Genomic DNA, 117,866 nt, shown 5'->3' with positions numbered 1-117,866 from the left:
TAATTCTAGAACCATCTCTCCACAGGACATGGAAAACTGATGTATCCATATGAAATCTGGATAAACTTTGTGGTGGCCACAGAATGTTTCTTCATAATCACCTGCATGCCTACATTTTCATTCTGAGTAGATATCTCTTGTATTGATGCTGCCACAAACCATCTTACATTTATCGGTAGTTTATAGATACAAGAATACCAACACATCTTTATTATCATTTGAATAAAAAATGTGCTTCACAATTATGGTACATTTTTCTCAGACAGAAAGAATCTTTCATTGTTTTATTTTTGCTTTGAGCACTAAATGGTACATACTATCATACTGTACTGTTTGAATATTGATCATATTCCAGTATGTCATCCTTTCAGCACATACATCAGTATTACCAGTACATGCTTTATACGGTAGAATGCACCTTGGCGACAGATATTCTTTTCTGGTCTACCACTTATGCGGGCGACAGATATTCTTTTCTGGTCTACCACTTATGGGGGCGACAGATATTCTTTTCTGGTCTACCACTTATGGGGGCGACAGATATTCTTTTCTGGTCTACCACTTACCGTGGCGACAGATATTCTTTTCTGGTCTACCACTTACGGTGGCGACAGATATTCTTTTCTGGTCTACCACTTATGCGGGCGACAGATATTCTTTTCTGGTCTACCACTTACGGTGGCGACAGATATTCTTTTCTGGTCTACCACTTATGGGGGCGACAGATATTCTTTTCTGGTCTACCACTTATGGGGGCGACAGATATTCTTTTCTGGTCTACCACTTATGGGGGCGACAGATATTCTTTTCTGGTCTACCACTTACCGTGGCGACAGATATTCTTTTCTGGTCTACCACTTATGGGGGCGACAGATATTCTTTTCTGGTCTACCACTTATGGGAGCGACAGATATTCTTTTCTGGTCTACAACTTACGGTGGCGACAGATATTCTTTTCTGGTCTACAACTTATGGGGGATTATTTTGAAGCTCTAGAAAAGGCCATCTTGGTTTTTCCAAAATTAAAAATTTCTCTCAATAGAGTTATAAACACAGGGATGGGAGCCATTTTGAATTTCAAACAAGGGCAAGTGTTAGGCAATTTGTCCCTCCGATACCAAATTTTACACGGTGACTCCTGATTTTTAAAATTGTTAAATTTAACAATTTTAAAAATCAGGGGTCACCGTGTAAAATTTTCCAAAATCACATGACACAGATACCATATTTTTCTTAAATATTTTAATACACTGAGATGATAACATTGAAATACAGATACAATATAATCATATCTCTCCTGATGTGAATTCATTGATTTTGTAACTGTTGCAGTAATAAAACTTCATGTACATTTTGCCATTGTCGGTTTCATATACACATAATGAAAATTTACTCTGACGCCCTGAATTTGATACTGATCCACAGAGGACCTTCATACTGAACATTCTATAAAAACTAAGACTGTGTGAAAATAATATCAAATAAATCATCAAGTTGAAAAAAATCAACGTAATTTAGCTGAGCGCACAATTTTCACAGATTCTGATTTTAGATACATTTCAGTAATTTTCACCCTGTGCTGTGACATGTCAAGAAAATGTGCTCTTTGAAAATTAATTAAACCGTTGAACTCACAATTATCATATATGCAATACATGTAGTACACAAGCTAAAATACTGTCCTTGTCATGTCAAAAACAATCTTCAGTAAAGAAGATCAAATACATGAAAACTTACCCAAAGGTTGTGGCCAGACCATGTATCTGTTAATTTCCAATGTAATCAAGAGTCAAGAGTGTAATGTCCGTTCAATCAAACTCAGAGAATATTTCAAAATAAACGAGGGCTGCTTGGCACAAAGTACGTAAGAACACTTTCTTTTCTACGGGTTTGTCGTGTCAGAGGCAATTCCCTATGAGTTAAGAATCACACTGAAGTCGAACACTGTGTATCACTGCTATTTGATCATGACTACCAAAGAATGGTTTTACTCTGGAATTAAAAAGCCACACTATGATGTTACAAACAAACCCACATGTACAAGCACATATGGAAATACACAGTCATACTAATATGCATGTTTGTGCTTGTTGGTTTGTTTGTAAACGTGGTCTGTTCAAATTCTGGGTTTAGCCTATTGGTTGTAAATGCAATGGATGCACATATACATTTGTGTCTCAGCAGCTGCTTAGGGAATTGAGTATCGTAACTAGTTGGCAAACTTTCACTGCCATGGTCTAGTTGTAACACAGAGATGTGACCATGGTACAGCAAGATTACATGTTAAATCACAGAGATGTGACTATAACATTATGATCAGAGACGTTAGCCAGAACTCAAAAATGTTATATGAGAGACTTGCATCTGACTATAGCAAGCAAATCATATTCCATGACATTATCAACAAACCCAATCCTGTACTGTACACCTTTTTTGGGTGAACATTAATATGAAGAGTCACCTTGTTATACCAAGTGTGAAAGTCTGAAAAATGAGAAGAAATTTTCCGTGTGTCTAGCCCCCTCACTGGTAATACCCTGAATACTCCATAAAAAAGGGTGCACACACAATATTCTACAGTGTTATCAGCATTTTGTCCTGTTTTGGTTGTGAAATGAGAAATAAATATCACAGTGCTAATCAATTGGTTCTGCAGATCAGGTTTTGTAACTCAGTCTGACATTATTCAGACACCTAATCGTAATCTCTCACCACTCAGCGATCATAAAAAAAATACACTTAAATAAAACCCAGGATGAGGAGAGTTAGTCAAATGGGGGAAATCAAATGGTTCCTGATCTGGAATTTCTTTATGAGTTGTGAACCCAGTTATGTGTCAGATTTCTTCCTGGATAAACGGACTTTCAGGACGCAAACCACATTCAGGTATTTCACCGTGGTAATGAATGTCTGCTATGTAGGGGGTCTTGGTCATGTGATAAATCATCAAAAATATCCCTGCAAAATAGAAAGAAACAACTGTATGAGGTTACTGAACTCAATACACGGTATATGATACCGTGAATTTCAGAGATACTTAGTTACCTATCCTATTAGTTGTGTGAAAAGTGGGAATTTTATTTTTCCCCATAGAGATAACACAGAGACAGCAGCAATTTTGAATTTCAAATATTGGCAATGTTGGGTCATTTGTCTCTGTTATACAAAAATTTGCACAGTGACACCTGATCAGTGTGCCCGCTAAGCCAATTTGATGTGCCATGACGCAGGGCAAACCTGCCTGACACAATTGAAATTACAAGTAATCTGACGTGTCACTGTCGCAGTTGTAAAAAGCCTGCCAATGACTAGAAATGCTTAGCAGATTCATAATTTACACGGACAACATGTTTTCCTGTAATTTTTGGGTCAAAAAATATCTGAAAACGTCATTTCTGTAAGTCTCTGCATTGATACTAATGCAGATAGTAAACTTAACTTGCCGATCAATCAATGGGCAAGGAGTCAGCCTTTGTGGTTTTCACTGCCGTCTCACGGACTCACGCAAGAGTATCAGGAATTGAGAAAGACATATGACCATAGAGGGCGCTATACTTCTTGCTGCTGACTTTTTAGTTATAACCTGTTCATGCATGCAATGACGCACAGCATGTCAACTTTTCTTCAATTTGACTCAAAAAATTTGTTTTCACCTGCCCTTAGAGGGCACACTGCACCTGATTTTTATTCATGATTTGGAAGGAAAGTGGTTGAAAGTTTGCTTGAGGAAAGTTTCATTGTTGATGAGTGTACTGGGCTTAAATATTTAATATTTTCAGTATTCATTAAAATATGAGTCACCATGTACAAATTATTGAAATGCTATAACATTAGTGAAGTATCACCAGATTTTTCACATTAACAGAAGAGAACAACAGACTAAAACACTTACTTGTTGAGGTAGAAAAATATATAACCTGATCGCCGTCTTCTGGTGCGGACAGTAATTTCATCCGTTTTGTCAACTTCAGTATCATCATACTTAAGCCAGGTTCTTTTTTTGAAATCATAAACATCACTGATGTAATGACCCATGGATGTTGTACTTCCGATGTGGCTGACAACGCTGACAAGCTGGTATGCAAATGGAAGACTTTCCTATAGTGTTGGGAAATTGGGTGAAAAAAAACATTTTTTGGTAAGATAGTGTTGTTATCTGAGTGACATCATGTGTCTTCAGCAAGGGATTACAGTAATGTATAAATATGGACTGAGTACATCTTATTCTTGCCATTGTATGTTATCTGAGAATACCAAGGCACGATAACAATTCTTTAAATTTGACATAAATGTCTGTACCTTCATGGGTAGGTCATTAAAAAAAATCAAAAACAAACATACTAGAATTGAAGATCTGTGTCACACAGAAAACCAAATATTGAAAGGCTTTGACAATAACTTTTGAAAGGTCACCAAGGATACATTTTTAACAGGCAGTGGTTCAGGGAAAAGAAACTGCAACTTTCAAGCATGTTTTTTTGTTATTTCCGTTCATGTTACGCACCTCTTCATTTATTTTCAGAGTTTCAAGTTCTTCTTTGGTTAATTCTGGTTCATTTTCTCCATCAGACAGCGTGTACACACCTTGGTCCATAGACTCAAACAAACTTTTCTCATAGTCTGTGAAAACGAAAACATTGAAAATTTATAAACACAAATCTTGCCTACCATCAGTGTGCCTGCTAAGCCAATTTGACCTGTCATGACATGACACAGGGCAACCTGCCTGACGCAATTGAAATTACAAGTAATCTGACACGTCTTTGACGCAGTTGTCAAAAGCCTGCCAATGACTAGAAATGCTTAGCAGATTCATAATTTACACGGATAAAAAAAATCTGGAAATGTCATTTCTGTAAGTTTCCGCATTGATACTACATGCTGATAGTAAACTTATCTTGCCACTGGATTGATGGGCAAGGAGGCAGCCATTGTTGTTTTCATTGTCTTCTCAGTCACTCACGTGAGAGTATCAGGAATAAAGAAAGACATACCACCATAGAGGGCGCTATACTTCTAACTGCTGACTTTTTAGTTATAACCTGTTCATTCATGTGGTGGACGCACAGCATGCAGTGTTCCCGCTAAGGCTTACTTGCGCGCCAATTGCGCAGTGTCTCCGACTGCTCTCGCAGTGAAATTTCATGTTTTGCGCAACTTTAGTCGCAGTCATTTCGATCGGTAGTTTTGGAAATGATAAATCGGGGTGAAATGTGCGATCTCGGCGTAGATTTTACTTCCGCGTTTCGGGTTTAGCGCCCGTTGGTGGCGCAGTTGCCACCAACGTTCATTGTATGTTGTGACGTACCTCAGTAAATTAGCATATACATGAACGGACCCAGCTGTGAGACAATAATCCGACGTATCTCAAGTTGCGCACCCTCTTGAAACCTCAGAGGGAACACTGACAGCATGTCAAACTTTTCTTCAATTTGACTCAAAAAAAATGTTTCACCTGCTCTTAGAGGGTACACTTCATACCATGTTACATACACAGTAGGCTCCAGTGACTGGATCATAGAATACGAATTTGCAAGCATCAAAACTTGTACTAGATGGATGAAGCTGCTATTTAACTCATTACTGATATCCGGCTAAGTAGAATTTTGTATGCACCACATTTGTAATCATGATTTAAGATAAGGCTATGTTACTGGTAGAATATTGCTTTAATATTCCAATGTATAATAACCTTTAACCCTTTTCCTGCCAGACAGTATCACTTCCCCCATCAGCCAAGTCAGTAAAAAGCGGTATTGAGCCAAAACATGACGTATTTTCACCCACTTGGCTTGGTCTGTTATAGCATCTTTAGTCCATAAAAATCAAGTTTACAGTATTTATGCTTTCAACAGCCTTCAAATGTTCAATATTATGTTAAAATACACCATATGGAATATGTTGTGTTTCATTAATTTTAACCATCTTGACCTGGTGGTGAAATATTGACTTGGCAGGAAAAGGGTTAAGGGAGTATCCATGTTTTTTCAATGTTTGACCAGAAATTTGAGAACATACAATATTGTAGATTCACATCTAAAAAGAATACAGACCTACTGACATTAAAATATTGGAGTAAAACTCACTAGTTTCTCTTCCCACTGGTCAAATCATGCTATTGGTGTACACCAAAGACCTATTGTGAAATGGAATTCAGAAAAAGCCTCACCTTGAAGGCTGAGTTCCTTGGCTCGTTTGATATCTTCATCTTCCTGATCCAATACTGACTGATCTTTCATACTCGCTGATATTGCAGCCGCCAAATCCTTGTCTTCTTTGTCTTTGTCATAATCATTGTAGAAGTCACCAAGGTCTATGGCTTCATTGTTTATGGCCTTTGTAGCATTCTCTCCCTCCTCAGACTCCTGATTATCTATGAAAGGCAACCAAGAGAAAATTCATCGTCTCTCTCAGAATGGTTCAATAAAACACTAGGTTTCAGTTAATTGAAAAGTATGTACCATTTTCTCTAACCTTGCCGCCCAAACTATCTTGCAAAAGTTCTTTTTGATTTGATAAGTCACTGGTTCACCACCCATCAACAATCTTTGAGTATGAATATTACCATTTGCAATATCGATATTAGTACCAGAAAAACTTCATTTTTTTAAAACTTTTCATATCAAAAATATGGTGACAACCTATATTTCACTACAAATTTCAAAAAACAAGTCTAGAAAAGCTGTGAAGCAGCAAAGAGTTGTATAGTTTCACAGTCTGAATACCTGTTTCCAAAGCCCACACAGCCATAATGTCAACATAAAACAAAATTCAACGAAAAAACAATACTTTACTTTCAATCTTGACAAAGGCACAAAACTGTTAAAGAATGACTAGTGTACCTACCTTGCTTGTCATTTTCTTGTGTACCCTTGATGTTGTCTTCTATTTTAGAGTCATTTGTCTTCTTGGACAGACTGTAGAAGTTCATTGACCTCTTGGCTGAATACTGTTTACATTTTCCATCACTCCTTTTCACCTTGTCAAACAGCGAGTGAAAATTGCTTTCATTGTTTTCATCAGAACCAGAAGTACTTGTTAAATCATAGATGGTGTCTTTTCCAGGTGTTTTGGGTTCTTTTGGGACTGAGACCATGGTAGTCAGTGAGTTTGATGAAGTCAGTGAGTTTGATGAAGTCAGTGAGTTTGATGAAGTCAGTGCTAGATCTGAAAATGATTTAAACTGGCCAAGGTTACCAATTCCTTTGTGTTCAAGAGGGTTGTGAAATTGTACATTTGTGCTGGCATTGTGATGCACTGTGACCTGTGCAGTTCCATCGCCTTCATTGCTTTGTGTACAACCATCATCAGTAGTATCCGTACCCTTGACGACATTGCAGTTCTCCTTAGGCGACGCTTCACAATCGCTCTCATCAGTGTCAACATCACCTCCAAGGTCACCTCTGGGTAAATCAGCTTCTTTAAGAATTCCACCGCCACGTAATCCAACTTCTCCGCTATCACGCTGGGCATCACTGACATCATCATCACTTTGGCTGGACTCCAAATTGTTCTGAAGACTCTCCTGTTTACTAAGTTCCATAGCTTTGGCAAGCTGTTCTTCCTCCGTCATACAAGTCAGTTCATCAAATGTGAAAGACACATCCTTGCTGTTATTTCGCTCACTATCTTGTTGCTGTGTCATGTCTTCCTCCTTGCTCATCTCCAAAACCTTGGCAATCTGTTCATCTTCTGTCAGTTCAGTCAGCGGTTTGAAATCACTCTCAATGTCATTCTGTTTAGAATCTTTCTTAATGGGTAGTATACTGTTACTTCCCTTGTTGTATTGGCTGATTTCCTCGTCTTCAGAATCAGATTCATTTTGTTTTTGAATTCTTTTGAATTTAAATCTTGATTTGCTTGAGTTGGGCCTGTCAATGAAAGAAAAGCCAAGCAGTTGAAATACCACTTGAGGGTGGTTGTACATCGAATACACCTTACAATATTTCTGTCTCTGTACAGAAGTAAACTTCCACAAAACTTCTCAGAATATACATGTACAGCCAAACAGGGAACAATTGTTTCATATATTATCTTCACTGTGACCTGATTACAAGTACTACATTTTGGATTCTGGCAGCCCAATCTTTTAAAAGGTGATTCGTCAAAATCAGCAACATCTGACTCTAAACAGTTTAGGTTTCAGATACACATTTTTGATGTTTTGTGTTGCAGACAACACACCTTGTCACTACATACACAATTTGAAAAGTCAACCAAAGATGTTATTACACAAGTTAATTTATTATCACATACAAAACCTTGAAAATGTCAGGTACTATCAAAGCAGAAAACAGACATCACAGTAACGACACTCAAAAAAAAGACACATGTTCATGAAATCATGTTTTCTAAATTACTTTTAGTAGTTTGAGAATCCTTACCCGCTGGAATCTCCATAAAGTCTCTTTCTAGCTGTCATTGACTTGGCATCAGTTTCGTCATGGGAACCCCAACATTTCTCTTGTTTGGTTGGACTGAAAAGGCGAAAATGAAAATCAGACAACCAATGAATGTGTGACCCCTAACTGTAGCAAGTGATACTGTAATAGTTGCCAGTGAAGCATTTCAATTCTTACATTATGCAGGGACAGTAAGAGCTAGTAGTACATGTGGATGAGTAAGGGCAAAACAGAAACAGGAAAGAAACAAGAGATGGTCTCTGTAACCAGTATGTGTTTGGGGCTGTGAATAATGAAATATCTTCACGAAAAACAAAACTCAGTGTGTTCAGAGCAGCGGGTTGGGGGAAGGTTTAGTTCTTTGTCAGTGTTTGAAGGAAGTATGAAATCATAACTTTACCGCTAAATTTTCATATTTCTGAGCTTTTATTTACAAGAGGGGTTAACATATAAAGTGTACACTCCCTCTGAAATATGGGTGTGAGGGTTTCAATGATATACTTGAAACCTAAGGTAGGGCAAACATACCTTAGGATAGCTGGTTTCCGATCATTGAAATGCGGTGGTGAGGTTTCATTATTACAGTGGAGACCTAGGGTGAGGTATTTAGGTATGTTGATACTTTCACCAAGTTTGGTATTCTTCAAAGCTGCTGTGTTGTAACTGTACCTCTTCAAATGCAAAACCAATATTCTGGAAGTAGAAGTAAACAGCTTTACAAATATACTTGATAATTTTTTTATGGAAAATCCAGCTCAAGTTGCATGACAAAAGAATGTCTTGCAAACAAAAGACAAAGGTGACTTTTGCCTTGAAACATTATTCCTTGAAATGCAATACTAGCCTTGGAAAAGTTTCCAACTGCAGTGGTTTCAACGACATATGAATGAAAGTATGAACAAGAATGTGTGTTAGAATAAGAGAACAACAGCAACATTTAAATTTTAATTGACCCAAAAACATGTTACTTCTGGGCATAAATTACAGTTAAACAGGAACTTCAAAAGTTTCATGTCTTAGAAAAGAGAACTCATACTTTTGAACAAGCAAATTTTATGGTATATGAAAACAATCATGTCAGGCAATAACAGAAATCTGACTTTGGTTTTTCCTGACCCAAGTAGACACATTAAATTTACATTGCACAGCTTAATCCTCCCTGATACCATTTCAACTGAAACAGTGATATAGCAAATTACATTTACTTCTTTGTAAATTTGTATTGTCATATGACAGACTTCTGCTGAACAAAAAATGTCTTATTGAAATATTAATACATACACATACAAATAAAGGACGATTGTCATACCAATATCAATAACTATATTACTACATTAATACTGGACATGAGGTTAGTGACACTGGTATCACATTCATGTCAAACAACAATTTTGATGTTTAAATAGAGATGCTGGACCACACTATTGTTACATCAATATGATATCAAGCAACCATATTGATATTTCAATTTAGGTATTACTGACATTGGTGTCATCCCAGTATCAACTATCTGTATTAATACTTGAATTGTTGCAAGTGAGACTGGTGTTTGTGAAAGATAAATCACAAAGTTTTCTTTACCGTGGTAATTTTGTAAACTTGTGTGTCACAGTGGACTGTTTACCATGGCATTCGTTGCATTCATACTCAATCTTTTCATCTCTGAAGAACTGATCCAAGGCATCTTGGATTGACTTGGCAATGGATACATCTCTGCAAGAAAATGTGTAAATGTATAGCAGGAAACACTGTATTACAAGCTTTCTCTTTTCAGATAGATACATTAATGTTCGCAAAAGAAAAAAGATACCCATGCACATGTGATATGCACAGACAGTCAGATACTCATGTAAATACGTCACATCCATAAATACATACACTCAAACACATTTATGCATACAAGCACAACATTAAAGAATGTAGAGACACAAAACATACTCTTTTCAATTCAAAATTTTACCTATTACACATACAGTCACTAGTGATACAGAGCTCACTCAGAGAAAGTAAAGTGACTAAGGTTACTTCTACAGTAAAGAGTTTGAAATCTCAACACTAGAGGGCGCACTGCACAGTTGCACAACAAAAGCCAAACTACAAATGTCTACTGAATATCAACTGAAACCTTGAAACTTTGAAGTGATTCATTTCATTTCCATTTCTGACCTAATAAATGCATTCTAAGAGTAGGGAACTCAATGAAAATTGCAATTTTTTTTCTTTCTGACAACATTTTTTGTAAAATTATAAAGCTCAAGTGTAGAAACAGTTCTAAAACTATTGTTCGGATTGAGAAATCTCACTCAGCAAAAAAGAAAGCCATGCATCAATATTTGGTGATGGCAGGTTGAAATACTCACTTTCTCTTTGGCATATCCAGTGACAGATCATAGAACCTCTCTGCCTTTGTCACAGTTTCATCGCAATCATCGCATGTAATCACATGCAATACTTCAAACTCAAAGTTCAGAGTCACAGGACAAGTAAATGTGTTCTCAGCACTTTCTTCAGTCTCTGGGATATTCTCAGAGTTTTCTGACTTTGGTGAGCTGGTTCTTGACCCCTTGTTGACCTTTTCAACATCCTCTTTGAGTTGATCCAGGCACTGATTGAGGAACTCATGCGCGTCCTGCAAAAGTTCACAATGATTTATTATTTAGGGAAAGAAAGTATTTTTTTCAAGTATTTTTGATAGGTTCCATTCAACTTCAACACAACTCATTCAAAGTGTGCCTTTAAGCTAAACAACTGACTCAAGCAAGAGTTGTGTTGCAACATTTCACATTGTACTTCTCAAATGTAATGGTACATGACTGACCTACACGTGAGGCATAACATCAGCTGACATGCTCAATTCTTTTACCATTTCTGCAAGGATCAATCAATAAAATACTAGCAACTGTTCTTGAAACATAAGGCGTGGCCAGTCAGTATAGGATTTGTTGCGTTGCTGAAATGCAAGTTGCTAGTCCATATTTGGAAACTAATGGTCTTCTTGGACGGTAATACCTAAAATACCACTGATGGATAGGGAAGAGTGTATAGACATCTCCACCATGCAATACTCACATGTTGTAAAAATCCAGAGAATCTTTCAGCACTGGATGAGATTGCATTTTTCACTTTCTTCAAGAGGTCTTTCTGTTCAGGCATGACTGATCTGCCAATTCTCTTGACATGTAGCAGGTGAGTTAAACATCTGTGGTACAACAAAATGCAACCAATTACTGATTCAATTACTGATTCAGTGTAAATTTTACATTGTATCCATTCTTCAAATTGATTACAATTCTTTGACTTCAAATGTTCTTCAGGATGTAATTGTTGAAGATAGTGTTGTTGCAATCACAGTCATACATAAACAAGAAGACAGAGTAGGCAATTTTATGGAAAACAGTAAACATACATCTGACCAGGTAACTTTGAAAACTTGCTTACCAATGAGAAACAGTAAACCACCCCCCATCCCCTCCCTACCCCCATCATTTAATTTAATTCAGAGGACTTCATCTATTAGCAAAATATACCACAATTAGATCCCAGTAAATAATTCATGCTTTTACAGTATATCTCAAATACCATGATGACTTTTACTGTCTCTTTAAAAATTCAAATGGATATATCAATGTAAGTAAAGATCAAAAGAATGATGGCATGCTAATACAGAAGTGGAAGAGCCCGATTCTCATTATGACAAATCTGTAGACTTGGGCTCAAATCTAACACAGGCCTTGAAGTTTGTGTATGATAAATCTGCCATGCAAACTCTCCTGACAAACTGAAGACCATTGACAAAATTTGGCATACTTACCTATAAAGGCTCTGCTTTGGATTCTTTCTGATGAGTTCAAAGTTCATTATGTCTGTAGCAAACGTTTCTAGTCCAAAGAGTGCTTGCAGAATTGCATTCATGTAGCATGTATTGCCCAGGTTAGAAAAGCTGTCAAGAGACGGGGAAAACAAATGATATGCCAGTTATAACACAGAAAGTATACGAACAGTGACATATTACATCATCTGATGAATTGCACCATGGTTACATGCATGACCTTTGACCTTACCCATGTAAACTGACTTGAGATGTGTTATCTAGTATGACTTTGTTCTTGCGTCTCCATCCCTCATAGTTTTCTCCAAGTCTGGGTTTTTTGATCAGGTGGGTTGGATCACTGAGAAAACCAGGCTGTCGTTTCATCGGGGTGACATTTGACCTGAAACAAAAACATGGATAAAACAGATCTCAAAATGTTTCGTGTTCTGTTTAGTTTCTTTGTTTCATTTTTGGAAGTCACGCTCATACATTGTTGGTTTGCAGCTATCAGGAAAAGTATACTGTATGTACTTTCACTCTAAAGCCCTCTACAGTAGTCATTCATCTCTCTAGCCATCTCTCTGTAGACACTGAGACCAATGCTCTTTACCACTATATGGACACCACTAAACAGGTTGATATTCAAGCTAGTAAATGACCGTGATGTAAACAACAAGCTGTGCATATCACTGCAGGACTGTACACCAAATACGTGCTATTGGTTGGGATATTTGCAAACTCCTTTTGAGTTGTCTGTACAAGCCTTTCATCTTGGAGCAATCCAAATAAAATCAATAATATCTAATTTATCATCTTCAACATATCTCCACTATCATCAAGTGTACTGCACATATGCCTCTAGAAAGGCACTGACAGTACTGGTGCCAATGCTGAACACTGGTACTGAAGACATCTGTTGCTCACCTTGCAGAGCTAATGAATGAATTATTGAGTCCATGATTGACCATTTGTTGTCCACGGCTGTAAAAACCAACACTTAGTGTCGTCCCTGGTGCTACATGATAAGGGGGAAATTACAGAAGTGTGAATTTTGCTGTCTATTGACATAGTTACAAGGTGTACAAAAGATACTTTTCTCCATCACATGTGCTAAAGGTAGATATTTTGTGGAATGTGTCTTAGGTACATGTACACATGTGAAATAACATCAGGGTTACAATACATGTCTTTCATTGCCTCAAGGTTTGGTCCATGAAAGACAATTTTGCCACAGCAATATGTTATGTATATGTAATTCGTTGATTGATCAGATTATCAGGGTATATTATGATTAGATACTTGATTTTGCAGATATCTCAGAAAAGCTTGACTTTAATGACAATATGTGTTTGGATGAAACAAAAGTGCAGATGGAACTTTTCATAAATGTATAAACCGTGTTTTCACATAATTTCTCTATGATGCCAAGACTAAAATTTTTCATTAAGTCTCTTGTTCAATTGAGATTCACTACAAAAGAGTGATTATGGGCAAAAAAATGACTTACTGCTTGACTTCCTGTCTTCTAAAGCTTTCTGTTTATCATCAAATGCACTGAGAAACTGTGTGGAGGCAGGTCCAGCCTTCCTTTCAAATAAACCTTTCCTATCTGACCTTGGAGTTGAACTTGACCTGTGGCAACAATCAAGAAGCAGGTACATAAACAACAGCGTGCATGGATATTTTTCCTCAGCCAGTGAAAAATGAAGTCGCCATAATGATAAGCTATCTCTAAATTTTCTATATGTATATCTTTTTTGGCAACAGGGCATATGATAAGCTTGTACCGGTACACAATCACAGAACTTATTAAATTATCACAGGCTATCTGTTTAAGGAAAATCGATAACAGAACATGAGTAACATAAATCCCCTCTTGTTGATATAATCCCAATTGTTGCATCAACTACACCACATATGTCCTGGTACATGAAGATTGATATGAACAGATGAAAATTTTGACTTGCAAAATGATGTGTGCCATAGTCATGAATATTCATAACATCTGATTTATGTAGAATCATTCAGTCACTTGTGTCTGATTTCTCATTGGATTCAACGACAGCGCTTGGCAGTAAAGCAAATAACAACCAACACACTGACGGTGTATAGTCTACAGCTTATCCAGTAGTATCTTTGTGAATATGCTTCTTTTGCAAGTCAAAATATTCATCTGTTTTTACCAATCTTCATGTCCCTTTTTTATGTGGTGTGGTTGGTGCAACACTTGGGATTATATCAGAAAAAGGGGATTTATTTCACTGATGTTCTCTTATATGTTCTCCTTGAACACAAGTATCTTACTTACTTGGTAAAATACTTCCTGAGATCAACACAGATATGAATATAAATTTCCTACTTTACTATAACCTATGAAATTGTAACACAGACTGATGTTCCTATAGGTATATTTACCTAACTATTCCCTCGTTTTCCTTGTCAAGGCTGTTCTCATCATGATCCCTGCTGATAGATCTAGCTACACCATTGGCAAGGACTGGGGATGTCTTCTCTCTCCAGGGTGTCGTATTTGATGATGCATACAATGAGTTCATCTCACTCTTCCTCAGAGTGGTGGAGTTTCTTGAAGATGGTGTCATACTTCGGGGAGAATGTTTTGAAGTGCCATAATCCTGCAAAACCATTTTTGAACAATGACAGCAAATGCAAGCGCCACATAAGAAAAGAATATAAAAAGTTTGGGATGGATAATAATAATTTTATATTAACTGAAGAAAAGAATGCAGACTGGCACAACCCTCAAGGTTGCTAGATTTGAAATCTTACCTTGTGTTCAGGAGATGCCTGCTTGGGTGATAGAGCCTTCAATTTAACACTTCTTGCTGTTAGAAAACAAAGACATTTCATTTTACTGGACGCCTACATGTACACAAATGATTTAAATGTCCACATTCAAAATACTTCCTCCTGCAGTCATTTTACAACCACTGAACCATGTTGGGAAATAAAACGATACACAATGGAAGCACAATAAACCCTTTCCTGCCGGAGAGTATCACTTCACCATCTGCCAAGTCAGTAAAAAGCAGTATTGCGCCAAAACCATATGTATTTTCACCCACTTGGCTTGGTATGTTATAGCAGCTTTAGTCTGTAAAAATCATGTTTACAGTATCTCTGTCTCCAGGGACCTTCAAATGTTAAATGTTTTGTTAAAATGCATCATATGCAGTGTTCTCCCCAGGCCGTTTAACAGGATCGGCCCCGATCCTTTATATTTTTCGCCCGATCCTTTATTTTTTCGCCCGATCCTTATTTTTCATGCCGACCGTTTCATGTCCGCTGATTATCTTCAAATGTGGCTGAAGACCTATTGTTTCTCGGCGGTGATTTTGTCACTTTTATTTCAGCGAGCATATCAAGTGTGAAACGGTTCTAATGTGGCGATAACATGACGTGCCAGATGATTAACCCTTTTCCTGCCAGACAGTAATAACTGCATCACTTCCCCATCAGCCAAGTCAGTAAAAAGCGGTATTGAGCCAAAACATGACGTATTTTCACCCACTTGGCTTGGTATGTTATAGCATCTTTTGTCTAAAAAAAATCAACTTTACAGTATTATGTTTTCAACAGCCTTCAAATGTACAGTATTATGTTAAAATACATCATATGGAATACGTTGTGTTTCATTAATTTTAACAATCTTGACCTGGTGGTGAAATATGGACTTGGCAGGAAAAGGGTTAAAAGATTTATTCCATCGCCAAAATGTGTGAAATGGTTAGACTGTTCTCCTTTCATGTCGATGCTTTAGGTGTTTTACACACAATGAGGCACTGAGGCAGGGTTATCGGGTGCAAAGCACCCAAAGTCGCGCTTGTCCGCTTTTCTGTGAGGAGAATAAATAGGCCGGCCGTATTGCAAATGAACATCGGCTAAGACAGATGAAACTTAAATTCAAAAAGCATGAAATGTGTTACGCTGCCGATCGTACAGATAACACCCATTTTATACAACGGACATGGAGTATACTCAACGAAAGGCTCGGTGTTGCATCTTTGCCAGCGGGCACTCAGTCAAAGCATGGAGGTAGTTCGATGGTCAAAGCATCTATATACTATAGGCAACTGGTTGAACTGCCGTTGCCACCAATGTCTCGCACTGGTAAGAATCCGAAGGTCAGGAAAAGTGATTTCGATCAGAAGTGGCTGAAATCGTACGATTGATTGAGACAAAAATCAGATGCAAAAATGTATGGTACTGCCGCGTGTTCAGATCGTGTCCCCAAGTTAGCCATTTCGAGATCTGTGTAGCAGTTAGCTGCAGTACAGTAGCTCGAGGTTTTGCCTGGGTATTTGTGTCGGACGGCAATAGCAGTACGTCAACATGACGTTGAAGCCATGTGTGTCACCTCGTGTCACGCATTCGTAACTTGTATGAATTTGTTCGATTGACTTTATGAAACAATTGCACTTGATCCAGTTTCAGAACCCATGACCCGTTTTACAATATTCAAGGCACTATGAAATGAAATAAAAGGAACTACATGAGCTAAAATAATCATTCGTGTGATCATCTGAATACAGCTGCTATGTACGTACGGTTAGGGTATACAGTATAGGTTCAAAGGTCGCGTGTGTTCAAGTGTGCTCCACACAATGCATGGCCGCGGCCGACGCTACGCAGTTGTCAAAGTTTCGTACGTTTGTCGAAGTAGAAGTCGATGCAATTTCAAATTTTGTTCTTGGAAATACCTGGTATCAATATTTTCGGGCTTCTCTTTATTATCTTGAATTGAGTTTTAAAGTGGACATATTTCTCTGCAGGCATGCTCCTCTGACTCTGAATTGTAAGTGCAATATTCAGTCCCTATGAACTTGTCCGTGTAACCGTTTTGCCATGGACGTTTAAAAAAGACGTCCATGGTTTTAGCATAGCAATCTGGCTAGTAGAGACAAACATGTACCGGTAGTAACAGAGGATGACATAAAACGTCTGATATTGAATGTTAATCTAGAAAGAACTGGAAGACTTTGAATGAAAATATGGATGTAATACATGAAATGCTTAAAGTGCATGAAAGATCTTACTTTATCCTTTTATTGTGGGATTTTTTCTGATGCTATGGAGTGACTTTTGTATTGCATAATTAACATAAAATTTACATAGTTATTGTTATGCAAATTAGCCGTCCTGTTTCAGAAATTTCTGGGGAGAACACTGATATGGTACAAGTTTTGCTGCACTAGTTTTAATCAACTTTACCTGATGATGAAATATGAACTTGGCAGGAAAAGGGCTAATGTGCATGTTTTATGTAACAGCAGCCAAATAATGGCAAATTAATTTTTAATTAATCTTTTGTGCATTTTGGACCACTACCTACCTTAATTTAAGTGGACAAAAACAAAGAATTGAATTTACATTGGCCGGCCTTACTCAACATTACAATTACAGACATGCAAATGACATAACGATTTCCCACCTTTGTTACTTCCATTTGATTTTAAATCATGGAGATACTGAGCGAGTTTGTTGACTTTGTCTGGTTGCTTAGCTTGATCCAAGTGTATGTGTGTGCCATCATTCAATGCAATGATGATCTTCTTCCGGTTTTCCCTGGATTCAGACAGACTCTTTATGTTGCCACTCAGCTGAAATATTGTGAGACAAACAACACAAAGAAAATTGTCAGTTTTACAGGTTGAATTTATGTGAAATATGTAGCTGATATAAGAATGATCATGGAAGATTTTAGCTACTCGGGAATCAACATTTCTTGACACTCACTGGAACCATAGACAGTCCACCCCCCCCCCCCCCCACTGTCTATCTTGGAATATGTCCTTTATACGTTGACTCAAACAATCCTTCATTCATTTTTGTAAATAAATCAAGCATGTACATAATGTACAAACATCTAGGTTCAAAACAAGGCCACTCTCAATGCATGTTGACAACGTGTACTGCCCATGATTCACAATATACACATAGACTGCTTTGCAGGTCGATGATTAGAAATGGGTGTTTCTGTAGCTCAACATCATCAATATAGGCCGATTGTCTGCGTATCATCTGTGGCAGCATGGAGTTTGAGCTTTATGGCCCGTGCTCCAAGGTGATACAATGGAATCGAGCTTCCATAGTGATAGCAATCGCTAGGGCTTCGCGGAAATCGACCCCGTACAATGTACATGTTGTAAACGCCTATAATAACAACGCATATGGCTTAGCCTCCGTGTCGACCAGTGTTGTGTTGTCCTTGATCGACCCTGGCCGTAAACGTTGATTACCCGCTGACCATGAAATCAGGGTTCGATATTTCTGAATTTCTGATCATAGCAAAGAGACACTCGCTTTAATCTTTTTACTCCTTCACTTTTATTTCAGCTCTACAGTTGAAGTGAACCACTATAATAAAACGCTTCAAGAAACTTCGACGGCTTTACACAGCGTCTGGCACAAATATGATTGTCCACAGTCTCGTCGCTATCAAAAATTGAAACTGTATTTCTAACAGTCATTTATAATGGACAGCTTGAGATATTGGGTGGCAACTTTTCGTCTAAACCCATGACAGCGGCATGACTATTATGTCGTGAGTGCTTTGCGAGACATTGACAAATTGTCACAATACTGACCACATACCTTGAACTTTTTTGAATTACCAACTTTAGGACTCATTATGCAGTACGATATTCCCTTTTCTTCTCTCACCGACAGGTTCCCCTCTTTCCATTTCATCTGACCACAATCAACTCCAGAATAACGCACTCTCCCGCATATGGAAATCATATTCTATTCCGACTTCCGGTGTCGTCACGTACCAAAACAGAGACTGAAAACGTTCCGTCTGATGACCATTCCCGGTCGTTTCGCGTTTACAATTAATCCGTAATACTTGGGGAAGGTGTTATGATATTTTCTGAAGTTCTGTACGGGGGAAAATACGCGTAAACTGACAACATCCGCGAACGAGAAACAACTATACTGTTTCAGCTCTACATCGCACCCTCCGCCATTTTGAAAATAAAAATAGCGGGAAATATTGATTGCATTTCTCAATGTTGAAGATGGTGGCGCCATTAAAGAATCGGGGACCCGTTCGATTTGCACGATCATGATTATGATATATGTGATATCATTTTCGACATTGAGGTTGTAAACAAAACTGGCTATGACGATCATGATTTCAGTTGACATGGTTGCCCTCAGTGTTGACACATTTATGCAGAGCTGCAGCATACGTAGCGACACCTAGAAGTTTATCGCCAAACGTTCCCATCAAATCTTCGTGTGCCAGTGGATTGTACCTACCGCATGCACGTACTCCTATACTGGGTAGTGCGCCTACCTAGCCTGCACTGTGTTCTGAGAATCTGAACAAATAAACAAATGTGGGGGTTTTTTTTGCAAATTTCGTGGTAAATCAAGGTATTTTATTTTTAACAATAAAGACATGCCATATAATTGGGTGCCAATTGTTGGTTGTCAATCTAAAACGTTACCTGTTGCAAATCCATAATCAAAGTGTGTTGAAGCCCATAATTCATCATCAACAACAACAACAACAGAAACAAAAAAGTCACGATTGAAAAGCATAACGGGTCAGACGGCCCGAATGTAACGCAAAATTTGATGAGTGCATATACAGCAAAGACGATCCAGAATTCGGACGCCTGATCGCAAAAGCAAAAGTTATAAACAGTCAGCGAAAGAGCGAGCAAGAGAACGTAGAGAAAGGCAGCTTCAAAGAACAGAAGGCACATCTCAACCACTAAGAAATGAAGAACAGCAAAGAACAGAGAAAAAGCGCTAGGACAACGAGAAAGGACAATAGCAAAAGCAAAAACAACCTAACAAGAAAATGCAAAAGATAAAATAATGACACGACACAAGGGAAGAATATTAAAGAGAATAAAAATATTCTCTTCATCCTCTCTGTCATCAGCTCATAAAACTACACTTCTTACGTCTCTCTAAATAAAGCTGCGTTCACAAATAACGGTTGGGGGGGCCTGGAGGAATCGCGATCGATTTTTTTTTCAGATCCCCTCTCAATACCCTAAAATATTTCAAGTCCCCCCCGTCCACATGATCAAAAATTTTCAAGTTCCCCGGAAATTAAATATGTATTATATATTTATTAGGGATGCACCCAAAGAAAAAATAAACATAATTGGGCAGCTCTGCCAGATGTTCAACACTATCCTACGATATCAGCGCTTGGTTGCTACGTATTGCCACTCGTGATATCTTAGGATAACCGATTTATCATATGCCCATGACCGTATATTTTTGTAAAACGTCATTAAAAATAAAGAAATATTGTTAATTTTGCCAGTATTTCGTAAGGACTATGTTTTTTATATTCTTCCGCTGGTCAGGGCGCATTGATGCATGTTTGTTCACAACAGCTGACCAGGTCGTCAATCGCATCGTGTTGAGTGCAAAGAGTCTAAACAGGATTATTTCAGCGCAATTTACCGCAGTTCAGGGAAAGAATGGAACCAATTTTCTTATTCTGCTGGATAATTATTACACGGACAATATTGTAAGTTTGAATTCACTTTAATAACTCTAACTATATATTTTTTTTACAACAACCTGTCAAATAACTCTCTTTAGATCTGAAATAAAGAAGCGCTTACTTTATATGTACTAGTAGTATGTTTCGTTTTATATAGGTATATTTTGATTGTTGTAAAAAGGGTAGATTTGATCAATATATTGGTAAGTTGAACATCATAAACATCAGAACACACTCCAAACAAATGATTAGTCGTCAATCTTGAACATTGAACACGGAATTTCAACTTGGTAGCAAATATGAGTTCTACGCCTGGGAATTGTCTACAGGCGTATATGTTGACTGGATAGTTTGCGAAACTGTAGCTAAGGCCAAGAAAAATAAAAAGTTTGTTTCTCATCCCAGACATATTTCAAAAATGATGCGGTGACGCGGTTTTTTACTCTCATTTTTTTATTCTTCAATCAACGAGAAAGCGAGAAAAATATGAAAACAACATAGGAACGCTCGCAGAGATAAATGTACAGAAGTGTTTTGTATAGCAACAGTTCTGCAGTTTAACTTTTAGTGCAGCAATGCAGTTTTGACAGCGTAATATAACGGTGACATATGTGTACAGTTCTGAATGGAATGTTAGTGTCAATTATTTTGTTTACGGTTCTATTTTATACTGCACTATGTTATGCACTATCGTCGCATATTATTGCGTTTATTTTTTTAATTCCTAATGAGCAGAAAAACGGTTGACGCGGCGAGTCTGAATTGACGCGCGGCGCGGGAGGATGAGAAACAAACTTTTTATTTTTCTAGGCCTAATGCTGTGAGTTTATTCTACTGTGGTAAGGCTACGTATCAGAACGTCGGCACATAGGGGCTGTTCACACTTGTTTTTTCGATTTTATTTTCGATTTCTTTGATTGTTTAGAAAAACTACACCCATATTTTTCCTTTTCGCCTGCCATAACAAGGGACGTCAGTGTTGGTGACACCGCAGCTCAAATAAGTTCCGCCACGCTATACCCCGCGGCTGGCTCGGTGAGCCTCGCTTGCTAGAAAGGCCGTTGAGGGCGCATCACCATATGGTTGAGTATAGAGCTGTGTAGCTGTGTATCCAACAACGGGAAATAGTTGCAAAAATTAGAGGAGGTACAAATAGACATGTGCAAGAGGAAATTAAGACAGAGTATGAAACATTCCTCAATGCTATTCCCGATTCCTGGAAGCAAATCATCACTTCTAAAATCCAAAATGAAGAAAACTATGATATTTTAGACATAGAGAATTATGGTCTGAAAAAAGTGATGTCAAAACCAAGTCACTTTATTGGAAATTAGTTGATAAGAAATGGCATGCAGTCAAAGGTCAAATTGGTCAAAAATGGGCTGAGAATCTAAGTCTCACTGACAGTTACAAAGCTAGTTTATTCAGTCGTCTTAATTCAACACGAATTGTCAGCAATTCAGTAAATGATTTAAATCAGAAGATCTTCCATAGAGGCCTAGTCACAGAAAGTTTGGCCAAAACTTTCAATTTAAGTGATGGGAAATGCCGTATTTGCGGCCAAGAAGATACACTGGAACACATCTTATTTGAGTGTAAATATGTAAAAGAAATCTGGCAGAAATGTATTTCTTTCTTTGTCAGAAAACATAACTTTCATAACAATGTCAATATCAAAAGATTAGCAATTGCAGGAATCGAAAATGATGCAACATGCAAAATCTGACATTATTTACTGTATTACTTCCTTTGTAAATTACACAGTTTGGAATATTCGAAATTGGGTTACTTTTAATGGGATTAAAGATTCCCTTCAATCTTATGTTATGCAATTCAAATGTTATCTTTCCTCATGGATGAATACATTATATTTCACTTATAAGGTGATGAACAAAGCTGAGGAGTTTATCACAAAGTTTTCAAGCCTTGTAAGACTTGAAGGAGAAGAATGCATCCTGAATGCATTTTTATGATGATCTTTGTAGTTAAATGACTGATTTTTTGGGGTTTTTTTCAGACAAGCTGCATTGTAATTTTAACGCATTCACAGTTATGTAGATTTGTTTTATTTGCGACCTTGTTGAAATAAATAAATTTATCTTTTTAAAAAAAAAGCTGTGTAGCCGGCGGAGGGGCTGTGAGAGAGTCTATGCAGAATGCTGCACACAGTGACCTGTGGTCGGTCTATTCCGCTTGGCGTCTATGCCCCATAGACGTGTGTACATATGCCTGAGTCTATTTCTCAGGCATATGTACACATGTCTATGGGGGCATAGACGCCAAGCGGAATAGACCGACCACAGGTGACTGTGATCACTGTACATGTAGTTGAGACCATGGAGTTGCAACATGGATTGTAGGTGCTTTTCTTATCATCCACTTGCATGTTTATTGAGTATAATTTATGTATTCAAATGGCAAAATTAGCGATCGAGGAAGGTGATGAAAATCAAAAACAAGCACTGTGTTCGCCAATTGTGGTGATTTTGATACTCCCGACACCGTGACAGCAGGCGACCTCATCTCACTTCGGGCCGCTCTCCTCTAGCTGTACAGCCACTACGCAGCTAGAGGCTTGGTGATTTTAATCAATCAATGCAATTTACTGTCTTTCTTAAAGGGACAAAGTCGGCCATTTTTATGAATTTTGTTTGAGGCAAGATACTACTTATATTGTTTGGCATGTTGAAGGATACTGAATAAATGGGTGACCATGCATATATTCGACCCCGGTTTTAGACAAATTAACTGAAACATCGCGAAAATGAATTAATGGTCATATTCATTTCGGCGATGGTTTCATGTACCGTGTCTAAAACAGGAGTCGAATATATGCATGGTCAACCATTCATTCAGTATCTTTCAACATGTCAAACAATATACGTAGTATCTCGTATCAAACAAAATTCATGAAAAATGGCCGACTTTGTCCCTTTAACTATATTATATGGCCATTTTGTGATGTTTGTGATTTTAGGCTGCTTTAATTACGATTTGTAATTTTGTGTTTGTGATTTTGCCAATGTGGTATACGCTGAAAGAATGGTTTAAGTCAGCCTTGGTTTAAGTTAATTTACACTGAACGCTCCGTGCGCCTGTGATGCATCTAATGTAGTGGTAGTATACACTGCCTAAACAAGAGACCAAATCTTAAAAATAAAAAAAGAAAGAACAGTGGAAAGTTAAAACATGGCTATCTAGCTCTGTACCTAATTGCTATCGCGTTAATGATCAGTAAATAACTGGTGGTACTTGTCTACCCACACCGTGGCTTACTCATAAAGCTGTATTCATGGTGACGGGAAATGTGTATAGTTTAACTAGTTCGATCCAGATTACATTTTATAATAAAGGAACATAAATAAAAATGAACAAAGTGTAACACTGTTCTGTCCAAGATCCTTCTCAATCCGTATTAGATTATGAACTTTTGATTTTCAAAGAAAGTACTTCTAATAATCTTAGATAATTTTTGAGATCTAAAGATATAAGACTGTTCTGTAATTTTCTTTACACCTGATGAAATATGCACATTCTTGTAATATTTCCCTCAACTGTACCTAGGGTATTAAAGGCTGGGTCCTTGTATACACGAATCGGCCCTATATATTTGAAGAAAACATCTTTATTAAACTGTATGCCAACCTTGCATATCACAAAATACGATAAAGATATTTATGAATGGGAAATTCTAAGCTATACAATTGAAAACTCGGAATTAGCCACTTTAAACGTACACGAAATCATGGTAGATGACTTGAGTTGTCAGATAAGTATGCACGACTCACTCCTTAACCAGATGCCATTGACATGGTATAAATATTACAGCTGGGCGTGACAGTGAGGAATATGGCGTTCTTTTTTTAAGCACAGTACCTCCCATGGGAATTAACTCAAACACAATCAATCATGCAGCAATATTTTCCTCGTGGTATTCCAGTTTATGTTCGTATGGCCATAACAAGTATAATGTATGTTTTGCGTCCACGTGCGTGTAGCTTTTCGTCGGTTTTTAGAGCAAACGCAAAGTTTTCTTGCATTTATTTTCAAGCTTCGCTGACGAGGGTCTATCCAACAATCAAGCCATGACTTTAACTTTGCTAAAAGCACTCTTATTCGAACCATCGAACCCTGTGGCGACTTGAAACAATACCTCCCGATATCAAGGCCAAGGTGTATATACATCTGTTGGTATGCACCCTGTCTTTTCTCAAATGTATAGAAGGCAAATTAAGTCCGCGTTAACTTTTCTATGTTTGCATTGCAACCACTTACATGTACCCATCTATTTTGAGTAGACGCAAAACAATGAATTTACTTTGGCCTTAAAACTCACACACGTTCATGTTGGCATTGTGTGGTTGAGCTTGTGTCATATATTCTAGAAGATACAAGGACTTTCGGAATTGAAATAAATATGCGATTTCGGTCGTAAGGACCTAATCATTTCGGTTTACGTTCAACACTTATTACAATGCAAGATCCGAGGTACATGAATATTCCACATTGATTAAGGGTCATTAGCATAGAATTTTAATACCGAAACAATGCTCATTAGTGTAATCTGCATATTTGAATATCATTATACCTCGCATCTTGCACTAATAGCAATACTTATGTGAAAATCCGGCCTTTTTGCGATAAGCCGATAGAAAACATGAAAAGATTATCTACCTCATAAATTTGTTAATTCCAGTTTTTCATAGACGTTCAGACGACTAGAGGATAAATTAATCACGTGATCGAGGGTAAGAAAAACGTAAACAATGCCAATTGTTCACGTTTACAACTGAGGGGAATTGGAGCCTTCACGTGTTTTAGTTTTCCATTTTGCCGATTTTTTGTTGTCATTGCTACTGCCGAAAGAGAAACAAAAACTCATGTTAGAGGCGCGAGGCGCGGGTTAACAAATGCTTCCAATCAAAGTATCGTAAATAGCATATCAATGAAAAGTGTCCAGTTACACGAAATGCTTTTAGTGGAGTAAGAGTTAATTCATTACACATAGTATTCAAAGCAGTGGCACGCGTTCTGAGAAACGACATCCTTGCCGGATACGGAGGCCCATCACTATTCATGATAGCTATTCCAGAGTTCTCATCACGTGACAGAGGACTAAATAGTGTCTGGGTACTGTGAACTCGTAGCCATGGCGTGGATAAGATGGCTCTTGGTTTTTCTCTTCGTTGTCTTCGGTGTGCAGTTGTTGGTTGATCAGACAGGAGGTGTGCAGTCGTGTCCAGAAGGGAAAATATCCAAAAATGGAGTCTGTCAGTATTGCGAAGGATTGTGTCCTAAAAGTAAGTATTATTCTTAGAGCAAAATATTCATCGTAGTGGCGCATCTTATCTCTGTTAGACGTCATTAAGGGTAGTCAATGATCATTCGACAGTTGAATGGAGTTTAAAATATTTCATTAAACGCTTCAAGATAAGGATCGCTGGGCATAATGCGTTTTTGTTAAAAACTTATTGTTTTGTCTTAGTTACTTCGAACTGTTTTTACTGTATTGCTGCCAGAGTTGATGGATAACAGCTGTTTTTGCCTACAGATGAAACAGGATCCCTTTGTTCAAATTATTCTCAGACATTTCTGCGAAACAAAAAATGTATCATTATGCTGGCTGTTGTCATATACGATCCATGGCACTGAATCTTAAACGTTGATGTTTAGCACCCCCAATTTCTGATTACATGTGGAGAATACATCACACTGATGGTATTTTCGGAGTGGTTTCTGAAAAGGCGACAATCTTACTTTATCTTGTTGTCATGACGACTTTGGGGGCTTTGCTTTCTTTTAGGCCTATCATTTTTGTCCGGAGTTCAACACGCGTATTTTTCTGACTTTCATTTTTTTTTCTTACACTGTATGCGACCATCGTTTGAGATCGTCACATGCGAGTTCTAGCTGCCGTTAAATCCCACAGACGATTGCAAAGCTGTTGACCCCTTGTCAGCCAGGCTTAAAATAAAATAACTTTGTAACCTGGTATTCTATCAAAGGCTAACATACCAGCCTACGTCAGAAAATTAGATACGATACTCATTACAGACTAAAAAAGAGAAACGCTACATGTGTTTATGGCATTTTGATGATGACTTTGGTATATTGCTGTCAATGTTTTGCATGTATGTAGACATCGGTTTATCTTACAATGAATAGTTGAAAATTGCTCCATTCACTCATCAAATTCCTGACACACGCGTCTGTAGCTTGACTGAGGTTAGAAGAGTTTCACCGAGACACCAAATCTGGTTTAAACGCCTAATCGAAGTCATGCACCGTCAATAAATGTTGAGATAAAACCTTGTGTTGCTGTAGTAAAACTGTTCTACAACAAAAAACATCTGTTAAAGTGTGTCTTCCGACAGACAGAGACTTGGAGATCGGAATTGTAAGGGAGTTGTGATTGGTTAAAAAGGAACTATGGGCGATTTTTTTCTTCGACAGGTCATCATCGATGACACTGTCCCCACCGGTAAGAGTAAAATTCGAAGTAGCCGTCTGAAGAAGAATTTTTAAGGGCCTCGAAAGTGAACGACTTAAACATCTGCTCAAACTTTCCTGCATTAGACTTTCAGCCGTCTCTTACCAAATAAACAATAAAAATCAGAGAGGTCAACAACGTGCAAATTTTGGTACTAGAGAAACAAAATGCCTGATATTTGAAATTCCAAATGGCTGCAGTCCCTGTGTTAACTCTATGGGCAAAAATAAAATTTTCGATTTTCTAAAAAGTAAGACGGTGAAAATATTTCTTATGCCAAGAGCTTTAGAATGAGCCGTCTCAAGTAGTAGATCAGAAAAGAATTGTAAGAGTTTGGGGTCCGAATGTCTCTAGCCGAGTCGCATTACACCTTAATAAATTAACAGTCAACCATATTGAGCAATTGAGTGATACGTCAGAAGAAGAACAGGACATTATACTTATTTCATATTATAAAAACATGAATCGCCCACACTAGCATATACATACATACATACATACATACATACATACATACATACATACATACATACATACATACATACATACATACATACAGAATGTCTTTGTATGCTTTTGCCTTCTTTAAAAGGATTATAATCGCTAATTGTAGTTGAAACTTACTATTTTACAAAAAAATACATACAGACATTGCTATTTCAGCTTGCCCAGGATTTGGTCATGAAGATTTTGAATATCAACATCAAATACATAGAGGCAATATTGACAGGTTCCAGGGCTGTACCGTCATTAATGGAAGTTTGGTTATTGATATGACTACCTCTGACGGGTAAGTTCAAAAGTAGACGTTATAACGTTCAAGAAACAATTTTCTCGACAAATGAAACTACCCGATAAAACAAAGTAAAATCATCTTACTGTTCTACTCGGGCAACAGGAGGAGTGATTTTACAGGGAAAATGTATTTTTGTATTTAAATCATACGCGTTCAAAAATAAATAGTTACACAGGTATTATTATTATATCTATAAATATGAATAATTTTTCACTGATTTAGTACATCACTTTTGCTAAACTTCAGCGTAAACCTGACATTACATTACCAGCTATATGTGTTAAAGCAATAAACCACACCCAGCGACGGTATAACACGAGATTTGACCAGTTCACGACATACATGCACGAGCGATATCGAGTGCATATATCGAGCGAACTGGTCAAAATCGAGTGGTTTACCCGTTGCTGAGGTTGTTTGTTGTTATATTATTATAGTGTTAAATCGAAGTTCTGACGAGAAACATCAAAAAAGAAATTTTTCACTGGCTGAAAGTTCGTGAATGCTCCAACCGTGCTATACTGCGAATATAGCACGGTTATTTTCACGTCTCGACCAATCGGATCGAAGTATTTGCGACATCAATATACTGGCATGATATTCATGTAATACCATCATTATGATAATCATGATATACTCCGAGTATGCATAATGATATACTCAGTCCCTTTAGGCACACGAGACTTCTACCACTAATATTCACGGTATCATTGATATAACTAGAATATACGTTATTTCCATCGTCACTGCTGACCACTTTGGGCAAGTGAACGCTATCTTAATCAAAACCGACCAGTAGATTACTAAAATCTTTAGTGAACCCTAGCTTTCAAAATATTGCCTTGATTTGAAGTTTTCACTTTGAAATAACACACACAAGCACGTCTTACTTATCATCCCATGTCTCACAAAGTCGGCACATGTGCAAAGAATGCTCGTTCTCTGTGTTTAACTGGAAAATGAAGCTTTTCATCTTAAAGTTGAAACAACAAACACACTGAATAAAAGAACCGCGCAAATGTATCACTTTTGACTTATCTTTTCCTGTCACCAAAGGAGTGGTTGTTTGATAAGTTCCTCAATGCTTACACACTACGGCAATGCAGTCGCTGCCTGTCAGTATTCCAAATGTTAGGTTTTTAATTGAAATTATCCTATTACAGTGATCCATTCCTTGGTATAATTGGTGTAAAGTTGTCAGACCTTGAAGTGTTCAAGACGGTCAGAGAAGTGATAGGATACGTCAGCATCACCCATGCATTCGGACAGCAAACTGATCTGTCATTCCTGGAAAATTTGGAGATAATCCATGGGCGTGATCTGTGGCAGTAAGAAAGTGTTTCTTAAACATTTTCCGATTAAAAAGCTGTGACGAATTCGTTTCTGAGAATTCATCAAACAAGTTGGTTGGTGTTGTGAACGTACATTCAACATTATACACACACGTACAGACACATACATACATACATACATACATACATACATACATACATACATACATACATACATACATACATACATACATACATACATACATACATACTTGTACATATGTCATCAGTATGTATATATATATATAATATATATATATATATACATGTATACTGTATACGCTCATACAGCTTTAAGCTGTATGAGCGTATACAGTATATGTATATACGTTTGTATATATGCAAGTTTGAATATGCAGATAGGTAGATAGATACATTGACTGTATTAAATGCACACGAAAACGATATACTCTTTATTCTACAGAGAGAACGCTTTGACAATCACAGGAACGTATCTTCGCTCACTTGGAATGGTTTCCTTGAGAAAGATTATGAGGGGAAATGTGTTCGTACAACAGAACCCGAACATGTGCTATCTTACCGATGGTATGTTCGACGATATCTTGGAAAACCGCACTACCCAGACAGTGTTACTGGAAGACAACAGAAGCCCTGAATCATGTCGTGAGTGGCAATAACTGTTTCATCCATTTTTCTCTTACTTATCCCGTGTATGAATATTTTTGCCTTTGATGACACAAACTTTTCGCTGCATAATTATCACACTAAACTACCTGTCGGTGCCCTATAAATTCCAAAGATATGGGATATTGAAGATCGCGCTCCCTTAAAACAGCCTAAGTGTCCATGCCCCAACCGCATATTATGAAAAGAATATTTCATTATGTGTCGTGTTCATCATTATTTACAATAACATACCGACATTCTCTGCAAATTCTATAAACGTTCATTCTCCAAAACCTGCGTCATGTGTTTGTAGTCACGGTACATAAGAGCATTCAACAGAAACTATCCGTTTCGTAAAATGACGTCACAATATTTTCCCGGTTAAGTTAGAAAATATCTTAACAAATTTTGATGTAAATTTTATTTTAATAACATAGGTAATGAAGGCGCGATGTGCCATGAACAATGCACAAGTGTTGGATGCTGGGGTCCTGGAAATACTTTATGTATGGAGTGTAGGAACTACAAAGTGGAAAACCAATGTATTGAGCAATGTAACACAGGAAATGGGTGGGTAGCCTTCTAACTATATGACAGAATTGCTGTGGGTTTTTTCAGTTTACCTGAAATAAGTACATCTTGTATTTTATCTTCCATGTAAAAGCTTCTAAACAGATTGTTTTGTTCCTTGTCTCATCAGGCAATATTTGATCTCTGAAGCTGAAAAGAAATGTGGTCTTTGTAGTGCTGAATGTCTAGGTGCATGCAGAGGACCGGTAAGTACTGCCTGCTTAAAAGTTTTGACACAGGTTTTCACGGCAATCATAGCTAACCAAGTGCCGTGTTTGTCGCCCTTTACTTCTATGTATCACCATAATGAACAAAAGCGAAATTTGATGCGATCCAAAACGTCATTCACCCAACTAATCAGATTCATGACTTACAGTCACTTGTATTCTGAGAAAATGAATTTTTCAATCAGTATCAAGACATACACATTTGCTCTGCTCGTCTACAAGCGCTGGCGTAAAATTCATGAGAGTTAGTAGAAGTGCTAAACAAACAGTGTTTCACATTTCAATGGGTTTAGGAGCAAGACTATATGTGAATACTGATAAGTAAGTATACCCGTATTATTTCCAATGGTGAAGAGCACTTCCTTCAAAATTTACCAGGCTTTAACTTGAGGAAGAGCGGCGACTTTAAGCTAATTCATGCACTTTATTTAAGTGATGTGCATTCGTCATTAGGGGTACGTCAACTTCTTGTAGAGCCTTTCTCTGAAGTTTATATGTGTTTTGACTTATAGGTACAAACGCCGATTTCGTTTTGTTTCCCCAAAATGAGATTGTATATCTCTCATAAGTTAGTTCGTAATCTTCATGATTCATTGAAGGCCACGATCATGTATGATGCAAAGAACTGATATTTAGGCAAAAATAAATCTTTTCTAAGTCTTCGTCATGGTTTTAATGTTTGGAGCGTTTAACACGAAGCTGAAAAATCAAACAGTTCACTAATTTGGGAAAGTTGGCTTATAATGACAGCTGTTTCAGGCCGTTTCGTGCATATGTTATCTCGGCAAGCTGAAACAACTACCACAACTTCCATGCAATGTACTAGGATGCTCTGGTGAATTTTGTGTGAGTTTTGTTGTGTTTCGTTTCCAGGGAGCTGATCAGTGTTTGACCTGTAGGCACGTGAAGGATGGACCATTTTGCAGGGAACGGTGTCCAGTTACCAAGTATCAGGATCAAAATTCTATCTGTCAAGAGTGTCATGTTAATTGTAACTTTGAAGGAGAAAGTGGCGGGTATGTTTTCACTTCCTTAAGGTACTATGCGCCTCGAAAGAGAAAAACTTCAACTTTTGCTCAAGCAATTTTCTCAATGAAACTTTCAACCATTCTCTGACAAGAATAAAAATCAGAGATCACTGTGCAAAGTTTGGTACTAGAGAAACAAATTACCTAATATTTACCGATGCTGATATTTTAAATTCAAAAAGCCACAATCTCTGTGTCAACTCTCTAGGAAAAGATAAAAATTTCGATTTTAGGAAAACTATGACAGTGAAATTTTTTTCTTATGTCAAGAGCTTGAAAAGAGCCCACAGGAGTGGAGGATAAAAAAGTGACAGCGTGAGTATTGTCCCCGAGGCGCGTTCTACTTTAACGCAAGAATCTGACACTGTGAACCCTACACGCGGCTGGATAACTGCTAGAATTATAATTCATAAAACCATAACGTCGTAGATAAAAGCGCTTTAAAATTGCTTGTACGTGGCGTAAGTAATCTTGATATAGTCATTCTATATCCATAGTATCGATAACAGTGTCGGTGCCTTTCATTTGCAATTGCTTGTATACTGTAGTGTACATTGTCCATCCCTCCACAGCGCCTTGTTGACGCGCTAGAAAACAGATTCAGATAGTGGGCTAAAAGTGTCCGCCAGAAAAAAAGGTCTAAATTGAGCTTAGAGTCACGATCGCGCAGCAATGGTACAAGAACAGATGTTGTAAGTACCCAAAAAATTTTGAAAGATTGCGTATAACATGGTGATACTACATATTTGTTCAAACGGTGACTTTTCAATTTATAAATAAACTTCGATTACGGACGAGATCGGCCTGCTCTTTTTATCATTTTCCCGTGAGCGATATTCGTCTGCCTTAAATTAAAAGACGAAAACAAACTGCGAGACAGCCAAAATCGATTAGAACCTGGCCATAAGTCTTGTTTAAAGAGGTGTGACAAGCTAGACTGAAGCAGACTGCGTAGTTGCTATAACATATTCATCAGCGATTTGCCTTTGCTTGTGTCTCTCTATCTTATTTTCTTCTGTTCAGGCTCATTTCATGGCCAATCAGCGGAACAGAGCTTCAACAATTTCATCCAAATTTTCAGCGAATAATATGCTTTACTTTATGTACAGGTTGCCACTAACAACGCCTCAGTTCGTATTTGATTACACAAAAGCTTTGCGTGAATAATCAGAAAAACGATTATCTCTTTACTTTGACAGATGTTACGGTCCTGAAAACACCGTCGGTGACAAAGGATGCAAAAGCTGCCCTGGCATCATCGTCGATAGAAATGAAACAGTGGTCAGTACCTATCTCAATAAATTACATCTTGCGGTATTTCTGTTGATCTGTTTCATTTTTGTATACTCACGGAGAGTAAGTCACTAGAAATGTGATTTATTCTTCCCTAAATCTAAAAAAACATCTTTTTTGCAGGTCCGTTGTGCTGAAAAGGGAACAGGATGTCCCGACAGATATTTCATAGTGGAACATCCCACTTTACAACTATCAAACACAACAGTGAGTATATTATCACATCAAAAATACAATTTCCTTTGATTTGGAGAGAATAATTTGTTTCAGGTTAGATTCTGTTCCATCCGTTTTAAGAAGGATCTGAATTTTACGCGAGTATCTTTTCCTCAGCAAGAGATGATTTTTCTACGATTTCTGGCCACTTCATTCTTGGAGAGAGGAATTTCATGAAACATGCCGTTACTAATTTTAGAGATCAAACAGTTAAGATTTTATGTTATGGGCCATGAAGTTTAATCACCGTGAGAATCCTGATATTACTTTCTTGAATTTAATAAACTTTATATTTATATAGTCACAGTTGATACACTTTTCTCGGTTTGGCTTGATTCCAAGTCTGTTGATTTCTGTACTTAATGAACGCCATAGCAATGATGTCCCATGTACGTTTAATAGTATCTCTCGACCATACACTCTGCTCATCTTTTTTCTTGCTATTCCTTGCTACAGTATGCAAAACTTGTGATTATTAGATCTTCGTCATTGTAATATATGCATGTACCTCAGATGGTGCATGTGTTTGCTGTTGTTGTTGTTGTTGTTGTTGTTGTTGTTGTTGTCGTCGTCGTCGTCGCCGTTGGTGGTGGTGATCTATTATTGCAGACCATTTATCAACAATGCAAAGGGTTCAAAATATACTGACAAGGTGACGTATGATTTAGATCCCGACTGACAAGTATTGCATTTCACCTTTCTAATAATGGTCAAACTGGGCCCGTTGAGTTTCTAATGCTTTTGAAAATTGCGCGAATGATGAGAATGTGATTTCCAAGCCATATGATCTCATACATTGATTTCAATAATTTTAGGTCTGCCAAGCTTGTCACGAAGAATGTGCTTCATGCTCAGACAAGCACCTCGACAACTGTACCGATTGTCTCAACTACAGGCAAGATGGTGTCTGTGTGTCCCAGTGCCTCGACGACACATTCCCGGATGTTAATAGAAACTGCCAAAAGTGTCACGAAGAGTGCACAGATGGTTGCCATGGTGCTAGCCCAAGTGATTGTCATGGATGCAAGAGTTACAAAGTCTTGACGAAAGACCCTTTAAAAGGAAATACCACGGTAATTGTAAGGGAGTTAGAACAGCTCTCTGCATTAAAATACCTCAGGGCTGTAGATAACAAAAACGCATGGCAAACGAAATTCATTACGTTCGGAGCAGGGAGTTTCTCTCTGTTACGATTATCGTGCATAAATTCATACAACCTAAGCTTATATGCTACAATAAAGCCTTTGAAACCGCATATATATGTTATAACACCATCTCCATTCAGAATTTCTCATGAACTGTTTATTTCTAAAACAACCTGTCAATGATTAGGCTTCCGACAAGCTATTTCAGTAGTTTGTCATGCTTTTGGAAGTTCAGACCATAATTTCTCGTCGCATAAACTCAAACATTCGTTCAAGGATTCCTATATGGGGCTTTGAGGTCAAACCACTGAGTTTCATCTGCCATGCGCAAGTTTAAAGTATCAAAATGTTACTGTTTGAACTCAGTATTTTCTCACATTAAAATGCTATAACGCTTTCCATTTCTCATCAGGTGTGTGTGTCTGAATGTCCCCCTGATAAGCCGCGTATATTTGAAGGCAATCTTTGTCTGAGCAACTACACTGATGGTGAATTAGACGAAGAACCCACTGGGTGTGCAGGAGACGAGTGCAAAACAAATGGAAGCCCTGCAAAGTTTACAAGGTACATGTTCAGTATGTCTTTGCCACTTTATCCATACTTCCTCCCAGGTGTAAATTTCTAGGGTCATTTTTCACTAAAATGAATAAACTCGATTTTACTCATTTTATACGATTTTTTACCTGAAAGTTTAAAACTGTAAATGTAATGACATGATCTATGGTTGTGAATCGCAACGCTCGACGTGGATGTTTTGTGTTTCTGTCTTTATATGACCTCAGGCAACTATCACAATTTTTCTGAGATATATCGCAATCGCAGAAAGCACCATCTTTTCCTACGGTAGACTCCATAATCAAGCTGTCTATAGACCGCAATCGTGTGGCGTTCCACCGGATAAATACTCAGATCATAGACTCCTTGTCTGTGCTCAGATTTCCTGGGAATGTAGAGTCGGATGCTTTAGAAAGGACCTAAACATGTATTAACTCCGTTTGTGGGTGAACTCAAAATAGACCACGCCACTCTGCTCCTCGGTCCCACGCATCAAAATTCACCAATCCCGTGTGTTCTTCTGTATGACATTCGCTGCGAGAACGTCTACGAGAGAGAGAGAGAGAGAGAGAGAGAGAGAGAGAGAGAGAGAGAGAGAGAGAGAGAGAGAGAGTCTGAGAGAGAGAGAGTCTGAGAGAGAGAGAGAGAGAGAGAGAGAGAGAGAGAGAGAGAGAGAGAGAGAGAGAGAGAGAGAGAGAGAGATTGTATGTTTGTGTTTTGGGGATAGAGGGAGGGGGCGAGACAGACAGGTACTCCAAGTCTATATATATACTATTACATTAATATTTATTTTTCTAAAGCACCTTTTCTATCATAACGATATTCAAAAGCGCTGCACAAATACAACAAATTAAAATAGAAAGTTATAAAATTTGTTTTTAAAAATTCAGTAAAATAATGAAGTTCAAAACTCCAGACGATTTTAAAAAGTCACAACAAGTATTTAAAACCTTACAAATTGTAGTGTTTTTTTATGTGCCTTTTTTATGTGCCTTTAGCATACGCTTTGATTAATATCGTTTTTGTGTTCCTATAGGTTCCATGTTGACGGTATTCTAATGATCATGATGACCCTTGTGTGGTGTCTACTACATTGAATAATGGTGTGAACATTATTGACACGGGAGATGTGTTGAAAGATGAACAGCGAAAATGGTGTCAACTGATGTACAACACTGCACAGAGACAGACAGCTCTAGACATAAATACGCACGGTCGCCCTGAAGTTTTAGTTTATGTTATCGTTTGATGAGGGTAACACTCTGGAATCTGCAAAGTGTTGACGTATCACGCATTGGTAGAAAACATCTTCAATATTCGTATATTTGTTTCGTCAACAAAGATTAGGTATGATACAGTGCAAACTTTTCCCGTCAATTCCCAGACATTTTCCAGGAGTCATCCTGTCGTGGTAATCGGCGTCTTGAAGCATGCTGAAAGAATGGTCATCAAAACATACTTTGAATCTCGCTTACAGACACAACAGAAAAGTAAGGCAACACTTCGTTTTTGACATCTACAAGTAAAATATAATTGATGAGGCAACAGATACTAGCAAACTTCAAACCCTAGGTTACAGTAAAGCGAGTTTATACTGGACAGCAACCATCGATCGTACCATACTTACATAGTTTATTTAAGAGGGGGTGTCATTTTTCTTGACAATCAAAAACACAAAAAGCAGCGATTTTGTCAACAGAATGAACCAACATTTGTTTTGTAGATAATTTAAAGTTTAATGTAAAATTTGTATTCAGAGAAAACGCGCTTTTCGTCACCATTTGGAAATAACGAATAGATAGTAACTACATTCCAATGCTTAGTTGCATACATAATCAGTGTTATTAATTCGACACATTTATTCGCTGTTTATAATTAGACCATCTTCTATACGTTATTTGGACAGTCTTGTCACGTCCACTGACTCCTTAAGCTTGGCTGACACCAAAATGTGTTTCATCACTGACCATTAAAAGAGCTGGAGAAGACACAAGGATCTATCAGTAATTAGATCATTCGCCATCATTATTATTGTTGGTGTTGTTATCTTAACCACGGTCCTTTTGTGGAGGGACCGTGTCTTAACCTGCTCTTTACTCCCAAATGCCGACCTTAAAGAGCGATGCCTCTTAAGATAAATCAGAATTAATCCAGTTTGATTGTTGATATTGAATTCATTGCAGTCTATTTCACACCGCCACTTTTGGTATATACCGAGAACTTTCTGCGGTGAAGTACTCTTTAGACAGAAACTTGAACCAGAGGTTTCGGGGTGGGGTGAAGTTTTGGTAGTTTTTCTTACAATCAATGTTTTACATATTTCTGGTCATGTTACTTCTATTAAGACTTCAATTGCTGTAGCGTTCGTTGTCGCATGTGAATGCAATATGCAAGATAGAATAATATATCAAAGAAGAACTGTACGTACGTGTATGATACCGTTTTACTTACTGCAAGTAATTAAAACTTTTAAAACTAATTTTGCAAGCTGTACCAAATTATTTATTCCTGAACCATTGTCAAGCATCTATGCGATATTTTTCTTCATGCTTCACGGTTCAGGCGAATGTTCCATGTCAGACTTGATAGCGTTAGTGTGTTTATCCGCTGGAACAGCCTGGTAAGTGTTAATTTTGAACGGATGCTCTCGTAGTATGAGAAAAGTCATCATTTATCATATAATGCATTCATCTTATGTGTACAGCAACATATTAAGACCCTTTTCAGAATTAGAGCGCGAAGCCACTGCAGTGAACTGCAATAAAACTGCTTACACTAATTAGATTCACGCTGTAGCCGTGGCCTCTTTGGTGTTGAACAAGGCTACTTGATAAAGACCAAAAAGTCTGCTTGTATATACAAAGGCAAAACTAGCTCTGTCTGAGGCTCGAGTTGTAAATGAGAGTTTACGATTGGCACCCTGTGTTCAAGATTAAGATACAATGTCACCATGAGAAAAAATGCCGAGAGGTTTTGACCGGTTGACCTCGCTGTTAATTTTATGCAGGAAATTACAATAACAATGCTTGGTCGAATGACGCAGTGCCTTGAGGAGGGATCACCAGTGGTATATGGGGAGGAGTACCTTCCCGATGGTGATAAGTTGTGCAGATTACCGTCGCCTAGGTGACTGGCGTATACGCGTGCCAAAAGACACCTATGGTTGATTTCCTGTTGACCAGTCGGATGGCAGAGTTGCAAATACCTGGACTTAACCATTTGTTTTTTGTGGGTGTCGGTGGTACTTTGACAATATAAGTAAAGATGCACATATATTGAGTTTATTGTCTTGTTTATGAGCGGCCAGTATTTCCAACAGCATAAATTATGTGCATTTGCCCTTGAAGGAATAAATAATTTTCGAATAAAACATCGCGAATGTAACTACATTCCTTAAGCTCGACGTACACTTAAGTGCCCCAAAGAACCATGAAATCGCCCGACTTTCGATTGAAGAGATGAGTTTTGCCAAACCGCGTATACAGAAAAAGTGGCAGATGACTTTATTTTTAGAATCATAGACAGTATAGCGAGATGTAAAAAATGTGAAACAGGCTCCCCACCTAACTATCCTAAATGTTTTTGTGTCGAGTTTGTGTTTGATTCGTTTCGAAAATGTGTTCCTACATTCTTATCCGATTGTTTGTGTTAATGAAATGTTTGTTTCGCTTTGGATATTTGTAGAGAAGTTTGGATTAGTGTGTACGGTAATGTTTTGTTTGTGTGGGGAAAGCTGATGGCCAGACGCAGCCGGACCTATGTTGTTACAAAAGTTGATAGAGTCGCCCTTTGACGCTTGCGTTTCGAAACCCGAGTGTGGTTTCTCATCAGTCGCAGTGTAGATTCTTTCCTTAGTTTGTGTTGTGAAAATTTATTTAATGCATTTTAGTGGTCTTGCTTTCCGATTAGCGAGGCAAGTATATTAATTTTGGTCACGTTGTGAGTCCGTTTGGTGGTTCGGTTGTTTGTTCTATATTTCTTTACTTCGGTAAATTTTGTTTTGACTGGTGTGTCTTTTAGATTTTTGCGGAGGTTTGTAATTTTTAGGCAATAAGTACCACTGCGGGGTACGGATTTTATGTTTATTGGATCAAGATACTTACAAGTATCCTGGTTGATGTGCTTGTTCTCGTACATTTTAATTAATAGTTCGTTTACTTTGTTTACTGTTTGTTCTGACTTGTTGTGTATAATACTGAGTGTTACGTAATTGCCTTTCGCATTCGAGTACGTAATCGTTTGTGTGACAATAACGAAAAACCGACCCTTGTCGAAGGGTTATTTTCCCAAAATTTGTCCAATGTTTGCAAGCTGGTTTATCGCGATTCTTTTGGCACGCGACATGTTTTATTTCCTTGTTTGAAAGGGTATCTCTAGAAGTGCGAGTTTAGAAGCTTCAGATAGCTTTCAAGTTTTTGTTTTTTTTTGTTGTTCGTGGAGTCCAATTTGACTTTTCTTTGAATTGGTGTTGTTGCGATTGTTTGTGTCTCACGATGTAGCGTAGTCACATTATACGACTTTATTTGTTGAAATCCTGAGGTGGTTTTATTCTGTTTGGTTTTGTTGGTGTCCGAATGAATTTTAAGGCTTTTGCCTAGTACTATTTTTCGGAGTTTCATAGTTTGAGCGATGATAGGTTGTTGTTGAATTTCATGTTGTTGTCGGCTTTTCTTTGGAAATAGCTGATTTATTTCCACGGCCATGTTTTCTGTTACGTTACTGTTTATTTTGTATTTAATGTTGTGTTTCGATTGTTTGATATGTGTACGATTTTTGTTATTTCTTTTAAGTGTTTGTGTGTTCTATGTCATTTTATCGTATTTTTTTGTAGTTCCCTTTTTGGAGTATTTGGTGGCCCTGAAAAGGGCCGCTTGGTATGGGTTTTTGTTAGCGCTTGGCGCGTTTGTTTTGGCGATGAGCCTAGCTTTTTTATGCTTCTTTTCGCCGATTTGATGTGCTTGGTGAGTAGGTGTTTGCCGCCTTCTTGTCACTGTGTGTGCGTACATGGACAGTCTGCATAGCCCTTGAATGTGGTCTCGATTTTGATCAAACTTACAATTTAGGAGTATATACATCAAAACTGATAAATGATTTATGTGATTACTGTAGCTATAGATAGGCTACATTCAGGACGGGCAGCGACGGGCAGTAATTAGTAGGCAAAACAGGTGGTTTTCACCGTGGGCAGAACTCGGTGCAATGATACTGAACATTAATAGTAAGCCTGTCACCTTGAAGGTAATGCTGTAGGTGAAACACCGTGGGTGAAGGGACGGTGGGTGAAAGAAGGACTTCAAACACACGATGGTACAAACAACACCACAAGTGAAACGTACACATAGAAATACACGCGTTCCTACGTTGTGCCCACCCAGGCCACGCGATTAAAATATGACTGATACTGCTGGATAGTGTTAATTGGGTCGGTAAACAGTCAATTAATAGTTTAATTGACTACCTGGGTGATTGGCAGGTCGTGTCCAACGACGCATATGCAAAGCTGGCCAAAAGACAAAAGCCCCCAAAGTTATTGACAGCTGGCCAGGGGTCACCATGAATACGTAATGAAGCTTCACTACGCAGAAACTGCGTAGTCAAGCCCTTCTTAACGGTCAAAACCTCTCGGCATTTTCCGGCATGACATTACCATGCACTGGTCCATGTACAAATCTTTTTTATTTCAACTTCCCCAGACAAACTGTCTGCATGGGACATACAATGTTCTCGACTTTGCCAGCTGGCTACAGCTGAAACTAATTAGTGTGATCAGTTTTATTGCAGTTCACTGCAGTGGCTTTGCGCTCTAATTCTGAAAAGGGTAGTAAGAAGGACCCTGGCATAAAACAAAATGAGCCTGTCCACGGACATGTGTGACGTCAATGACCTCTCTCATGAAATTTAACCGAGCAACATACCGAAGAACGACGTTCTCTCTGCCAATTCTATGCTTTATGACGAAAGAGAACGACGGTCGCATATATACGGAGAACTTCGTGGGATGTGTATTCTTAGTAACGCTGCCTGTCGCTGTAATTTGATAATCAGTTTGTTTGATATTGCTGCAGTGAGATGAGCTGGATCACCGTTTTCTCGGGTTGGGAGATACGACGACTACGTCTGTCTGGTTCTCTGAGTATGCCTTATATTTCAAAATGTGTGCTCCTTTGATACATGGCTATTGTCAGTTTTCTGTTAATCTTCTGAATCATTGTGTTTCCCATTAAGGTAGTATGCACCTCGAAAGTGAAAGACTTAAACTTTTGCTCAAACTTTCTTGGAATCTTTCAAACATTGACTTTCAAAATCAAGAATGAAAATAGGGGGTCACCGTGCAAATTTTGGTGCTAGAGAAACAAATAACCCAAGATTTACTGATATTTAAAATTCAAAATGGCCGCCATCCCTGCATTAACTCTATGGAGAAAAATGAAATTTTCGAATTTCGAGAAACTAAGCCAGTGAAAAATTTTGTTACACCAAGAGATTCAAAATGAACCCCACAAGTGGTAGATTAGAAAAGAATTGTGAAAGTTTGAGAGTCCGAATATCTGTCCATGAGGCCCGTTCTACCTTAAATAGCGAATAATTAATGAACATAACTGAAATGCCGAGTCAGAAACTGCGTAAATTAATATGGCAAAACGCTGAAATGAAATAAACATCAACTGTAAGTTGAATTCTAGCGTCACTCTTTCATCCAATTGAAGAGTGTTCAAAAATGGTACTGGAGATAATTGCTGACATAGTATCTCACCAGCTTTACCGCAGTATGACATGTAATTGAGTTTTATCGTATGGATCGACACCTAGGTCAGAACAGACAGAGCTCATGGGAATCACAAGAGGATTCATATTTCAGGAACGCCGAGGATAACAACAACAGCAAGCAAAGGTCGCAGTAACACTGTGACCTCATGGATATCGTGGGATATTTTGATGTACAAGATTTACTTTCATTTGAACTGTCAAGTTAGATTGATGGAGTAACCAGCATTTTACAAGTATCGATTTTCAATGGTGAATTGCTAGCGTCCCTGGAAACTCACTTTAAAACTGTGACAGCGCGAACGTTATTGAAATCAAGCTAAACTATTTTAATGGTTTTTTGTCGCGGAAAAATGCCCAGGGGTTGAAAGACCATGCTCTTATTCTAAAGTAACTAAACGTAAGTTTACACATGATCAAGCAAGAAAACTTATAGATAAAACGAAAGACAAATACATTTCAGTCCATAGAGGGGTTACAGACAGCTGCTGAAAATGAACAATTATATGCGTTTCGAAGACAATTACTATCTATTCGTTACATAAGAGAATTGACACTTGTGTCACCAGGTGTTGAATGCGTATATATTGGTATAAGGGTCTTTTGTCTTCGGTCTCGGTCGAAACTCCACGATGTCCACACAAGTATTTTTTTATGTGTATATTCTCTAAATCTTGTAATGCAGTTTTAAAGCTGCCCCTCTGGCTGATCCATCATTAATGAATGAATGGAGTGGAATGTAATTCATTTATTAGAATGAGAGTATAGAGAAGACATCATTTCTCGAAGTTTAGTATAGATCGTCGTTGTTCAACGTGACTGGAAATGCGCCCTCTACAGGACTGTAGTAGCTAGAGTCAGTTCCAAAATGATAACGACAGAAGGTGCTCTACGCAGTGTCTACGGTTTTCAACACTTTTACTTTTTCTCAAAGGACTTCATGCGGAAATTGCAGATTTCAGTTAAACATGGTAAACGATAGGAATTTCGGAATTGCTGAAACAGAAATTAAAAATGGTAGTTTTTTCCAGCCAAACGACAAGGGAATGTGTACAATTTTCGATTCATATCACAAATGTATTATTGTGACGTTCAAAAATAACATAAGCGCAAAATTTGATTTCGCTGTAAATGACTCAGTAAAATTTTATGGTCGATACTCTAATAGATGAGTGCGTTTGTTAATGTATTTCATGCTTTATTTTCACGATTTTATTTTCAAACCAAAGATGGTTCGTGCATGGATGTAAAAATGGTTCGTGTAAATGTGCTAAATGAATGACGTGTACGGATGATATCACTTCTCGCTGATTTTGACCATGCCTACACGTAAATAATAAATGGATGCCGCACTTGTAAAATGGCGCCCCCACAGAAAAGTACAAAAATGCAGTATTTAATGCACATACACATCGTGATCAAATGAAAGGTATCCTTAGAAACAAAGGGTGGAGGGGCCTTCTTTACTTAACAGTGAAGGATCGATGGATATTGTTTCATGCACAGTTAAGTAGCTTGGCCCCGGCTGAGAGAGAGAGAGAGAGAGAGAGAGAGAGAGAGAGAGAGAGAGAGAGAGAGAGAGAGAGAGAGAGAGAGAGATACGTTTGTGCTTGTTTCATGCTACCAGTGCCAATTTTTGTCACAATTCCTGCACATGCAATTGCAGGTACAAAGTTATACAATAGAAAAAGAATCATCCCATTTGGATCGTTCTGAGAAGCTGTTCATTAATATAACAAATGTGTTGGCTAGTTGTCTACATATTACATAGTCAGCAATAGCCATATTCGGTATTCTGGGAAACTGGGCAAATGTGAGCTTAGCTTCATATAATGGGACTTCGTGTGACAGTATATTTTTCGGCCGATCACTCCGATGTTTTACCGCCCTCTACGTTGATTCGTTAAATTTCTTTTTTTCTACTAAAGCTCATATTCACTTTGACTTTTAACTTTTCTCGTCACTTTCAACCATTGTTCCCTTTTTTCAGCGTAAAGATATGTGTTTGCAGTCGAGCATCAAAATGGTTTGCTTGTTTTTGTTTTTGTGTTTTTTATTTTTTGTTTGTTTTTTGTTTCTTAATTTTCGTTAACAATGTGTATTTGTTGATCTATGTTTCGTACGGATTAGGGTAGGGACGTCGCCAGTTCTCCTGCAACTCGCAAACACAATGCACTGTTGGCAAACCTATAGGCCCCTATTAAAGGACATCACAAACAGAAATTTTTTTTACTGAAATTCAAGTTGAAACGAAGACCAATGGTCTGAATTAAGACGAGTAAACATTTCGAACAATACGTATTAGAAGTCTTAGTACGATGGATTACCGGAAGCATGACCCTTTCGTTCAGTGTAATTGATGGACTGAAATAGCATTTCCACGTACACAGGTTAATTAGACATACTTGGAGGTCGTTTCTGAACAATGGAGCTTGAATAACAATAACCCTATCGACGTTACACGGTGTGTTGATTAAATTAAAATTCTATTGAAAACAGTCCAACTGCTCAATGAATATACCCTTTTTTCTTCATTTGATAACGACCATCGCAGGTTCTCAACATCATAGGTATTGTAAGATATAAATGTCCACGTAAATATCAAGGTGTGGAACATCCCTCGACATGTATATCGGAAACCTGAAAAGTCAGTCTTGATAAACAGGCGCACTTGTAGTTCGGACAATGCGACGGTCTGGGCGATATGCAATGGGACACTGCACTAATCAGTAAACACCAATGACGTTAATGGTTAACGTAGGGACTAAAATGGCTTTATGGTTACAGAAAAAAGATACCGGGTAGACATAAAAATTTATATTAAAGATGATTTTTTTGTATCTTTTAGTAATATTCATTTTTATAAAAATATTTGATAAAGTGATTGATATGTACTTTCTTAACTTTTTACACTTGAAAAACTATGTATAATGTATAATGAATTGGAATCTGTGGTAGGTGCATGGTAGGCCGGTAAAATTCTGCATACAAAGCGGGGCTGCGGTTTACCCTTTTCCCAAAATGACGCCTGAGGGTGACGTAGTTCTTCAGGTAATGTGGCTACTTTTTCGCTGAAGAAATCTGCATTACACAGTCTGTACATATTTGAACTTTTTTTTCAATCCCGTGCGTCGAGACCTATCACAGTATTGTTAAACCATGCATACTATAATATAAGCTGCCTTGTCTGATGTTGACCTTTGATATAATTACATAAGCCAATCAGCGTCTGCTTTTACGATGACATACTTGTTCACGCTTCCGGGATCGTCAATCGGGTAGGGCTTCCGGAGAGCTGCTCAAGTAATTTGTGGCTTTCTCGGGGGCTCCCTAGTGTGGCGATTCATCACGGAGTTAAGGAGTAAATCTGTACAATGTAAAAGATGGCGTGGACTGGACGGTTCAGTGTCTGTGTTTTCGCTCTATTTGTAGCTGGAAATTTGCCGTTAGATGTTAGCAGTATCGTGGACTCCTGTCCGGAGGGACAAATAGCCAAAGATGGCGAATGCCAGGATTGTGAGGGGCTGTGTCCGAAAAGTAAGTACGCCAAAATCATCACTTTGTATTGTATGAGACAGGCATTCAAACTTACAAGAAATTCGTCCGCTCGGTCTCTGTTCATGTTGTATGTGACGAACAGACTAGCTCATTCAGTTGTTGCAGGAGAGACGTATGGAACAAGGCTATTTATACTTATGCTCTCCCGAGGCAATCTAATATTCTTCAACGGAATAAAAAGGTATCGCGGAAATGTTTTTTACGAGGTGGCGTCGGAGATTTTCCTTAGATAAGCTGGGAAAAGTTTGCCAAGGACAAGTTTAATACTCCTGACCGCACACACCTATTTTTAGATCGTGTTGTTGACACCAATAAACACAGTCAGACAACTTGTAACTCTATTTTTCGCTCGTCTCAGAAATGACCCTGTTCGAGTAACGTAGATATCAAACATATTCAGCAGCAATTGTCATCAGGATGTTTTCCATTACCTATATCTTGTCATATGAAAGACCAATTACACCGAAGGCACATTGTCTTGAAGGAAACCATCCCCTGGGAAAAGACTCCATCATCCATGGTCGGGAATTGTCTTATCACAGGAAGGATTAAAATCCGTTCTTTGCTTATGGAGTCACATCCTGGTGATGTGATGGGAGACATACCCCATGGAAGTAGTGAGGTGGTAATATGCTACATCCATGCATACCTCTTAACTGTAAACTATATATATATATATATATATATATATATATATATATATATATATATATATATATATATATATATATATATATATATATATATATATAATATATACATACATACATACATATATATATATACATACATATATATACATATATATATATATATATATATATATATATATATAATATATATATATATATATATATATGATTTCTGCAGTGCTTCTCCATATCTACTCAAGGAAGCCTTGTATTTAGGGCAAAGCATTGCAGTGACAAAGTATCATGTCTTGTGCACATGTAACTTATTCCATCAATATTACTTGAAACTTTTAATCATCAGCCCGATGTTCCCTATTCCTCCATTCATTATTTTATACTTGGCTCTCCCAGTAGGAGGGTTTGTACTGGTTTGCATAACAAAAATTTTTTTAATAGTTTGGTAGGAACTTTGTAAAGTTAGGGGGGTATACCAAGAGTGACTGCCTCCTGCCCAAAATTAAAGCATTTCTTTCCAAGAATGCACAACTATAAGTTTATCAGTAACTCCAATTTCTGAAAGATTACACTCAGTATATTGTATTACCAATGGAAATATTTAAAAGTTAAGTATGTTATCACAGAATAACAGGAAATTGTCAAAGTTTGGCATCAAATCAATATTTGTAGTCATATAGAGTTGAACAGTAGCTGTGCTCAACCAGTTTGAACAGTAGATAATTGTGAATCTGCAATGGAATAAAGTTTAGAACTTCCACAAAATGATTAGCTTTCCTAATAAAGGGAACAGCGTAGAAGTTGTATCGCTTCAGTTGTCAGCTACCGGGTAATTTCTTGTAGGAAACTTACTGTAAATTATTCAGTCAATCACACAAGCTCAAAAATACAACATTTGATCTATATTTATTCAGACTCACACAAGTCATAGCAGTGTATTTGCTAAGTTAGTAGATACTGCAGGAGCCAGGATTTACAGTGGTACTGCACTTTCTAAAACACTGTTTAGTCTGGTATCTAGCCGTTGTTTTTGACTCAAACGATGTTGAATTCAAAATACAGGCTAGATACATAACAAGGACTGAACATTCTTGATCTACTGCACATTCACACTTACCGTACATCTGTGTATACATAGGATACATCATCACCATAATGTCTTCAGAGTAATTCTCTTTGCTCTGTTATTGGTCTTGATGCCTTACTGTCACATATTTGTGGTCAAGCCTACACACATTACCATATTACTGTCAAGGAAAGTAGGGTGGAAAACCTAGACACTGCATGGTGTTTGTGGTTATCCTTGGTCACGTTTTCTTGGGAAAAGGGGAGTGGGCTTTCACAGGAAGAGGAATTGTCATCATTTGTGAACTCTCACTATTTTTGGCACTTTTATTATTTTACTTTCAGAATAGCGAACATGATTAATGACCAGTGCCATTTCTGTCCTTTCTTATCACCTAAGCCAGCACTTCTTGATTTCCCTTACAATGCTTGCAAGACCTTGCTCTTGGAAAAATTTTCTGAGAAGAATTTTCATGACAAGATGTACAACAACATAACATTCCCTTGTGTGTTTGATTTCACTAGTCATGTCTGCTTGTTATATTTTTACCTGTAGGGTTTGTCCTGTCCTGAGAAAAAAACGCCATGGAATTATAGATATTGCAGTCTTTTGCCAAACTGTCTGCCCAAAATACAAGATTATCAAATATCAGTTTGTTCAGAGTCTTTGGTGATGTAATTCCAGTTCAAAATTCTGGTTATCTCAGCAGGTCGGAGCAGTTGTCCCAAACATCCTCTTTCCTAATTCCTTTCCACCCAACTCACATCCTATCTATCAACGCAGTATGATGATAAGGAATAAGGCAATTAATTGGTGGATCAAGGGACAAATTCCTTTAAGCCAAAGCTCTTGCTTGACTCTCCCCAATGTCTTTTGCTGTACCTCACTTTGCTGTACATTACATATTTGGATGAATGAAAACCTACATATATGATTCATCAGCTTATGCGTCATTTTTGCAAAAGTTCGAATGTAGCCTCTAACCAAGACGTTTCAGAACTCTTCAGTCTCTGCATTGCTGGATATTGCTTTGAGTCAGCCCTATACTGTACATGATATACTTATAATTGTCTTGAACCAAAGAGAGCTTTCTTGGTTCAGTGGATACCAATATTGCAAGGAGGGCCACCACTCTGTAAGGTGTTAGCTTGAGTTTCATTTGATAATGACAGTCAGCAGGATTATCAATTTTCCTAAATTCGAAAGAAGTATCAGTATTCTAATTTAATTTATTGATAGTATAGATATTTTCATTGGACCTTCATATAAAATCACTCTTTAATTAAAACCCATCAGTAGTCAGGATGATGGTGTATATTTTTGAAATGTCATGATTACGCTAATTACAGGGTAATCTTGAACCTGAATTTCCCATATTTTTTGAAATTTCATAAGCACAAAAGCAACACTCAACAAAATTCAACTTGGTGAAAACAGGACTAAATTTCTTTTTATTTAACCCTGGAAACTTTGTCCAGTGTGATTTCGTATGCGTTTGTTGGGCCATTTTCCTGAAATTAAGGTGAAATTTTTGCTGTTTTTGCAAACCTTTGAAGGCAGTTCATCGAAATCAAATGGTAGTTTGTTAATCACTGTAATTGCTCTGAATTCATAAATACCATGGTCTATCATTTCTGGGTCATTCACCATTTTCATAACAGACATGAAGACAGCCTACAAAGAAAGGAAGGATGTCTGTAGAAGATGATGTTCATCAGATAACTAACACATGTACAATCACATCCTGAGATTGTGAATGTCTTTATTTAGTCTCAAAAGAGCATAGTTATGTAAGCATTGAAGAGATATTAGCATTTCATCCTTTCAACACAACGCCACACACACAGATCTAGTCTAGTCCATGTACCGGTACACAGTCAATTCATTTCAAATAGAGAAAAAAATATTGCACATCACGAAGTTACTCAGCTTGATGCACAACAGTTTACAGATGATAATGCTTACAGAAAAATTCACTTTTCCTCCAGTGACCACAGGTTAGTGGAATCAGTGAGGGCCGTGAGTTGTGACTCATACAGCAACAGTACTTTCTCACGCAGAAATAATTGGTATTTCCTCAAAATAATACTGGTACATGTACATCAATCATGTAAGTGACAGTGTGAAACTTAAAATGCCTAGGCTTTGAGATGGAGGAGTATGTAGTTGTCTAGCCTAATTCTTAGCTTCATAAAGTGTCAGTTTTTTAGGAAGTCCAGTGTAAAATATTGCCAATATCAAATCATTATTTATGTGTGTTTCCGTTAACATGCCTTCTAGAAATAGGGTAAGTTTGGTCATGAAGTTTTTACACATTTCATTTGTATAGGGTGCTAGCCATTGAAAAACTGCAAAAATGCATGTGATGTAGACTTGGTTAACAAAATCAAAGAATTGGTTTCTCGTGGTCACGAAATTACAATAAAAATGGTAATGAAATGACATCTATCACATTATAAAGCAATAATGGGAAATGAAAAAGATTGGTCTGCACAAATAATGTGTCCCTGCAGGGCCTTTGTACATGTTTATAGCAGGAATGTAGACTATGTAATAGTATGTTTGTTGGCGTGTTGATAATTTATACACCTTACTCCTGTTTCAACAAGTGTGGAAATTTGGCTTCAGCACAATGAACAACAAGAATGATGGTAAATACACTAGAATTACCAGTTTACTAGTGTCTGTCACACAGTTTGCAGTCTAGTCTGGTGTTAGAATCTATGCCAATTATTTTATGGCTCTCCAAATCAGTTTGCAAGCCACACAGTGACCAGGAAGATTCTAGACTAGCCATCAAAGGTCGTGAACCTGAAGCCAGTGAATCCTTGAGCTGCGCTGAATTCAACCTTGATGAATGGCCCCCTTTGCTGATTGGTTATTCACATTCTCTAAGCTGACATACATGTAAGGTCATGGAACATAGGTAAATAGACCTCAATCAGTGATTAACGTGACCCAGTGACTTTCTCTAAATATTCCCGTGTACCCAAGGGAACTACACAGATAAGGAATGGTCAAGTCTGGTTGGATTGATAAGCATGAAAAACAAAACAAAAACAATTCTGTTCAGCTTGATGAAATCCAAGTAGACTACTGAATCCTGAAAGTTCCCTTCCTACATAACTTTTGATGTATTTTCATGACAGTATTTTTGTTGTCTTTATAGCAATAAAATGGAGTTTCTTCTTCTGCTTCCTATGTCAAATGCTGAATGTTCAATTTGTTTGAATATTCTGTGTACCTTTGTTTTATTGTTGGCAAATGAGTTTTAGTCTGGATAAGAATTCGTTTCACAACAATTGAATTTGTTTCACAATAATTACATCCTGTATTGCACACAGTACATTATATTAGTAAGGAAATACTTTTGTATTTCAAGATACCTGTGAGAGAAGGAGAAAACATAAAATTATATGACATTGTATACCTGTACCTGTTTTAACAGACCAAAAAATAGTGAAAATTTATCAACTATACAGCTCTTTTCCAGTTATAAACATCTCATTTTCTCACATGTATCTGTAGTCGATGAGTTTGTGACATATCAGACAAAAATTGGGATCTTATTCTTCATCATGGTTTTGCTGTGTTTTTGCAAGTACAGCGACAATGACAGCAAAGGAAAGTGAGTTCTTTGTGTTATCGTAAAATCTGCGTTCAAATTGGGAAAGGACAACATGAAAGTGATATGTTTACTGTCAGATCATTGGCCTGTGTAATTGTTAGTGTCTGTTTGCCTGGTGACATGATAACCACAGACACACACTGCTGGTATGTCAGGAATTACTCTCAAGTAATACATAGTACACAAAGTGCGTCTGTGTTTGTAGCGATTAGTAAGTGGCTGAGTTTTCCCTGTGTCGCAGTAAGATCTGCAGACTTTCCGTCCTTCGTCAGGATAATCCATTTGATGTAAATCAGGAAACAAAGATATCAGTGACTGACTGAGATATCCTGCCAATATTATGAACAGTAAAAATTTATACTACTGTACTGTACTTAATAATGATGACACAAATTTCAAGTTGAACTTCTGTTTACTAAGTTGAATATTTTGAAGCATTTGTTTCCTGGCCATGAAATCTCCAAAAAGCCAAGTTCAAAATGATACAGTATGGCAAGTGTTGATATTTTAAAAATAAACTGATTTGTATTGAACAGATTACATAACGATTCAAGTGGAACTTGTGTGAGATACAGTACTGTAGTTTGAAGAGATGGAAGTTACACTCGTTCTCATCTATCATCGAACGCGCAACTTCATGTGAATGTTGATACATCTCATGAATTCATCAGTGTGTTTCCTTTGAAACTTCATGAGTTGATTAGGAACTTCCTAGGAAGATTTCGCTGCCTCAACGATGTAATTAATAATATTGCTACAGACTTCCAGACAAGTCGGCGCCAACAAATAAAACATGCTGGGCATACAACACGCGTGCGCCACATTTATTTTCGCTGAGAGCATGCACAGTTGTCCCTGGAAGGCTCCATGCTTTCCGCGGTGTTCGAGTTTTTCCAAACTTTCGTTGGTTTGTCCATGGTGCCGATGAGTTTTGTAAATGAAAATGTCATCAGAATTTGTGTTTAACGTTCACTTCCAATACTATGGTGCACAAAAGATAACATCCGTGTACATGAAGAGAGGGTGAATTCATGAGAATGAAAGCTAGTAAGTGAAAGTTTAAAATGCCGAGGTGGAACTTTAAAGGCGAAGATTTACGTTCAGGATGGGACATCGCCATCAGTTTCGGGCAGAGAAACGTTCTTACACTTTTGTGAAATACGAAAGATTCACATTTCAAGAGAGAAAAAATGTACTCGAAATTTCCTTGAGAATCAACATCACGCAGGTTCGTTTTGAGAGTCAACATCGCGCTAGTTCATTTCCTCACCCCGGCACAAATGTACGTGCGTGTAGTGACGATACTATGAATGATGACGGTCCCATTTTCAAATGTAACCACATTCTCTCGCAAAGAAACGACAAGCACCGGGAGTAATGTTTGCTATGGCATTAGCAGTCGCTAGTACAGTGAACCTGTAGGCGAAATCTTGATGAGATCTCAGCTCGCTCTTTATATAGTTGAAACACGGCTCGCAAACGTTGAAAACATTATATGGTGGCTGGTAAATCAGTCGAACCCCTCTCGCCTGCAATAGTCGTTGGAGATTTTGCTCAACATATCGGGCGTGGTGGAAACCGCAATTATCCATAATTACACAGTCACCTACGGCCAAACAAGGATTTCCAAAATTATCCGTAACTCGAACAGCCTCATCCAAAAAGTTCAATAACTCCAACCGTTTGATGGTCCAACGATCACATCGGAATGATCGACACCCGTAGCGCTGACAAGGATGTTGATCGCGTACGTAGCGTTCGATGCATGGCATGGCCTTGTATTTGAACTGCCGGTGTTCTGATTTCTGCGTGTCCAAAATGACGATTGCCTGTAGTTCTGATCACCGAAGACTCGTCAAACCAAGAATTTGATTTATATTGTAATCAGAAACAGTTTCTATAAAATCCAGTGTATATTGTTCGATAGATGGAGTCATCGATTCGGCAGCAAGACTTGATATTTTCTTTCGACTCATGTTCAGGTATTCGGTTATCGCTCGGTGAATTGTCGCCAGCGATGGTACGTTTTCGGCCGTACACCCGTTATCATCAAGAAGTTACCTTCTGATTTCGTGCAAGTAAATACTTGGTTGCCGCCTTTTATAGAACTCGATATGTTGGAGAATGTTGTCGACAACTTTAGTACGTTCTCGCGCTGGTCTATCACTAAGGGAGCCTGTTCTCTCGTATTTGCAGCAGATACTGTGCACTGTTGATTTAGACACTCCGGTCGTCGATGCAATTTCATCATAAGAAACGCCTTTCAAGTGAAGTTCTCAGATGCGTCTTCGCGTCAGAAATGGTGTCGGAAAACCACGTTGCATTTTGGAAGTGTGTACTATACTGTGCACGGCAGTTGTACAATGTTGCAGCAACCCTCAACTTTGCCGCCCAAACTATTTTTGTATCCGCGATCTGTTATTCGCATAATGAAATGAAATTCGCGCACACATTTTACCGGGCTAAAACTTCGCCCATTGTTTTTGAACAATTCATACGAATCGCTAATGTAAAGGTACGTATTCACGTAGCTAGGAATATGACGTTCACGTCAGTCGTTTGCGTACAGTGTATCTTATGTTTATATAAACTTGTAAAGTTGTCGCCAGCGCGGCGCGGCGGCGTCTGAAATCTTCCTAGGAAGTTCCTTATCAACTCATGAAGTTTCAAAGGAAACATACTGATGAATTCATGAGATGTATCAACATTCACATGAAGTTGCGCGTTCGATGATAGATGAGATGGAGTTTCACAGTTTTGATAAAAGGCATTTTTCTGTAACAAAAATTATGATTGGATAGCTGCTTAACCTCACTATGGAAAGGTGAAAGATTCAGAGAATAGTTTGAACTGTGTTTATAGGCAGTGAAGAATCATAGATATGATGACAGTGCCAACTGGGACAGGTACTTTGCATGTGATGTGTACTTTTCTCATCTCTTAATCATGGCTTCAACACATGCAAAATGTGACTACACTTACATTCCGGTATGTCCAATGTAACGGAGAACACACATGATGGTCTAAGAGTACATGCTGGATGTCACGTTATAGCAACATAAATTGTAATTCTCCCACTAGACCAAATCTCTTATGTTTTTACAATTAGCCATTTGAAATTCTTACATGAAAACGTTTTTTTCCTATTTGTCAGTTGATGAAATATTATTAATTGTAAGTTTTCTACAAAGCCCTGTATCTACCAAAGTTACAAGACTTGGAGTCACCTAATAACCCTTTCACCCTCATTTCCAGTGGTATAACCTGGCCACATAAAACAAGGTTTACCAAAATTTGATGTTGAAAGAAGTAAGTTAACTTTGAACATATCATGGGAAAGCAGACTTTGCTTGTTGGGTCTAGGTATCACTATGAATCAACCCCTATCCTGTCAGGCCTATTAGCTCCTCACCATCTGCCAAGTCACTTAAAATGATATTGAGATAAAAAACCTGTACATGCTGTATTTTCATCTACTGTGTATGGTATGTTGTTGCGGGTTTATTGTCAGGGGTCCTCAAATTTTCAAGTCTTTGTTGAAGGTACACAACATGGGATATGTTTAATAGGCCTTACAGGTTTTAACCAACTTGACCTGATAGTTTCATTTGATATATTATGAACTTTGCAGGATAAGGGTGAAAGGATTGGTTCTTGGCAACCTTTCTGTATCGTCAAGTTCAAATCTTCTTGAACATATGTCAACATCAATTGAGATTTAGTGATTACTACAGCCAGACACATCAGCTATTCTTGAATCAAATGATTTCAGTCTGTCAGCAAACACTGTAATTTTTGGACACACCCTGTCTGACTGTACTGCCTTACACCTGGTATGTACATCATTAGGTACAGCAAATTTATGAAACTTACTACGGATGTTTATCCCCCTCATACATCCGGTTTCACAAGGAATAAAATTCATTGGTATTTTTGTTTCAAAATCATAAATAGCCTGGTAACAGTGAGTGTAATATAGGTCCATTGGCAAAATCAAATTTCTGAATGAATTCTCGGACAGACATTAAATTCTCATGATCTCTCCCAGACTTGTAATGGTTCACATGTTTTTAATCAAAGGTGCATCACCTGTTTCTGACCTTTGATATTTAGTCATCAAGATAACAAGACTAGAAACTTTGATGACAAAACCTATAAAAGCAGCCATTTCAGTTTATTGATTTGATGTGTTCACAAATGTCTGTACTTCGTCTGAAAAGTTAAATAAATAAACCAAGTAAGGCAGATGAAAGGTCATTTGGTAAGGTCAATTATATTTGAAAATTTGAGCTGACTATTTTGAACTAAACAGTTTTCCTGAAACAATATTTATATATATTGGTACCCTCAAGGCCAAAAAGCTGACCACAATATACAGAAAATGTTTCTAGTGTACATGTCCGTAACAGGTACAAGGAACATAATTAATTCAGAGCTTTTTTGGCTTGTACTATCAAATTTCCGTCACACCTCAGCACACTGGTAAAATTTGTGTTTAGAAGACATTAGGTTTAGCATTTTCAGGTAGTTCATGGATTTTACTTCCAGTAGATTTGAACTGAATGTTCAAGAGTGTAACTCATTAACTTTATGTAACAACTTGGCTTCCAGTTATTCTAACAATTTTGGTAGTGTTGGGTCAGACAGCATACCAAACATACCACTTGTGAGAATGTGACATTGATTTTATAACATCAGCATCAGTAGTGGATCCAACTGTGTGCACGTGTCAATGTCAATCTTCAGAGGAGGAAACCATTTTTGTCCTGAGGGAAATAAAATGTGGAAAGGCTGATAAAAGATATTTCAGTCATTCATTTTACAATGTGATCTAACATGATGATTGATCATGCACACCTATAGAATTTAACTCTTTGATCTACAATTACAAATTAATTTTCAAAGTGAGATTTAATTAGCGTTTTGTGACCTGACTCAATCATCAGTAATGTAGAGAAATCAGTCGGTGACATATTTGCAGCCTCATAAAGAATTTGTACTCTTTATGTAAAAAGTATTTTCAAGACTTTATCTATGACTTTAAAAGTGTTACCTGTTGTCATAAAATATCTTACCATCATCACTTCAGGCAGATCTCATGAGAGAAAATTCACGAGAAATTGTATAATTACAAATACTCATTTTCATTTTTCGTCTTATTTTAAAAAACGACTTCCCAGAGAGGTCACCATATGAATTATTAGTTAATTACTCAGGTAATTGAACTCACTGAAATTTATCGCCTTGTCATAAATTTTTCCATTTAGCAACAGTAGTTAATTTTTTTCCATTGGATATCAGAGACTTTTCAATGCAATTTCTCCAAAGTGGTGATATCTTGAAAGCATCATATTTATATTTTACAGGCATAAACAGCTGCACATTTACTTTAGTAACGCTTGCAATTGATTTCAAATACATGGATATTCTAATTGCTTCCGAATTTTGAAAGTCAAATTACACACAGCAAAGTTTGGTCCTTACTAGGATTTAAAGTGTATATTGTATTACGAGAAGTCTGCACTGGAAATGTACTATAGTAATACATGTATCATAATCAAGCCAAAATTAAAAGAAAAATTATGTGAGGTTTGAAAGTTATGGTTGTTTTCTGTGGCTTTGTGATTCAAAATAAACGATAAAAATTGAGACTATTTATTTTTTGAAAATAAGATGAAAAGAGTAAAAGTAAAAGAATACCATCAGGGAGCTAAAATACAGAGACACAAAGACACAGACCTTTCCTTGACTTCATAATTTGCATCTTTCTAACAATTCACTTTAAACTTTTTAACCTTTTCCTACAGGGCTTGTCAATTTTTCATCTACCTAGTCAGAAAAAAAAGCAGCATTGAGCCAAAATGTATTTGTTTTTCATGTACTAAGGCATGTATGGTCAAATCTATAAAAATCATCTTTATTTTATGTTTTCAGGGCCTGCAAATGTTCAGTTCATTGTTAAAATATGCTATTGACATAATGTGCCTCACTGGTTTTAACCAACTTGACCCAATATTGACAGCTGAGCTCGGGTTAAATATGGATGAATAATTTAACCTGTGTGATATATTTGTTTGTTGAGCATAGGATGTAGACGTCATTTCAATGATAGATTCTGAACTCTGAATCACCATACAATTTCAAAATAAGTATTATGTTATCAGTCAATTGAAGTTTTGTAAAGTTGCACAAATCTTTCCTAAAAATTTGTGAAACATCTTTGAAAATATAAAATCTTATTTTCATAATAAATACGGTACCGTAATCAAAAATTTCCTGGAGACGTTGAAAATTATGTTCATGAATATTTACAAACGTCAGTCATTCAGTGTTGACTTACTATAAAATTAAACCCTTTCCATATCAATATTTACTGTCAGGTCAAGATGGTGAAGACTGGTGAAGTGCAGCATGTTGCATATAATCAGACGTGATCTAGAAGACTGAGGACATTAAAAATCATACATCAGTGTTCTCCACGGCGCCTTTTAAGTGGGCGGTGCGCCCACTTTAATTTCACGGCCGCCCAGATAAAATCTACACCGCCCAGTTTAATTTTCGGCCGCCCATGCTTTTGAAACCCACCGTCAGTTGTTCTGGGGTGGCGGGTTTGGTTCACGGCAATGTTTTTATGCCGTGCTTTTGTTTGTTTCTGTATTGAATTTCAATAAGGTGTTAATTTAAATCAATAAGGCACATTTTGCTGTTGTTGTAGTGTGAATTTGTCATTTTAATACCTCGTCAAGATATGTCACGACGACCATAGCGGAAGAAAGACCGCGAGAGAAGCTCGACCGACTTGTCAACCCATTCACACAATCACCGTCCCGCCACCCGGACGGTGACACAATAAACTGTGCGGTCGCATCAAGATCTAAGTGTTGTCTCGATTGATTCTGCCGAATTCCCCCCAAGAAAGAACACATTCTTTTAACACCATCATCAGAGTTCTCCCAGCCCAAAACAGCGTCGCGGCCCGCGACGCTATTGTTCAACCCTTGACTCCACCGACCCATCCAAAGAAATTGTAAAGGACAGAAAAATTGATATAAAACCATAGTCAAAAGACAGCAAACGTCAGCGACGATTTCTGCTCTTAAGGCCGAGTTACACGAGGCAACTCGCCGAGCAACGCGACGAGCAACGCGATAGGCAACGCATCAAGCGACGCGACTGGAACAGTTACACGAGGCAACTCGTTAGGCAACTTGTCGCTAGTTTCCTTGCAAAAGATACGGTGCGCATGCTTGAAGAGCGGACTGTGTTTCGTGGCGGCCCATTATCAAAACGGTTCTGGCAAACGGCAATATGACTCGACTACAAAAATAGTAATATTTCAAATCGTCGAATTAAAGGAAACTCCTACCAAATAATCTACAGATCGGATTAATGAAGGATATTTTCGAAAAATCTTACTAGATGTGTCGTGATAATCAACATATAAAAACTCCAACTAAATAATTGTACAGCTAAAATTATTTCGAATATTCTTATAGAGACATGTTTGTCATGTCGAGATGGCTTCACGGGTATGCTTGATTGGTAACATAGGGTAAAGACAGAATTAACAGAAGCAGGGTGGTGCGATTGAAATATTAACTGGTTGCCTTGAAAATGGTGATTCTCCTCCAAACTTGCATACGAAATTGTGGCCTACCTCTGAATTCATGAACCTCCCGTCTTGATTTTAATACCAGAACATATATAAAAGTGATAATTATTATTTTCTAAGAATTATTAATAATTCAATATGAACGGGAAATGGTATTCCCCCTCCCGGGCCTGATGGACGAAAACTTTGTGCAAAATAATGTACGATACAAAGCCGAGTGCACTGTGGAGTGAAAAGTTTACTTGAGTCCATGATAGTCCTGGAGGGGGTACACTATTTTTGGTTATAGTTTTGGCATTACCAGGAAATTTATAAAACATCTGAGGCCACAATACGAGACATTTGGATATTTTATCAGTAATTATCAGGGGAATAACGTCACAAATTCTCTGTATTGACAGTGATGTGATTTAATTTTATCTAAAGATTAAAATTTTACGGCACAGTGAAACAGCAATAAGCTCAAATCAGAATGAGAATTTTCAAAATCAACTTTTCCGCGACACTGTAAAAAGGCTAGCTTGCGGTCATGAGGAGGGTGGTCACGCCGGCCGCGGTCTTCCATTGTAGAAACTTGAAAATTTGGCTATTGAAATGGTGTCATTTTGTGGCATTTTCGGTGCATTTCAGACATGTAAAAGCCATGAGTATTAGCTGTTGGGCAACACAAAAATGATGAATACTTTGTGACAGATCATGGTGCGATGCAACGGTGCAGCAGTGTTTAGGGACGGGTGTCGTCAAATGGTCACGTATCGATTAAAGCCCGTCCTGGAATGCACCAAACAAGGACATAGTTTTTAAATAATAAAAAAATAACCTAGATATTTTTAGGTTTGCCAAAAATTCTTATAACACGTAACCCGAAGTGACAATCGTGTGAATGATGGCATATTTTATTCTGGGGAACTTTGAAATACGCTATGATTAAAATTTGAATTAATAAAAATATATTAGGTTATTAAAATGCAAATTATCAGCTCATGGCTAAGGTTAACGGGTACAAAATATTGTCGTACAATAGGTCATATGTTCATTATTCTAGCAATTTCAGCTTACCAGCGAGTGATCGTTGAATCGCACAGTCTACGAATCCATGAATGCATCATGGAGGGCAAAGATGTCGGGCATTTTGAGCCTTCCACGTTCGAAAGTTAAAAGCAATGTGGGTCTTTTTATTCTGTCAGGCCCATTATTCCAAAAAAAACCTTGAAAATTGCTTGATTGATCGGCTTCAAAAGTTCATCAAAAGCACCAAGAATTAACAATACGTAAAACAGTTTTAGAAGAGCTACTATTTGGATGATAGTGATTTTACCATACAGACTTAGCTTACGCTTTGACCAAAGTTTCAAAACGGTCTTAAGCCTTTCGATTTTTTCTCCGAGTTAAGTACAAGTCCTGGGTGTAAACGGTCGTAACCAAAGTAAATCTATAATAATATTTTGGATGATGATTTCCATTTCAAACCAGCCGAGGTGTCGCGTCTATTTTTCCACAAACCGAGCCACAGTAGTGCTTCGGATTTACTGACATTCAGTTGAAGGACAGACACTTGTCCAAAAACGGAACCGTGTGAAATTCTGTGAAATTGGGAAAACGTTTCGCAATTTTGTTTATGGTTACCGCCATTGCTTCCGCCTCCACTTATCTGCCTTGAAAAAGGAAATTTTTGTTCTCTTTAGTAGTTATCCCTCCTCATGGTGAGAATGACCTGGCGTAGGCGCAAGCAAAATGACACTTGATACATTCGTCGTTTCGCAAAACATCTCGCAAATTGTCCGTTTTGGTGTACAATCTATTGGAGCTTGGCATGTCTATATGTGCTCGTCGGTAAATTAGGGATGAAATAATTTCGATTAATTGATTAATTCTTTGGTTTAAGAAAATATATTGACATTTTTTTATGTATAGGCCTAAGAGGAAAATACTTATATCACGATGACGTGGCGACGCTCGAGCATATTAGTCAGGAAGTTTTACTTCCACATTGTCTTTCGTCAGGCTGATTGTATTCTCTGTGTCGTCCCGACCTGATCGATGCTTTCGATACGTGTAAATATCAGTCCATGTATAAGGACAACGGAGAATATTGATGGCTCCTCAGGAGAAATTATCATTCAGCAGTTCATCTAATATTGAAGCGGCTATTCACCAGTTTACCGAAGATTGAAGTAGAATTGATAGAGAGGGTGAATTTTTTTTGGATTTGTCTATAGATTTATTGATTTATTGGCATGTTGATTGGTTGATTTTTTTTACAGTTTATAGTATATTTCCTCTTCGAGTTTTGTAAATGTATATGTACTAACAAGTTACAATCGATGAGCGCAAACAGGATCACTGTTATGCGCATGAGTAGAGGTCAAAGGTTTCTTCAGGCGACGCGACGCTGTGTGTACACGGGGCAACTCGTCCAAGCGACGGGCGACGCGTCGCCTGAAAAACCGACATGTCGGTTTTCCGGGCGACGTCGCCTGACCACCTCGGGCGACGCGACGATATCATACAAACGAAGCAACACGGCGGGCAACTCGCGTTGCCTGTCGTGTTGCTCGTCGCGTTGCCTCAACGAGTTGCCTCGTGTAACTCGGCCTTTAATTGACGAAAAATTTGAAATCAAACTGATTACACATTCCCTAGATACAGAAGTGGCAATTTGGTGAAATTTCTGTTTGACTCACATCTTGAAATAAAAAGTAAACGTGGAACGAAGACATGTATGCTGCCGATCAACAGCGTAGCATAGCTTACGGAACTGTCTGTCACTGCACCGGCATGCGTTGGCTGCACGTAAAAGCAACTCAACTTTCCAAGATCGAACGGTCAGTATCTTGTGAAAACAGCAACATAGCAATGAAAATTGTTATAGTCAGCGGTAAAAACTCTTAACAGATGGAGCGTTAATTGCTTTAAACAAATGAAAATGCATGTGAAGAGAATAAAATCCCAGATCGCGTGCGTGAATGAAAATATACTGTAAACAATGGCGGATATGACATCAGAGTGGGACTCTTCTATTTTGGTACCAGGGTGCGCATTGTCAGAGAACCCTGATAAACGTACTGAAAAAGGTAGTAGTATTTTCCTAGCGATGCTGTCACGGGAACTTCGATATCTCATTGTTTTACATCTTTTAATAGTTTCTTTGATCTGAGCAGTTTTACCAACTTTAACGGTATATTTTACTCTCCTAACCTTTCTTTATTTGAGTTAAACAAGGGTAGGAGCTTATGCAACTTAGTGAGGATGTACTGAATTTTGAAAAAATCAGTGGAGGGGCTCTGCTTCATGAGTACCCTGTTTTGTCAATTTTTGCTGAACACAAACTATATGTAAATATTATGCAAATGATTATGTTAATATTATGCAAATGATTATGCAAATTAGCCACCCACTTAATTTTTTTATTTGTGGAGAACACTGACATATACATGACCTACACTGATTTGTCTTCCAAAGATATATCAGTGTACATGTATATGCTAAAACATGATATAATTCCCATTACTCATACACGGAAAGGTTGTAATATTTACTGACTTGACCTTTAGCGATAATGCGTCTCACAGAATTCTTCTCTACTCAGTAAATCGATTTTTACTTGGATTCTGAAAACGTGACCTGACAAAGGTTACGGCAGAAGAGCACGCTGCCGGAATCCAATGGGATTCCACATCTAAAAACGACAGGAAACCTTTCCGATGTTATGGACTAGAATACTGACAACAGATCTTGTAACAAGTACCGGTACATGTACTGTTTGCCCGTTTAAACATGGTTTCTGCATCACAAAATCCTGAACATAGGAAAACAGAAATCACAGCAGCTCATTTTTGCAGCTCATATTTCTACTATTGTGTCCATATTTCTTACTGTAATATCTCTATCTGCTTTTCTCATTTATATGTTGACAAGGTCACAACTCCAATATAATTCATATTATCGTCAAAAATTCAACTTTTTATGTAAAAGAAAAGATTTCAACTCTCACCCTGTCTGTAACAAAATCAAAGAAATGGTAGATAAGAGTGACGATGATCAGTTTTCTGGATTGAACCCAGCTTCTCTCATCATAATGTCTAGAAAAATAGCAAGCATCAAATATTTAGTCTGGATCTAGCCCATCTTTCAAACTCAACTTACATAATTTTGAGTCTAAAACAAGAATGAAATGCCTGACTACAAATATTTCTTGATTGCTAATCAGTGCATCATGGGTTCCGGGCTTTCATCCAGTGTTGAAGATTAAAACATTCTGATTCTTCATATGGTGTCTGTGTGTCTTAATCAAGAAGATACTCTTTTATGCATTGCAATTTTAAAAATGTTGAGTGTTTGCAAGGAAAATGCCTCAGATAGAAATGATAACAGTGTAGGCCCTTGACCTACGTTTGGTAAATATTTAGATGCTGTGTTATCTTGTGCTCTGTGTACACTCTATGGTTCTTGAATTGAAGATGATGTTATTTGACGGCATGAAGATGATGTGATACAGACCGTAATGTAACATACACAAATCTCCATTCCACCATGGTCCGTCAAGGAGGAAGGACCATGCTTTGTCTCTTCCATTGACCTGAGCAGACCTTCATATGGTCCCATTTTGGAATCCCAGGCAGAGCATACCGGTACAGATCATTGTCGTAAAACATGTTTTGAACATTTGTTTCAGATCAGCATTAGAACAGTTGACCGGAAATGCATGTCCTTCATGCAGAAGGTTAAGCATTGAAAGAATGACTGTGTCAAAACCATAGATATTCGTTGAGATCTGTATATTCAGCTGTACTCAAAACATTTCAGGGTCATTGCTACAGCTTACTGTATCGGTATGTCACCTATTCTTAGTTATCTGTAATACACTTTGTCTAAGACTAGTCTCTCTCTGACTGTTTTATGAGATGATTGAATCACAAGAAATATGACTCACTGGACCTACATGTACATACTGGTGTATAAATCACACCTTATACCGATAGTGTGTGTACAGTGTGTTTACAGACAGCTATGAGAATTATGAATCCCCTAGAAAGTACTTAAACCCTTGTTCTTGAAGTACCAGCTGTTCTTTACAATTCGTTTCTATGGTTTACTGCCATGGACCATGCTGACATAAATATTTCCCAGCCTTTATGAATACTCAGTGGATATGATTACAATATCAATTTGGATTAGCTGTCAGCAAAAGTAAGCAACCGTGAAATGTTGGCCTTGTCACATTCATTAATATCAATGTTTTAAATTACTTTATCACCTTGAGCCAGTAATTACATGTTTTGTGAATGTCAATCACTGCTACTTGCAACGTATTGTAAGATATCTCTAGTGTGTATATGAGATATACAGACGATATGAAAACATTTCATTTTCAAAATCAACTTTAACAAAATCAAACCAAACTGAACAAATTCCATGCATGAATAATTTCACATAATATGTTAAAACATCATACGAGTGGAATATAGACTAGATATTTTTTTAAGGTCAGGTACATCAATAAAAATACTTTTGTAAACCAAATGTTGAAGAGATAGTTTTGAGGGAAATGTGGTACGAGGATGGAAATTGAAAACCTGAAACTGTTGCTGAAACTTTCCCAATGGAAATCTTAAACCATTCCCTTTGAAATCATGAATAAAAATCAGGGGTCACGGTGCAAAATTTGGCACCAGAGAAACAAATCACTAATGGTTTTTACCTTTGCTTGAAATTCAAAATGGCCACCATACCTGTGTTAACTAGATTGGAAAAATACAGTTTTGAGTTTTCACAAAAATTGGCCAGTGACAGTTTATAGTACTCCATAAGCTTTAAAATGAGGCCCCACAAGTGGTAGACCAAAACAGTGTTTTAAAAGTTTGAGAGTCTGAATATATGTCTAGCGGCACAGATCCAAGGAGAAGACTCTTGAAGACCAACTTGCATGTTTAAAATCAGTCACATGTTTGAATTGTTGATTTTGAACACTTTTAGTGAAAAGTAATTTGTTTCCTGTTTTGCTTTCTCTGAATAAAATGTCAACTTGTGACAGCTTAATATAATGTAATTGGACCGTACATCCAGATGTAAGGTGATACTTCGATATTTAATTGCAGAATTCAAGACAGGCTATATGAAACTCATTCATATCATGAGCATCGTGTTGTATTGCTCATTTGGAAGAGGAGATTGTCCGGTGCAAACAGGCTATTGTAGGGTTAAGCATAAACAACCCAATGGTTTCAACTGACCTTTTAAACAATGTTGGGGTATGGTCTGTTTACTACTGAACTCATTCTAAGGAGAGGCAGTACACAACAAAAGAATGACCTCTCAATGTAATTAAAGACAATAAACAATGCTGCCTAATGCCTTCCAGCTAAGTCCTAACCAGCATTGACCTTTTCAGAAAGCTACCAACTGTTTTAATGGTCACTAGGCTTGTTTAAAATACTGAAGGATTTACCGTACATATTCCTCTGATCTCTGTATTATACAATCTCTGATAATATTTAACACATACTGAAAAATTTTTTACAATTATATTAAACTGTATATCACAGGCAACAGCTCCAAACCACCAGTTTCATGAAATGTCTCTATAAAACAGAATTTTGAGTTCTTTTTAAAAAGGAACGCAATCATAACAGATGACCCACTGCAGACTATTTATTATAAGTAATTTCATGAATTCATAAAATGTATATCATAAAACAACTTTAGACATGTGAGATACTTGGGTGAAATAATGTTTTAGCTGACAATATGATGACAGATTTATGAATTAGACGGAGTATGAGAATGAGCAGATTTCTCTGTCACTTAGTAGAGTTCAAATGGTTGCATTGTAAAACATCTTATTATATGGGATAGGCTGTTGAGAATGACATCATAGGTTGTGGCATTTCAGTGTGTGACCTATGTACACTGATGCAATATTTAGACGGAATCAGAGACAGAGCCTAGCCAGCATTTTACCCTGCTGCGTCTACATGTCTTTTTGTTTGAGTTGACCAGTGTAACTGTCGTGAATTACGATACTTGCGGAGGCGGTTATTCATAGTTTGCATAGGATGGTCCCATTTCTTCAAGTCAGTGAAAAGATGTGTTGTCACCTATGTCAAACCAACAATTCAGACGCCCACAGATGGAGGCTGTGCTGAAAGGGTTTATGGTGTCTTTTAGTTTCTTTATCCCAGCAAACCCTAATCCAAACCGCATTCACAAATAACATGTATCCTATCCTATCGTGTTGGCATTGTAATACAGCCACGTACTTTGATTTTCTTCGATATTGTAATTAATTTTAGCATTTTTCTTCTTTTTTCTTTAAAGAACTACAGTATTTGTTATTGTTATTATGAGCCCTCTTTGTTCACTTTGAGTTTCTTACAAGTAAATCATGACAGAGTTTGGGTTAGACTAGCTGTAAGCTATTTCCCGACTCCCAATTTACCCTCTCGATTTCATTTGTTATATAACCTACCTTTTCAGAGTGGGTAAATAAACCAATTATTATTGAGTTTGTTAATGTTTTGGATTGAAGACCAAGTGACAGCAATTATTTCCAAAATAAATAACCCTATTAAAGCTATCGAGAGTAATAATAATATATAATTGATTTAGAATTCAATTATTGAGTAGCACAATTACGGGCAATATTTGTACATCAGCAGAAGTGTCTCAGTACTTATGACCTTAGAGTGCATGCCAACAGCTTTACTCAAAGGGAAGTTACAATGAAATGAAATGCTGGATGTTGAAATCTGCAAATGGCACATTTCAATCCCATGTTTTGTCAGAGAGGATAGATATTACAGACATATAGTGTGACATTGATTACAGTCTCTGATGTCTGGGCTTTTTGGATCACTCCAAGAATGTAAGGAATTCCTTGAAATTAGTTCTGTTCCAGTGTATCATGTAATGTGAATGCTCTGAGCTGCAGGAACTCAGAGATTATGTGAAAAGGGCATGCCTTATCAGGTGGAAGGGCATTCTGGATTGGATTTGAAGTGAAATAGATGACATTTAGCATCTTCAATATATCTGAGATCAGTAAAAAAATTGCATTTGGAGGATGAGATAAGAAGATGTATTGAAATAGTAATTGCACCAATTGAATTCATTCATTAATAATTAGACTGTAATTGTACACGGAATTTGTGCAATGAATATTCATTAAATGTTACACAATTGAATCCTAGGATAATTTCAGATATTTCTGATATTCGTTAAATTTCACAGTGTACCTATGAATAGATACAGCAGGACATACCGGTATATACATGAATGTTTAATGTTGATGTGTTTCTGTTACCCTACTGGTATGCTCCATTCAGTACATGTGTACGTGCAGATGGTTGTTAACCCTTTCGTATCATTGCACTAACGAACAGGTTCAACAACCCTATTAAATACAATGAAGATCTACACTACTCTGGTGTTTTGGCATGGCGAAATGCAGTGTAGCATCACACAATTAGGGCTGATGCAAAAGGAATTCCCAAATTCTTTCAAAAAGTTTGTTACCAGAAAGCACAAAATACAATTTATTGACAAGTAATTTCTGTATTCTTTTGCTTTTTATCACTTCAGAAATTTCTTGTTGATCAGATCAGGGAATCTTGCTCAAAAAGGTATTTAACTCTTACTGCTGATAAAAGCAAACCTGATGCTGGCTTAGGGGTCACCAAACAGGGTTTGAAATGCATCATGGGTGAAATGGGTTCAAATAGTATCATGCATTCTGAATGACAGACACTGTGCTGTTCAGGTCATAAAAACAGTTCTTATAGAGTATATATTATGGTATTGTTACGTCGGTAACAAAATAATCCTTGTATCAAGCTTAATTTGAACATTGGAGAAACCAATATGATAAACCTTGCTGAGGTCAAAGTTCAAGGGGCCAACTAAATTGTCATCACATTCGTTTAGTATATGAATTATTCATGAATTCACACTTGATCAATACATCAAGTCCTATGTGAAGTGGACATCAATATTACTAAAAAGTGAATAAGTAACAAAATGCATTAATAAGAAATAGGTTTAGTAGTAATTGCAGAGTGGGCAGTGAGTTATTGATTTTAACCCTTTGAGCACCAAAGTCTATTTTTGTCACCTTTGAAAATACACCTCAGTCAATTTTTTTCAAATTTTTGCCAAATTTTGATAAAAAACTAGCTGATGAAATATCATGTCCATTTGGTTCAAAATTATCAAATAAATTACAGAAAAATTCAAAAAAATTGGTAAAATGTTGCATTAAAATTTTGGTGGGAAAAATTACAACACTCAAAGGGTTATTAAAATAAATATTCATATGCCTACGTACCGGTAGACACTCTGACGTGTAGTCTGTCACCTTGGGCTGTTTCTTAGAATGTTGTATTGCTGACCGCAGGCTTTGCCAATTTTCTTCCATATTTGACACTGCCATTATGGTTTACTCAGTGACCTAAGATTTGGTCAAATACTGGTATGTGATGATCACTCAGAGCAGTGTATGTTAATGTTGTGTTTGAAAGGATAGTTTGGTGAAATTCCTTTAAAACTCAAAAATAAGTCCTCCTCCTTGAAAAGAGATTACAGTTCACACAATTGCCAAGTTGAATTTAGTTTCAAGCAGCAAATTTGTTTTTCATTAATTTGGTAATGGTATTCAAATTACCTTGCACATGTTCCTGTAATGATAAGTCATAGGGTGGATATCCATGTCAGTGGTGTAAATATAGATATTGATGTTTAAAAATATCAATAATTACACTTGCAAATATTAGGCCCAAAATAGATTTTGACCGGTCGTTGCATGCATCAATTTAAAACTTACACATGTTGTCCTTGTTTTGCCCTATCAGAACTATTCAATAAAATCCTTGCCCCAGCATTTTCCAAACAAACAACAACACATGACGAATATGTACACTGTATATGATTCTCGACTCAATATTTGAAGCTGCCTTCTGTGCACAGCTGACAAATATTTTACTGGAAGAGGAAGTACCTTGCAATATGTTTAAAAAAACAGAAGTTGTTGCAGTGATAGTCTGACACCAAAGTGATGAAGGAAAAAAGGAAATGAACAAAACACAATGTATTTCCACAACAACTTTTGCCAAATGCAAGTAAGAAACCAATTTGTTTTTGCCACAGTTGTTATGAACTTGAATTTGAAATATTTGTTACTCCAAAGACAGGAAAGGTGTGATCTAGCCGTTGTTGTCAAAGTCATCAAAAGAAAGCAGATATCCAATGAAATTAAACATTTGCATAAAAAGGACCAATTTACAGGCAATGGAGAAAAAAAGAATAAATTTAGACAGCTAACTGGGCTGAGCTGACTGTGTTCTGTTGCAGGGCTCATCCTTGGCTGAAAAACAATCATTTGCTACCCAATTAGCAAATTACAAAAACTTTTTAGCCAGTTCTGGCAATAGTTAGTCAATTTATCAAAATGAGGAAAATCATGTTTGTTCAAGACATGCAGAGCATACACATTTTGTTGACGACAAACTGCTTAGTACTTTATTATATGCATGAAAATGTAAATTATCAAGTACAAAGTATATGAGGTATGTGTCTGATTTGGGTGTCTAACACTTCGTTCATACAGGCAAAAATTGAAACGTTTCAGCGACTTTATTTGTGATTTGTAAACACAGGGATTAATAGTTTGGGTCCGCTCGTGTCCATACTCACAAAATTAAGCCATTGTTTTGATATTTAAGACGTCTTAATGCGCCCTCTCGAGTTCAAAAGGTGTGTATGGCCAAGCATACTGCATAACAAGATGGCTGAAACGAACGACGTCGTACTGGCTGTAAAGAATGTGAAAGAGGCTCCCCACCGAACTATCCAAAATATTCGATTGAGTCATTAAGTTTGTGTTTGATTCGTTTTAAAATGTGTTCCTACATTCTTATCCGATTGTTTGTGTTAATAAAAATGTTTGTTTCGCCTCGCCATAAGCTTTCCTCACACAAACAAAACATTACCGTCCACACTAATCCAAACTTCCCTACAAATATCCGAGGCGAAACAAACATTTTTATTAACACAAACAATCGGATAAGAATGTAGGAACACATTTAAAACGAATCAAACACAAACTTAATGACTCAATCGAATATTTTTGTTCCCAATTAATAAATCATATAGACAATCTCAATTCTCGGTTTATGGCAATTTTGTCGACTGATAAAAGTCTTTTCATCTTCAACATTCCATTCTAATTTCACCTACGGTATATAATATCCTAACCTCCTGTGACTTTCCTTCTAAACGTTGATTTGCCTTGTGCACCAAAGAGATGCTGTATTTTATGCCAAACGATGAAAAAATATGTGAAGAAATAACCATGTATCAGTCAGTACGGTAGGCGAAACCCGGACGGCCATACCGATTGGGGATAGAGCAGAGTAGATCGAAAGGCAAACGGGGTGTTATTATAGGAAAGGCGGTGACTTATTTTAAAGCTGAATAAAATGCTGTCTCTGGTTGTGTAAGTCTGTTGATCGAAATATATATTTTGTTCCCTGTTGATTAATCATGGGGGATGGCAGTCTCGATCTCCCCTTTATGGTTCGATATTTACTGACTCGTTCCTTCTCATTTTTGTCAATCGATGAAAGCATTTTTGTCTTCCATATTCAATATTACTTTGACCGATGTTATATCCTGACCTATAGTGTCATTAGTTTTGACCAACGTACAAAGATATTGCCCATGCGTCCGGCTGATGAGATGTTTGCAAAACGGTGAAGAAATGGGGGCCCGGGAGACATCGATGTCAGTCTTTCCGGACTGTTTACATGTAGCTAATAGGGGATATCAAAGGAGATGAATCAGTTAGTTGAATAAAACATAACTTTTCGGACTTATTTATGTCAATTTTGTCAATGTCGGACTTTGATTCAAGAGAAACCAGAATCACCTACAGAGATGTCTGTATTAAACACGACGAACAATTGGGAATAGTTTGTTATGCTACTGTCGGTCTCAGTCGTGGTGTCTCTCCCATAAAATTTCGAAGCTATAGGTCTACACTGGTCGTTTCGATTCACAGGTAGCGGTACACCGATGACCAGATATTGTACTGTTCTTAAAACTAGTCTAAGCAATTTACGACACTGCACTATTTGCCATCGTGTCTCCCCGTGAACGTCCTTGAATCTATGGACGTGACCATTGTTTTACTGCGCCCATTAGAGTGTAAACCCCTGTTCGTTACCAGCAGAATACTTTTTAAAGTTCTGTACATCAGTGTACACTGTGTGTATAAGCCCTAAACCTAGTTTAATTCAATTATGGAAAGGTATTAAAGAATAAAGGGTCGTTACAGTTGCTAAAATTGCGAGAAAAACGGCACTTTTACTCAAATAGTCCTATTCACAAGCTCTATTGTTTTAAATCACGTCCAAGGTGTGCTGTTGATTTTCATTCTTTCGTGCAATTTCATTCGCTTGAAGCAATTATCCGTTCATTTGACTGCTCTGTGGGACTCTTCTGAATATGTGTTTTGGATAAAAAGAACTCTACAGTGAAAGACATAAACTTCGACGGTGATAGGTATACAATATCGGTTCTCGACGGTGATAGGTATACAATATCGGTTCGATGTGTGAAGATATACAGATTACAAGTTATTTTAGAAGTTCTCAAAACCAGTAAAAATAATTCTTCGCGCCACTTATGATAATTTCTTCTTGTGAACGTCCTTGAATCCGTGACCGCGACCATTGTTTTCGAAGTGTTCGACGGTGGATGATCGGTAGATTAATGAAGATATATGTTACTGAACTATCGTGTGATTGTTTATAGCATGGTTAGGTAATAGACGGTGTAGTCTGTAGAGGCGATACGGCGAAATTCCACGGCCCAAGGGAGCGTACATCGCATGGTTTCTTACAACGAACCATAGACAGAGCCGTCGGTTTCCATAGCTATACGTGAAATCCGGCCTCACCGATGTCCCGGGCCGATGTCCCTGTCCTGATTCGGAGAACAACTTTCAAGCTGCGTGTTGAGGTTCAGATGTCCGATTTTTCATATTCAAAAGGCTTATTGATTTACAGAGAACGCCCGTCTGTTTTTAGCTTTAACTTAGCGCAAGATGGCAATTGAAAATTCAAAGCCAAATAGCCAGTGGGAAAAAAATAGACGACTCGCTCTCACCAGCGGTCGAGGTCGCAATGAAAAAAAAATCGAAGTCTCTGAAATCGGTATCATTGCTCCGCCATGTTTATTGTTGGTTGTACGGCCAGTTTAAAGTCACAGACTTTCTTCAAGGTATAGTTCATATAATTGCCATACGCGAAAGTAAGTCCCTGTGCATTTCAATATGTCTATTTGGAAGCAAAAGCGCCACGGACATTCGATCGATGGTGATGAACTTTCTCCAGGGCGTGACATGTCACCAGTTACGAACTTTACCGGTTTACGATACGAAATATGCAATATATTATCAGCGTTGTTCACGTTGTGTTTTGAGTTTGATATGGAATATAACAGGAAAACACTAACAATTAGAGTGACGATAGAGACCATGCCCGATACGGAAAAATTGACATCAACTACTTGCAATGAGCAGTGACCTGAAACTTCAGACTGATATATAAATGTCGACAATATAAAACATTGAAATGCCGGAGAGAGAGAGGGAGAGAGAGAGGTTTATGCGGTCGCGAACTGATTATACTCTTTCGGATATGTGACTTCGGTGTAGACGATACACAGACATCGAAAATGTACACCTACTTTCCAGAAATTCGACAAATCTTATAATAAAGAGTGGAACAAATCCCAAAGTGTTGGTGGAAGTAAATCTTCAGATGTTGGTTTTCTAAAGTTAGATAATACTTACAGAAATATGGTCGTCATAGTCTTCTTTTAAAAACTATTATCTTCAACACCACGTTTCTTATGATCGGTGATGTCATTTTTTATTATTTTTACAAACTTTCAATGCATCAAACGCTATAAGACTATCTCATCTGCCTGTCAAGGAGTTACAATATATTTCCAAGGGCTGGCACACGATGTCAACTTACGTGTCGTCCGTCGAGCGGCCGGTGGCAGTCTCGCAGATTGTTCCGTTTGTAATCGCGGCCACTTGATTTTGATGTGACACCAACGTGCGTTTGAGGTTTTTTTGTTACGAAATTTGTCGACCTCACAAAATTTCACAGTCCATGCTTTGAAGCAGTCTCAAATGGCAAAAATGTCTCGCTTAAATTTCATCCTCGTCGTTCCAAATTAAATTCGACCACTAAATTATTTCGGCAGTTTTAATTTCCTATTAATTCGACGTTTTTCAAATCGTAATGAATTTTTTCTGGTCGAATTGATAGGGTTTTTGGTAGCAAGCTTATCTCTTCGTCGGACCAGTATACCGCGAGATGTAGTACTGTGTTCGGCAGCCATGGCGAAAGTGAATATTGTATATTGGTTGTTGTTTGTTTTATGTTACAAATACCTGTCGCGTGAGGGCGTTTGAAACGCTTCTGAAGCGGCTCAGTCTGTCACACAGCGATTTGCGGATAGAGTTAATCCCTACAACGGCTCTGGTCGGGCCGACTAAACCGTCTCAAATCTGAAACGCTTCAGAACCATTTCGGAGTGTCCACACATAACTTTCTGTGTCAGTATTGGCCCAGAACCGTTTCAGAGACGTTTCAATGGCCTGTGTATGAACGGCATATAATTAAAAAGTGTTACACTGTAAAGAATCTCTCTGATTGGTTAATTAAAATTGCATAATGGAATTAGCTGATTGTCTTACCAGATAGTCTTTGTACATCAACAGTGGTTCAGTGTTATCAGTTGCAATCTTGAAGACATTGATAATAGCTTTGTTCACCCAGTTTGCACATTTGCTGTAGCTATTTAAAGTTTTTTGTGGTATTGGCAATCCAGTGAGTTTGATTGTTTCTAGTATAAATATTATCAGAAGCATTACATCTATTCTGTGAGAGAGTCCAATGTAGTGACTTGTATCATGTCTTGCTTGATACGTCACAAGTAAGTGTGAAGGTTTCGAAACAAGACATTCTACAGACTTGCATGTCTGTCTGTCTGACTCAGTATTGTGTGAATTCAATTTTGAGTCACGTTCTTCAGTGACATACTCTACTAGTACATACAGGAAAATACAGATCATAAAGTTATCATTTTGATGGTATCACAGGACATATTTCAGGATATGAACACTTGAGAATAGTCTTTTATCTTAACCATATATTGTTCAAGAGTTGAGGTCAGGTGAAAGTACGTACATGCACTGAACCATTCATATTCCCGCCATCAGGTCTCAGTTGGAAGTTTTCGTTAGTTCCTGCAGACAGCACTGCCTTTGATTTTGTCCTCTCCTTTTACAGAGAGATCTTGCAACTTGAAATAATACTCCATGGGCAGCAAGCTCACACCATAAAGTTCTAAATATAAGCAAGACCTCCAGGGAGGAGGGAAGGTCATTGTAGTTTTAATAAGCCTATTTATGGCAATGGGGTGAAATTCCAGTCTTATAGTATTGCTTTGGAAATTGATACCTCATAGAAAGACATGATTAAAACTGCAAGATTTGTATTCAAAAGTTACAGATATGTTTAATCTCAATTTACTTTCAAAAGTTTCTCATAGACTTGATTATCTGTCCCTTGGATGCCTCTTTACTGGAAATTAGGGCATCATAACTTCCTGAACATTAAGAAATTCATTGGTGAATTATGCAAGTTGGCCTTCAGACATGCTTTTATATAATCAGCTACAGATTATGATACAATACAGTTTAACCTACAACATAAATGCATCAGTCAGTTTAAGTTAAGCTGCAGTCATTTGTAGTCTTGGCAACAAGGATTGCATACTGTTCTGCCATGTCTGAAACAGTTTTTGTAAACCAACACAAATTTTTGTGGAATGCTTGTCAACCATGTTTCTTGCAACACATAAAGAGATTATTGCCCGAATCCCAGTGAAACAAATGCATACACATCATCCTGTGTTTTCATTGAAATACATATGAAGAAAAAAATGACTTGTATAGTTAAGATCAGTGTCATAAAGCTTGCTGAACATGAACAGATGTTTGAAACATTGCACTTCGATTTATGGAAGCCATGGATGTCACACTTTCCATATAAGGCTTCATCCATGACTGCAGCTACAGTGTTCAAGAGACCTCCAGATGAAATTTGAATCTACTCAAGGCTTCACTAATAGGTAATGAATCTTAGTGTTGTAACCATTACATAAGGTAATATTAAACCGGTATAGTATCTGAAAGCATCTTGAATGGTACATGTAACAAAATCAAAATCAGATATAGCAAGAGAAAAATTTCAAAAAGTAAACGCACCAGCAACAGTTTCTTATTGTGAATGTAGGAACAGGGCACGTGAAGACTGCTCTGATAAAGCAGGTGTGTTGAAAGATAGAATGTAGAATTGTAGAAAAGAAGACAGCATACCGGATCTTGTCGCTATTTAACATCGCGAGGCCCTGCATGTCTCTGTAAATCGGAAATTGAGACGTTGGTGCACAAGTCTCAGATGAAATCATTTCCTGAAAACGTGATGCATCTACCGGTACACTTAGAACAACTCATGCAGGATGTAAAGTTACTTTCTCACTGTACAGCAATTATACTATGCAGAAAGGTTTCTAGTAATGTGGAATGGTCAACAGAAGGCTCAGAAAGAATGTTTTCTCCTCAAAGTTGACAAAAATATCACCTTATACCAGTCTTGTAAGCTAGTCAGCTGTCTGGGATGACTTGTCCAGTTTGTAGCTCTAATCAAATCAAACCTAAATCATGTAGCTTTGAGTTTAAAATGAGGGAAAGGTCGGACGTCCCAGACAATCTGACTAATAGGTCAGCTGATAGATGACGTATTTGAGAAAGTCAAAAGGGAATTTCTGGAGATTTCTAACCTGCATCTGTTTATCATTGCACGTAAGATGTATAAATTTTGGCATCAGATTTAACTTTCATGAGTGAGTGGCATTTCACATCAGCTTATGGAGCACTACTGGATGGCTTTACAACTGAGAATAAGTATACCGGTATGCCATGGCTTTAGGGAAACCAGTTGATGGTGAGACTGTAACACAAGGTTGATCTGACTGAAGGAATATTTCACTCTTTCCTACCAGGCTTGTCTCTTATCCATCTTCCAAATCAGTCAAAAAATGGAAATGAACCAAAACCCACATGTATTTTCACCTACTTGGCATGTACTGGTATGTCATAGCCAATCAAGTGGGTAAAAATCATGTTTTAAAGTGTTTTACATGTAAGATTTTCAGGAACCTTCTATTTTAAAATGCAACATATGGTACATGCTGTGCCTCACAGGTTCAAACTAACTTGACCTAATAGTGACATGAACTTGGCAGGATATTTTTTATTGATAATTAGTTGTTTACATCCTGAAACAATACTCATCCAATATGAAACACTTTCTGTAAGTAAATACGAAGCGGGCAATTCCGGTATATGTTCTGGAAGAGAATGTACCGGTATGTTGAAGTTTACATTGCTTAATCAGCGAAGCCAGAATTTATGCTGGCCTCTGTTGTGTTGTGAAGACATGATAAATATGAAAATATCATAGCAAAGTCCAAAGAAAGAACTTTTTCAGTAAAATCAATTTCCAAAATGACAATACTGAAAATCACCTTATTTCTCTACTAACAAAACAAGAGTTATCTTTTAATGAACAACTTGCAGATTATATTTTTACTTTATATAAGCAAAGAAATACCTAGTTATATTTATTATTAGCTACTATTATTATTCTGTAATACTTTATTTTTACTGACGAAAATTTGACTTATTTTTGTATCACACTTTTATTGCCACAAATGTGATGTAAATCCTATATTTACAAGCAAGCAATAAAACTATTATTTTTATTATAGCAATGCAAACAAACCGCCCACCAACCATAACATTGAAAATGCTCATTTCAATTGTATTCACATATAATTTGATTTCCACAGTCCACATGACAAGTTTCATATTCACTGCAGCCTGGTACACATCGTGCAGTACCATGTAGGTCACAGACATTAAAGCAAGATGTAACATTTATGGAGATGTGTACCGTAATTTGCTCAAGCTGCAAGAGTCATGCTTGACTGCCATTGGTGTCAAATTACAAAAACCAAGGGTGTCTGATTGCCTCTTTCAAGGAAAGAAATGACAAACATCCAAATCATCTCCAATCTTACGACTGAAAACCCATCTTTGACTGCAGAGAACACCATTCCTGACATATTTGGTATACTTTGCAGAAGTTTGATACAGAATCCACTACAAGGGTGACTTGTATAGGGTGATGACAGATTCACAAAGTCATCAAAGCAACCACAAAGTCACATCAACCCTCTCTCTCCTAGTTTCCCTGTATAGAGGTCCAACTTTACCACAGAAAGCAATGTAATTAGGCTAAACCATGGTTGTGCAGGGTAAGTCACAGCTGTTGAAGGTTTGCTGTACACTGGACGTCACTAATAATGCCATGTTGGCATGAATGTCAGCTAGCAAAGTGTTGATGCCAATAAAAGTGTCAAAGTTCAGATTGATTCAATTAAATTGTATCTGCATGTTACAGTACAAGCCATTTGTATATACCGATAGGATCCTCTGAGACTTTTCCCCTTCATCTGTTCGGTGTAACTCTGGTTGCCATAGTGATACAAATATGCAGGGTCATAAGAAGTTGAAAGATGATATGCATTCTTCATGTGTTGTTGCATCTGTTTTAATTTGTAACCTTTCAAAGTTATGTCGATGGAAGGCAGACAGTGATCAAAGAAGTTGAAAATTACCATTGGCATTGATGTATAATAGAAGTGTGTCATACATTTGACCAGATCATGAAAGTATTTATATCTAATGTAGAAGATGATGCCAACTGTATGTTTGACATTCCAATTTTGCTATCATAGTTACAATGTATGTAGATAGCTGCATACAGTTGGATCAAAAACCACACCCTGGTTTGTGTTTTGCTCGCTTGAATTATTGTTCTTTTAATATCTTCATGGTCTACCTGTACACATACTGTCAAGCAATAGAGGGCGCTGTGCTGTTTACAGGACCAGCTGACCAGGGCCTGACCTCTGATGGTCAATTGTCTGTAGTAAAGATTTATTTGGTCTTGATGATACATATAGCAACAGAAAACATTGCACAGTGCAATTTAGGTCATCTGAACTGTAGTAGCGTAAACAAATTTCGTTGCTCACACTGTGGAGTCTGGAAAATCTCCTAACAAATCTTAGGGTAATCAACTCGCCAGGCTGTCAATAGTTACTCATTCGTATAGGTTTTATTATACTCAGTCTAAATAAACTAGAATTGCAACCATAATCAAACTGCAAACATCCCAACAAATGCTGATAAGTATTATATCAATGTGTCACTTTTGGCCATCAACTGGCTGCAATCACGCCAATGGTACCAATCATCTGTCTGCAAAAAATATCAAAATGTAAAGTTAAGAAAGTGTATAGTGTGAAGTAACTGTCAGCCATCAAGTACTTGCATTGTTGAAATCAAAATATAATGTTTATGACCCCTACTGGTACTTTCTGCTGTGTATGGTGGTATTTATTGGAAAGTCTACATTTCACTCTGAAAAAATGCCAAATTTTGCCTGAAGTGGCAGTTCAGTGCAGAACTATATGAATATGGTAAAGTATTATTTTATCAAACCATTGGATTCATAAAAGTGTCAATGGTATATGTTAGGTCACATCGCAGTCTCTCCGTATGCCTGTAGTGATTTTGCTAGGATGCATGTCACAAATGATAAATATCAGTATCTCTCCGATGACAATGTGGAATCGTAATCTGGAGTATCATATATCAAGTATTCATTTGCCTTGTCTAAATGTATATTAAGTCTGTGAATATAAAAATTATCTGCAGATCATTGTGTGTACTCAGAGCAATAACTGAATGGATCTTTTTTCTTGGCAGCTTGTCTTGGGTTTGGTCATGAAAACTACACTGGTGGCAAGCAGATACATAACGGAAATATTGAAAATTTTCGCAATTGTACAATAATTAATGGAAGTATCGTAATCAGTGCTACTACCTATGATGGGTAAGTCTACATGGAATTATCATTATTTTACATTGCTCTCGTAATACTTTTCTAGTGTAACTTGCCATTCTATGTTGTACATATGCCTGTCAGTTTGTTTCACAATACGGTTCAATATGGCCACCCGGCGGCCATTTTGCTTTAATTTGTGTAGAGCCTGAACTAGGACATGCCTAGACTGATTTGTTGTAAAGTTGGTACAAGGACCAAACCTTGTTGTCATACACATAATCATGTATTTATTTCACGATATGGTGCAGTATGGCTGCCAGATTGCCATTTTGTTTTAATGTTTTTCATGCCTTAGGCAGATTTGCACTTCATCGATTTCTTTCAAAGTTGGAAAAAGGATATAATCCGTTGCGCACATTTGCTGTTTGACTTTGTTCGTGATGTGATCATATTGAGTGCCATCAACAATCCATTCCAAAACCAATATCTCTTTCTGAGTTAGTACCAGCACAGACACTGAAGGAAAACTTGAGGGTCTATGGTACAAGGAAACAACCCTATGCCATATTCATGCATTTTGGCCTTTTGCAATATTTTCATGTCCAGAGCATAACATGAACTGGTCGTGCAAGTACATAACCCTGCTGGTTTTTCGCTATACAACTGAATATGGCCAAGTTTGTTGAGGAGAATAAGCTGTAATTTGAGACATAATATGGTACATCATCTTGACTCTCATTAAGTTACATTTAAAGGTATACTGTCACCTGTTCCAATTTTGCCACAGTTACCATGGAAAGAGAAAATCTAACCAATCACAGATTTTAAGTGGGCGGCCGCTTTTTAAAAACAGCGCCCTCATATGGGCATTTTGAATACCAAGGAACACCCTTTTGACCATATATGGGCATATTTACCGGTAGATTACAGGTGACTGTATACCTTTAGTCCAGTTGCACTGTAACATGTCATAGACAACGGCTTTTTTCATTGATTTAATGACAACTCTTTTGTTTCAGTGACCCCTTTGCAGGTCTCATCGCTGTAAAACCTCTCTCCAAGATGGACATGTTACAGACAATCAGAGTTGTGACAGGATATGTTGCAATTGATCATTCAGGAGCAGGCCAAAATGATTTGTCATTTTTAAAGAATCTGGAGATTATCGAAGGAAATGTCCTTCACAAGTAAGAAAATTACTCTTTTTTTTCAACTGATCTACTCTTAGCCCAATTCCTTAATAATGTGGATTTTGTAAACAGATTTCATAAATGACCTTGTCTTTTTTGCAAGATGTTTTTATGCATCTTAGATACGCAACATTCACCTAGTGAGAACAAGTGTTACTTCAGTCAAAAATTTTTAAGTGTCTCTTCTGATTTCTAACTTATTGATGTTTACACTTGGCTCTGCACATCAATACAGAAAAGACAGGTGTCATGTCTCAGACCAAAGTCAGCAAATGTTTATCGTGGCAATGGAAAGGGAAACCCCACATGAATAACTTTGCAATTGTATTTCGAAAATATCAGAGAATATCAGGGCATACCAATGTTCATTTACCTTTACATTGGTCCATATAGAATAATATCCCAATTTAAAGCTTACTAGAAATCTGTGATTTAATGTAACAAAACAAGCTGGAAAATGTTCTTCTCAGTTTAAAATGATTGATGACATTAAAGGGACAATAGCTGTAAATTTTGATAATGTATTGTTGTCCATCTTCCTGTGAACAAAAAAGCTTTCCTTTTTCTTGTTTTAAAATATCACCACCATGGTTTGCCCAAATCCATTGATTTCTATGGTAAAGTTGGACCTGTATACAGGGAACAGGGGGTGAAAGGGTTAAAATGTGTCCAAAATGCAGTAGTCTTGTAAGTACATATATGGTATATTGTGTGCAATGGTACTGTTCACCATGCGTTCAGGTCTGGACTAAACTCAGTTGACAGCCATAACACTGGACATAACATTCTTAGTGTACAGGCTAGGTTGGTGAGTTTAACACTTGGAATTTCAAATAACTATTTTACAAACAGAAAAAAATAATGGACAATGTTTCAAAATTTACAGCTATTGCAGCTTTAATAAATGTTATGTTGTTACTGTGTATGATCATGAAATTGTGAATTGTTGCTTGGAAACTGAAATTGTGCATTACCAAGTGAACAAGGAGTAAGTCCATACTTCATGTTACAATAAATTACTAATTGTCTTTTCGAAAGATTAAGCAAAAATGTCAAAAGGACAGATTTCAATGACTTTGTAAAAATTGCAATTAAAGTATTCAAAAACTGAGAAGGTCACTCCTTTCCTTACAGTAATGTTGTCATTGGCAAAATCTTACATTGCTGCTGTTTTGTACCTGTGTACACTGTATATGAAATATTGTGATACAAAGAGTAGGATAGACACAGAATTAACAGCAATGATTGACATAGTTCAGTCATCATTAGAGTTTGGCTCCTGAGTTTTCAGTCTATATACAGGTGATTGTGAAATATGACGATTACATGGTCACAGATGAAATGGAGTTGGACAAACTACCAAGGGCAGTTAAAATTTTAATATTTATCATAAAATGCCTGTACATTGCATTTACATGTTTTAATTTATCATTTGAATATTTGTATTATGACACATGTTAGCTAGGGTAAATTGACATAAATCAGTTTGCAGCTTTGGAAATTGTAGACTAAGAGTAATCATGGGTATTTGCTGGCATGATGTCCAGTGTTTTATCACTTGAGCAACTTTGTCAACAAGATCATGAGTATGACAGAGTTTATTACACAGCAGAAAAAAAATTATTATTATTAATTAAAAGCAATATTCATACACATACAGCATCAATGTATCAGTGATGTTACCGCTATTATGTCCCACAATAAGTTCAGAACTGTACATTCATGTATGTCAAATCTCAGAATACTTGTTTTGTGATGCAATTATGATGCAAAGTCATTGAAATACAGTCCGGTTATGAAAGCAAGAACTATTTGAACCCTTTGACTACCGTCATCGATTTTATCCTGGCTGTATACTGAATATCATGTACATGCACTGGATTTTTCCAGAATTATCCGGCACTCAAGATATGTAAGTAATTCATTTGATGCCGGAAATTTCTTGCATTCACGGTAGTCAAGAGGTTAAACTGTATACAAACATTGATTGTTGTAATATTTTGTTGGACTTACCCTTTAAGTATTATAGAATGTGTCATGTCACGCTTTAATGATGCTGGCAATTGCTCTCACATATCCAGAGAACACATGCACCAGCAATCATGCACTGTAGTGTGGCTTTCCGTTTTTGCTTGTATCCTTGCGTCTTGTTCCTTCACTCTGTCACCTTGCATTTTGTGACTAAGGTTCAACACCCACCTGCTTTTGCTGAATTCGCAAACAGATTGAAATCAAACCATTCAGTGTGTGCCTAGACTGCCTTTAAAATGTTATATGTGGTGGGAATAACTTTGGAATGCGGCAAAAGCTGCAGCAATCATGCTTAAAACTTGTCTGTTGTTTTGGGATGATCTCATATTGTCAAGGTGGTGACTTGAAAATGTCTGGATTATACGGTATAATAACTCCTTCTGTTCCTGAAGGTTTTGAAGTCCATTTGAGGCGCATATGATCAGAAAGATTTTGAAAATATTAATTATATCAAAATTGGATGCTGTGAAAGCTACTTCTGTTAAGAACAGAAAATTAGAAAAAGTATTTATGAGCTGGTTAGAATCAAATTATTTAATAATTAGCAGTCCCTTTTGTGTCATGGCGTTTAATCCCATCCCTGACTGTTGATGACAATCCCCTCCCCTCCCCATAAATTCGGAGTTGTTTATAGTATTCTGTCAATTTCCTCCATCTGACCAGCTACATCTTTTCAAATTCAAAAACATCAATCCAAATATTGTATCATGTGATTTAGATACTGAGGGATGTTCTCATTAACTTTTGATCAAATGAATAAATGAATTCTAAATATTGTAGTGAAATTATTATTTTTGGACATTGTTTTTTACGTTTCAACCCTTTGAGTGCCAAAGTTGATTTTTATTGCCTTTATACAATATAACACCAACTATTTCTTTTAGACGTACACAATTTTTTTCTGATTTTTCCCAAAATTTTGGTCAAAAATTGAAGCCCATGAAAATGTATGTCCATCTAGTCCAAAATCATGGAAAATATTGCAGAAAAATTCATAAAAATTGGTAAAATGTTGCCCTGATATTTTTAGGGCAAAAATTACAGTGCTCAAAGGGTTAAGTCAAAGGTGGTCCTCTCAAACATTTCAATATTAGCTATGACATTTCTGTGTACCAGTTAAGGGAATACATTCTTCAGATTTGTTCATTGTGTGATGAAATTATTAAAGAGCAACAACAGCATACTACCAGCCCTTACCCTGGTAATAATGAAAAACCAATGGCAAATTTTGTCATTTTCAAATTGTTATTTGTTTGTGACGAAGCAAGGTTTTTTTGGCACAAGCATGTCAAAAGTTTTAGTAGATAATATATGTCAGTAGTAGCTGCATTATAATTTATAGTGCTTCGTAAATATGTATGTAAGTCTAAATGTGTCGTCAGAATGTGTGTATATGCATAGGTAAGTATGTGCATGTGTTATATTGGTAAGTATATGTGTATGAGTGTCTGTACACTTGAATTAAATAAGAATATAAGCATGTGTACAGGCCATTGAGATAATGTGTTTAAAATGGCATTATTGATGTCTCAGTACCTGTGTGATGGGCGAGTAGATATCTGAAGTTGATAGTTTCTCACATTTAATGTGTAAATTCACTGAAAATAACACCAAAATTGTAACCTTTACATTCTGATAGAACTATTCTGGACATGAGTCTTGTACATATTTGATGTTCAGCAATTCACACCAGTGTCATAATACTCCTGTATCAAAAGCTGAGAAGGAATGTATATAATTTAGTAGAAGTTAAATCCACTATGTATAAAACTGAAAGGCCATTTTGTGTAGTAAACACAAGTATATGTAAGATGACATTGAACAAGCTGTTTTTGAATTTATTTATACATGTAAACCTCACTGTTAGCAATGTCAACAAATCAGAATTCATTCACGATGGTTATCCAAATTTTTATCTGATTCTCATGGCTCTCAGTGGCTAGAGAATGCACAGGCCTGCAGTACATAACTTGTCATACACAGGAATAAGGACAATGTGTACATCAGCTTCATCTGTACATGTAATTTTGAATTTCAAAAGATCTTAAAACATCCAATGAGGGCTACCCTTTGATATTCTGTGAAAAAGAGACATTATATATAGGTAGACAGATTATTCTGCAGTGAAGGATGTTGAACAGTGTATTAAGTATTTATAGATTTCAAACCCAGAGTTGTCTACTTATGCACCCTGCTCCCCTTGTGCCAAGTATTTAGCAGCTCCCTGATAGTCACCCAGTTGTACAGCGCCCCCATACTGTCTTCAGTTACTAGGATTTGTGTGTAGAAAGTGTCCTCGTACACTAGGCTGAATGATTGTTTTTCTAACCAACCACCATGCATGCACACCTTCTATCTACTTCTGCAGTGCTCAACCATAAAATCTCACCTGACGTTTGCAATGCTGTAACGTTGATCTCCTAAACCTTTAACACAAGCTACCCCAACAATGGAAACTGCAGCATTTCCTGTGCTTGTTTTATTGCCTGACTTTATTTTAATATTACTTTTACTGTTTGAAAAATGATGTAATTTTGATTACATTTTTTTTTACATATTATCTCTGAAATAAAGGTGTGAGGATTTGAGGAAAAGTCTTCATGATCTTATCGATAAAGATGAAGTTTGTATCATACTCGGAGGGTCAGTCTGAATTTTTTTTAAAGATTTGCTAAGTGGTTGCAATTTCATGTGAGACATGCAGCTAATATGCATGGCAATCCTATGTCCAAATCCATTTCATAATAAATCCAAAATCAGAGTCTTGCTTAGCGGTTAATGTTTGTAGACCCATTTTCACAAATTGCCTTGGAATAGGTTTGAAGGTTGACAAAAACAAATCAACAATAACAAGTAACTACGTATGCAATAAACGAAAAGACGAATATGCAAATTGCAAACTTTCTAGCCTAATTTCAAGTGCTCCCATGTTGCTGCTATCATTATGAGTAAGAACCATGCCTTCTACATGCTGTCAATAAGAACATCTCATAAACCCATAAGCAGCTGGACATAAACATGTATCAGATACCAAACATTCATCTGTTTCACCATTTTCCTACAAGCAATATGGTAGAAGCCTTATTATCTCCCGTAGCATGATGACACCAACACGCCGGGAAATAGGGGAGAACAACTTAATTGCTTTTACTGTCACTTCTGAAGAATATCCATCTTTTCTTTCATCTACATTACCGGTCACTTTAGTCAAATTTTCATTCTAGACTGAAATTTTCACCCGTATAAGAATGTCAAACACTCATCCGTCATGTTAGTCAATAGATCTGTTTTAGTGGGTAAAAGGACTGAGTAGATGGACACACATGCCGCTTGGGTGTAAGGTCCAACATCATTTTGTTTGAGAGCCACAACTCTCATTATTAACAAGCATCAGTACACAGTTACTGATATCTATACTTAATTTTCATATTCCAGTTCAAGGGGATATGCTTTGAGTGTCACTGGAACACAGTTAGAATCACTTGGGCTAGTTTCTCTCCGAGAAATTCACAGAGGCAGCATTTATGTAAGAAAGAATGAACGCATGTGCTATACCAAACCAGATATATTCAATGATATCATACAGGATGATGCTACGCAAGTAATATCAGTGAGAAAGAACAAAGGACAAAATACTTGCGGTGAGTAGAATCAAATTAAAGTCTAGGGTAACTAACATTTGCATATTTTTTCCCCAGCTGTCATTTCAATAAAATTGTCCTGCTTCAGTGTCTTCTTGGGATCACTACAGCATCATAGCTATCAGAGTGATTGAGGCAATGAATTCTGAAATGTTCTTCTTCCAAACCATCATAAAATCCAGAAAGTAATATCTCAGAAAATACTCGTCCATTAGCATTCAAAATTGCTTTAATTGTGTGTTCCTGTGGATGATATCAGTCAGACCTGTTGAAATCATGATGAAATTTGCACTAAGCAAACATTTTGGGTCAGTTTTCCCCTCTTGTTATTTTTCAGAAAGAACTTGTCACATACCTTTCATATTTATGGCTTACCTTAGCAGGGATTACTACATGGCAATTTGTTCATAGGATGGTAGAATTTGTCTACTTTGAGGTCAATTTCGGATCATAAGACATGATTGATGGCTTTCAAATTTGGTTTGTAGGTGCTTTGGAATGGCTTTATTCTGATTGGTCCAAGTTTGAATACATAAACCTGATGCTGAAAGTGTTCAAATGTTGATTGTTGGTACCTGGAGATGACTACCGGTAGATTAACATTTTATTAAAGGATGATGAAATTTGCACATCAGAATTTTGGAGCCAAAGATCACATTTTGGCCAAAATATCTTCTTTCAACCTGCATGCCCAACATCTTTCAAATTTTGCATGTCAAATGTATATTATTTTGATCAATTTGGATTAGAGTGCAATTTAGGCTATTTTTTACCAAATGAGCACAATGTCTCTATCTGACAGTGTTGTTTTTGCTATACAGTTTCAGAAGGGAAGGTCTGTGATGGACAGTGCACAAGCACTGGATGTTGGGGTCCAGGGAATGACAAATGTGTTGAGTGTAGGAACTACAAGCTAGAAGATCAGTGCATTGAACGGTGTGACACTGACAATGGGTAAGATTTTCAAATCAGAGACTGCAGAAACTTAAACTTGCAATACTCATCACCATACCTTAAGAACACTGGATCAAAACCTCCTACTACCAGAGTTTTCTAATAATGGCCACAGGGTGTTTATTAAAAAAACCCCGGTAATTATCAGGGGCACACCTAGAGTTTAATAAATGCCAAGAGTGTTAATTTGGTAGTGTAAGCAACAGCCACTAAGCACTCACAAAAGCTTATGTTTGAGTTGAATCTCATACAGTGACAAATATAGAGTAAGATGTTGCTGAATAGCTTTTTATGAAAGTTCTTTTTCTTTTCCAATCTTTTCCTCAGCAAATTCTGACACTCATAACAAATTTTCAATGACTTACAATTTGTCAAAAATGATATAATCATTCATACAACAATATCACTCAAGTTGCCAATTAATATTGATCAAAGTTGTATTATGTTTTCACCTCAAACAGGCTACAGATAAATATAATTAAACATTTTCATATAGTTTACAGCACCTCCTGTATCATTTAAATGTTCTCCAACTCACCTTTCATGTTTTTTGTGACAATTTTCAGACAATATGTGATCTCTGAAACTGATAAGGAATGTGGCCTTTGTCATCCAGAGTGCCGTGGATCATGTAATGGACCCGTAAGTCATTGCAATTGCCCTGTTATCAAAAGTCTCCATTGAGACGAGTACTACTGTAAATCATGTACATTAGACATGAAGAAATCTCACCGCCAAATACTTCCAAGAATAACTTGCGGACAGCTATCTGGACTCTCAAATATCTATGATTCCTCACTGCTGCTGATTGTGTCAACTCATTTTGAAGTTGGTGGATTAAATGAAGTTTTGGCCATCCTTTTTTTGTGAAAATCTAAAATTTCATTTGTCTTAGACAGTTAACGTAGGGATGGCGACCAATTTGAATTTCAAATAGCAGTAAATATTTTGTAATTTGTTTCACTGGTATCAAAATTTACAGAGTGACCCCTGATTTTGATTTTGATTGTTTATTGAAAATGAATAAAAGTTTCCTGGAGGAAAGTATTGGCAACAAACTGAATCTGTAAATCTTGAGGCACATAATACCGCAGTTGATACACATCAGTGTGTTTCATTACTTTGCTATCATTTCATAAAAAGAGTTCAAGAATATCAAGTCATGGATGGTTGATTTGTAATGGCTTTTTTCTTTTTAACAGGGAGCAGCTAACTGCACTGAATGCAAAAACCTGAAAGATGGAACAATTTGTGTAGCTCAGTGTCCAGTTGATAAGTATCCAGATCTAGATAACACTTGCCATGAGTGCCATGCAAATTGCAAACTAGATGGAGAAAATCCTGGGTATGTTGTATAACATTTTTCAGTAATAGTATCTCTTTGTTTGAGTTAAAGATTTTCTAAACTGTATGACATGATTTCATGCATTTGAAAATACTCATGATAGCCTACTTTTCAGCTTTTTGAATTCTAAAGAAAATATTCTGTAGTGATATAGACTATTAAATATGAAGGCCTTTTCTGTGACCTCCATGATCTGCATTTTCAAAGTTATTCTCAGGAGTGTGATTTTTATTTGTCCTGGGTCTAAAATGAGAAAAGTGAAGATTTTCTAGTTGTGTTTATGAAACATATAAATACTATACCGGTATATTATTGCATGGTGTTCTGAAAGTTCTCAAATGGAACATTGTTATTGATAGGCAACCAGGGTAATCAGACAGTTCACAGGTGTGCTCCCTTCATTGATGTTGAAATGTGTACAGTAATGTAGCTGGCAAAACATTAGTGTATAGCCTGTTAATTTGCCATATGTCCATCTAAAAGTGTCCAACTATTGGTAAATGATCAGTATCCAGGAATTAGGCGAGAGGAGCTGGTTTTCCAATTGTAGCTTTTCAATTTATCAACAGTCATTGTTTGAGCTGTAAGCTTGTTAATATCATCATCATTTTGAAATACCATATGGGACACCTTGTTTGACACCATCTTGGTGAATTGTAGAAGTTTTAACTATAAAGCTGCTGCTTCTCATCCATTATGAACTTATAAATCAACAAAACATGTCAACACTGAAATCAACAAACACTTGTTGTATCTTTACTGATGAAACAAGTGATCTCATTCCTCAAACACAGGACTTTTGAAAACATCAAGTTGCAAAAATTATGAATATGAAGATATTTTATGTAGCTGCTACCAGCATATAATCAGATTTTCAGTTGCCAGTTTGATAACTTCTACTTTCAATGTTCTTGAATTTTAATGTCTTTCTTGAAGAACATATTCTCATATGCAGTGTGATATTATAGAAAATTTGTTTTAAACCATTCCCAAAGGTGCAACGGTCCAAGTGACTTCATAGATGATGATGATGGATGTAAATCTTGTTGGCAGATTATTCTAAGGAGTAATTCAGAGGTGAGCTGTCTAGTGTATTTAAGGACAAACCAGGAATATTTTTCTTTTTAAGGTGGTTGGAAAGGCTATTTTTGCACCAATTCTTTTCTCAGAGTTAATGTCAAGTTTCAAGTGTTAGAATCAAGATATTTAGTTCAAATTTTCAGGATATCTCCCTTAGTTAATATTTTCTCCAAAGAATATAAAAATTGTATATTTGCAGCCATGATTTTGAAATATGACACCAGTAAATATTAAAATTTAATTTTTCATATTTTTTTTACATATTTGAATTTAATAATAATTGGATAGTATTAATATTACCAAATTAGTTATAAATATGTTGACACTATTTATTGTAAGATTTGTACGGCAGGATTTGTAAATAAAATTTGTTTTTATGATTTTAAATGGGTTTATATATCAAAAAATTATTAAAAATTCTTTCAAATTTCAAAATGTGATTTTTCAAAAAGTACTTCAAATACAGGAAAATTGTGCCGTACAAATCTTATCTGTAACCTTGTTAATAGGCTGTAAAAATTCCATGTCCATATCTCATTTCAAAGTTGGATTAAATGGTATACAATTATGTAGGAAAACTGTTATTCTGTCAAAAATGTTGAAAACAAGCCATATTTGCACCCCTCTTTTGAAGTCATAGAGCAGTTTTTTTGGTTAATCTCACTTTTGACACCTCTTTGACACTCAAAGAATCTAAAAATGCATTTACAATAGCAGTCACTCACTCTGAATGCCAGCACCGCCTTGTCAAACTTTCCTGAAAAACAGCAAATAATGACTTTCCCTTTTCAAACATTTTATTAAAAGCTAGGGGACCTCTACCATAGTTAATACACTAAGGACTCCCAACTTCTTCATAATTGGTCAGTTTTTCAGAAGTTTTAACAGGCTATAACTCTGCAATGCCTTTGCGCCCAAATGTCTAGTTTTTTTTATTCCACAGAGAATGTTGACTACTTTTATATTTTAATAGTTTTGTTGAAATTTATAACTGACGCTCTAGCCTTTCCAACCACCTTAAAGTCATTTCTCTTATTACAAAGACTCATTTTGTATATGTTTATTCTGAAAAAAAATCTTGCCAGTCTGTGTCCAGAGTGACATTTTACCTGTCTGAAGCCACTGCTAAGATGTGTCTGTAATATTCATAAGTTCTGTCAACGGTTTTGCAAGGACAAAGCATTATGCATAAATACAAGATATTTAAGATGTGTCCAAGTCAATTTTTAGTCCTTTGGACCAACAGTCCAACGGACTAATGTGATGGCTTTGTGTATGCCGTGTGCTGTATACTGTGGACAGAGATATCTCAGAAACCCTTCAGTAACTTTTTTTGAAATTTGGTTTGATGGCCACTCGGACAAATATCCCCTTCACATATTCACAGCTTGAATCATGCAATGGGAATCACAGATAATAAATAAAGGAATCTCAGATAATAAATCTACAGTAAAAGTTCACATCTCTTATGTAAACAGAACCTTAACGTATTTAATATACACCTTTTTTGATATGGAGAAACAACCGTCTGTTTCACTGACAATCCAGTTGAATACTCATTGTCAGAAAATATCATGACAAGGGTTGCATATTTGCACAATATGAATGTGGAAGTACCGTATGCTGACTCGATCAGACGAGCACTTTCTCTGTTGAGTCTGTTGATCATGTGATATCACAATACACTGAAAAATTCTCGCGAATTTCACTCTGTGGAGGCCACCTAACACAAGTTCCTAACCCTTAGCATCAGTATACCGGTACATATATTTTTCCTGTCAGCAGCAATGCACCATGATACCTTCCTTGCTCTATGTTCTAAAAAGGCCATGCGTATTCTTTAGGCCATGCAGCTACTTTCCTTTCCAGGTCAACTTTCCTACTCTGATCATAATCTTTTTACCATTGCTTAGCTTTACTTGACCATGGTTTCTCCCGGTTTTGGTGGAGCAGCCAAAGTCAAAAAAGGGAAGCTTGCCGTTTTTTGCCTAGCCAGTTTCACCGTCACTTCAGTTCTTCAGTGTTGATGACATCATGGCTGCCACTACGCTGCACTGAGTAATGTGTAGGCACATTACGTGGAGTCCAGTCCAAAATTTTGCAACATTTTAGTCAAGTAGTCATGGTATGCATGCGGTACATGTACTTTGTGTATGTGAGCTATTCTGTGACAATTTTATTTATAACATTATGTGTTACGAATGGAAATATGTATAGGATCCCCTGATGTATAAGGTCATGGATGCACAGAGATAAAGCAGTATGTCTCAAGTTGCATACACGACAGCCCGCGAACAGACAAAGTTATGATGGCATGTTGCAGTTTTGGATTCGCAAGTTTGGCTAATTTTAACATGCAAAAATCTTCTCGCCAAATGCTATTTTTTTCACATTTGCGATTTGGCGAGCTGGCAGCAGAAACACTGCATGCCATTCCTATACACATCAATGTCACCCATGATAAGTAAGTCCAAATGCCTACCATTGGCCATTTGCTATGTTATGTTTAATTGGTATCTAAACCTGTTTCTCAGACGGATACCAGCATACCATTCTAAACATTACGCAAATGGCACTCCTTTTCCGATGGACAATGAATCAACCTGAACTCTTTTTTTACCAGGCTGCCTGTATGGTAAACGGGTCTCCATGTCCACCAAGATACTATCGCAATATACCCACTGAGGGACCCTATGTTGACACACCGGTAAGTCATTCGTCTTACACAAATTATGCCCTTAGTTGCTGTTTTGCTGATCTATGCATGTTTTTTCAAAATGAAACCAATCAATTCTGTTTTTAGTTCAGAAAGGTACATGTAATCCCACAGTCAGTCTAGCAGAAGATTTGTTTGCCCAATTTTATTGGCGCATGATGAACATGAAGGAAAGCAGACAAAAGCAGCAGTTTTTGAAATTCTATGCAATGCATGTAAATTAAAGTTATTGCTTGTTTCCTGAAATGACACATTATACAGATGGAAATTAACATAATCATTGAAAAGTTAATAGTTACTAGTATTATCTTATACCAGTGTGTTGTTTGTACAAATGCAAAAATCATATTGGATAAGACACAAAGAAACAGTGCTACATCAGAAATACATCACACCTTGAACCTATTCAAGTGTCCTGACTTGAATTACTTTTCTACAATGTGAATACCATATTAATAAATGCAGTGAAGAGGTCATTTAGAATTTAAGCAAAGGTCATCGACTTAAATGAAGAAATAAAAATAAACTACGATATTACAATAAGCTGTATTTTTCAAAATGCAACATTCAAATTGTTGGTCAATGGTTATGTCATCTGTGTCACTCATACTACGACCACAAGTCACTTGTGTGTCATCGTCCAGTCTGCACAGCTAGGTTAGGCCAGCATTATCTCCGGCCGATCCCTAACTGACCTGTGCTTGAATGCCTTATAGTGCTGTGTCGAGCATTTCACCAAAAGCTTCAAATTGTGCAGACCAATCACAGCCACTGTTCCAAATTTTATTGGTGAGCAGAAATTGTGTGTGGCGCTGGCCAGTCCACACAATGGTCAGTTAGAATCTTGTTATAGCATACAGAGGTAGCACACTTCATGGATAGATGACCTACACTTGTATATTTGCCCAAATCATGAAGGTAACACACATCAAACCTCCTTTACAGACACATGCTAATCATGTTGAAACTAGTTTCCTCCATAAAAGCACTTTCTATTGTACACATTTGTTGTGAACTAATACAAGTCTGGTGTATTGCTCATATGTATTACTCATACTTACTATACTCTGAACACCTGCTGTGCAGTGGCAGTAGTTGATTCCAAGGCGATATAGCATTCACTGCAGAATCAACACAAACGTTGAAAAGCAAATGTCGAGAAACAATCATCTCAACCCTTTTACCGTCATGGTTTCACCCATCCTTTGTTATCAATGGTGATTGTGGACCTGTATACAATGAATTAGGGATGAACAGGTTAAATCAAGTACAACCTTTCATTAGAGTTGATCTTAGTTTAGTAGAGTATTTGTTTGAATTGTAGGTTTGTCACTCTTGTAATGAAGAGTGCAAGTCATGCGTTGGTGAGGGAGCAGAGAACTGTACGGAATGCCGACGCTACAAGCAGGGCAATCGATGTGTTCCACAGTGTTTCCCAAACTATTATCCAGATGACAACAAAATATGCCAAAGATGCAATGTGGAATGTCAAGGTGGTTGTCATGGCGATGGTCCAACACAGTGCAACCAATGCAAGAACTACCAAATCCCCATGAGCAACGATGAGCAGGGCAATATCACGGTAATTATTTGAGATTGTATCCATGAGGGCAATATCACAGAAACTATTTGAGGTTGTATTCATGATGAGTAGGGCAAGAATATATCAATTATTTGATACTGCATCTATGATGAATAGGGCAATATCACAGTAACTATTTTAGGTTTTACTGTATCTGTGATTACCAGGGCAATATCACTGATATTATGTGACTTCGTATCTATGATGAGTAGGGCAATATCACAGTAACTATTTTAGGTTTTACTGTATCTGTGATTACCAGGGCAATATCACTGATATTATGTGACTTCGTATCTATGATGAGTAGGGCAATATCACAGTAACTATTTTAGGTTTTACTGTGATTACCAGGGCAATATCACTGATATTATGTGACTTCGTATCTATGATGGGTAGGGCAATATCACTGTAACTATTTTACGGTAGGTTTTACTGTGATTACCAGGGCAATATCACTGCTATGATTTGACATTGTATCGATCTATCATTAGGGCAATAGAGTCATTATTTTAGACTGTATCTAAAATGAGTAGAGTATTATCATAGGAATTATTCTGGATTGTACATAACATTAACTTATTAATAAGAGTAGTGCATCAGATCAGATAGTAAAATTCAGGCTGGACCAAAGTCTTTGAATTATGATATTCTCAATTTTATTCTTGCTTCAGTTGACATCATGCAAAAATTTCCACTTGATGCAAATGAATCACAAACTTTTATTCTTTATTATTTATGCTCCAAAGCACTACTGATAGTAACTTGTTGCGATATTTTCTGTTAATTATACCAATAACCCAAACACATATACTCTCTTCCAGTTTTGTGTATCCGAATGCCCACAGAACCAACCATATATAATGGATGACAAGGTCTGTGTCAGTAACTGCACAGATAGCAGTTACTATGTAGATGAAAAAACCAAGCATTGTGAAGCATGTCACGTCCAGTGTACTGATGGCTGTACAGGTGGATCTGCAGGAGACTGTGTCAAATGTAAGAATTATAGATTACGAACTGGTCAGTGTGTAGAGTCTTGTCTTCATCCATTGGAAGATGATGGAAATGGACTGTGTCAGGCAATCATATCACCACCAAAAGATTCATCAAGGTTTGTGCTCAGTTCTATCCATTCCTATGGCATAAATTGAAAAGACGTTAACTTTAACTTTTAATGATATTTTCATTATTTTTTTATTCCAGAAAAGAAAGTATGTTTTCTTGTTCTTCTAGACTTGCCCCAAGTGTGTGGGCATAAAAATATCAAAACAGAGAAACTTGAAGGAATAAACCAGCAAACTGTGGTGTTAGTGGTGAGGTGATTGCAAAATGGAAGCAGTGTACTCTCTGGCAGGTTGTTGTGTAGATCATGGGAAGAATGTGATGGCCTACACACTTATGAACCTTTTAGGGTTTGGGTTGCCATAAATAATTCATGATGACATCAGGCCTTATGCATGTAGTGCAGGCAGAGTTTCTGTGGATGTTTTCCATGACCACTGAATTACGTGCCTGTATTCTTTATTACACTGATTAAGGAAGTTTTATTTCAAGAATGCAATGTGGCAAGTTTGGGACTCTTGTTTTACAAATCTGGCAAATTATCAACTTGATTGAGTGAGACTTAAAACTATGTATAAATGGAATATGAAGGAACAATGTGATGTCATGGTGACAGCCTTTTCAACTCTACACTGGGTTGTATATGATGTTGATTTTGGCCTAGTTTCCTAGTCATTTCCTGCATGCCCATGCTTGTCTCACTGTGTATGATATGGAGTGTGATCGTTGACAAATTAATTCCCATATTTCTGGCTGAAATTCAAGTGTTCAACATAACATCGCACACTACACATATAAGCTTGAGTTGAACGCTAAGCATATCACAAAGTGATTTTGGGTGCGACATTAAGAGGAACAAAAACCTGGGTTCTACAATGAGGACAGAAATTAGAAAAAATATCATCAAAATTACAGGCAATGGAGTTGCAACTTTGGCAACAAGTTTACTTGACAAAATTTATTTTTCACAACAGTTACATTTACCAGAGAGTAATTCACTCACAACAGTGACAGGCATGGGTTAAATAAACTACCTTTTTCAACAGAAATTTTTGTATTTGCATGGGATGCAATGGAAACTATAAAGACAACCATAAATTAGCAATTCATTACTTTTGTCACTGCGAACCAGTTTACCATGGTTTTAAATTCATATTGATATTAGATCAACATTTCTCATTCCTTAGATTTCTTCTTTTAATCAATTCTTGGCTGACTTAACAAATAAATACCATGGCAACATGAGTGAGCATATTCCTCATTGGATGAAAAGCTATAGACACCATCATCTCAGTGATTTGATGGTTGAGTAATGTTGAGTTAGTAACCATCAGTTCTGTGCTCTTATGAATATTCATGAGCATCATCCTTATTTGGCAGCCAGCGGTTGAGTGATTTCTAAATATCAGGTACCCCGGATTGCTAATTATTCGTTCCTTTGATTTTTGTTGACAGCACTGACATTATTGTCGGCTGTGTCATGGGTGTCATCGTTGTTGCCATCATTGTACTCCTTGTTGTTGGGTTTATAATGCGAAGAAAACACAAACAAGAGAAGATGCGGAAATTTATGGAAGATGAATATGTAAGTGTTGGTCAAGTCACCTGGTTTGAAAAAAATTGCCCAGTGATCAATAAGTGGTTATTTGCACTGCACGCATAAATATTTCACAACACACCAAACTGCACATACCATAACTTTACAAGTACATAGAGCATTACGTTTTTCAAGATTTTGCCAAATTTCAAACATTTTCATCAATAAATTTTACACAATATCATTACAAATTGTTAATACACAAATACCATCTGTAATGTACCATTGTCATCAAACAAATTTCTTCATAGTCCATGACAAAACATGCACCATTGTCATCAAATAAATTTCTTCATAATCCATGACAAAACATGCACAAACTATCTGGCAAAGGAATATCCGCCTTTCCATCTATCACCATGGTTTTTCCCTGTGACATCCATTCATTGCTATCAATGGTGAGTGTTAAATGTTGTAGAAGTATCAAAGGTGATCAGGTTAAAGTTTTGTGGTATTTTGCCATGCAGGCATATTGAATCATTCACACTGTCACTGTGCACACAACATTTATTTTGAAATTTTTTTCTGAGTTACATAGCTAACTCAGCTGAGATTATTGTATTCATATTGGCTGTGTTTACAATATAGACATTTAATGGCACTATTTTAACAATGCTTTTGATTCAAACATCACAATAGCAATGTTTTCACAACGTGGAATTGAGATATCCAAATCTTCAAGTATCATTCAATTAAAACAAAAATATGCAAAAAACTGAACAGCGCATACAGCACTGTATGAAATCTTTCTTTGTTTTCCACTCACATTATACATGGTAATCATTATGTAATTTTCATGTACATTCAATTCATATGAAACATATTACGCATTTACAAACTTGTAGTACACAAAGATTTGCCATTTTGAACACATTTTGAAAGAAATCCTATATTAACAGCATGAACAGCAAATAATCACAAGTTGCAAGGCACTTTCTCAATGACATATAGTTTGTTTCTTTATTTCAATTTGGTGTCACAAGTGGGCACTGACTAGCGATATATCAAACTTTGCAAACTAATTTTCCGTTTTTGTTTCTGTGTTGCATGCATTGTTGCAGGCTATGGATACATTCGCTGAGGTAATTAGCATATTTTGACTCCTTAGCTGGCTGAGAATTATCGGATGATTTGCTCTGCATTATTATGTGTGACGGAATATATGATACTGCATGTGTGTGTATGTGTATCTGTGTATGCTGTCATTTGCTACGCAAACATTTGCAAAGAGCTTCTGATTAAGTCTTGGCAGATACACTACCATTACGATGTGTTGCAAATGATATGTTGCAGACATGCAGGACTGCTATTTTATACCAAGCAAAGTACATATTTTGAAAGAGAAACTTTTTTCATGACAAGTGGTTTTGAAAAATATTGATAAGAAATTAGTTTATGACCTGCTTTAATATGGATACTTTTTCCTGCTGATGTGCAGCGTTGAATAAGCTGTTTTTCTGATTGGTCCATTGTCACTATTCACAGTGACTTAGGAAGTCTATTTGTATTGTTTTAATTATATTGGTAAGATTCAGGTGGCCAATTGGATAACAGCTTATTCAACGCTGCACATTAGCCCACTTTTGCTGAGGTAATTAGCATATTTTGACTCCTTAGCTTGCTGGAAATTATTGTGATTGATTAAGGACATGACATGCTTTAATTTACATGTATAATGTTATGGGTACAACATGATTCATGTACAAGTTTACTACAATAATATAATTACATTACTATATTGCTATAATGACCCAATAAGATATTGAGATTGAAAGTTTTTGTTTTATTTCGTACCATAGTGTAGCTGATTATTGTTTCTATAATTGAGAAAACAAAATTTAAACACAGAACCAATCAGTAGTTAGCCTGCATTGACAGGTTTTGAACATTTAATTATCTTCGTGTTTTGAAAAGTTACTTTTCAACATTCATTAAACTTAATGAATATTAATTAAGCATTTCTCAAAAAAAAACATTTTTAGGACTGATTAGTTTTTAATTAAGATGCTAACATCAAGAACTGCTGTCCTGCTTTTTAAAGCTGTATATCTCCCATGGTCCTACCATCTGTTGTTTGTGAACGGAAATGTTGACTTTTATTATCTCCAGTGATGTCAGTTCCTTTAGCTTTGTCCTTCAGTTCAGTCCTGTCCCTGATGTTAGTGATAAACAAGCATTTTTCCATCATTACTACACTGCTGCTACAGGAAAGAGTAAACTCATTTCAACATTTGTGAGTGTAATTAAGTGCATCCAGGTTTTCTGTCACAGTGAATATGGACACTTGCAATACATGTAGAGTGACAATGTTAAGCATTTATACCAATATTAATCAAGTACACATCTCTTCATCATAGCCTCTTGCTCCAAGTGGTGCTGCACCAAACAAAGCATATCTTCGTATTATCAAAGAAACAGAACTTAAGAAAGGTGGAATTCTAGGATCAGGTGCCTTTGGCACCGTGTACAAGGTTGGCAAGATTCTTTACAAATATCCTGTTGACAGTGCAATTATCACATTTTTAGTGCTTTCAGGCATCAATGATTTTAGAGTGGCTTAAACTACAAGAACAAATCACATTATCTCTTTAAATCTTTCATGTTAATGTGTGCCATATAATTATTAAAATATTATTTTTAGTGGATTGATCAAAAGTTATAATAATAGATTATGAAAGTTAATACCATGAGTGAAATGATTCCCATGTACTATTTATAGCATTATTGCAACAGATATGTGAGAAATAAACTTCTCGTGCTAAGTTGCAGTCTTTGAGTTGTGAACAAAAAAATCTCACAGAACCTCTTTCCACCGTCAGGGTATATGGTTACCAGAAGGTGATGATGTCCGTATTCCTGTGGCAATCAAGGTTATGAGAGAAGGAATTTCAACAAAGGCAAACCAAGAATTGTTAGAGGTAGGTACAGACTCTGTTAGTCAGTCACACACAGACACTTTCAAACCAAGAATTGTTAGAGGTAGGTCCAGACTTTGTTAGTCAGTCACATATAGACACACAGACACACTTTCAAACCAAGAATTGTTAGAGGTAGGTCCAGACTTTGTAGTCAGTCACATATAGACACACAGACACACTTTCAAACCGAGAATTTTTAGAGGTAGGTCCAGACTTTGTTGTCAGTCACATACAGAAATACTCTTCCAAACTGAGAATTGTTAGAGGTAGGTCCAGACTTTGTAGTCAGTCACATACAGAGACACACTTTCAAACCAAGAATTGTTAGAGGTAGGTCCAGACTTTGTAGTCAGTAACACACACACACAGACACACTTTCAAACCAAGAATTGTTAGAGGTAGGTCCAGACTTTGTAGTCAGTCACACACACAGACACACTTTCAAACCAAGAATTGTTAGAGGTAGGTGTAGACTTTGTAGTCAGTGACATACAGACACACAGACACACTTTCAAACTGAGAATTGTTAGAGGTAGGTCCAGACTTTGTAGTCAGTCACACACACACACACACACACACACACACACACTCTCTCTCTCTCATATCAATGTGTACATTATGTGTATGTGATATAGATTTGTACATTATGAGGTTATCCCTCGATATCACCTCTTGGTGGGGTCGTATTGCTGCTCGTGCGGTTGTGGGCCGCATCACACGAGTCGAAGACGAGTCGAAGACGAGTGTGATGCGGCCCACAACCGCACGAGCAGCCATACGACCCTACCAAGAGGTGATATCGAGGGATAACCTCTTTATCATATACCTATGCCCACGTTGTTGAATGAATAAATCTCGTGTATTAAAATATGATACGTTTCACTGTGGTTTCTCTTGATGGACTATATTCGTTTGCGTCATCTTGCTAAGGCGGACTGATATACTAGCGTCTGACGTAATCTATATCTATCAGCTGGCTCACTGACAATATTTTACGGTTGAGCAGAGAAATGCTTGAACTCTGTCATCAAACATGTAGGATATCTACCGAATCCGTACGGTACATGCAAGTGTTGTGTTTGGTATTATTTTCCAGAACGCATTTAGGCCTACCATGAATACGTGATATTTTTGAAAGTTGTGCTTTTGAATTTGCCGGTCCTCCGACATGTCCGATAGCACTTTTGCTTGTCGTCTGCGCGTCTGTGCTTATGCACGGACGGAACAGCTGGTCTGTCATCGATCTGTCAGTGTCCGTACGGTGTGATGCTCTGCTCTTTAATTTGTTCAAATTGGTAGCACTACTAGCAGGTTAATCCGATATTGACACATGTGTTTTATTAGTTACCCGCATTTCCCTATGCTTCAAAACCCTGCCACTTTTGGAGATCGGACATGATATCGTAGTCAAAGTCAAAATCATAGACGAGCACCATGGTTTGTTTTGATTAGGGCGCCACCATGTAAGTAGTCCGGTATGCAAATCAACAGGCCGTATCAGGCTTTGTTATGTAAATCAACAGGTCGTATCACTTTTTCATATGCAAATATTCAATTGAATGAAAGAAAGACGCGCTGATCATTCCTTTCATATGCAAATCAACAAGGCGTATCACTTTATTGACATGCAAATCAACATGATAAATCATGTCACTGAACTCCGTACAGACACGATACACGGCATAGGTTATTGATAAGTACCTATACCATCTGCTCTTTTGAAAAACAGGGTTATATAATTTTGGCATACAGGTGCAAAGGTTTGTATGTGTGAGTGTGTATCTGTCTGTTTGTGTCATATATATAAGACATGTGTGTGACATTTCATCTCTTCTGAGAATATAACATTATTTGTGAATTATCATTGCATTCTTATGATCTTGGAAATAATAAATGGTTTCTATGGTTACAGGAAGCCTATGTCATGGCAACAGTCCACCATGATCACTTGGTACGGTTGCTATGTGTCTGCATGGCACAAAACATGATGTTGATCACTCAGCTTATGCCACTTGGAGCATTACTCGACTATATACGTGAACACAAGGACAAAGTGAGTTCTCAGCATCTCCTAAATTGGTGTACTCAGATTGCCAAGGGTATGGTGTACCTGGAAGAGCATCGGTTAGTCCATCGTGATCTGGCAGCAAGGAATGTACTGGTGGAAAGCCCTACAAAAGTAAAAATTACTGACTTTGGACTGGCAAAATTCATAGAAATTGATGAAGAGGAATACAAAGCTGAGGGTGGAAAGGTGAGTCACAGTTAGAAGTCATTATTCAATGAGGAAAGGCAAATATTGAGAAGTATTGACTCTCAAGGCAATATGATGAGATATTCACCCAGAGGGCAAATATTTAAACATGGTTTGAAGAAAAGTACCATTATTCTTTGTGAAAAGATTTTTAACTGTTTTATAAAATTTAGAAGGAAAAATATTCATATGTCTTTCATTTGCATTGTTGTAAACATTAATTTTGTACAAATATATAATTTTGAAAATATTTTGAGAGATTTTATCACCAATCTTCTACGTGTTTTCAGATGCCCATTAAATGGTTAGCATTGGAGTGTATAACTCATAGAAGGTTTACTCATCAAAGTGATGTTTGGAGTTTTGGAGTCACTGCATGGGAACTCATGACGTTTGGTGGTAGACCTTATGAAGGAGTCAAAGCCCGAGATGTTCCCAACTTAATTGAAATGGGAGAACGTCTTCCACAGCCTCAGATATGCACCATTGACGTTTATATGCTAATGTTGAAATGTAAGTATAGCTTGGTAATCACATCACTGAAGTAAATGTCAGATTTCAATTGATATCATTGTTACCAAATATCTAATGTTTAACTTGTTTAACTTCATTTGCATTGTTTATCTATTTTTCCAATATGACTGCTGAATATTCAGATTTATGTCATACCTACATGTATGCATGTCAGTTTGTTTTGTGATACAATCTGATATGGCTGCGTGGTGCCCATTTTGTTTCCTGTGTTTGATGTCCATGTGTCCATTCATGCAAATTTCTCAGAAATGCCTGGAGTGATTTCATTGAAACTTTGTACAACCATTACTACCTATGTCATACATATACTGGTACATGTCAATTTGTTTTGTGATACAATCCAAATATGGCAGTTGCATGACGGCCATTTTGTTTCCTGTACATGTATTTGATATCCATGCACAGGGGCTCGAGAATGGCCAATTAAAAGATAATAAAGAATAATGCTATTAAATCTAGTTTTGTGTATGAGCCTTTTCAGTCCCCCCTGACAATGTCGGGGGGGGGGACTCACAGGTTTGGTCATGTCTATGCATGTCCATCCATTCATCCATTCACGCAGATATCTCAGACATGCCTTTACCAATTCCTTTCAAACTTAGTACAAGGATAATACACTATGGCATGCATATGCACATTAATTTATTTGTGTTGACGTGCATAATTAGTGTTAATTTGCATAATCAGTGAATTTTGAAACCGAGCTCTGTTTCTGGTGTTACGGTGCCAAATTTGATGAAACTTTGTACAGATGTTGGTCACATAGAGTTCCAATAGCACACAATGACATATGTCAGTAGTGTGTCCATTAATTGCTAATTTGCATATTTGATTAACTTTCCTAATAAGTGTGCTATGTCCAGAAATACTGCTCTAAATTTGATTAAACATGGTACAGATGTTGATCTTCTAGTAGTGTAATGGCGTGCAAAGATATGTAGCAATATCATGTCTATTTAACTACTGATTTGCATATTTAAAGTTGTAATTAGGCTGATATGTCAAAAATCTTGGTACAGATGTGTGATCTCACAGTGCTGTAATACAAATCAATCATACTTAGCGGTATTGTTTAAGTTAATTTCTTATTTGCATACATAGTGAATTTTTGTTTTTAGGGTGAATGTCCAGAAGCACCACATCAAATTCTATGAAATGTGGTACAGGTAATAATCTGTCAGTATAATACTAGGCTGCAAAATTTTTGGCAACATCCTGTTAATTAATTACTAATTGTCTTGTTTAATGACCTTTTGTAATTTGTGGTTTTATGTTTTCACTACCATGGAACTCATTCTCAGCCATTAAGCCCCATCTGTATCACAGTATTTTCAATCACAGACCCAGTTAATGAACAGGATTCTATTCTCTCCAAGAACTTGTAATCAAAGTACCCATTAACAAATTGGGACTGTGTCATCAGCAATGACTTGTTATATTTGTAGCAAAACTTATCTTATTTTTACCTTCTCGTGTCTATTTATAGACAGAGAAGGTATTAGAGTTGAAAACCAGTATGCTGCTGTCAAGTACTTCCGTCTGTCAAGACTTCCGTCTGTCAAGATCCGTTGACGTCATGCTATTGTGATGGGTCATATCATAAACTGGTGGGGGTGTTCATGGCTCAGGTTGAGGTGTGGGAGAACGATTTTGAGCTATGACCAAAATGAAAAGGGACTTAGGGATGGACCATTAGATCTTGGGAGGGGGGGTGGTCACAATGAAATTGTGAAAATTTTTTTTTTACTATTGTAAATTTCTGAAATTTTTTTTTTCCAATTGAGATTAGCTGTGCAAATTTTTTTTTTCAGAGTAAATTTTCAGATTTATAATTTTTTTTCGTTCGTCGCTGTCTGAAAATAAAGAGGGCAAACATGTGGTGCCAAGCACCACAAGCGGCCACGCAAGCGGTCACTGGGAAGAGGTCAGGAGAGGGGTGTCCCCTCCTGCCGTTGGAGCTTTTGAAAAATAGAGATTACAATGGTGTTATTTGGTGGCACTTGGGGAGTATTTTTGCCGGGGGAGGTCAGGAGGGGGTGTCCCCCTCCTGCCGTTGGAGCTTTTGAAAAATAGAGATTAAAATGGTGTTATTTGGTGGCACTTGGGAGTATTTTTGCAGGGGAGGTCAGGAGGGGGGTGTCCCCCCTCCTGCTGTTGGAGCTTTTGAAAAATAGAGATAAAAAAAGTATTATTTGGTGGCACTTTGGGAGCATTTTTTTCGGATTACACATCATCCTCTGAAACATGGTCTTCTTGCTCCTCAGTAGCTTCGTATAGTTTTGAAAATGACTATTTTGGTTTCCTGGCTTCCTTTTCTACTGCGTGGTGAAATGCCTACATTCACCCCACCAAACATCATGCATATCTCATGATTTACAATTGATTTGACAAGCTGAGAAGCTAAAATAAGCTAAATAATATAGTGAAATTTACATATTTGTGTTTTTAGAGCAATTGTTGCCCTTTTTTGATCAAAACATCTATTTCTCTGTAGCAGCATGTCCAAATTGATTGGATGTGTATAGATGTGTTGAAATTTCAATATTTGTCTTTTTGGGCAATTTATGCCATTCATTGTCAAAAAATCTGTATTCTCTGAAAGGGCTTGTCCAATTTCTTTGAAATTTGCTACACAAAAACGATTAACCATGCAGATTTATTCAGTATTTGCTATCGAGAAACTTTCAAAGTTCAACCCTTTTATGTGTTTTTGTGTTGGGATTTGTTGGATAGATGGCATTCTACGTAGTGTATTGTTGAATGTTAAAAATGTGTTGCTGTTGTTATTTGAGGCTGTTTTTTGAGAAAAAAGAATTGAAAATGCCTTTTTAAAAGCAAAATAATACATAATGACTTGATATGTTGTTTTATCATTATTGACGTGTTTCTACTTGTTCACCCATTCTTGCATTCATCATTGTAATAAAATGCTGTGAAAAAAATGAAACTGATGTGGCCTGCATCTGTTTACCTTGATCTTAAAAGGCAAATACACATTCTGTCTTGACAACCATACCATAGTTTCAATGTTTTACCTAGTGTACCTGCTTGGTTTGTACGCAGGAAACAAGTAGAAAACAGGCTCTATAATTTCATAATTTTCAAGTGATCAGAATACAAAAGTCCTGAAAAGATAAGATAATCACAACTTCCAGTATAAGGGATACAGTCACTCTAAATGTATAAATTAAAATTAAAAATGTGCCAGGAGGATGTATTAAAAATACAGAAAGTTGCTTACTGTCGGTAAAATCTAAAAAAAATTCAAAATTTTAAAGACTTTTGCAGATTTTTTTTTTACGCCTTTGTCTTCTTATTTATTTTTTTTTTTTTTGCAAACTAGTTTGAAGATTTTTTTTTTCCTAACTTTCTGCTCTGAAAATTTTTTTTTCTGTTTTTGACCACCCCCCCTCCCAAGATCTAATGGTCCGTCCCTTAGCGGCATAGCCACAGTGTTAAGCCTTTCTCCAAGGTTTCTTAGTTGACTACAATCTATTACAGACTACTGAGCTGACGTTAGGGGTACTCACTTTGTGTTTGCTCACTCTGTGAGCGCTAGTGTTTGGTACTGAGTTGCGTGGATATCCCCTCATGGCCTCACGTGATCTTGGCCTGTTGCATAATCTGCAGAGATGATCATATGCCTCCGAGTCTGAAAACTGTCATTGTGTAAACCTGTCGGCATTTTCCTTGCATTTTTTCTCATTTAATTTTGCAAAATATCGGCGAGTACCTCAATATTTCAAGATAACCCTTTCTTCCCAATCGTTTCCTGGAGTTTCAGAGTCATATGAACGAAAATGAGTGAAAGTTTTAGACAGGAAAATCGGACGTCGACCATGTTCAATGTTTACAGTACAATCAGAAGTTTACGCGGAAGAATTAACCAACAAACACTATTCATGATGCCCGCCCTCTAGAGGCAGACCCTCCTATATGAAGTACCACATTTAATGCTTGTGGAAAGCTTGACCACACAATGGAGCATTTAAACTTTAGAAAATGACAAACTGAATAAGAAGGTATTCAGAAAATGTCAAATACTGCGGAAAAATGCGCAAATATTCAATATAAACAGGTTAACTGACTGGTCAGCTATAAAAAACAATTAAAATGTTTATGATCAAAAGTTTTTGAGATGCGCACATTTTAACAAATACAGAAATTATTAACATTATAAATATAAGACCAAACTATTTTTTCAGGGATGGGACAGGTTGGAAATGAGGGGTGAGAGACAAAGGCACTCCTATTGCTGCATGTGGATGCAGCCACACCATTTTCTTTAATCATTTTTGTTACAAATGTTTTTTCCAGAAATTGCTCACCAAATTGATTTAAAATTTGGTGACTGTTCCTGATAAAAAAGAGAATCAAATTCCGGTCACTTCTTGTTTCTACCAGAGCTATGAAACATAGTGACAGCCTTTGGGAATGTCGTTTCATGTTTTTTTTTCTGTAAATACCATTGGTAGGTTGGATGTTAGATGAAGAAAGCAGACCCACTTTTAAAGAGTTAGTTGAAAATTTCAGCAAAATGGCACGGGATCCACAACGCTTCTTGATGCTAGAGGTAAGGTTGTGTAATTTGTTTTCCTAGATTTTGTTCTTCATTCATTCAGGCAGAATTGCTTGTAAGCCTGAAATCGGCTACATATGCTCTCAGTAAAAATACAAACTTAATATTCTAGCATAAATTCTATCTTGCAAGAGAGATTCATGAGTCAAGGAAATATATGGATGAGAACTCTGCCAAAATTTGCTTGATCACTTTATTTAGAACTTCTGTCAGTATCAGTTTACCATTTCTTTGTTATTCGATCATAATTTAGTTACCTGTATTTGGTTATTTTGTTATTATCCCAGTTTTCAGTATTGATATCTTCATTTGAAACTTAGGTTTTCATTGGTCATTATTTTGTCATTATTATATCATTTTCATGGGAAGGGGGGACATTTTAGGTCCAGAATACCCTTGTAGTTAAAAGACTAGGGGGAAGGGGGTGGTGTTTACCCCATGTTAATAAATACATTGATATCTGAATAATAGTATAATGACAACCAAATATAGGCAAAATAATAACCACATAAAGACATAATAATAACAAAATAATGATGACATAAGTTCCAGATGAAGAGACCAAACCACTTTTGGCAGTGTTCTCACTCCATAGGAAGTATACATGGTAAAATATTAAGACAGATTGAAGTTCATGGAAACCAGAGGATAATAATCTGATTATGGTCACCTTCAGTTTGTTTCAAAGTTCTAATATGGCTGCTTGCAGTGATAAGGTTATTTTCTGATCTCTTAACTTGTGATGTCCATCATTAGGTTCTGTTGATATTACTTGTTGTCAAGGTCGTACACATACCGGTACTGACACACACTCACTTAAGGCAAAGGCAGACACACACAGTTATAAAATGTAGTACAAATACTACATAAGTCACATTGTAACATGCCACCAAAGAACTTTGATATTTTGAGGTATGTCACCAAGTAATTGCCACTCTTATACCCCCATGTTAAATTGCTTTTTGGAATTTTAGATGTACCACCCTCTAACATTCATTTATTTGAATTAATAAGTCGTATGTAATCAATTGCATTAAATCTGTGTAGTCATTTGCATAAGGTTTTCAACCTTTGAACCCTGACCCCTGGTGACATACCGTATGACATCATGCAGGAGATATACATCCATGCAGGGTGTAAAGGGCTATGAAATAAAGTAGAGGAAACTGTAACAGATCTTTATGTCACATTTTCTACAGAGTGAATGTGATGAACCATTGCCCAGCCCATCAAAGGAAGAATATTACCGCAATTTAGTTCCTGATGAGGAGCCAGAATTACTGATGGATGCTGATGATTATCTTCAGCCTGTCACAACCCTGAGTGATGGCACTGATGGTAGTGATAGCGGTATTCCACATAACTACAATGGAGCCAGTAATAGTGCTGGTCTTCCACACATATATAGTGATGTTCCCAGCCCTGAGGTAAGCAGACCTACAGACATAGCCACTCACTTCAGTCAGAATTAAAAGTTCAAGCAACAATGTAAATTTTTCAGCTTTTCTTCTTTTACTACAATGCAATGAAAGTTTAATATAGAATAAGAATTGTAGTAAATTTCAAAATGTTTCAGCTGTATATCATAGAGGTGCAATGAGACAGGCAATAACGCAATCTCTAAAACGTGAAACATTGTTTCTGCATCTAAATTTGCAATGATAATCAACTAAAGTAGACATGCTAAAATAACTTGTTCACCCTTCCTTTCACAGGTTTAGTAATCATGGAATTTCAAAGCAGGTGAGTAGCTTTATGTTATTCCTTCTTCTTCACAGTCTGGCCATAGGGTTCTGTTATTGTACTTGGGCCTCAGCCCAAGTACATTTGGTTTCATTCCGTGGGAAAAAAATCTGTAAGGTATAACTATTTCTGGCTGAGACCAGGGAGGGCAAAATGTCTTGGCTTCATCTTTCTTGGCATAATAAATGGCGTAATGATGTTAACTGAATGGAAGTGCTGCTCTCAGCCAGTCTTGAATAAGTGAGATGTGAATATAATGCTTCTCTATCTGAGTTTTTGCCACAGAATCTTCTGAATATAATCAAAATGTGCATCGAAATGCAACAATTAATGCACCCTCCGTTCCTAGGCGATGGCAACGACCCTTGCTACACCCACTGGACGAGCCAAAGTGGGAGGGGTAATTTCAGTTTGGTCGAACAAGAGGGCTCGAGACCAGAATTTAACATTTAACTTGAAACATGTTTAATCGCTGACAAGATGTGGACTAGTGTTAATCAAAGTGAAATTGTGAAAAGGAAAGGTTTTATATCCCGGACACAATGAAAAACATTACGACTGGAAACTGTACCCCAGTTGAGATAGTAATGCCCACAGCGATGGAGAACACTTATCCTTGAGCTGAGAAAACCAGACCATCATTTCGAAATAGAGCTGCAGATTCGAGAAGCTCGTTCAAAATAGCTAGGTACACCCCATAAAGGGGTGGTTTCGAGTTTTGAGGGCAAATTTCGCCTCCTTCATATAGAAATCGTACGTTTGTTTTTCCAGGAGAACACACCATTTGACACAAATTTGCATGTAAAGGGGCGCCAGTAAGCACGTGGTCAAATCTGGCATAAGAAACAATATGAAATGTTGGGTAAAGCCAGTCCAAAATAAACTGATTTGAACTTTTGTGTTTTGTAATTTATACCACTGCAGTAACATTACCTTTTTTTGACAACATCACACAATGTAATACGTTTTGAAACTGAATACTCCGACGTATTCTGTGTCTCCTTTGCTAAAAAATACGGTATGCCGATTACCATGTAAGGAGATGATGACGTCAAGACAGATTTGTAGTGCGTTTGGACCTGGATGGTGCACAAAGTTTTGTCAAGGTAGCTTGTGTATTTATTTCCTAAATGGGAGAGATTAGGGTCGCTCTAAACGAAGGCCGAAGAATGTTATGATACTCTAAGCGAGCTGAACTCTAACGCGAATGCATTTGGAGGATGTCTAGAATGATCTCGTCTCATTAAGATTATTTGGCGGTCAGTATTGAATTTCAACTGCGTCACAAGTTTGCGAAATGAGCCGTCGAACGGTCAACGAACGATATTTTAGAAATCTGGAGTCATGGCAATCGCATTTTTATTTTAGTATTTTATATTTTACAAAAGAAGCAATGATTTTGTCGAAAATTCTGAAAAAAATATAGGAAGATTTGATCGCGAACACATTTTCACTTTGGGTCAACTAGCCCTGCGTACGATGCTGTGTGTTCCGCTACAGCTAATCGCCCTGCTCACCACAGCCCTGCAAAGACCCGTACGTAGGGTCGGTGACTTCAAATCCACTTTGGGACTTGACGTAAAATGCCAAATTACTGCCGAAATCCAGCGTTCTTCGGCCCAAGTCGTATCCCAGCCTACCTCAGCTACTCGATCGCTTCCAAAAATGCCAGTCTTTTATTTACTTCTCGTAAATAACCGTCGATGTCGGCAACTCTCTCGCTAGCCCTGCGTACGATGCTGTGTGTTAGCTGCAGCTGTAGCACATAGCATCGTACGCAGGGCTAGGGGTCAACATGGGGTCGCAGCCATGTTGCCTCAAAACGTATTTCTGTCTGCACTCAAAACTCAAAAATGTCGGATATGAACCTGAAAAATCGATGCAATTTTGTCAAACTTCGGCGAAATTTCAGCCTATAGACAAAATTTCATCTAGGTAAGGTAAATTTACTGAAATTTGATCGACAAATAATCCTGAGCTTGAACGTGACAGCTTCGCCTTCTCCGGGAAGTCAAGCCACAGTCCCTCGTGGGCTATCCAGCTCTGGGACTATTCGCCCTATAGACGAGTGTACATAAGCGAACTTCTGTACACTCGTCTATGGGGCGAATAGTCCCAGAGCTGAATAGCCCACCAAACGACTGTGGTCAAGCATCCAGCTGCCCATACACAGTTGCCCATATGGCCAGGTTTATGAGATTGTTTTCAAGCGACGGCGGCAGACCGTACGGGGCTCTGCATGGATATGAACCTACCGCCGGTGTAGCTGTAATAACTGTTGCGTTGTTTTTTGGGCCCACGGACGAAGTCCTGGGGAGTTATAGGTTTGGTCATGTCAGTCTGTCGTCCGTCCGTTCACGCAGATATCTCAGACATGCCCAGGTCAATTTCTTTCAAACTTTGCACAAGAATAGTACCCAACCCCATACAGATGCACGTCGATTTGTTTCACAATGCGATCGAATTTGGCCATGTTAGAGGACTTTTTAGTTTACACCTCCATAGACTCCCATGTATACGGCAGTTTTCCATAGACTCCCATGTACAAGGCCAAGAAAATAAAAATTTAGTTTCTCATCGTATTCATATTGCCTAAAGGGTGCAGTGACACAGTTTTTTGTCCCCAGGGATAAAGTCCAGGGGGCTTATAAATTTGGTCATATCCGTCCGTGAGTCCATCAGTGAGTCCATCGGTTCACGAAGATATCTCAGACATTTTGACAAAATATCATGTGACCTTTGACCTCAAATATACATTATTGTCCATAACTCAGTAACCACAAGTGCTAAACCTTTCATATTTGGTATGATGGGACACCTTATGACACCACATATTGTACCTCATTAATTATGCGCATGTCTAATTTGAGCGAGCCAATAGAGCTAGAGGTCTGATTTTTGGTATATAGGAATAACTTAGCAATACAATTATTTTGACAAAATGTCACGTGACCTCAATGACCTTTGACCTCAAATATATATATTTGTCCACAACTCAGTAACCACAAGTGCTACACCCTTCATATTTGGTATGATGGGACACCTTATGACACCACATATTGTACCTCATTAATTATGCGCATATCTAATTCTGAGCAAGCCAATAGAGCTGGATGTCCGATTTTTGGTATATAGGAATAACTATAGGGTAGAAATCTAAATATGCCCATCTAAATATTAGACATCTACCATCGAGAACAAAAGAAATTTGCTGTAATTTTAATATTTAAGGAGTTTAAGCAATTTCCACTATAAATAAAGAACCCCTGCCTCAAACTCCACAAAAGTTGCTAGACATATTTTGCCGTTGTCATGCCATTGCTTCATTTAATAACCAGTTAATCAAATGCCTAATTGACAGGAGGAAATTCAAGACCATATTTGAATAGTGGTATATATTGTCCTCAAAATTACTCTATCATGGCCCAAGTACTCATTGCCTTCAGCAATACTGCCTTGTTATTATTGATGTTATAACATGCAAAACAATGCCTGAAAGGCCGCATTTCATTGTCTGAAATTTGGCGGCATGATATACGGTATATCAAGTTTCCATTTTTAGCTCACATTTGGTTATACCAATGTGAGTTTATCGTATAAGCTGAAGTCGATGGCGTCTGTATGTATGTATGTATGTATGTATGTATGTATGTATGTATGTACGTACAGTATGTCCGTCAACATCAAAAACACGCAAACCGCTGCACATTTCAGCTTGGTATTTGGTGTGTGGATGCATCCTGGGCTATAGATGGGATTTTGTTCAAATGAAGTGTGCATTGCCAAAATTATGCAAATGAGCGTACAAAATGTGAAAATGGTCAAGAATTAATATCTCGAGAACCGCTGTTTTGATTGCTTTGAAAATTTGTGTGCAAGTACCTTAGGTGAACCTTATACAGTTTTATGAATATTGTGAAGATATCCTTAATTTTGTATTTTTACTGAATTTTTTGGTGATTTTTCTCATTTTCAGTAAAAATTCTTCTTCTCTGAAACCGCCAGCCCAATCGCTCTCAAATTTGGGTTGTCTCTTTGCAAGGGTGTTACTCTTCTAATTTGTTGAAATTATGACAAAATTGGGAAAATTACTATTTTGGAGCAATTTTGTCATTTTGGTCAAAAAATCTTAAACAGTATTTTCTTTTTAAAACCCCAGGACAGACAGCTTTTGTATTTGGTACACAGACGTACAGAGATGACAATAGCTAGATATGTGGAAATTGTCCTGAATATTAATTTGTATTTTTAAGACAATATTGTCATTTTTGGTCAAGGAAACTTGATCTCAAAATTACTTGTTTGATAGCTTTGTAATTTGGTATAAAGTCCCGAGGGATGTTATTAGATGAATTTTCTGCTCAAAGTGTTGGGAACCCTGAAATTTGTATATTTTCGGTAATTTTCTCAGTTTGTGACCTTAAATGACCTACACAAACCCAGGATATGTTGTGAGACAGTTTTGAAGGCTGTGAACATAATTTTGTCATATTTGGTATCAATTTGTAGGATAATTTGATCCAGAAAACAAAGCGTAGGTGAATTTTTTCATTGCAGACCAATTTTTGCAACTTTTCTATGTAAGACATACAAGAACTGATGAGAAATTTGGATCCGGGATAATTCCAGATGTTGTACTCACCACCCACAGTGGAAGGCATTTCACTATCTGTAACTAACTTTAAGTGCTGTTTACATTAGAATGATAACACTCATGGCATTAATTAAAAAATCCCCAAGGTTTGTAAATATATATTCTGTCATCATGCGTTATGTAATACCAAGGGATGGAACATTTGATATTCAGGAGGGGGTAGGGTCTAGAAGATTGATGAGGTAGCATTACTTTTTACCAGATCCCTTGTACATTTTTTTACCCACTCCCACCTTTTCTTCTTATCAAACTTTCTCTGTCTATTTTTTGTTGTTGACATTTGCTTATGTATTTAGGATCTGCTTGTCCCATTGCTATAGAAGTTGATATGCATGTTCCTAAAGATGATCTCCAGTACCTAAGTTGGAGACCTTATTTGCTTTTGTCATTCTTGTTTTCCTGGTTTAAATATTTCTCGAATGGACCAATTCGAACCGAATGGGAGCTACAGTGTCATTGACGCTATTTTTGTAATTAGGTTTCACACATAATCATGTCATTGAATTCTCATTGGTCAATTGCGCCACATCCCCAGTTCTGATTCAGTAGTGTGTTGTTTACTTGTTTATGGTTCAAAGGGTTGTGTATTTGCTGAATAGCCCTCATTCAAGCTGCAATCATGGCATGATAGAACAGAGCAGATAACCCCTCATTTATAATTTACAGGGTCTATGCTAAATTCTTTACAAACATTGTAGAAATATTAGTAACACAGCAACACAGATGAACTATTATCATTTCATGAAGGAGCTGGAGCCTGTGAGAGCTGGTGTTATTGCAAGGCAAAGAAATATGAGATAACACTGCGGTCACAGTCTAAATGTATCAAAACTTCCAGAAATGAAATTTTCTCTCTTTGTCCTCGATATCAATTTTGAACTCTTCCCTGCTTAAAGATGGTTCTCTTGTCAAGTATTGAAATATTGAAGTATTGAAATTCTCTTGTCAAGTAGTGCAGCTTGCAGATGAGAAATTTTAGATGCTAGTTGTGTAGAAAACAAAAGTAGTGTGGGTTACGAATGCTCATCAATGTAAAATATGGCACAATGTTTTCTGTATTGCACTACCGGTACAGTACAAATACTGATGGTGTGCATTATCTCCATGCAAGTAAACTGTGGTACATGTGTAATACACACACAATAATCTTTCAGCTTGCCAGAGCCTCTGTTTTTTATTGTGATGGAATAAGCATTTAGTTAAATGTGTGTGTAAATGTAAAGTTTTGATTCATGTATTGATGGTTCTTCAGGGTGTATGGAGAGCACTCTCAGACCTGTTACTTTCTGTATTTTCTGGAATTTGTGTTTAGGACCCACTTCAAGTACTAACCTTACCCATGATGCATTGTGACCAGTACATGCACCACCAGTAGACTACCAAATAATGTACCTACAATTATCGCAATGCTATTCTTGCTTTCTTTAAGGGCATTATAAACCTGAAGGCTAGAATAGCGCAAGATGATGAAGGCATTAGCCAAGAAAAGGCCAAGAGTGGATACCAAGGCATGCATCAGTGGGACAAACACTGCAACCAGCAATGTGCATTGACGTCTGTGATTGTCTGTTATGATGCCTATGTCCGACCTGAAAAACCATGGACAAATACTTCGTATTCTGATCCACAGTGACAAGAACAGATGTGAATCATTGCACCCATGGAAATGATACATCTTCAAGCTTAATCCTTGATGTGGCCTTGTGTAACAACAGGTTTGGGAACAATGAACCATGACACATCATGGGCATCTGTGATCAAAGTATGAAGAACAGTGATTATGTAAACTTCCAGTCTTTGTGCCAATAAATGAAGCAAAAAACGTTTGTATCTTCAGCAAAAGTATTGAATTTTAAGAGTTTCACCTCTTACTGTTAACATTTGTAGTCACACTTTGTGGAGGGCGTTATTTCCAGATCTGCAACCATTGCAGAATTCTACAATTTTGTAATCGTTGCAGGATATTACAAAGTGTCAGAACCTCATATCTTCTGTGAAGATTGACCGCATCAAGCAGATTCCATAGATGCAGTGGATGGTAGAAGTCTGTCAGAGAGGATCTGTGATAGAACAAAATTCTCATCTTGATGTACCACTGGAAAAAACTGACAATCACGTGAAAAGTGAGAAGTCTTAACAATGTATAAACATTACTTTAGGAAGCATTTTGTTACATGTCAGTGGTCTTCTGATTAGCAAACAAAGCAAAACAAAGATGCATTCTTGCAAGCATGAGCAGTAGTACACAGTTCAAAGACATTTTAATATTGAGATAGTTTATCTAGGAAAAATTTAAGATATGTGTCCTTCCACATGAAGTAATTTATTTTCGCTTCTAACAATGAATGTTACGTAACAATACTGCTGGTCAGCTTGATGTACATAGATGATCATAGATTAAATTGACTTATGAAAGACGATGTGTAAATTATGTGGAAAATTATACTTTTTTAATTTTTTTTCAAGTGAAATAATGAGCAGAGTCTTAAGTGAAAGATAGTCTGCAGATGTTAAAACGGCTGTTTTCAAGCCTGTATACATCCGTGAAGAATGCAAAAAGACACCCATTATTGTACATAGCTCCAGAGACTGATATGCAAATTGCTTCTTTGTCATGTAAATATCTCATTAAAGGTATACTGTCACCTGTTCCAATTTTGCCACAGTTACCATGGAAAGAGAAAATCTAACCAATTACAGATTTTAAGTGGATGGCCGCTTTTTAAAACAGCGCCCTCGCATGGGCATTTTGAATACCAATGAATGCCCCTTTGATCATATATGGGCATATTTAGATTACTGGTGACTGTATACCCTTAAACATACAAAATGTAAGAGCAATGCTTTTAGCTTCCATTATAGTATTGTCTGGAAGTGTTGTTACATTTAGGGGCATAGTTGAGATAGCAAATGATATAAGACACACTGAAACAGCAGATAATAGAAGACATTGAAATGTAGTAAGGATTTGACTGTCTTGCCATTTTCAAGTTGAATTCAGCTATTCAGTTCATTTTATAAGCTAACTAGCAGGTTGAATTAACAATAGCACAACTCAACATTCTTAACCTTCTTTTTAAAAGATTTACAGTGCAAAAGCAGAGTTCAGAATATGAACATTTTATGGAAAATGCAGACGACAATGTTTATGTGTAACTTTTATGTACTGTACATACATGTATGATTTTGAATTGAAAAAAGAAATGATTTTTTTTAAGTCTTATTTTATTTTCTTGTACATTCTTCAGCAACAAAGCATTATTTGTTTTTGACTCTGTGTTAGTTTTATAATATTAAATTTTAGAATAGTCATCACTTAAATTCTTTTTTGCAAAATCATTTCCTACATGCATCCTGTTTTGGCCTGGCAGACGTTGGTTTCCACCAATGAGGTAGGATCTTTGTGTCAAAGTGCGAAGGTGAGAGTATTTTCTGTTTAGGATGATAAGCAGCAAAATGTTACCATTATACCTAGTTATTTCACAATAGTTGGTCCTGAGTCATTTTACCATGGTCATTGGTCATTTCACCATGATTTCTGGTCATTTTACTATGGTCACTAGTTATTTCACCATGGTCACTGGTCATTTTACAATGGTCACTGGTCATTTCTCCATAGTCACCTGTTATTTTCCCCATAGTCACTGGTCGTTATACCATGGTCAACAGTTATTTTTACCATGATCACTGGTCATTTCACTATGGTCACTGGTCATTTTACTATTGTCACTGGTTATTTCACCATGGCCACTGCTTATTCCTCTGTACATTGGTCAAAGTAATACCACGGACATGACATGTTATCAGCATTCCAAGCCATTCATTTATGTTCCTTAACAAACATGCTGGCAGTATTACATGATCTGAGTATTATTTGCTAAACTGACAATGTTGGTTTATCTGCAAAGTCTGCCAAGCATCGCTATGTTACATCTTTCCACCACCATGCCATTGCATAACAAAAAATTATAATGTTTTCTCAGCATAGAAATAAAAGTCTACTCAATAGTTTCAGTTTTTTCTGAATTTTAAACAGAATGATGTCACTTCAGTGTCACGTTATGGAGTTGGATGGTGAAGCTTAGTGTGGGATGTAGGATAAGGGTGTTTATGAAATTCTGTTCAATTGCACGGTGACCCCAAATTTTTATTCTTGATTTTGACACAGTATGGTTGAAATATACCTTGAGGAAAGCTTTAGAAAAAGTTGGTCTTTCATTGAGGCGCATACTACCTTAAAGTTTACCTGCCTCTTGAGCTCTGGTTTGAATTCAAAAATCAGTAAATCTTGGGTAATTTGTAATTTCTCTTGTACAAAAACTTGCATGGTGACCCCGATTTTTAGTTTAGATTTTGACAGAGTGTGATTGAAATATCCCTTGAGGACAGTTTGAGCAAACGTTAAAGTCTTTAATTGCAGCGCATGCTCCCTTAAAGTTTACCTGCCTCCGGAGGATTTTTACCCAAAAATTGACCTGCTTGGTAGCTGTATGTTGAGAACTTTAGGTCAACTACATGCTTGAATTACGGGTTGACCTTCAAATCCAGTTTATTTCTTTCAATTTCAAGAGAAAAAATCGGAAACATTAGGCCGATTTTAGCAGCTTTGACCGCTCTGCCGGACCTTGTTTTTTGCCCGATTTGCTCAAAAACGCCCTCACACGGGCTATTGACAAAGGTTGAGACGACCCAAACTAGCCAAAATTAGCCAAACCAGCATAAACCACCAAAAACGACCCATATCATCAAGTAAACGACCTAAAATAAACATTCTAGGTATTCAGTGATACAATAAAACTCCACCTTCTGGAGAAACCGTCGACAGAATTGCGGGCAGCCATGTTGTTGGTACTATCAATTACCAAGTTGTGGGGCTCATTTCGATGACACAACTGAAAACGAAATAACTTCAGCATCGTAACTGGGCTCACCGAAGGAGGGCGCTTTTTCAAACTTTGTGCAGTGCAGTGCTAGTGGGGCATAATTGACGAATTTTCGAAAACATGTGGTCTCCAGACTCTCATTCACCGGCCAATAATGTGCAGGTGAGTGAAAAAAAGCTTAAGTTCTACGATTTTTAGTGTTTAACTATGTTTTTGTGTGTATATGCATGCATGCATGTATATGTGTATGTATGTATGTATGTATGTATGTATACATGTATGTATGTATGTATGTATGTATGTATGTATGTGTGTGTGTCTCCACATATAAATGTAGACATGCATGTTTCTGTAATATGCCCTTGTATCAATATGGCCATGTGAGGGCGCTGTTTTTTTAAAGCGACCACCCACTTAATCTGTTATTGCTAGATCTTCAACTTTCCATGGTAACCTGCATGCACGCATATATATGTTTTGTGTGCATGCATGCATGCATGCACATATATGCAGGTATGTGTATGTACATGTATGGAACCAGGGCCACGGCACATGTTATCTTAATATTTGGTTTGTAGAATTTATTCAAATAAATTAATGTTGGTATCAAAAAAAATGTGAATGAGCTGTAAAAATGTAATAAACTAAAAACTTTGATCTCATTCCTTGGTAAGCCACTAAACACGACAACGGGGAAATTCCCTGTGCTACACTTTACGTTGTAAAAGCAGTAACAATCTTGCACAGCGCCCTCTATTGAAGAAACAAACCGAACCCTTTAACTCGTT

At 37.1% G+C, this 117,866-nt stretch overlaps 3 protein-coding genes across 5 annotated transcripts; 2 read left to right on the top strand and 1 right to left on the bottom strand.

Moving 5' to 3' along the window:
- Positions 1 to 1,225: 1,225 nt before the first annotated feature.
- On the bottom strand, positions 1,226 to 19,208 carry LOC139143271 (ubiquitin carboxyl-terminal hydrolase 37-like). 2 transcript variants are annotated; one of them, XM_070713468.1, is made up of 19 exons: positions 18,826 to 19,208; positions 17,663 to 17,831; positions 15,001 to 15,056; positions 14,629 to 14,846; positions 13,721 to 13,845; positions 13,138 to 13,228; positions 12,464 to 12,613; positions 12,214 to 12,342; positions 11,472 to 11,601; positions 10,763 to 11,031; positions 9,984 to 10,115; positions 8,931 to 9,095; positions 8,385 to 8,477; positions 7,162 to 7,871; positions 6,847 to 7,125; positions 6,170 to 6,373; positions 4,505 to 4,620; positions 3,893 to 4,098; positions 1,226 to 2,958 (listed from the first exon to the last, which is right to left on the bottom strand). In XM_070713468.1, the coding sequence occupies exons 1-19, from the start codon at positions 18,970 to 18,972 to the stop codon at positions 2,892 to 2,894; spliced, it is 3,456 nt and encodes a 1,151-aa protein (XP_070569569.1). In that variant the 5' UTR covers positions 18,973 to 19,208; the 3' UTR covers positions 1,226 to 2,891. The 2 variants fall into 2 exon arrangements, with proteins under 2 accessions (XP_070569569.1, XP_070569568.1); XM_070713467.1 differs by having other exon boundaries at positions 6,847 to 7,871.
- A 6,499-nt stretch (positions 19,209 to 25,707) lies between these two features.
- Positions 25,708 to 37,464, top strand: LOC139143277 (epidermal growth factor receptor-like). The gene is made up of 12 exons (XM_070713474.1): positions 25,708 to 26,007; positions 27,861 to 27,987; positions 29,157 to 29,321; positions 29,749 to 29,948; positions 30,389 to 30,521; positions 30,652 to 30,727; positions 31,622 to 31,764; positions 32,976 to 33,057; positions 33,193 to 33,276; positions 34,101 to 34,358; positions 34,843 to 34,994; positions 36,022 to 37,464. The coding sequence occupies exons 1-12, from the start codon at positions 25,857 to 25,859 to the stop codon at positions 36,080 to 36,082; spliced, it is 1,632 nt and encodes a 543-aa protein (XP_070569575.1). The 5' UTR covers positions 25,708 to 25,856; the 3' UTR covers positions 36,083 to 37,464.
- A 7,543-nt stretch (positions 37,465 to 45,007) lies between these two features.
- Positions 45,008 to 115,516, top strand: LOC139143274 (epidermal growth factor receptor-like). 2 transcript variants are annotated; one of them, XM_070713471.1, is made up of 22 exons: positions 45,008 to 45,287; positions 78,237 to 78,363; positions 79,335 to 79,502; positions 84,111 to 84,179; positions 84,972 to 85,177; positions 85,999 to 86,131; positions 86,698 to 86,773; positions 87,334 to 87,476; positions 88,472 to 88,553; positions 91,180 to 91,263; positions 92,597 to 92,854; positions 93,676 to 93,965; positions 95,372 to 95,501; positions 96,575 to 96,595; positions 97,871 to 97,984; positions 98,333 to 98,431; positions 100,344 to 100,685; positions 100,976 to 101,198; positions 105,695 to 105,792; positions 106,998 to 107,225; positions 107,514 to 107,541; positions 113,625 to 115,516. In XM_070713471.1, the coding sequence occupies exons 1-21, from the start codon at positions 45,134 to 45,136 to the stop codon at positions 107,517 to 107,519; spliced, it is 3,051 nt and encodes a 1,016-aa protein (XP_070569572.1). In that variant the 5' UTR covers positions 45,008 to 45,133; the 3' UTR covers positions 107,520 to 107,541; positions 113,625 to 115,516. The 2 variants fall into 2 exon arrangements, with proteins under 2 accessions (XP_070569572.1, XP_070569573.1); XM_070713472.1 differs by lacking the exon at positions 84,111 to 84,179 and having other exon boundaries at positions 45,020 to 45,287.
- Positions 115,517 to 117,866: the final 2,350 nt, after the last annotated feature.

Source organism: Ptychodera flava, chromosome 11, assembly GCF_041260155.1.
Source record: "Ptychodera flava strain L36383 chromosome 11, AS_Pfla_20210202, whole genome shotgun sequence".
NCBI classification, from domain to species: Eukaryota; Metazoa; Hemichordata; class Enteropneusta; family Ptychoderidae; genus Ptychodera; species Ptychodera flava.
The sequence above is the reverse complement of the archived record's forward strand: the minus strand, read 5'-3'. Positions and strand labels throughout refer to the sequence as shown.

Bases quoted from the DNA above. Each gene is read 5' to 3' on its own strand.
- LOC139143271 (XM_070713467.1), bottom strand. From the start codon at position 18,972: ATGATTTCCATATGCGGGAGAGTGCGTTATTCTGGAGTTGATTGTGGT. The intron at 13,229-13,720 runs GTAAGTCATTTT...CTTATCATGTAG, and splicing joins AGAAGACAGGAAGTCAAGCA to CACCAGGGACGACACTAAGT. The intron at 6,374-6,846 runs GTAGGTACACTA...TGCCTTTCATAG, and splicing joins ACAAGAAAATGACAAGCAAG to ATAATCAGGAGTCTGAGGAG.
- LOC139143277 (XM_070713474.1), top strand. From the start codon at position 25,857: ATGGCGTGGATAAGATGGCTCTTGGTTTTTCTCTTCGTTGTCTTCGGT. The intron at 29,322-29,748 runs GTAAGAAAGTGT...TTTATTCTACAG, and splicing joins CATGGGCGTGATCTGTGGCA to AGAGAACGCTTTGACAATCA. The intron at 30,522-30,651 runs GTGGGTAGCCTT...TTGTCTCATCAG, and splicing joins CAATGTAACACAGGAAATGG to GCAATATTTGATCTCTGAAG.
- LOC139143274 (XM_070713471.1), top strand. From the start codon at position 45,134: ATGGCGTGGACTGGACGGTTCAGTGTCTGTGTTTTCGCTCTATTTGTA. The intron at 45,288-78,236 runs GTAAGTACGCCA...TTTTCTTGGCAG, and splicing joins TGAGGGGCTGTGTCCGAAAA to CTTGTCTTGGGTTTGGTCAT. The intron at 93,966-95,371 runs GTTTGTGCTCAG...TTTTGTTGACAG, and splicing joins CCACCAAAAGATTCATCAAG to CACTGACATTATTGTCGGCT.